The 144,179-nt window shown below is 35.0% G+C and overlaps 1 protein-coding gene across 1 annotated transcript; it reads right to left on the reverse strand.

The window, feature by feature from the left end:
- Positions 1-9,415: 9,415 nt before the first annotated feature.
- TMPRSS11F (transmembrane serine protease 11F) lies at positions 9,416-92,577 on the reverse strand. The gene is made up of 10 exons (XM_007496374.2): positions 92,454-92,577; positions 48,791-48,945; positions 34,555-34,673; positions 26,122-26,189; positions 24,104-24,267; positions 22,101-22,139; positions 20,255-20,456; positions 13,344-13,603; positions 12,706-12,848; positions 9,416-12,235 (listed from the first exon to the last, which is right to left on the reverse strand). Exons 1-10 carry the CDS (start codon positions 92,462-92,464, stop codon positions 12,074-12,076), a joined length of 1,323 nt encoding a protein of 440 aa, XP_007496436.1. The 5' UTR covers positions 92,465-92,577; the 3' UTR covers positions 9,416-12,073.
- Between the last annotated feature and the right edge of the window lie 51,602 nt (positions 92,578-144,179).

Genomic DNA, 144,179 nt, shown 5'->3' on the forward strand with positions numbered 1-144,179 from the left:
GGGGTGGAGGGAAAGGAATGAATATTAGGTAGCATGGAAGTAACAAAAAAAGGAAATAAGATCATTTGGGATTGAATGAAGCCCTCCCCTGAACCCAAGAAACCAAGTAAGCTCAAGCATCAAGAAGTTAAGGAGTTTCTGCCTTAAGGTGGGATTCAGTAACGTTAGATATGACTAAAGACTTTGGGGTTTGGGACAAATTATTGTCCCCTGGATTATACACAGAGACAGATACACTGTGGCACAATTGAATATAATGTACTTCAGGAGCAATGAAATTTTCAGGACAATTCTGAGAGACTTATGAGAAAGAACACTATCCACATCCAGAGGAAGAACTGTGGGAGTAGAAACACAGAGAAAAACAACTGCTTGATCACAAGGGTCTATGGGGATGTTGACTCTAAATAATCACCTTGGTGCCAATATCAATATGGAAATAGGTCTTGATCAATGACACATGTAAAACCCAGAGGAATTACATGTCAGCTATGGGAAGGGGCTTGGGGGAGGGCAAGGAAAGAACATGAATCTTGTAACCATGGGAAAATATTCTAAATTAAATAATTAAATAAAAATTTCCAAAACTTAAAAAAAAATTAATGTCCCCTGGTCACATTCTCAGAGAATGCTAGTAAATTATGGAAGTTTATGTGGTTTAGTAAAGTCTCAGAGTAGATAATTTACTTTATCCATCAGAATCAAGCTAAAAAGTCCTCAAAATAGGTCTAACAATTGACTGTGCACAAGATCCAGCCTAAATCTGCAGCAGTTGGCCATGAGGTGATGAAGGTTTTTGGATTCAGTAAATCATGAAACAAATTCCTGAGTCATGGAGATTTTTCAATATATATCAGCAGAGGGAGTATTATTCACACTGATGAAATAATGGATCATTTTATGTATTGAAGTGCAAATGGGAAGTGAGAAAAAGGCAGATAGAGGGAAGCAGAAACTTGAGTATAATATTTATGACTATATATGTTGGCATTTTCTAATCTTTCAATCTCATGTCCTTCTTCATTCTGTCCCCACTTTCTGTGATCTTGATGCCTCTCTATCTCTGGATCCTTCTCTTTCTTTAAGACATCTTTCACATTTAAATTTTTGCAATGTGGAACTAAAATATACTTTTTAAAAATTATTTTTTATTTGATAAAATCAGAAGTTTCCATTGTGATTTTAAATACATATGAAGTATATTTTAATCCCCGTGTCTTTCAAAAATTATTCTTCACTTTTAATTTGTTAAAGAAACTTGATTAATTTTTTGCGTACATATATTTATATTTAAAAATTATGACAAATATAGTTCTGTAATTACTGTTAGATCTGGCATATTTAAAATCTAAATTTAGAATTCTAAGAGAAACGAGAGAGGATATTTGTGTTTTTGGAACCTAGCAACAGGAGTGTTAAGGTAGGAAAATGGTCAGGGAGAGACATTGGGTCAAACATTAATTGGCAAAGAGACAGACTAACAGTTTCTAAGAGATGATTATATATGAGAACCTTAAAGACACAAATAAATTTTTTAAAATCCAACTTTTCCAGATTAATTGTGAGTGAAGCAACACAATCAAGATGATATGAAACTTCAGTCCCTTATTCTGGTCAAAACAACAAACAGGGAAAAATTCAGAATCAAAAAAGTTGTTGTAATTTCCGGTAAAATTATTTTGAAATCATAAAAATACAAATTTTTATGAATCAGATAAACCTTCCTATTTTTTCATTTTTTCTCATTTTACTTCTGAGAAAGAAGTTTTTATGAATGAATACTATTTTCATTTGTTAGGTACAATTATAAATGCATGTGATTTCTTATGGCAACATTACCTTTAAGAAGTTTCACTGAATTAATAATCGGGGTGGTATTTTATTATTTTGAAATCTCAAAATGGGGATTTAAATGTAATAACATTCAGAATAATACTGGGCCCTCCTCTCTCTAGTAAAACCTTTTTACTAGATTAAAAACTCAATCCAAAGCCTCACTTAACTTCTACCATATGAAAGAATAAGAAATTTCTCCTCCTTGCTAAAAATACATGTTCTTTTCCTTAATATCTCTGTGTCTATTTCATTATTTCTTTGTCCTCTCCTACAGTCTATGCCTTTTTCTCAAACAGACATTACTCGGCATTATTTTTTCGGATCTGTAAATTTCAGATCTTAAGCCCCATTCATTTTCCTTAATGTTAAATATGTAACAGGAGGTTGTCAGAATTTTCCCAAAAGAAAGGTAGGAAAAACCAAGCTGTTTATAAGGCTAAAAGCCTTACAGTTGGAAATCTGTAAGTTCCTGCAAACATGTCTAGCAAAAAAGAAAACAAACACAACTTACTGATACATTTTGCCCTGCCGAGAATGGCCTGGTCTCCTCCACTTTTGTGCTGCTTTTAGATTCCCAGGCAAGTGAGTGACGTCCTATGCATTATATGAGGCTTGCACACTGACTAAAGTAAGGGTACAGAGGGATTTAGCCTAAAACTAGTTTAACAAGTCAGGAATAGGCAACTTTAACCAACAGTGTGGTTTGAAATGAAGATGGGTAAGATAAAACTTTCTGTAAGGAAGTACAAATTTCCTGGTTCTGGTCAATTAGAAATGTTACAAAACAAATGTGATTTCAGGATACCAAAAACACCTTTCTCAGTTTTGGGAAGTGATGCATTTGTGAATCAGGGGGCGGCAGTATTGTCTCTTCTGAGTCAGTGAATGTTTGAGAAAGGCAAAATTCAGAGCAAAAATACAAGAGTTTGTATCTTTGTTCTGTCGTCATTCCATTTTTGGCAGTGAAATTTTGCTATCTTTTTTGTCTAAAATTTCATTTGAGATCAAGCTTAAAAAGATGAAAGGATGAGAAACTAAAAGAATTTTGATTTCTACAAATATTTGTTGTTGTTGTTCAGACACATCCTCCTCCTTAAGCCTTTGAGATTTTCTTGGCCAAGTTTACTGGAGTGGTTTGCCATTTCCTTTTGCAGCTCATTTTCCATTTGAGAAAACTGAAACAAACAGGTTTAAAGGTCACAGCTAGTAAGTCTCTAAAGCTAGATTTGAACTCATGTCTTCCTGACTTCAGACCCGGCACTTTATCCACTGAAGTACCTATCCATCCTACAAAATTTAGACAATGATTTCAAATGTTATCACCAGCAGGTTCTACCCAGCCTCATGTTGTCACCTCTCTCTCTTCTGCATCTTCTGCCCTGGCCTGTTTTTCCTTTTTATGATTTCTCCCTTCAGTTTTTCACAGCTTTCAATTATGCCTGTATTCAGGTTTTTCCAAATCCTAGAGAGAAGCCTCCACATTACAGCATATCCTTTACTATCTTCAAATGTTTTTAAACCCTTACCTTCCACCTTAGAATCAATAATATGTATTGATTCCAAGGCAGAAGGGTGGTAAGGGCTAGACAAAGGGGGTTAAGTGACTTGCCCAGGGTCTCACAGCTGGGAAGTGTCTGAGGTCAAATTTGAATCTAGGACCTCCCATCTCTAGGCCTGGCTCTCAATACACTGAGCCATCCAGCTACCCCCAAAATAATGGCCTGTCTTCAAACTATAACAGAAGTCCCTCTGAACAGCTTGGTATTTTATGGTTATAAGGACCTTAGAGCTCATCTAATCCATATTCTTTTCATCTTATGTTTATTTATTTGTTTGCATCCCCTCTCTGCTCCCACACAGTACAGACAAGGTACTTTATTATTTGCCTATGGTTTCATGCCTAGGCTAGAACCAGGGCCACAGATGCAAGGGGCCCCAGGAAAGGGGAAGAGAGCCCCAAACGTGTTTCAGGAAGAGTCTCCTGTATAGATACTGACCCATCCTTGGTTTCAGGAGGGTCAGGTTGTTTCTCTAGTCTTGATCAGCTGTCGTTCCCATGTTTCAGGAATTCACAGAGGTCACGGTGCCCCTGAATGACGCCTGTGGCTTGCAGCTCCACCAAAACTTCATTTCCTCCAGGGTCAGGACATCCTCATCAGGCTTGAAGGCCACTTTGTCCCTATTCTGGTTGGGTGGTTTTTACAGGATGCCTCCTCCCCCCCCCCCCAATCCTATACCTCCCCAGGCTGGAGCTCCCTTTCCTTATGCTCTGGGAAGATGTGTAACCACAACTAGGGAGAAGATGCCACACCCAGGGCTGGGCCACATGTCAACAGAAAGGAGAAGGATCTAAGAGGCAATGCTCATGGCCCTGAAGAGAGGAGCCCAGAGGTTAGAGTAATGATAGCTGGACCAAGAGGAAGGAGCTTGTGGTCGCCCACTTTTTTCATCTAAAGACTGAGGAAACTGAAGCCCACAGAAATCAAGCGTACGACTTGCTCAGGTTATTGAGGCATATGATGGTTCAGTAGGTAGAATGCTGAATGAAGACTTGAAATCAAATATGACCCTGGGTAGCTCACTTTAACTCTGTTTGCCTTTAGCCATTCAAGAAATAAATGGCAAACAATGTCAGCATCTGCCAAGAAAACTCCATGGACAATATGGTCCACAGGGTCACAAACAGTTAGACATAACTGAACAACAATAGAAAACTTACTCAAGGACCTTCTAATTGGTGGAAAATTTGTGACTGCTTCTCAATGAATTGTACTTTAATCTACAATATTTTCCTTCCTTCCTAAAAGTTGTCATTTATCTTAAGAGTGGGAAAGGGCTTGGAATAAGTTTCAATATTACCTAATTCAGAGTCATGGCCTTCTGTCATCCTATTTGGTCAGGAGTCAGTCCAAGTATGAATGAAACTTTCTACCATACAAAATTTCCAAAGACACATTTCTATTTTAATTTATTGCCATAGAGTGGAGAATAAATCGAGTTACTAGTAGCTGAAGACTAATGAATGAAAATTTGTCATTTGTGTCTTGCAGGGTTATTTAAACTGGACTTTGAGCGCTACTTAATGCTGAGCCATGATTAATAGAACCAACAGATATTTGTGGGGGAAAGGGTTGGTTTAGTTTCAGAGTTATATAGATCTGTAGAACAGGAATGTGCTAGAGCCAGATTGATTTTTATATTTTCATTGTTAACATTTGTACCTCTGAAATTGGTGAACGCTACAAGTAAGCTTAATTTATTGTTTGGTTGATTTTTTAGACTGATGAAAATGATAGAGAAAATGGTAATAATGTACATAAAACTCAAAAGTGTGTCATTCATAACATTCATACCCCTCCTTCGGAGATACTATTTTTAAACATGTATGCATGCGTGTGTGTGCGCAAACACACACACACACACACATGCACCAGCTCTAAAGTCTCCCAAGTGAAAAAGTGAAATAATAAACTGACTAGAAACTATTACTCTTTTTGAAATAGAGAGGTAAACTGAGGGGAATTGTTTCTTCTTACAATGACTGCTGTTCTCTTGGCTTGTGACTAGAGAGGACTGCTACAGGAACCTAAAACTGTTTATTTATAATGGAGGTAGGAATGAGAAATGATGAGGGAAGCTGCCACACAGGGATGCTGGTACACAGAGGACTACTCTGGGGTTTACTCTGGGGTTTGCCTGCTGATCCCTACTGATGGCTGATGGATCAATCTATTTCCTAACCTTCCTCCCTCACTCCCTCTCTTTTCAGACCCTCTCCACCCAGTTCTTCTTGAAGCCTTTGGCTCCTTCCCTCCCTGCCCTTGAGTAAACTATAAAGATTCTCTTTTCTTTTCCTTTTTCAAGTCAAGGGGTTTATTGGGATAACAGGATGGGAAACTGAGGTAAGAGGGATGAGGATTTGCCTAATCTAAATGAGATAAAATTGAGGGTTTGGGGAGTCGCAAGTGTGACTCCTAGATAGTTAGGAAGATGGAGGACAGCAGCCCTTTCAAAATCTTCTTTCTTCTTCTTCACAAATTCAGCTTGGCTGGTCTCCTTTCTCAGCTTCAACCCCAGAGAAAAACAAAGTTCAAAGTCTCTAAGTTTTCTTGTGGCCAGCTCAACTCTCAAATAGACCACCAACTCAAAAGCTTCTCCCCTGGTCAGCTTCCACTGCTCAGAACCAGAGAGACAAAGACCAAATCCAAAAGCCAAGTTTCTCTTCTCAGTGCCAACTTCAACTGCTCAGAGCCAGAGAAACCCCAAAAACCAAGTCAGCCTCACAAAGGTCTTTCAGCCAGCTTCAAACCTCCAGGAAAAGAGAGTGACTTCCAGTCAGAGACAAAGTCCCCTCCCCCCTGTCAGCTCAAACTGCCAACAACCCGGAACATTCTGTTGGAAGCCTGGTTCTTGCATCTTGGTCCACAAGTCCTGCAAAACCTCTCTCTCTTCATTTCTCTATCACACAAGGTCTTGAAATTTGGACCAGGACCACAGTAGCCCTGGAAATCCAAGATTACCAAATATGGACTACAATGTATTGAAGAGGATGTTTTTTAAATGTATTGTAATTCTTTCAATGTTAGTAGCATATCTACTCATTTTAGTTATTTTTCTAATATAATCTTTGAAGAAGGGAAATAATTTTTGATATATAAAGATAAGGACAAAATACTGATTGAATCGTAGATCTTTCAAATGATCAAAATAGAATTCTACAGATGGCATTTCTCCCTCAGGGTCTTTCAGGACCAGAGGATATTAAACTTTTTTTTTTCTTAGAAGGTGAGGGAGTGAGCACGAACACAAAGTATGGGCAACAAGTGATTAGCTAATGGTCCCAGGGGCACAGGGTAAGCAAAAGACTGTTTAAATTAAATTCTATATGCCCTATACAAAGAATGCCCACTTCTATGAATTTAGATCATAGATTATCAAAATTCTTTTCTCCTTATCAAAGGAATCAAATAAAAATGATCTTATTAATTCTTTTAAAAGAGTAATGTTTCTCACCATAAGGATGAGTAATTATCCTCTGCCAAAAGCTCTCAGTTGAGAGCTTCATCCAGCCTTCTCAGGTGGAATGGAAAGAATACAGGGCCCCTAAATTCTTGTGTTGGTACTAGACTGAATCAATAAAGTCCTTTCTAACTCGAGATTGGACTCCAACGTCATTATAAAGTAGTTAATTCTTCCTGTCCCAAACAGAATTTTTTCATTACTTTATTTTGGTGTTGTTTTCATAGTATCAATTACAAATCTGATGGGAAAGGGAATTTTCTGTCATCTACCCAACTTAGTACTATTGGTCCAAGGCAATCTACCCTGGTTTCCAACCATTTTTTAGTTACGACTCTGGCAGATTTTACATATATTAACTCATTGATCCCCTCAGCTATCATGTGAGTTAAATATTATTAGCCCCATTTTACAGATGAAGGACCTGAAGCACAGAGAATTTAAATGGCTTGCTAGGGTCACTCTTCTAGGAAGTATATGAGGTAGGAGTCAAATTCAGGTCCTTCTGACTTCAGGATCTGTATTCCAGCTACCTAATTCCCTCTTTCAGAATATAGTGAGAATTCTTCCTCTTCCCTTCCTTTCCCTTCTCTTCCCTTCCATGTAAGAAAAGGGAAAAAATAGTTTATTTGCAGGGTAACATTCAATATCCATTGGCAAACCAGTAACCTAAAAGCAATTTCTTCTTTGAAACTGGAGCTTTGGGAAGAGTAAACCAAGTTACTAAAAAACATACTTTAATATCTAGAGTTGTCTATTTAAAACTAGGTTTATTGTCCCAATTTCCTGGAAATGTTATATGAAGATAAAGGGAACAAACACATATCAGCAAGCATATAAGTTAAAACTATCAGTGTCTCAACCCTAACAGGAGGCAGTGCTTTGGATTGGATGACAGACCCCTTGTCTATACATGTTATATTTTGCAGCTCCTTTATGCTTTACACACACACACACACACACACACACACACACACACACACACACACAAATGTTACAACAGAAGAGCTGCTGTTATTTTCTTTGAATTGGCAGAATTCTACAGATAGAATTTAAAAAAAAAATAAAGTCTGTTTATCTTCAAAGTTGCATCTCTGCAAAGGTCCATTACTATCTCCCAAAGCCTTTATTTTAAACCTTCACTTGTAATGCTTATAACTTGACCTACCAGAAAATAAATACCTACATTCCATTGAGATTGCAATTTCCTATCCTTTAAAATATTTATTTAAAATAATCTTTAAAGTTGCCATGTCCTTCCTATTTTGTAGCTTGGTAGTGTAAGAATTAAATTTTAATGGTTTGACTAAAATACATGAAGATTGTAAATAATAATGATGGTTTCTGATTCGATGTATTATTGCTCAAAGTCAAGACATTGACTCAAGCTGTAGGTGACTCCTGAGGCCAACATTCTTCCTTGAGCCAACCTTCTTCATTAAGCTGACTTCCTTCTTGAAGTTCAGCTCCTTCTTGAAGCTGATTTCCTTCTTGGAGTCCAATTCCCTAGCCCCAGAAATTCAGGACCTTTTATAGTGGCTCCTTGTCCCTTCCCCCTTTCACAAGGGCCAATCACAGTTTCCAAATTGTCTAGCACTGCCCAGGGGGCAGTGTCTGCAGGATTCACACCTCTCATCTTCTGAAGGTGTCAACTCTTATCAACAGCCTCTGAAGGTCATCCTCTGGAGGTCAGTTTCTCATCAAAAGGTTCACAGTTTCCTGATTGACTGAATTGCTAAGGGTGTGAATTCTTTAAGCCTCTCCACCTAGTTCAATCTTTTGTTGATTCAATCAAAAGGTTTAGCAACTAAAAATAGGAAAGGGAATAAATGATTCCCTTTCACAAGTGTGAGCTCAGAAGAGGCAAAGGGAATAAAGAATTCCCTTTTCACAGTAGCTATGTATCTTACCCATCATTAGTCCTGGCTGTTTAGGAGACTTGAATTCTAAGTCCTCCCTTTATCAGCAACTGTGTGTCTTTAGACAGTCACCTTTTCTGGGGCTCAGAAGCCTTATCTATTAAGGTAAGGGTTGTAGATAGGTCCTGGAGGGTCTCTTGGAACTTTTATGTCCTTTGATTTGGTGACTACTGATTTCATTATCTATAGCAATGGTTCAAGGCATTCTTATTTTGTAAGTAGCCAGAAGTGACTGCTATTATTATATTATCTCTCTAGGAAAAGAGAGGAAAGGAAGCAGAGTATTGGGGTTTGGAAATGGGGAGAGTAGCTTTAGAATCACTGACTAAAATCTAGAAAATAACACAGAGGTTTTCTAGCCCAACATCCTCATTTTACAAATGAAGACATGGGCTCAGTGATGTGAAATGACTTGCCCAAGGTCACAATGGTAGGAATTAGCAGAATTCTTGGAATTCTGCTTTATTTTTAGGACTGCTATAGCTCTTTGACTGCCAAGATAAGAGGAATTATGTGCTTCATTATTTACCCTCATTTCCAGAAACAGTAAACTAAAAACATTGTAACATGGCTTTTTTTAAAATTCCAGAATGTGAATATAATCCATAACAAAAGAGACAACTCCAAGAATCTTTGTTACCATAAATATATTTGTAAAATATACAAAGTAACATCCTACATAAAAATGTTGATAACTGTATAAAAAGTACATTAAAATCTTAATGTATATGGCAACAGAAAGTCACCCTCTGCATTGCCAGCAGTTTACAATAATAGACTTTGCATTTTTATAACAGCTTTTATCCAAACATTCAAAGACGAATAGATGTTAGTACATATGTTATGCCTCACAACAGCCATATGAGGTAGGCCAGTATATCATTTAACAGACAGAGCAATTGAGGTTAAAGATTGATATGATAATTTATACAATGGGAGGTATAAGATCAGTCAGCAAAGTAGAGACCAAACTAATTCTAGAGCATGGGAGGCCTGTGATGCACCTATGAGTCAGAACCGATTTGGTAATGCTGCAACTTACAGCTTCAACTGTTGCTGTCATTTCAAAAATGTAATTAAATTAAACTGAATTAAGGAATACATAGCCATAATACCTTTAGAGAAAAAAAGCTCACAGCATAGAGATCGACAAAGTATCAATCTAACTAAAATGAAAATTCTAAGTGAGAAATCAGAAGGATACACTAGTATGGTACCCATCAGTCCAGTAAAATGGAAATTTCTAAAAGGGTCCTATGCTTCTTTTTCTTAATATCCAAGAAGCTTGGGAAGAGCATGAGCAGGTTTTTATTATTAACCAAATACATGTTGAACACCATAGAGACTGCCCAGAAAACTTTGGAAGTTTTTGCCTACAAAAGACAGGAGTTTTATTTTATGTTTATCTTGCTTCCCCTAGTGGTATTCAACAACTATATTTGTTTTGATCCAGAACATGGTTTCTTTATTGTTTGCATCTCCTGATGTAGAAACTGCATCCACCAGTGCAGATCACTAATAGGTGGGGTTTTAAAAATATACAGTACTAAAGAATTTTTTCTGGAATGGAGAAATTAAATAACTGGCCAAAGTTCACACAGCCGTGTGTGTGTCAGAAGCACTATTTGAACCTACTTTTTACTGACTCTAAGGCTAGTGTACTATCCACTACACCATACAGTCTCTATTTTTACTGTTACCTGCTATTCACATGGAATTTAAGAATTAGCATTCCTATAAAATGAAAATACAATAGGAACATTCCCTCTTAAATCTAGTCAGTACTTATAGGTTAATGATTATTATGAGATTTTTCTCAAGCTTCTATCTTTCTCACATATGGCACCTTTAAAAAACAAACTAGCAAAAATTAATAAAACTTGGTACCATCTGTGAGAGCTGCTAAGCGAGGCTTTTTCAGTAACCCGGTGTATTTCAACTTGATTCAAGAAACATTTTAGAACTCTTCACTGTGTATAAGGTACTGAGCGAGGCATTTGGTTTAGAGACAAAGAAAAAATAAATATTGCCTGCTCTCAAAAAACTTGCATTCTATGGGGGGAGAGGCAGTTAGGGGATACCAATGTTACAGATAAGTAATAAACACAGGTAATTACAGATAAGTAATAAATATGAGGTAATTTGAGGAAAGAGAGACTGACAACCATGGGGGGAGAGAGATCAAGACAAAAAAAAATGAAAAACACAAGTTAGACTCTTCATTAATAATTCACAGCTACAAGAGAATGTGCTTTGCACATTGTTCTCTGAGTTGAGCATAAATGCATCTGGAATCTCCATGCTGCTGTTGAAGCCAGTAGATCTTAGTATCTCATGACATCTTGTTTATGGGCAAAAGTTCTTTGAAACATATTAATCAGAAATGCAAATCATTATGAAAGTCCAGGAATTCCCTCATGGATTTTTTTGCAAATGAAATTAAATCAATCATATGGTTTTAAGAAAATATATTTAGACAAATTATTTTAAGTTGGGTGAAGTTTGAAGCATATGAAGAAGAATTTGTACTATCCATGATCCCAAAATGTGAGCCTATTCTTTGTGAATCCTGGCTCTCTTGTTAATGTTCTGTCCTTTGAGCTATTGCTCTCAGGTAAGATTTCAGACTTTATATATGAATATCTATGCTCAGGCACTGGTGGATAGTGTAAATAAGTAACATAATTCAGTTACTGTGTCCCTAGAAGAAATGGTTCTACCTATGGTACCCAACCACAATTAAAGTGGTTGTATTTATTGCGAGAATCAAGAAATGGGAAGAATTGATAGACAATGTTGGAATTTCCCTCATATTTTAGAGGAAAATGCCTTCTCCCTTCTCCATGGGGGGGAAAAACATTATAAATAAATTCGGGAAGGTCTTCTTAGCAAAGAGATGTGGGGACTAGAGGTACAAAATGTTGAATGCATTATCAGACACATTGATTTGGGGGAATTATATTTCATCATTTTAAGGATAGGTCTAATAGGTGGGGGCATGGGAATGGATATGATGTTAAAACAAGAGATATTAATAAGACTTATTTTTAAAATCATATTAGGGAGGTCCTTTGTTAGGACTTTGTTTTATCTGTCATCATAGTTTCCATTTTCTTCATGGTAGGACGAATATAAGTGATTTGCACATCAGAAAATAAATAGGAGCCTTTTGTTATTCACTATGTCTTCAGGCCATTGACCCAGACCTTATGCAGATGAAAAATACATATGATGTAAGAATTTCAAATGAATATTACTTATATAGAATGCTTGCATTTTACTCAACAGCAGACTTTGCATTATATACCAATTTTTGAATTAATCCAGTTCAGATACTGAGTCACTTGAGTATAGACTCCAGGTCTTTTGGGAAGAGCACATGATTCTCCCCAACTTACTATTCCAATAAGGTACCAGATATCCCTGTGATCAGGATAAACCAGAGGTCCCCCAGAATCACCCTAGGGAAAAAGAAATAAGAAGATAAATATCCAGTAGAGTACTGTAGTTTAGTAGGATAAGAAGAATTGAAATTGAACAAAAACTAAGCATTATGTTACGGAATACCTCCATAACTTGCAAATAAATCTTGCAATTAAACATTTTATTATTCCATTGTAGGAATCAACTGTACTATTTAGCATTTAGAGTATTTGAAAACAATCTCTAATTTGTTAAAGAAGTATAATATACCCTCATTAGGATATAATTAATCTTAATTTATGAGAATATAGGGGACATTTCCTCAAATTTTGCTTTTTTCAAAAGTTCACATCACTTTCTAAGTCTTTAAGACTGATCTCTGTTTAATCTGTGGACAATTTACCCTTGGGCACATGAAATATGGTTCATAATTCCATAGAGTAGTTTTTGATAATTTTGGAATACTAAATATCTGTCTAAAAGTGATTAATATTAACATTAAACCTACCTTACAGGCATCAACTTTTCCTTCCATGAATCCAGCACATAGCATTCCCTTTTTTATAAGGCCATTATACACATCTGTTCTGTTACACACTTCGGTGCTAATGGTTTCCACTCTAGCTTGGCGAAGAATGTTTTGAGTTGGTCCTATGAACACAAAAGGTCTTTAGTGACTAGCAAGGTCAAGACAAGACAAGATCAAGTATATGAATAAATTTATTAAGATCACTTGAATATTGTTCAATGTTCATTTTTCATCCTGTAAAAATATGGATAGTGTGAGCCATGAACATGTATGAATCAATGTAACATATCATCATCATCATCATATCATAGTAACAAAATATGAATTTGATTGCTTTGTTCCAGTTTCTGAATCCCTTCCAAAATAGCTCACTTGGATAGAGTACTTCAGTTTTAAAAAATGCTTTCCTTACAACTGTGTAGTTGGTAGTATAAATATCATTCTTTCATTTTACAGATAAGGAAACTAAGACCAAGAATTAACTTACATCTCACCTGACTTCACTTTCTATTAGAGTAGACTGTATCTCTTTGAAAGATGAACCTAAACTTGTTTTGCCAATAACAAATAACTAGATCTCTGTTTACAATTAAACTATGCAATTTAAAAATACTCACCATCATCTACTATAGATCCAAATCCCGTGACAAACACACTTGTTTGAGGTGGCAATTTTATATAAGATTCTGGGAGGCAAACTCGTTGGATGTCATTGGAATATTCAATTTGTTCAGCTAGTTGCAACAAAGCAATATCATTTTCATGTGTGATGTTGTTGTACTTTTCATGAACAATAATTGTGCCAACATTTCGTTTTGCTAAAGGTGGAATGATTGTTGTTCCAAAGGTCACAAACCATTCTTTTGGATTCTTGGTTCTGCAAAAAATTTAAACAGGTACTGTTTTGTATAATGTGCAAGGATTAGCCTTCAGATAATGTGCTAAGTTTAACCTCTACCTTTAACAAGTAGAGGTATCAGGATGTACAACTTTATGTTGAAAAAGAGACCATGAAGTAAAGTGAGTCCAACCTTTTCATTTACTACAGAAAACAACTAAGGCATGGAAAGTCGAAGAAACGTATCCAGTGCTTTGTATATAGTTATTAACTGAGTTACATTTAGAGTCTATGTGTCTCAATATTTAGTCCAGAAGTTTTTCACTATTTGGAGCATTAAAATTTTTCTAACTGCCATAAAATAGAATTTAAACATGCAATTATAATTTTGCAATATTTAAGGAATCATCATGGATACTCTTTCCATTGGTGTGGATCATATGCCAAAGGTAGACAGTCTTTAAAAATTACTATACCCTCCCCCCACAAAAAAAATCTCCCTACAGCTAATCTGTTGATGAAGGAACATAACTAGAATAATCCTTGTACACCAAACTTAGAGTCTTCCACCAAGCCTATACCTGAAGCTTTTCCAGCTTGATAAGAACTGCTAAATATTGAATTCCACTGGAAAGATGTTCTAGAACCAGGAATGATTTTTTTTCTGGAATCTCTTAAATGAAATGAGACATCAAAATAAGTATTTAGCGGAGGTTAACAACAGCAATAATAAACTTTTTGGAACCCTAAAATGGTCCAGAACAGAGCTTGAAAGAATTCTCACAAAACTCCCTATTATATCACAATACGGAATCCATCACCATTAGAGAAGAAGGAAAGAGAGATAAGCATTTAAATAGTTTCTACTCTGTGCCAGGCACTATGATAAGTACATTTTTGTCTCTGGTAGCTTCTGGAAGAATGAACACTTCTTTGGCACAAAGAAAGGAGGGTGATGATTAATAGATATAACTAAAGTATATGATAAGCTTGCAGTGGCAATTCTCAAAACATTTTTGTTCTTAGGACAAACTTACACTAAAAAATTATTGTGGATTCCAAAGAACCTTTGTTTTCAAAGGGCTAGATGATGCAGTAGGTAAAGCACTGTACCCAGAGTCAGAAAAAATATGTGTTCAAATCAGGTCTCAGATACCTAATAGCTGTATAAATCATTCAACTTCTGTCTCACTCAGTTTTTACAACAGAAAATGGGGGAAACAATAGAACCTCTTTTCAGGGTTGTTATACAAAGCAAATGAAATAATATTTTAAAGCACTTTCACATAATATCTTACTGTAGGTGCTTAATAAACATTTCTTTTCAACTTTCATTATGTAGGTTATACCTATCAATATTTAATTTAAAGATTGAAAGTGATAATTTTTTAAAAATTATTAATTCATCACATTAGCATAAATAATTTTTTAAATCTGTATTTTTCAAAAACAAAAAATAGAAGTATAGCATTGTTTTACAAATTTTCACAAATCTTTTAAATATTTGGTTTAATAATAGTTTGGCTCTCATATCTGCTTCTTCATTCAGCCTGCTGTGATGCTGCGTATGAAGAAAATCTGGGCACAGATATGTAATTGGAAAAAAGAGGAATATTTTAAAAGACAACTTCAAAACATTATTATGAAAATAATGTTGATCTCCCAAGCCCCTTGAAAAGTCTCAGAAATCTCACAGGTTCCTAGATTTTACTTTGAAAAACTCTGACCTACAGAAATACTTTGAGAACAGATATCATTTCACCCAGCAATATTCAAGGCACATAATGGGTTTATAGCATTGGATTTGAAAATGTAACTGAAATTAATTTATTTGTAGATGAATCCTATGAAATGACTAAAATCCAAGAATGGATTTAAAAGTCCTTCTGTGGGCAATATCTACATGAATTTACCAACACTCGCTTGACAGAGATGACATAAAAAATGACTGAATCATGTGGATTTGCTTATGGAGATTCTTGAATTTAAGATGGCAGTTCACAATCAAGTCATTGGCAAATTCTAAAAAGTTATCAGTCAGTCAACGAATACATATTTATTAAGCACTTGCCTTGTGCCCGGTACTCTTTTAGGTCCTAGAGATGCACTTACAAAGAAGAAAACAATCCTTATTTATAATTATTTTATATTTAACTACTTAAGGAGACTAAATGTAGTGATAATTGTAGATTATGTTAGGATATGGTTTAAAGTATTCAACACATCATTAGAGTCTGTAAAAATATGTTTATCAATCACATGTCTAACAAGATATGACTATAAGTGTTTACATATATTTATATACATATATACGTATGTATGTATACACCACTAGTTTTATAGTTACAAGGTAATATCTTGCTAGGTATGTGGTGGGTACATAAACTTATTTTTCATTAACAGATTATATATTTTTCTTGCTCCCATATCCCCATTAAAAAAATTAAAACAACATCTATATAATGAATATATATTGTCAAAATTAATTCCTGCTATGGCTATGTATTTTTTTATAATAATATAAAATACTTGTCTCAGACTATCCCTTGAGCCAATCACTCTTCTCTCCTGAATTGGGTACATGCTTCATAATGGATCCTCCAGAATCATAGTCTTTTTTGGTATATATGTATGTATGTCTCTATACATGTATGTATAGTTATATATATAATATTGTATATAATGTGTACATGTATGTATCAGACCATATAAAGGATACATATGTAATTAAAAACAATAGTTTAAGAGATGTAAATGTACCAGATATCCATAATTTTCAAGATAGTTGGAACAAAAAGCTTTTAAAATATGAAGACCTAGCAGAGGAGTTCAAATCCATATGGACACAGGATTAGACTCAGGTCATTCTTGTCATCCCATGTGCTCCTAGAGTATATTGAAGATACTTTCAGTGAACCAAAGAAGGTGAGCTTCCATCCTTATATTTTTTAATGAATTACAAAATGCAACGATTTTAATCTATCTGTACAATAGTCCACAAAATATTAAATGTAAAGTAATAATAATAGGACAGCATTTAATGCCAAGAACATTTCTATTGGGACCCCTTTAAAAAGATGAAGAATGAAATAACAATACTACAAATAGAATATATCTATGTAGCATTTTCTGATAGTAAAGTGCTTTCATATGAAGTATTTCATTTGATCCTCACCTTATCCAGTTAGGAAAGCAGTATAAAGATTATTATCCCTATTTTGCCTATGAAGCAACAAGCAGAACTGAATGACTTAATCACATAGCTAGTAAATGGCAGGGTAAGAATTCAAGTCAAAGTATTCTTAAGAAGCTTTTATACTGAACTTTGCTGATATTATCACATTTTCCCCTTACAGCAACTCTATTAGGAAGGTGCTATTGATATCCTCTTGTTATAGATGAGGAAACAGAGGCAGGCAGAGAAGTTAAGTGGCTTGACCAAGGTCACAGAGGTAGTAAATATTTGTAGCTATCTAGCTGTCTTTAAGTCCAGATCTCTCTACTCCCTCTTAGGTTTATATGGCAAATGTGAAAAGCTTTCAAATGGCATTTAGCTTACTAAAACTAAGATTTAGGTGGGATTTTTATTATTTGCTGGGTTTTTTACTATCATTTTCTTCATTTTTGCCAGAAATGTTAGAAAAAGACAAACTATGTACACAGAAGCAACTAAGTGGTTCAGTAACTAAAGTGCTGAGCTTAGAGTGAGGAAGGTCCAAATTCAAATCTAACATCAGACATTTACTTGCTGTATGACCCTGAGCAAGTCACTAAATCTCTGGTTGCCTCAAGTTCCTTGACTATAAAATGGGGATAATAATGGTGCCTACCTCTTAGGGTTGTTGTAAGGGTATAATGTAAGACTATTTGTAAAATAAGAGAAGTTGAGTAACTTCTCCAGTAAGGATTTGGGGTAAGCATTTGAACCCAATTCTTCCTGACACCAAGACCAATGTTCTATCCTGTTTGTCACCTAATTTGCTTTTAACAACACATCCAAGGACCTCCAGGGGGAGAGAGATCATGGGCTCCTAAAGTTATCAGTTATACTTCCGGATACCTCAAGTTTAGGAAGATTTTTCTTACATTTCCTGAAAGCTTCTTTTCTGTAATGACATCCATTTATCCTTTTCTTTCCTTCTAGAGCCACTGAGAATAAATCTAAATTTCCTTCTTAGGTCTTCAGATACTTGAAGATTGTTTTCAGGATTTTCCTATGTCTTCTATCCTCTAAGCAAGGCACAAACATTTTCTTTCACTGGTCCTCATATGGCATGAACTTCAGAAGTTAGAATGTCCTGATCAACTTCGTCTGGTACTCTAGTTTATCGATGCTCTTTTTAAAAGGTACTTCTCAGAAATGAACACAGTACTCCAGATGTGGTCTGAGCAGGGCTGAATTTATGAATCTCATCTATTCCTGAGTGCTAAGTCTTTCTGAATGGAACCTAAGATACCATTTGCTTTTTGGGGATTCATATTAACCTTATATTGACCACTAAAACTCTCCAATCATTTTAGAAAAGTTCTATTTAGCCAGGTCTCCCCAACATTGTACTAGTGAAACTGATTTTTGAATTTATGATAAGAATTTACTTATACCTCTATTAAATTCAATATTACTTGAATTAAAGCAATGTGCCAGACTGTCAAGAGCTTTTTAGAAAATTATATCTTGCTACATATATAGTCATATGAAAAAAATGTTCTAAATTACTATTGATTAGAGAAGTTTGAATTAAAACAACTCTGAGGTACCACCTCATACATCAGAATGATCAGCATGACAGAAGAGAAAAATGATCAATGTCAGAAGGAATGTGAAAAAATTAGGACATTAATGCCCTGCTAGTAGAGTTGTGTTCTGATGCAACCATTCTGGAGAACAATTTGGAACTATACCCAAAGGGTTCTAAAATTGTGCATATCCTTTGATTCATCAACACTACTACAAAGGCTATATCCTAAAGAGATTTAAAAATGGGGGAAAGGACCTATTTGTTCAAAAATATTAATATTCATAGCAGTTCTTTTTTATAGTAGCAAAAAATTAGAAAATAAGGAGATGACATCCAATTGGGGCTGACCATGTTTTGGTATATGATTATAATGGAACACTTGCACTAAATGAAATGACAAGTAAAATGATTTCAGAGAAACCTGGAAAGACTTACATAAACTGATCCAGGGTATAGTGAGCAGAATCAAAAGAACATTATGCCCAGTAAGAGCAATAACATGACCTAGCTATTCTCAGAAATACTGTGATTAAAGATCATTCCAAAGGACTCATGATGAAAAATGCCACCCACTTCCAGAGAAAGAACTGAAAGAGTCTTCATGCAGAACAGAACATACTATTTCTCTTTTTCTTCTTTTTTATTTTTTGGTTGAGATCTCTTCCACAAAATTATTTATACAGACAAATATACTTTACATGATTGCACATGTAAACTTTATATCAGATTGCTTAATGTCTTAGGGAGTAGGGAGCTGAGAGTGGGGGTAAGGGGAAAAATTTAGAACTCAAAAATTGTTAAAGAATGATAACAATTTTTGCATGTAATTGGGGGAAGTAAAATGTAATTTAAAAAAGAGGGCAGCTCTATACAGCAGTGAATTAAGAGCCAGACTCAGAGAAGGGAAGTTCTGGGTTCAAATCTAACCTCAGATACTTCCCAAATTTGGGACTTTTGGCAAGTCACTTAACCCCAATTGTCTAGCCCTCACCACTCTTCTGCCTTTCAATCAATATATGATATTATCTGATACAGAAGGTAAGAGATTCTAAAATAAATTAATTAAATGAAAAAGAAAACCTTATTTTTATATCAACTTTGTTTTCTAATATATTTTTTCTTCTTCCCAGAGAGACATCCCCTTAAAGCAAGAATTGAAAAGGTGGGGGCAAACAATTATGTAAAAGTAAATAATGCACCAACCAACTCATGTCATAATGTAATATTACACAACTACAATCCTCTCTCTCTGCAAAGATGGGAAGAAATACATTCTTATTTCTCTTCAATGGAGCAAACTTGATTATCAAATAGCACAACACTTTATTTCAATTTTCTCAGTATTCTCCATTTACATTGTCATAGTATATGTATATCTATATTAATATAGGTGATTTGTCATTCAGTATATTAGCTACCTTTCCTATTTTTTTGGCCAAACTATCCAAATAATCTACAAAATTATGTAATAAATATTTACTGAGACTTCAGTATGTGTACTATACCAGGAACTGTTGTAAAAGCTTTTATTTTATGGCACAATGTTCATGAGGGCATTTGTAACTCTGCTTATCAATTCATAAGAGCGGTACAACCAAAGTGCTATAAGAGTCTCTTGAAAGGGAGGAGAAAAGGTTGTTGTTGTTTTTTTCAGAAGAGAGGAAAGTAGAATGGAGGAGGAAGAATAAAACTGGAAGTGTGACCATATTTTGTGCAAGAGAAAATTAGGCATATTTGAAGATGATGAGGTTTTCCATTCTTTACCCACACAAAGGCTGTCACTTGATGGTGATAAAATACAGGAAATAGAATCATTGACTGTTAGAACTGTTTGAGACTTGAGAGAGCCTGATCTAAGACCCTCATTTCACAGATGAGAAAACTGAAGTCTGAAGAGAAAATAACTTACCCACACAGAGTAGTTGGTATACATTAGTCCTTGTGAACTTACTTCTGAAAACAGTGAGCTGCTGTCACAATCCATGTGTTACTGATCAAGCTGCCACCACATTGGTGGCCAGCATCCTTTAACTGGAGGCTGGTTTGCCAGGGCCACTCTCCTGTTAATGCAGCTGAAGTACCCATGACTATCCTGTCAGTTGTTGAAGCTGCTGTTAATGGCAAGGATCCTGAGGTTGTCCGTATCCCACAACCTGCCACAGAAAGACTAATTAGTTTTCATTAAAAAAAAATAAAGAAATATCATTCAGGATTCACTTGATTAATTTTTGTTGTCATGATATCTAGTCAATTTTTGTCATTTTCCCTTGAAACAGATTTAGAGATGGAAGGGAATTAGTCCAACCCCCTCATTTTGCAGATGAGGAAATGAAGGACTAGATTGGTCAATATTGTCCCTATTCTTCCATCCATAATACTTGGCCTCAGAAAGTACCTTATAGTATTTTCTATTGATCAATAGAAAGTTTAGGAACAGTCCTTACTAAAATTGAATAGGATGGAATTTCTAGAGTTGAAAAGGTTATTTTCTAGACATCTAGATCATCTAGTCCAGTCCATTCATCTTACAGATGAAGATCTGGGCATTCCCAAGATCTTGAAGGCAGTAAATAACGGCACCAGGAATTGTACTCAAGTCATCTGACACAGAATTGAGTGTTCTTTCCACAATTCTACATTACTATATTTTGAATTCATACATTTTCAAATATTAGAGCTCTAGTTCAATATCCAGCATTTCTAAGCATTGATTTCCCAGTGCCTAGGTTATGATATTGAACTAGCATTAATAAAGCCCTACTTTCAAGTCGATCAAAAAATGATACCTTTTAAGTTATCTCTATTATTGTAACTTAGAGATAGAGTATTCTAAAAGGAAAACAGCTAACATCTTCCCCAAGTTAGGTTTACAAATTTGTAATGAATTTGTAACACCTTCCATTGATAAGGGCTTCATTGGAGAGAACTGCATGATATTGTATTATACAATAGTATTGAAAAACAAGTTGAAAAGAGAGGTAAACATTAATGAGAGAAAAAAAATCTACATCATCAAAATCAAAAAGTCATTCAAATATGGACATTTTGAAATACTCTTTAGGACAATATGGTACTGGAGAAGTCTTAAGTTCTATTTTTTTTTCCTTTGGGACCTAGCATAATAGATATAATTGTATGTTTCCTAAACATAAGGTATTTGTCTTAAATTAAATCACTGTGAGACAGACTCTGACTAAAAGGTCTTCCTGATTTTTACTCATTAACTATGGTTACAAAATTTTTTTGTTTCCTTTGGGAGGAGGGGACTGGACCTGTGTGTTTCATTGTTCTCTGGGGGAACTCCCTCTATTAATTATGGCATTTATGTAGCATTTTGAGGTTTAAAAGTGCTTTGCAAATATGTTATCTTACTTTAGCTTCCCCACAATCCTGCAGATAGGTATTATTATTATTATTATTCTCTTTGTATACATGTGGAAACTAAGGGCAGACAGAAATTAAGTGAATTCCCTGAAGCGAGTAAATATCTGAAGCTGGATTTGACTTAGAGCTTCCTGATTGACTCTAGAGATTTAGCTATAGGACCTCATACTCATTAATTAACTAATCTGCACAAGTAGAAATTTATCTGGATGTGAAGACTTCAGAGAATTGCTCGAAATAGTAAAAATGACTTTCTCAGATTATGTGCTGGAGGGAGGATTTGACCCCAGCCTTCCTGACTCCAATGTCAGTGTGTTTGTTTGTTTGTTTATAGACAATGTCACTCTGTTTCTTATCCTTGTCATCAACTGTGGATCATGCTATGGAAAAATTAAATATGCTTTTAAACTCACGGCTGTTGAGAAGGTCTCTTGTCCTCAAGGAATCAATGGCTAAAACAAATGAAATATGAATACATTCACGTCATAAGAATGCTATGATAGTTGGCTTGATCAAGTGTTCTATAATAAGAATATTTATCACAAAGAATATATTACTCTGAAGATGGCTAAAGATAGGAAATATTAATGAGCAAATTATCAGTAAAAAGAATGAAGAAAGTTCTGTCTGACTGATACAAATTAGAGTGTCTTCTGATTTTAGATGCAATTATCTTTTGGTTTGTTTGTTTTGTTTCTTGACTGAGCACTAGAAAGCTGAAAAAGATGACACAAGCAGAGCTTTCTCTTGGGCAGGGCAAATTGAAATACTCAATATCTGATAATGCCATTGTTGCTAAGGGACTGATCTAGAGAAGGAGATAGCAAGTAGAGGCTGCTTTCCCAGCTCATACTAAAAAATATCTGAACATCTTTGTATCACATCAGTGTGCGATTACTTCTTCCATCACTGAGTCAAAGTAGACAGATCTCTTGTTCCTTCTTCCCTAAAGAGCCCTCAGGCTCATATTTGAACTTTATAATTTCTTTCCCCCTTTAAGTTACCTTTGAATTCAGATTACATTTGAATTTGGTATAGTATCTATTTATCTCTCTATACATATATACATATATGTATATATACACACATTAGTAATTTTGCATTAAATATTCACCTATCTGTGTGTTTGTTCTTGTATATATATAACTCTATGATTTAGTAATAGAGAATAAAGAAATGCAGTGTTATTGTCCTCAGATACTTGTTAAGGATAAACCAGGTCTAAGCTCCATAGGAAATATCCAGATATTCTATTTTCTTTGTCTCTATCCTTTTATATTCATATAAATATGTATTTAACAAGTATAAATATAGATTATTTATTATACTTTTACCTATTTGTCTACTTATATAACCTTTTGCCCTCTAGTTAGGCATGGAGTATAGTATTCTAATGACTCAGAGTTTTTATTAACAAACAATTGTATCTAGTAAATTATTAAATATTAATACAATACACATAATACATTTATTTTGATGAATTTATTATATTATATTGATATTGAATATTAAATTTATTAGATAAATTAATTATATAATTATTTGGTAAATAATGAATTCATAATGATGTGATATAAAAATAAAATAATTAATAATTAATTAACCTAGATTCAATACCTGTTTTAAGTAATTCTCAAAGAATTTATGTAAAATAAGATACCGAGCCCTAAATTTGTACTTGATTAATATCATCAACACTCATATATGTATAGTTCTTTAAGATTTAGTTTTAATTTGATGATTGGAAAAGGACTTCAAAATCTTACATTACCTCAGGTTCTTCATTATGACCATCATTTGTCATTGTAGGCTCTTCTAGAGCTATAAGTTTTGTGGAGAGTCCATGGCCTTTTTCCCTGGGGCCTTTTAGGATTTTTGAATGCATAATGACTGGCTATATACTTCTAGGCTAAAGGATGAGACCCTGTGCCCAAAATTTCAGTAGGAATCTGGAAACTGTGATAGAGACAGAACTTCTTTCAGTGATGGAGATAGAAACTTTTCTCCTTTATAAAGTTCCATCTTGGGTTTGGGAAAGTGATTAAGATATTAAATCAGAGGCTAAATTAAATCAAAATAACAAAAACAATGCTAAGCTAAGAAGAAGCCTAGACACTCTCTATAATGCTATCCTTATGTACCATTCCATTGTTTCCTAAAAGTAAACCTTTTTTAAGGTCCTTTATTTAATAAACCTTTAATACTTGATTAATTCAACCATAAAACTAACCTGACTTAATCCTCTATTATAATTCCAGGGGTACATAAATGACTGTAATGTTGGTGGCAGATTCTTGATAAAAATCATATGATGACTCCAATTCATATGTCACACAAAAACAATTAAATGGGGAAAACATGAAAACAAAGATGAACACTTGGGGCAGGGGTAGGGAATGGAGGGAAAGCCACTTACGTGTGATTTTAATTGAAGGACTGCTTATGGCCAAAGAGAACGTTTTGGTCTTCAGGGCTTGATATATTATACTTTCAAGTTTTTTCTTAATTCTTACTACACCAACTGAAGCAGGGTAACGAAAAAGGAGCAACGCAAGAACTTTCACACCATCTTTATCAGGGCTGTAGGTCATCCACAAAATAAAAGAAAAAGTCAGAATTGGCATTCCATCATCATCAACTCTTTCTATCCCACAAGTTATATTAACCAACCCAGTGGTACAATGGATAAGGCATTAGACCTAGAGTTCAGAAATGAGCTCAAATCTGACCTTGAATATATTTTAATTAGTATATATAATAGTAAAGTTAGCTAACATTGATGTAGTGCTTACTATGTGCCAGATCCTTTATGATTATTATCTCATTTGATCTTCACAACCCGAGGAAGTAGGTGCTATTATTATCTCCATTTTTCACAGGAAGAAACTGAAGCAAACTAGGAGATTAAGTGACTCACCAAGACTCATACAACTAGTAAGCATCTAAAATCAAATTTGAACTCCATTTTCCTGACTTCAGGTCTGATGATCTATCCACTTGGTTATCTAGCTCAAGCATTTGTAAACCCCTTTGCAAATCATAAAGTATTATGTAAGTGTATCATATCAAAATATCATATGTAGACCTACATCATTTTATTACACTTTGCAGATATTGTATTTTTTACAAATTGAAGGTTTGTAGCAACCCTGCATTGAGCAAGTCTATTTTTAGACCAACAGCATGTGCTCACATCATGTTTTTGTGTTCTATTTTGGTACTTCTTACACTGTTTCATACTTTTTCATTATTATTATATGTTATGATGCGTGGTGTTACTATTGGGGACATAATAAGACTGCTAACTTAATAAATGTCACATGGGTTCTGATTGCTCCACTAACTGGCTGTTTCCAGTCTCTCTCTCTCTCCCCTCAGGCTTCCCTATTCCCTGAGACACTACAGTACTGAAATTGGTCCAACTAATGATCCTACAATGGCCTCTAAGTGTTTGAGTGAAAGGAAGAGTCAATAAAGGTGGCAAATTTCATGTTGTCTTAGTTTAAGAAATTGCCACAGCCACCTCAATCTTCAGCAAGCACCACCCGGATCAGTCAATAACCATTAAAAGGTAATAAGGTATATTATTTATAATTATAAGGCAAAACCATCTACCAACAAAAAGTTGATAACTGACTGAAAGCTCCCATGATGGTAGCATTTTTTGGCAATAAAGTATTTTTAATTAAGGTACATATACTGCTCTTTTAGACATAATGCTTTTTCACACTTACTAAAGTTTAACTTAAGTATAACTTTATATGTACTGGGAAACAAAAAATTTGTTTAGCTTGTTCTTTATTGTGGTGACCTGGAACCTAACTTGCCTGTCAATGCTATCATTCACCTTTAATGCAACTAACGCACCTATGCAACATGTGATATAAAGCTAAAAACAATGTCATAAGTAGAGAACAAATAAATGATTTAAACATTAATAAAATCATATTATATTTTGTATATTTCTTTATTGGTAAAAGATTGGATATAAATAATGTATGTTTAAATTAAATCATTGTAAATGTGCCACCAGACTACTTACATAAACCAAAGGAATTCTTTTTAAAGTGATATGTTGGGGTGGGGTTTCTTAACTGTTAAATAGATTATCAGTCTATTTAATGTAAAAGAATCTATACCCAGAGGCACAGACTACTGATAGAAATTCCTTCTGGGTTGTTATGCTTTAATTCATGGGAGATGTCTAGTACGGCAGTGTCTTTTTGTATGTCTTTTTAAATCTGTACTAAGAACAGGTAGGAGTAGCTGAGTTTGAGATCTGTCAGTCATGTTCAGGTTAGCACTCTCCCTTCCAGGAAAGCCATAAGATAGAGTGTTTTCAATGGGAAACCTTATTGTACTACAAGCCCCAGACAATTAATTAATTTCATTATAATGGCAAATATTTAGGTATAGAAAGCCTGTTTCACATACCTCAGTTTGATAACATGGGATTTGATGAATCTTCCTTTCTGAGATGACTGTCGAAAGATCTTATACATCTATTTTGTTAAGGGAAAAAAAGATCAGACGGTACTTGAGATCAATAAAAGATAAAAAGGAAGAACACAGCATTCATAGCTGTTTTATGGTTTGTAAATCATTTCAATTTGAGAATTAAGAAAGTGGGATAGCTTATTCACACATACCAATTTAAATTTTCTATCTATAAAAAAATCAGGAAATTGGATGACCTCAGAATGCATTTACATCAGTAAGAGAAAATGTAATCAATGAGAATATAGTGTCAACATCATTAAGTTACATGATTAATTTAATTTAATTAATTCCCATTTCAACAGTTATGAGAGGCCTCACAATAAAGAGGCTATACTCAGATCCAGAATATGTCATTAGATACAAATTTATGGTCTGTTTCCCATATCTATAGCCTTAGGAAGGCAGCTGACACAGGAATGTCTGTTGTGGAAGTCACCTCTCTGGTTCATACTCTTTCATAATGGAGATTACAGTTATGAACTGGTTTTAGTATAGTCTGTTAAGGTAAATATCTTTTTGTCTAGCCCTTTGAATCAGAGTCATTGATGGGATTATAAAATTTCACAATTCTGTAAAGGCACCTGCATCCCAAGGGTTACTGCTGAGAGTCAAAGAAGGTTCCTGAAATTAGAGGTCTTTTTGTTAGAAAGAAAGCAGAGTGTATCCAAGAGGAAAATATGAAGATAGAGATCCATTCCTTCGAATAAGTAAATGAATGAATGAATGAATGAATGAATGAATGAATGAATGAAAAAAGAGTAAATAAGCATTTGCTCTGTACCAATCACTTTGTTAGAAGTTAGGGATATTAAGAAAAAAATCTAGCTGAGTCCATAATCTGGAATATATAGATGAATTTTAGATGGTATGTAAACTTTGTGGGGGGGAAAAGATTACCTCCTTATTTTCATTCATTTCTAAAATAATTTTAGCATTTTCTTTTATTATGAATATAGACAATTCACTGCTAAATAGATCCATGGCACAAAAATCCTAAGAATTCCTGTGTTGAATAAACCTTGCTCTCAAGAAAGATTCAGCTGAAGATCAGACAAAAATGCCCAGAAATTCTAAAAGTAAAATAGTGAGATAGATGGCAAAGCTTTGAGTCCCTTCACCAATTAGGTGAAGTTGTGTTAACACCACTTGGGGAGGTGTTGGAATGTAATTCAATGAGGTGTTAATATATACTTTACCTTCCTTTTTAAGAAATAAAGCAAATTAGGACATAGATTTAAGCGGAAATGTAAAGATCATATGTATCATTCAGACATTCAGATAAGGTACCAGGATAGCCCGATTATGACTCAACAATAACAAAACCAAAGGAATCAGTTCTCAGAGAGAAAGTAGTTAGAGGGGCTCAATCAGAGGTTATCTCTACTTTGGTCTTCTCCAGATCTATTAGGAGTTTCATCTCTGCCATCAAAGTAAAGACTCAGAAAAGGAGCTCATGACTTCTTTTCTGAACTCTGAGCTAGGAAAGGAGTAGCTTTCATTCAATCATATTTTCAAAAAATATCAAAATCAAAGAATTAAATGCATTTGATATTAACCCCCTAAGTTATCTAGTTCGATAAGGAAAAAAAGCCTAGATATGGTTCTGTGATATTTGGAATTAGTGCAAAAGTCATTTTCATAATATCCAGTTCCTCCTTTGCATGAAAGCAAAGGTATAACTATAAGTTTGGAGAGTAGGGACCATTCCTTGAAAACTGAAGTTCCCTCTCTTTTTATCTGAACCACATGAAGAGGGTTGTCTATTACGAGACTGTTCTATTTGACTCAAAAAGACTGTTATGAGGCAACTGATGTTCTTCAGTCACTTATAATTCCTATGACCAAATTGTGAATTAAGGTAATTAATGTTTGTGACCTTTTTTCCCCCAGGAAAGTCAATAGTGTCTTATACACTGCTCTCTCCTGACTCAGATCTTGACCCTCTCCCTATAAACCAATTGCCTCTTTTGATGGTTTCAATTCAAAGTAATGATTTAGGTTGTTTTACACTCAGGCTATTATGCCATTTCAGGCAAGATCATGTCTAAACCATTGGGCTCATGGCAGTAAGAATAAATCAATTCATGCAAAAATACAACTCTGTTTTGAACTACAACAGAAAGAAACCAAGTGACATCTTCAAAGCAATATATTTTTGAATGGTCCTGTACACACCTATTTACTGTCTTTTGCAAGTTTGAACATGTGGGTTTTCTTAGTTTGAAATTGCTCTGTGATTAAGTATTCTAGGAAGATCCTTTATCTCAGATTAACAGATTGGGGAAGTCTACAAGGTACACCCATGAAAAAAAGCCTTCTAAGCCCTGCAGTCTTCATGTCATTAGTGTAAGATACCCAGTGGTAAGGATACACCAGAAGACAAAAAAAGTCGAGTCATTCTAAGCTCTTTCAGGTTTGTTCAAGCCCACAATGACCTTCCCCTCCTCAGAATTATATTACTTGACACATTATGATTTTTAGTGTATTTTTATAATGAACTACTAATGATTCTCTTTTACTGTGCATTTACTATTTATCTCCTTTTCCTAATTAGATGGTAAATTCATTTAAGACTTGACATTAAATAGAAATATGTAAATTATTTATGCCCTGATAATGCCTGGTACAATTCTAGGTAGGTCTGCATGGGAAAGAGCACTGAATCATTTTAAGAATTCTAAGAAAGTTGAGTGTCATCTAATCTAGCAGTGTCAAACTCAAATAGAAATAAGGTCCACAGATATATACATATAATATATATGTATATATATATATATATATAAAGATATCTTATGGTTTCAAACTGACTTAGAATATTTTGTTTTAATATTATCTATGTTCCATTTCATTTTTTTGTTAAACATTCCACAATTACATTTTAAACTTGTTCAAGACATAATCAAGACTGTTGAGTACAGCCAACATTATGTTTGACTTTTCTTATAAGATTTCTAGTTGATCTCTCTCATTTTACAGGTTAAGAAAGTGAAGCTCAGAGAAATTAAATGATTTTACAATACTATGAAAATGGTTTATGGCACAGCAAGGATTAGAACCCAGGTCCTCTAATCAGGGGTTCTTTCCATTCTACCATGATACATGTCTTGATTTATTTTAGATTCTTACAGACAGAACTAGCTTGAATCAAAACCCTGAAACATCTTCTATTCTCTTCACTTCTATTTCAGCATTCCCTCATCATTTCATCTAGCATGTTCTTTTCTTTCCATTGTATCCCATGCTCATTGCTCTTCTGTTTATTATTCCACAATTCTCTGCCTGTCTAGGTACTATCTATGGACAATGCTCAAAGCTCTTGATCTTCCTTGGACTCTTTCTTTTTTTTTATCAAAATATATCTTGCTTTGAGTTTCATTCTGTCAGGAACTGTCAAATATTCTGCTAGCTAATTTATGTACCTATTTACTTTGAGATCATAATGGATGATAATGACTCAATGCTCTCTGTGGTAACATTTCTCTTTTAACAGAAACTCTAATGCTAATCCTAAATGGTGAGTAATTTATGACTTTTTTTGGAGGGGGATGTGAGAGAGGAGAGAAGATGGTATGGGCTCTTCAGAATTAGCCAAAGCATATTAGTCATGGGCATGTACATGTTCTTCTTAAATCTGAATCTAGAGAGTAAATCATGGATAATTCTCATACAGAATACCATCTTTTAGAATTTATCCAAGATGCTAAATGTACTAATTAGAATATGGATTTATTTAAGTAGCAGATGGGCTCCTTGGAAAAGATGGCAATCATTCACCAAAAATAATGAATACCCTTTTCTGGTTCTATTCAGTATTTTTTTCTTATGAGACATTATATATATATATATATATATATATATATAGATATATGTGTGTGTGTGTGTGTGTGTGTGTGTGTGTGTGTGTGTATTTTGTTAGCTCTTCAATTGAGTCATATATGGCGCTGAAATGACTTCATTCCCACGTGATATCCAATGGAGGTATTGTGTTTTTCTTTCCTTGATCTAAAAATTTCCTCCCAATAATTTCTAACCATTTCACCTACTTTTGACCTTTGAGGCTATACCCAAGAAGTCTCATCATTCCCCTATGGGACAACTAACTCTTCACACAAATTACTTCTCGTGAATTTTTTATTCTCTGATTTAAAGATTCTTTATCTCTTTAGGTGATCCTTATGTGATATTTTTCAAGTGTCTGGCCTCCTCATCGTCATAACTGCCTAGCTTTGAAGGTTCTAAAGGATATTAATGATTCTTCAAAAATGCAGAGCCCAGCACTAAACACATTACTTCTTGTTAGAAAAGAAGCAAGGCCTCTAACATCTGCTAACATATCTCTTATTCTTGGCAGTATATTTCTTTAAATTCAGCCCAAGATCACATGAACTTTTTTGGTTGACTCATTATACCACTGTATTCAGCTTAAAGTCAATTAAAATCCTTATATGTTTTCATTTTTTAAAACTCTTATCTTCTGTCTTAGAATCAATAATATATATTGGTTCCAAGGCAGAAGAATGGGAAGGGTTATGGAATGGGGGTTAAGTAATTTGCCCATGAACACAAAGCTAGGAAGTGTCTGAAGTCATATTTGAATCCAGAACCTCCCATCTCTAGGCCCCAGATATTTCCAATTAATTCTTGCCTAGCCACATATCTTCCATCCTATATTTGTACAGAAGATTTTTAAAACCAAAAAGAAAAATTTTATATTTAACACTATTAAACTTCATTGTTTTAGATTCAAATCTTCAGAAAGTTATGCATAAGGGAAGAGGTCTAAGAATATAGTCTTGAAGAATACTAATAGGGATCAAACTTCCATTAATCAATTATTGAGTATGGATTTTCAATCAATAACGATTGAGACTTTTTATACTATCCTATATCTCAAATCTTTCCATATTCTCCACAAGATAAAGCAATAAATAAACCAGTTTACTAGCCTTGCTAGAAAAGGAAACAAGGTGAATTGCTATGGTGGGACCTATTCTTCATGAGTACATATTGGCCTCTAGTGATCACTGCTGCCCTTCCTCTAAGTACTGTCAAACACACAAGTCCTGGGTGTAAAACATTCTAGAATTTCATCAGGATTGATTTGTTCGCCTTAGTCCTGGGGCACCTGTCCTACATTGTCCACAATTCCTCCAAGACCATCACCAGAATTTTAGCCAGCAAGTCTGCCAGTTATTGAAGTGTCTTAGGTTTACTATTTCCCCCCAGGAATTTACATGATATGAAAGAAAACCTTCTAAGAGAGCTCAAACTAGATGACTTCTCCCTTCTAGTGATTCATGAGAGCACAAATAACACAGCCTGGAGGAAACTATAGAACTGACGTCTTTGATAAGAAACTAAGGACTTTAGGGCAAAGGTGGCAATATCATCTTTGCTTTTGATAATTGAAGTCAGGCAATCCAGAAGAGAGTCAGGTAACCATGGATTATGGAGATGGTGTCTGAGAATAGGATTTGGATTTTTAGATCATAGCTTAAAATATCAGAAAGATAGGCTCCTGGCTAGAGATGGAATTGTCTTGGCGAGTACCCGTGCATGGTTTTGATCCACCTTATGGTTTGAGATACTACTGATGTATGAATTCCACCTGAAAAAAATGAGGCTGGGATGTACTTAGCCTGTGTTATTGTTTTGTTGTTACTAGTTATTGTATACTGAAACTGAAAATGCAGGTCTCCTTTCCCTACCACCCCAATCTGAGGAGAATCCTTTACTAAGTAAAATAATCCACATTAGGCAATTAGGCACTATATATATATAGTGCATTGAGTGCTAGACTTTAAGTAGAAAATGTAATTTGTACTTGAGGGAAAGAAGTCATTTAACATCTCTCAGCTTTAGTTATTTGTAAAATGTGGATAATAATAGCACTTACCTCACAGGGTTATTATGATCTGCTTTTATGATAAGAAGGAGAATCTCTTTTTTGTTTGTATCTGAAGAGTGAATAGTTTTCTTTAAAGCACTTAGAACAATGTCTTTGGAAGCTCCTTGTAACTTTACCTTAAAAGTGAAAAAGGGTTTTTTTTTTCTTTTCTCCTAATTTCTGTAAATGTCCTTCGCTCACCTTATGCCCCAACTTGAAGCTAATGGTAGCTTCTATTGGGGTCACTCTCAGAATATTTATTAGTATCTAAACAAATCAGACTTCCTATCATGGAATAACTGCCACCTCTCAATGCCTCTGACTATATATATCAGCTTTAGGCTAAATGCACACATGCACACAATTTGCTCATCTTGGTATTCCAACTTCCTTTTCCCCAAATTTCCTCACTATGGTATCTTGTATATGTCTGCTTTTTATAGAAATGCCCAGACTTCTCAGAGCCGAGGCAACAACCTAAAGCTTAAAGTTGCAGAACATTTGCAGATCTGCATTGGCATAGAGTTTCCTTAGAAGTAATTTCTTACACTGGTGTTATCACAAAGCTGGCCCCAATAAAGCTGCCAAGAAAATTCTTTAGAGCTACACAGAGAAATCACAAAATCCATCTAGAGAAAAGAGGTCTTATGGGGGGAAAGTGTAGGAACAAAAGGAGAATAGTACTTAAAGACCTCAAATTACATTTACAGCCATAATCAGCTAAGTTGTTTTTTGTTGTTTTGTTGTTTTGTTTTGTTTTTTGGTGATAGTTTAAAAAAAATGGAAAAGTAAGGGGCAGCTAAGTGGCTTAGTGGGTTCAGAGTTAGGCATCGGAAGTGGAGGTCCCAGGTTCAAATCTGGCCTAAGACACTTCCCCACTGTGTGAGCCAGGGCAAATCACTTAATCCCCATTGCATTGGCCTTATACTGCTATTCTGGCTTGGAACCAATACTTAGTATTGATTCCAAGATGGAAGGTAAGAGTTTTTTAAAAATAGAAAAGTAAATCAGGTCCAGATGTTGTCCAGACTATTAAATTAGAAAATGGATAAAAAGATTAGGATACATAAATATGAAAAGACAATTGCTAACAAATAATATTACTAAAATCTACAGATAAAATGATAGTAGATTTGTCCACTGAAACACAATACACCAGAAATGGAAGAGAATTACCTAGGTTGAGTAAAAAAATCATTCTGGGACAAATAAATATTTTGAGAATCTGTAATTTCATAGGTATGGGTGCTCCCTCCTCTGATGTTGCTTTCAATCTCTCTGTTATTTAGCAAATGTTTTTAATAATTGTTGTGAGAAATATCTCCAAATTTTATGAGCTTGGTTCTCAGATGACAAAGTCTGTTGACAAGCTTTTATGTAAAACCTTTATATCTTGATAAAACCTGCAGGGCCTTGAGCTTCAGAAGCATATAAGTCTTGGGGCAGCTAGCTAGCACAACAGGCAGAGAGGGCCAGGTCTGGAGTTGAGAGGACTTAGGTTCAAATTTGACTTCAAATACTCAGATAACTGTGTGACCCTAGGCAAGTCACTTAGCCCCAATTCCTTAGCTCTTACTATTCTTCTGCCTTGGAAATGATATTTAATATTGATTCTAAGACAGAAGGTAAGAGTCTTTTTTTTTTTAAATCACATATGCTTTGAGAATCTAGGATCACCTCCACACCAAAATGAAGCTTCAGAAAACACCTTTAGTGGAAAAAGAATATTTTTCCCAACAATGAATTGAAAATGTTATTATCCAAGCAGATAGAGGCTAAAGTTATAAGAAGAAAAAGTCATTCTTGAATGACAGATCCATAGAGAAATGAGGATGTTTGGGGAGCATAGCACTTCTAAAATCAATGTAAAAGAGAATAATAATGCCCCTTGCTGGGATCATCATTGACAAGTAGCACAGTATATGGGAAAGCACTAAAATGCAAGATAAGAGATCTAACTCTGCCACTAAGTCTCAGTAGGACCTTAATCAACCAATTTTACCTTCTTTTCCCCCATCTGTATTGTGTGTGTGTTATCAAATCAGTGTATAAGCAAATTAATTTTTCGGCTTTGTGGATGATGGATTGGAGAAGGGGGGAGCACTGGAATAAGATCCCTTCTCTAGTCTATTCATTGCAGAGCTGAAAAATTAATTGCTTATACACTGACCTGATATCAACAGTTTCCCAAGAAAACTAATCTCCTTGAGATTGGGGAATAGTTTGCTTCTGTCTTCCTGACCCTTCCACTTCGGGGGTGCCTTGGACATAAGAACATTTAGTGAAATTTGTCAGAGTGAATCAGACTGCTTCATTTCCTTATTGAGCAGGATAGAAATAAGGATGTAGAGCTGATGTGGCATTGATGTGGCAACCCCATGTTGTATATGGTATTCTGCTAAGTGGCACTGAAAGAGAGGCACACTGCAGACACTGTCCTAAGGCCAACATAAATATTTCAGTAAGGCAATTAACCTTACCATCCTTTCAATCTGATGGCTCCGTTCTACGAATTCTCTTGAAGTTTTTCTTCCATATTTTTCTTTATATTTGATATTGGTGACCTTAAAGGTTACAAGGTAATAGAAGGTCCTTTCATCTGTAAGGTAAAGTAAATAAAACACTGATTGATATATTTATACACAAACACATAAGATATATTAATACTATAATATAATTAATATTAATAATATATAATAATATATTAATGCTATTAATATAGTAATAATAATTTAGTCACATGTATGAAATGTATGTACCTACCAAAGAGAAGCAGAGCTGAAAATGGTTCCTTAACTTGCTTATTATAGAAAGGCTCCCCCATACCTGCCCCCCATTCTACTTTGCTTATGTCACATTTCCTAGCAGCATCCATTCATCAAATTAATCAGACAACTCATTTAGTACAGTTGTAGTCATAGGAACATGTACAATTAGGCATGAAAATTACATCTAATGTAAACAAACATCAACAGTCATATTGTGAAAATGTCACCACCTTCATGGCAATGCTAACTCTGCCATGTCATAGCTCGCATGTATTTTTGAAGATGCATTTAATAGTCCAACTGTCTGTGCAATGAAGGAGGGTAATTTTGCATTTCCTAAAATCTGACTTGTTGCCAAGGGTTTTGAAGCAGAATGATATAATGGAAAGTATAGAAACTTAGAAGTGAATGGCTTTGCATCTTTTTGATGCGAATTTGAAAGAGGGGTCAGACTATTCCGTAATTGTTAATTATGGCCATAAAGGATCATGCAGTATATTCTGCTGAGGCTTTGTTCATTTGTTTCCATCATGTCAGACTCTTCATGACACCATTTGAGGTTTTCTTGGCAAAGATACTAGAGCAGTTTGTCATTTCTTTCTCTAGCTCATTTTACAGATGAGGAAACTGAGGAAAACAGGGTTAAGAAACTTGCCCAGGGTCACATAACTAGTAAGTATTGAGATCAGATTTGAACTCGGGTCTTCTTGACTCCAGACCACTGTGGCACCTAGCTTCCCTTGAATTGGTAGGACTTGCTAGGAATCTGGTTAGTAGCAGTTACTGAATGTATATAAAGCATGAAAATAAAATACTAGTATAAGAGAGGGATATACTATTGAGAAAGTACTAGAATACCACTGAGAGAGACAGAGAAAAATAATCTGTCAGCTAGTGTAAATGAGAGGGTGTTTGGGTCTCGAGTCTGAGAAGTTTGTACCTGAATTTCAATGGATTCTTAGAGAACTGGGTTTGTCCTGGGCTGAAGGTTAATGAAGATAATGCAAGGAGAATTGCAGGTAGGAGGCAAGCACAGAGGCAAGAAGTCTATGGGCTAGCTGATACGGGTATGCACACATAGAGTCCTAACATTCTCTCCATGGAGTCATTCCAATATTTGGAGAAACAGTAAGGCAATATCCCTGTCATACTTGGTAGAACTGAGCACCCAGCAGTCTCCACATGGGAAAAAGACGTTCTTTTAGTTAAACATGGGTCAGGAGAGGGGCAAGGAAGGGGAAGTCACAAATATTTGTTCAGCCTATAGCATCACTGGATGTGTCTACAACAAAAGAAGCATTAGGTTTATTATCAAGAGACTTGGGTTCAGATTTAGGATCTGATATTTATGGGCAGTATGACCATGGATAAATCACTTATCCCTTCTAAGTTTTAGTTTTCTTCTCCGCAAAACATTCATATTTAATATTATTTTCATGCACTCTCCACCTAAAAGCACTCTATAATAGAGACTATATGAATAGGAGGTATCATCATCATTCTTCATCTCATTTTTCTCATCAATGAGAAGTTATTTTTCTGCTATTATTTTGTATAGGTGATGTACTACAGACTTATGGTCAGGTGGCTGAAGTGGCTGTTTTGTGTAACTTAGTAAGTTATCATTGTTAGTAGCAAATTGAAATGGTTAGAATTTAATTTTTCATTTCAATGAACATTTATCTACTATTGCAATTTAAGTAATTATTGGGAATATCAGTCATGAGTCAACAAAAAGGTATTGATCAGACTTCCGGTCAAGATGGCAGCTTAGAAGCTGCAAAAGTTCAGACCTCAGAAACCCTTCCTTACTGATCGCAAACTGAGAGCTCCTAGGACACCGAAATTCAAGCTGAACAACAGGACAGACCCGGGGAACCCTCCTCCCAGACCTGGATCAAAAGGTACAGCCCCCCAAAAGCCAAAACCCTAGATCACTCGGATCTAAGGGGCAAGCAGAAGGAAGGTCCCAGGACCCATCCCCCCCAACCCAGAGTGCTGAGCCCACGGCAGCAGTGGGAATTTCAGGGTCGGCAAAAGGACCCCAGGACTGGCTATTTTGAAGGACTCACCTTGAAAGCAACCTGAGCCAGTCTCCAGGATGTCCTACACAGACGGCAGGGAAACATAGAGAGAAGGGGGAAGCCTGTAGCTTCATGGCTGGGTCCTTCCAACTGAGTCTCAAGGGATGTCCCAGCTTTAGGGCACCAGCTGAACCCAATCCCATCAGGAGCCCTCAGAGCTACTGAAAGGAGAGAAACCTTAGGGCCGGCAAAGGGGTTGCTCCGAAGAGCTTACCTTGAAAGGAACCTGGGCCAGTCTCCGGGCATTCAACACATTGTGGAGGAGGAGGATTTTTGCTTTGGGGCTCATTCAGTACAAACAAGCTGAACCTAATCACATCAGGAACCCTCAGAGCCCAGGGAGGCCATGACCCCTCTCCCCTTAGAGAGCAGAGTCTTCTGAAAGAACCAGCTGAATCTAATCCCATCAAAAGTCTCCCTATAAGAAAAGAGGTCATTGGTAACTCTTAAAAACTGTTGCTATCACCTGAGCAGCTAGAAGAATTACACTCAGAGGGAACAGTGACAAACTGTATAGGATGAAAAGACAAGACATAAATAGGTATATAGATATATGCATACATAAATACATATACATGTATGTATATGTATATATATATATGTATATATATACATGACTAGAGCTAAAAAAGAAAAGAGGTTATGACTAAAAGAAAAGGGAAAAGAAACAAATGGAGGTAAATTTATATGTCACAAAAAATCTCATGGCGGGAGGGGGGAGAACATCAATACACTGGAAGGGTAAAGAGGTTGGAGACAGGAAATACTCAACTCTTATGTACTTTAGATTTGCGCCCTTTAGGGGAGTAGAAGGGTAAAAAATGGACTGGTGGGGAGGGAAGCAGTACAAGGGAGGGAGAGGGTGGAGGGGAAATTTTAAAAAGACTACAGGGGAAAATAAGGGAGGGGATAAGAAAGGAGGGGGTAGAAAGGGAAGTAAAATAAGGGAGGGAACGGAGGGGGGGGCAGGCCTGACTATAAACAAACATTGGTATAGAAGGAAATCGTGAAAGAAGAAAAGGCAGGACCAAAATGCTGGGAAATACACAGCTAGTAATCACAACTCTGAATGTGAATGGAATGAACTCACCCATAAAACGCAAGCAAATAGCAGAGTGGATTAGAATCCAAAACCTTGCCGTATGCTGTCTGCAAGAAACACACATGAGGAAAGTAGATACGCATAGGGTGAAAGTAAGAGGATGGAGCCAAACCTATTGGGCATCAAATGATTAAAAGAAGGCAGGAGTAGCAATCATAATATCAGACAAAGCCAAAGTAAAAATAAATCTAGATAAAAGAGATAGGGAAGGTAATTGCATCCTGATAAAAGGCAGTATAGACAACGAGGAAATATCTGTACTCAATATGTATGCACCAAATGGCAGAGCATCCAAATTTTTAAAGGAGAAACTAGAGGAGCTCAAGGATGAAATAGATAGAAAAACTATACTACTGGGAGATCTGAACCTTCCCCTATCCGAACTAGATAAACCAAATCAAAAAATAAATAAGAAAGAGGTGAGAGAAGCAAATGAAATCTTAGAAAAATTAGAGTTAGTAGACATATGGAGAAAAATAAATAGGGACAAAAAGGAATACACCTTCTTTTCAGCAGTACATGGTACCATGTACTAGGGCACAAAATCATTGCAAACAAGTGCAAAAGGGCAGAAATAATAAATGCAACCTTCTCAGACCACAGTGCAATAAAAATAATAATTAGTAAAGGTACATGGATAGATAAATCAAAAATTAATTGGAAATTAAACAATATGATTCTCCAAAACCAGCTAGTTAAAGAACAAATTGTAGAAACAATTAATAACTTCATTGAAAAAAATGACAATGATGAGACATCCTTTCAAAACCTATGGGATGCAGCCAAAGCAGTACTCAGGGGGAAATTAATATCCTTGAGTTCATATATTAACAAATTAAGAAGGGCAGAAGTCAATGAATTGGGCATGCAAATTAAAAAACTAGAAAGTGAACAAATTAAAAATCCTCAGATGAAGACTAAATTAGAGTTCCTAAAAATCAAAGGAGAAATTAATAAAATTTAAAGTAAAAAAACTATTGATTTAATAAATAAGACTAGAAGCTGGTACTTTGAAAAAAATGAAGAAAATAGACAAAGTACTAGTCAGTCTAATTAAAAAAACGAAAGAAAAAAACCAAATTGACAGTATCCAAGATGAAAAGGGAGACCTCACCTCTAATGAAGAGGAAATTAAGGCAATCATTAAAAACTACTATGCCCAATTATATGGCAACAAATATGGCAATCTAGATGATATGGATGAATACTTGCAAAAATATACATTGCCTAGACTAACAGAGGAAGAAATAAATTACCTAAACAACCCCATATCAGAAAAAGAAATTGAACAAGCCATCAAAGAACTCCCTAAGAAAAAATCTCCAGGTCCAGACGGATTCACAAATGAATTCTATCAAACATTGTAAAGATTAAAATTTAGGGAATACAGGGAGACTGAGGCATCTGAGGCAGGTAGAAATTAGTTTCTCTCTGCAAGAAGTATAATATTTTTTAGAGGTTTATTAAAGGTTAAAGATTAAAGAATATACAAGTAAGAAACATGTGCCTAGGCCAGAGGCCTAGACAAAATAACCTCACATCACGCAAGAGACGCGCCTGCTCCAAAAAGGAAGTCCAAAAAGAGCAAAGAGAGAGCTCAAAAGCCTTTGAATCAGCTTAAATACCTTCTCGATCTCGGCCCGGGTGAGATTACAAGGCATTCTGGGGAAGTGGAGCAAAGGCTCGTGGGGATTGTAGTCCTGTATTCGAGTCTATTTTTTACAACATTCAAAGAACAGCTAACCCCAATACTATACAAACTATTTGACAGAATAAGCCAAGAAGGGGTTCTACCAAATTCTTTTTACGACACAAACATGGTACTGAGCCCAAAGCCAGGCAGGTTAAAAACAGAGAAAGAAAACTATAGGCCAAACTCCCTAATGAATATAGATGCAAAAATCTTAAATAGGATACTAGCAAAAAGACTCCAGCAAGTCATCACAAGGGTTAACCACTACGATCAGGTAGGATTCATTCCAGGAATGCAAAGATGGTTCAATATTAGGAAAACCATCCACATAATTGACCATATAAACAAGCAAACCGACAAAAATCACATGATTATTTCAATAGATGCAGAAAAAGCCTTTGACAAAATACATCACCCATACCTATTAAAAACACTAGAAAGTATAGGAATAGAAGGGCCTTTCCTAAAAATAATAAATAGTATATACCTAAAACCATCAGGAAACATCATCTGCAATGGGGAAAAACTCAAAGCCTTCCTAATAAGATCAGGAGTCAAACAAGGATGCCCATTATCACCTTTATTATTTAATATTGTACTAGAAACACTAGCAGTAGCAATTAGAGAAGAAAAAGAAATTGAAGGTATTAAAATTGGCAATGAGGAGACCAAGCTTTCACTCTTTGTGGATGATATGATAATTTACTTAAAGAATCCCAGGGAATCAACCAAAAAGCCAATCGAAATAATCAACAACTTTAGCAAAGTTGCAGGATACAAAATAAACCCACATAAGTCACTAGCATTTCTATATATCTCTAACCCAGTTCAGCAGCAAGAATTAGAAAGAGAAATTCCATTTAAAGTCACCCGAGACAATATAAAATACTTAGGAATCTATCTGCCGAGACAAACACAGGAACTACTGTGTGAACACAACTACAAAACACTCTCCACACAACTAAAACTAGACTTGAACAATTGGAAAAACATTAACTGCTCATGGGTAGGATGAGTCAATATAATAAAAATGACCATCCTACCCAAACTTATCTACCTATTTAGTGCCATAACCATTGAACTACCAAAACACTATTTTACTGAATTAGAGAAAACCATAACAAAATTCATTTGGAAGAATAAAGGATCAAGGATATCCAGGAAAATAATGAAAAAAAAATACAAAGGAAGGTGGCCTTGCAGTCCCAGATCTCAAACTATATTACAAAGCCGTGGTCATCAAAACAATTTGGTACTGGCTAAGAGACAGAAAGGAGGATCAGTGGAATAGACTTGGGGTAAATGACCTCAGTAAGACAGTCTTTGACAAACCCAAAGACCCCAGCTTTGGGGACAAAAATCCAGTATTTGATAAAAACTGCTGGGAAAATTGGAAGACAGTGTGGGAGAAATTAGGTTTGGATCAACACCTCACACCCTACACCAAGATAAACTCAGAATGGGTGAATGAACTGAATATAAAGAAGGAAACTATAAGTAAATTAGGTGAACACAGAATAGTATACATGTCAGAACTTTGGGAAGGGAAAGATTTTAAAACCAAGCAAGACTTAGAAAGAGTCACAAAATGCAAAATAAATAATTTTGACTACATCAAATTAAAAAGTTTTGGTACAAACAAAACCAATGTAACTAAAATTAGAAGGAAAGCAACAAATTGGGAAACAATCTTCATAACAAAAACCTCTGACAAAGGTCTAATTACTCAAATCTATAAAGAGCTAAACCATTTGTACAAAAAATCAAGCCATTCTCCAATTGAAAAATGGGCAAGGGACATGAATAGGCAATTTTCAATTAAAGAAATCAAGACTATTAATAAGCACATGAAAAAGTGTTCTAGATCTCTTATAATCAGAGAGATGCAAATCAAAACAACTTTGAGGTATCACCTCACAGCTAGCAGATTGTTCAACATGACAGCAAAGGAAAGTAATGAATTCTGGAGGGGATGTGGCAAAGTAGGGACATTAATGCATTGCTGGTGGAGTTGTGAATTGATCCAACCATTCTGGAGGGCAATTTGGAACTATTCCCAAAGGGTGATAAAAGACTGTCTGCCCTTTGATCCAGCCATAGCACTGCTGGGTTTGTACCCCAAAGAGATAATAAGGAAAAAGACTTGTGCAAGAATATTCATAGCTGCGCTCTTTGTGGTAGCCAAAAATTGGAAAATGAGGGGATGCCCATCAATTGGGGAATGGCTGAACAAATTGTGGTATATGTTGGTGATGGAATACTATTGTGCTAAAAGGAATAATAAAGTGGAGGAATTCCATGGAGACTGGAACAACCTCCAGGAATTGATGCAGAGTGAGAGGAGCAAAACCAGGAGAACATTGTACACAGAGACTGACACATTGTGGTACAAGAGAACGTAATGGACTTCTCCAGTAATGGCTTTACAATGTCCCTGAACAACCTGCAGTGATCTACGAGGAAAAAAAAACAACTATCCTCAAGCAGAGGACAAACTGAGGGAGTAAAAACACCGAGGAAAAGCAACTGCTTGGCTACAGAGGTTTAGGGGACATGATCGAGGAGAGACGCTAAATGAGCACCCTAATGCAAATACAAACAACAAGGAAATGGGTTCAGAGTAAGGACACATGTGATACCGAGAGGAACCCCCTCCCCCTATCGGCTAGGGAAGGGGTGGGGGTGGGGGTGGGGGGAGGAAAAGAAAATGATCTGTTCCCAATGAACAATGTATGAAAATGACCAAATAAAATAATGTTTAAAATAAATAAATAAATAAATGAAAGGTCCAGAAGCTAAAAAAAAAAAAAGGTATTCATCATTACTTCCATGCCCAGTTCTCTGCTCTCAAAGAGCTTATATGCTATTTGGAAAGTCAAAATTGATATAAATGAAACAACTAAATATCAATATAAGACACTATGTAATTAAAAGTTAATTTATATGAAAGATGCTAAAAGAAATATACTTTAGAAGAGAGGAAGGAAGTGATGGCAGTGATGTTGAGAAGAGATGGGAGAATATTTCTGGTTGGACAAATCCCTTAAGCAAAATCCTAGTCTCTGTATAAAACAGCATTTTTTTTTCAGTAATTATCTTTAAGAATTAAAAAATAATTATTTGGATTTTCCAAATTACTTCTTTAATCTGGTCCACCCATTTTTTTAAAATGTGCTTTTCTAATGGCACATATAAACTGATCATGGCATTGCAGCAATGAGATTTCATAATATGAATAATTTTGCATACATTAAAATTAAGATTTCCTAAATGTAAAAGAACCACTTCTAATCATTGTGTAATAAATATGGATTCCAGTCCCTCATCCTGATTTCCCATGGTGAAACAATGTATCCCCTGGAGTCATGTAGAGGAGAAAATGAAATAATATATGAAAATGTAATTCAGGATTTGATGAGCTATACAAATTCATGGTATGCCATTTCTAGTACAATCGTTATAACATATTTATCATATTATTTAAAGTGCCAGAAAAATCTTCATATGCTACTCTTTTAAATGGGAGTAAACATTCCAAGCCTTTATAGACATTCGTTCTTTAGGTTTACAACAACCCAACAGATGGAGAAATTATGATGGTTGGGATGGTAACAGTGGGAATAAAGAGAAAGGAAAAGAAATGAGAAACAGAAGGGAATATTATGAAAGTAGAGTCAACCAAACATGATAACAAATTGGATAGGAGAAGTGAAAGAAAAAGCAAAAATAACTCAACAATGGGTAAATGATGATGCTAATAAAGGCAGAAATAATAAAATCAGTATCAGGCAAAGGTTGTTTGAGATGTCAGGTGAAAAGAGGCAGAGAAAGAAAAAATAAAGGCAGGAATGTAGATGAATACATGTTTGGAGTCACCTAAAAAGTGATGTTAAGGAGTGGATTCCATGTACACGAATTAGATTACCAAGGGAGTATGAAAAGGAGCAAACCAAGAAGAGAAATTTAGGGACCATTCGTATTAAAAATCAGGAAGAAAATGGTGAAGTCCCTATTCCTTCTCACCCCTACTAGATTATAAACTTTAGGATAGGACCTGTGTTATATCAATCTTTTTATACCACCTTTGAGCATATACATAGGTGTAAGGATGGGGACTGGACCTATGATTTAATCAGCATGGAGAAGGAAAAGAGAACAAACATTTTTAAGGGTCTCATATTCTAGGGACTGTGGTAATATTATTTTATTTGATTCTCACAAAAATCTTGGAAAATAGATGCTTTTATTACCTACAATCACTGCTGAGTAATCTGAGACATTAAGTAATTTATCTAAGGTCATCAGCTAGTATCTGAAGCAGGATATGAACTCAGGTCTTTTATTCCCATGTCCAGCTCTCAATCCACTTTACCTCCTACCTGCCTATTTATAGACAGCCCCAAAGTGCAGAAACTCCCTTTGCCAATGTATATCCAAAACTTTCTCTGCAACTTATGATCTTAAATAGTGGTCCACAGTCCTAAAAAGTTAAGTGACTTCCCCAAGGCCAGACAGCCAGTATGTCACAGAGGCAGATCTTCAAACCAGATCTTCTTATGTCTAAAGCTAGTTCTTGTTCATGATACATTGCAACCTTGAGCATACAGTAGATATTAAATATATTTGTGTTCAATTGATTTGAATCAAATAAATTACAGCCTACCTTCCTGAAGCAGACGTGAAGAGCATATTCAGAGGTGTGCTTACCAAATTGTTATCATAACACTTTCACAATCACATTTTCATGTGCTGATGAAGAGAACACCTATACTTTATAGAAAATTCCTTTATTCAGTGTGGGAGACTACGAAGTTCCAAAGAAGCCTGATAAGACCTGTCACCCACTGGGAAATTTCCATACATTATTCAAGATCTATTTTATTTTAGGTGGGGTCAAGATTCATTAGAAATGTTCTAAACAGTCTTTCAGGCAAGGGAAAATGTATTTTCTTAGTTAATCCATGTTTTTAGGTTTGCAAAAGTAGAGCCTTAAGGAAAACAACAAACCTCTTTGTGATCTTGGTTGGATCTTAAAATAGTTAGAGATTGTTATATATTCAATTAGTGTCTGTCTGCCATAAATGGCATTAGTTATCAGTCTACATACTTAAGGAAATGAACTAGATCCAATGTAACAATAAAATGTCAACTAAGAGACACTAAAGGTTGGATTACTTAGAAGTTCTAGCATGACTAATCTAGAAATGGGAATGATCTAAGGGAAAACTATAATGCTATAATAAAAGCAAATGGGAGGTCCTTCAAAGAAGTATTGATGGGGACTAGATCTATGATTTCATTGTTACTGGGAATTCCTTGATGAAGAAATTTCCTCTATCAACCCAGGCTGGAACCTTCTTTTCAACTTAAGAGAGCTGCCCAGGGCACAAAGACGTTAGGTAACCTGCCTAGTGTCGCACAGTAAATATTTGTCCAAGATTGGACTTGAACTCAGGCCTTCCTACCATCAAGGCAGTGCTCTAGTCACTAAAGCATGCTGACATTCAACTTTTAATAAATGTTAATCAAATATTGAGGAAGGTCCATAGAATGAATGACTAAAGATACAGAGGCGTGAAGATTAATATCTAATGATTATTACTAATTCTTGAGGTTAAATGATTGTTCCCTACCTGTTCCCAACCCTGCCATCCTCAATGTATATGATTAGGGTAAATTTACTTTTGATCTACTAGGAGTTGTATTCTTTACGGTGAAAACTAACATTTTTAAAATTATTTAAATAGTATTGCCTTCCTACCTCTCAGTTCTATTTCTTCAGAATAATGCTGCTGAAATAATATTAGTTGTATATTATTAATAACAGTGACAACTGTTAAAACTCCCTTACATGTCTATCTTTTTATTTTATTTTCCTTTCTTTCCTATTCTTTCTTCCTTTTCTTCCCTCATTCCTTCTCTCTCTCTCTTCCTTTTTCTCTTTTTTTTCTCTCTGTCTCTCTTGTTCTTTCCTTCTTTCTGTCTCTGTCTCTTTCTTTTTACCCCCCCCTTTCTCTCTCTCCCCATTAGTTTGTCCTTTTCTAATAGATCTGAGATCTTTCCCATTCCCTATTTTCTGACATAAATCAATTCATTCCTCCCTAACCTACTTGGTACCCCTCATCTACTTTAATCCCCATTCCCAAGATCGCATAATTATGTGTTCTATATTAGTACAAACATCTAACTGACTTAGCCCATTGATGCTCAGAATTCATTAACTCAGGATTTTAAAATAAATTTTAATCTAAATGATGTCATTTTCCACTATCTATAGATAATATTTGTCTAATTCTTAAAGTTGCCATTTTCCTTGCAAACAAAGTTTTTAGTGCTATTATTTTCTATCTTTTCTTTAATTCTATTCTTTCATGAAGCCTTTAGCCCAGAAAGCAATTTAAAAAAAAAACAAAAAACAACCCTTACCTTCTGTCTTAGAATCAATACTGTATATTGGTTCCAAGGCAGAAGAGTGGTAAGGATTAGGCAATAGGAGTTAAATGACTTGCCCAGGGTCACACAGCTGGGAAGTATTTAAGACCTAGCTCTCAATCCACTGAGCCACCCAGCTGTCCCCCCAGAAGACAAATTTTAAAGACTTAATTACATTCCCCCAACCTAAGAAAAGTATGAACAAGAAAGGTAAACAACAAAAAAAAAAATTCAGAGAGGTGTCAACTCAGTTTAGGTGAGTGCATTGTGGCACTCTCAGAGCTGACTGACTCTTTCTATGTCCAGAATGTAGTGGGCAGTAGGGAGGAGAGAGGTGAGCAGTGAGGTAAGCTGGAGACAATGAATACATTTTCAGCTCCTCCCTAGTTAGGTCTTCACAAGACAAGATTTTAATCTTGTTTGACATGATTTCCCCAAGCATCAGGCACACCCATATTCAGATGTCAGCGCAAAAACATGTTTCAAAGAACAAACAAAAGACCACAAGTTGTCTATCATTTTGAATAGCGTTTCTTTCCTATACTGCTAGGTTTAACCAAGAATCAATTCTCCATTCATTCATTCATTCATTTATTTCTTAGTCCTGGAGCATCTATTTCCCTAATTCTTTAATTTAAATATTTTACTATTAACTAGAAAATCAGCAGACACAAACATTTCCATATATAAAGGCCAGAAAAAGGATTATCTGTAAAGCTATGAATCCATTCCCTATAACCTGAGTTTTTTTAAAAGTACACTAGTCCCCTTTTCAACTTCTCTCTGCTCTATTCTACATATTTTATTGTTACTGTTTTACTCCTCCTCCTCCTCCTCCTCTTCCTCTTCCTCTTGCTCTTCTTCTTCTTCTCCTTCTCCTTCTTCTACTGTTTTGAGCTACAATAGGGCTAAAGCTGATTGATTGTCTGCACTAAGTTAGGCTCTACAGGCAGCTTGGTCACATGGTGGATAGAACACTAGAAATAGAGGAGTCAGGAAAACCTGAGTTAAGATTTGATTTCAGATATTTAATAGCTGGAAAAATCACTTGACCTATGTTTGATTCTGTTTCCTCAACTATAAGTGGGGATAACAGCATCTTCTTTTTTGTTTTTCAGTCATTTCAGTAGTGTCTGACTCTTCATGACCACATTTAGGGTATTCCTGGCATAGATACTAGAGTAGCTTTCTATTTTACAGATGAGGAAACTGAGGCAAATAGGGTTAAGTGACTTGTCCAAGGTCACACAGCTAGTATGTGGCTGAGGCCAGATTCTAATTCAGGTCTCATTGACTCTAGGTCCAATACTCTATCCACTGCACCATCTCGCTGCCCTCAATAACAGCATCTACCTCCTAGTATTGTTGTGAGAATCAAATGAGTAGTGTTTGTGCCTGGTACATAGTAGTCCTTAAGGAGGGACAAACTGTCCTAAATCAGAAACAAAGTAGGTGCTTCTGTGCCTATGAATGGTCCCAGTGTTTCCGACCTGGGCCAGTTTCAAAAACAAAACATCACTGGTTTCAGAAGAAATAGAACTATATCTCAAGTCTGCTAAATATGCAAAATTGTACTGTTCACCATTAAGAAATTATCTCTATAGATTCCCTTTCAGCTTTAAAATTCTATTAATCTTTCAAGAAGTCTTCTTATACCACCATAAGTTTACTTATGAAAATACATTAATTGATTAATGATCTTATGACAATACATTAACTTTTGTATTTGTTGTTGACGTCTTTATAGTGAGATAATCATAAGATTAGGTTGAAATAGAACCTTAGACATTAGCTAACTCAATCCTCCCCTTTTAGAGTGGGAGGAATTAAGGCTCAGTCAGATTGATTGACTCATTCAAGGTCATAGAGCTGGCAAGTAGCATATCTTAGATTTAAACTCAGTCCTCCTACTCTAAAGGTAGTGGTCTTTGTATTCTTTCACACACTTTTCATTAGTATTCTCTCTTTTGATGATCTAAACTAACAGATGTTAGTTATTTCTTCCCCAAGATCCTATTCCAAAATCTCAATATTATGTGGAAGGTCCTCTGGTGTCTCAAACGTTATTCTAATAGAGTAAAAATTCTGAAAGTTTCCACCATCATGCAAAGGCACTGAATATGGTCTTGGCAGTAAATTGAATTATCTTTCCAATGTTCAGTGTCGCTATGTAGAGAGAGGTTCATCACATAGGCGGGATGCTTGATGATGAATTATTTGGTCATGGCAACACATGATATGAAAAAGAAACCCTATACAATGTCCCTTACCATGGTTGACACTCTTCTGATTATATAGAATGGCAAAAAGGGGGGACAGAAAGTCCAAAGAATCATAGACATTTTATAGCACTAATAAACTTTAATGTAGGTATTGGTAACTCAGATATTTTTGTCCAATGACCAATAAGGAAAAATACTACTGAAGGAGATATCTATTTATCCAATTTAGATCAGACTGTAAAGACCCAGGATCATGGTTACCTCTGTTATCATTGTCAATCCTAAAATACAGATTATTTTCAAAAGTTAACCAATATAATTTTTTACTTTATTCAAATATTATTCTTAAACATATGTCAGAGTATTAAGTTGTAAAAAAATTTGGTCATAAACTGAAATTGCTATTGATACTTACCCGCAATAACAAGGCGTGCAACAATAGCAATGGCGATTGCTATGATTATCACAATTACCAATGTGAGAATAGCTAGCCTGAGAGGGTTCCAAAATTGGTCTTGTCTTCTTGGATAGTTAACTCGTGGATACTTGGCTTGTGGGCACACAACTGGTCTGTGGTGACAGAAAGAAATATAAAACTTAGTGCTAAGCAGGAATCATAAACCTACCTAGATTATTTTTAAACCACATTTCATTTGAGAAAATTTCATGTTTGTACAATATCATCCAAATTTATAGATCTTGAATATGTGACTAGACTTTCATTCATATATATATCTATCTCCTTACCTTTCAGACTGATTTATTGAGACTATAATTATCTAAAAGATCTTCTGTTGACAAGCAGATTCATCTTGTTTTCTTTTCACAGGATCAAAGAAATCTTTTAGCTCATGACAAATTTGATTCTTATTTTCAGAACTATTTTCTGGTTTGATTTATATAAAAAGAAAAAATATTTTGAACTATGCAGAATTCTATCTTAGGAAGATCTTCTGTATTTTGGTGAGCCATCGAGCCTTTCTCACTCTTCATAGTAGAAGTGGGATGGTAATGATAGGAAGAATAATTTTTATTGTTAAACAATCAATATTTGCAAGTAAGAACATTTTGCCACTAAAATTCTAGCATATTTGGCATTTTTGGAAGATACAAATCCTCAAATATCATTAGAACAAATATTAAAGATAATTTAACATGTTAATTTTTTATGTGTGAAAGGAGGGTGTTTGAATTTCTGATTTCTCTGGTATGATGAAGGGAACTCCTAGTGTAGTAACTCCCTCTATTGATGCAAATTGGTACTTCATTTGTGACTTACAGTCTTAAGTAGATGCAAGGGATACTGGGAGGTTAAGTGACTGTAGTGATTAGACAAGTAGTATGTATCAGATGGCAGCATCCTGACTCCAAAACCAGGATCCTATCCACTTTCCACGCTGCCTCCCAAAATTTGAAATTAATCTTAAAACATTACATTGATAATAATTTAAAAAATAAAGTTAATATGGCATTCATTTTAATTGTTTTTCTTTTATTCCCTTATTTTTTCAACATAATAGAAGTAATTTCTTTTTGTTTATCTTTCAAATAAATTATTCTTATCTATACTCAGAATGAAGTTTTTGTACTCAAGAAGATTCAACTGATCATATAAAAGTGAGGCTATCTGATTTGTAACTGAGCAAATGATCTCACCAAAATAGAAATATATATTCCAAATCTCAATGAGATTTTTTCTTCTCTACATCTAAAGTCTCTGAACCCATTTTGCTGATCCTCCCTTATTTTCTCCATGAAGTGTACTGCTTCCTGCTTTAATATATCTTAAGTTCAATATTGCCCAAAAACTTTGTCAGGTATTGAGCTCCCTGGGGATATGGATTGGTCCATCAAAGGTATAAAATTTCATATCATTTTATATTCACTTCTGTTTACATTTCTAGTCTTTGCTAGCAGAATGTAAGTTTCTTAAGGCCAGATAATTTCTTGTTCTTGTCTATGCAGTGCCTGACAGTAATAAGCAGATGTTTTGTAAATGTTTATAAAAGTAAATTGAATTGATGTGCTGCCAGAAGACAGGGACTGCTGGGCTTTTTTCATCACTGGTAATTTGTTATTTGATCTTATCCTTAGGAATGGATCAAAAAGAAAACATCTTTGAGACAGTTTCCTCCTCCCTGTCTCTCTAATATCTCATCTTGAGTTTGAATTTGCAACTCTGAGACAAATTTTTAAAAAAGAAAAAAGAAAAGAAAAGGAGAAAGGGGGCATGCTGCATTTTAAGTTGAGGATACTAGCTCCTGACATAAAGTGAGGAAACTTTGCTATCCAAACGCAATAGATCCATGGATCACCATGAGGCACAGAATATTTCTATTGGGTTATTCAGGTAGTGATTTATCTGGATGCTCTTTCTAACTACTTCTTTCATTATTGACCCTTGGTAGGAGCAGGAGCAATTAAGACAAGAGAATGAAGAAGTGATGGGAAAAAATTCTTCCAGTTCAAAAGACAATTCTAGATTCTAATGTTTACTGAGCTATATCCCCAACCCTTTCTCTTTCTCCCCCTTCCTTTCTCCTTTCCAAACCTTCCCTCCCTTAATTACATGTAGAACACACTTACGTACACCTCTGACTCAGTTATCCCTTTTGTAGAGTCACTAGATTTCTTCAGAATGGACCTGGAGCATTTACACCTATGTTTTATAGTATCTGAAATAATGTGCACTGGGTATTGGTTTCCAGAGTTATTCATGCCTATGGCTCTATAGAATGCGGAAACATAATGAGGGTTTCCTGAGAGGTGGGGTTTGCCCCAATTGACGAAAACATTAAAGGTCATTAAAGAAAAACAGCTGAAATGTCAACATGTTTTGAGCTAGATCTATTAGTGATGTAAATGTATAGTTGCTTCTGATAAACATAGCAAACAACAGGGGCAAGCCAGTGACTTCTGAGAAATTCAATTTAGAAAACTTGTCTTGACTAAATTAGATAGGCAGAGAAAGGAAGCTAAACCAGTTTTTACTTGGCCCAATATTGGTTTATTCTGTTTATCTAAAGATAGAATAAATTATCCCAGTGTGTTTAAATGGCCTTGAAAGTTTCTTCCAAATGGATTAGGGCTAATTGTTCCATTTGCAGGTACATGCTATCTATGTAATTTATGCAGCTTAGCTTACTGAGAAATTTTATATCTTCTATAAAAGTGTGCCTGCTGCACCAGCAGAAATATTCTGCCAGTCATTTATTACATGGAGTAATTGAACACAGCCTGAATAATCAAAAAATTTCTTAAATAATTAAAGCAATGATATGGCAGTCGGTTATTTTATTATTTTATATTTTTCAAAGTATTATACTCCAAATAACCTTATGAGATCGGTCATGCAAGTACTACTAATAATTAGTTTACGAGCGAGGAAACTGAAGCTTGGCAGGTTTAAATAGTTGACAGGGAAATGTGAATCCAGTCCTCCTATCTAGGAGGCATCAGTGTTCTTGCCACTACATATTGAAGAAAGTCACCTTGGGGACAGCTAAGTGGCTCAGTGGAGTGAGAGTCAGGCATGAGAACAGGAGGTCCTTGATTCAAATCTGACCCTGGCCAAACCACCTAACCCCCATTGCCTAGCCCTAAGGAATTAAAAAATAAAATAAAATAAAGTGATTTTTAAAAAAATCAGTTTGGTTTTGTCTGAATTGGAGAGACAAGGGAAAGGAGCTGGACTTGTTCTCACTTGGCCCAAGATGTATTTATCTTGTTTAGCTAAATGAGAGTCAATGATCCTAATGGTAATGAATGACATTGAATGTTTTCCCTGTCTGTATCAACATCAGAGCAAAATGAGAAGTAAAATGACTTTAGATATCTTTTAGCTTAACCCTCTCTCCCTTTAGGAACAAAAAGTGAGACCCAGAAAAATTAAGTGATCTGTCTAAGGAGATCCAGGAACAGAATAGATTGTGAGTCTTCTGACTGAATGTAATGAATACTCTTCTCAAATATCAATTCAGTTCATTTTGGTTCAGATTACTTCAATTCAGTTAAAATTCATACTTTTATTTATCACTTACATGTAAAACACTAAATTTTTTTTAAAAGTTTCTTCTTTTAAAGAACTTACAATTTAATAGGAGTTGGTGGAATAATTAGTATACAAAAATAGTAATATACAATGTAGAAATAGGGCACAATTATTCCTCCAACCCAAGCATTATGAAAAATTTGCATGGGATGAGATCACTTTCAGCAGAGAGTATCTCAGAAGGCTTCATGTAGGAGAACACCCCTATAGTAAGCCTTAGAGGAAAAAAGGTTTAATAAGTACCATAATGGAAGGTATCCATTTCAGTCATGGGCTGTGTCTTATAAAAGTTCATGGAGACAGGAGAATACTGGGTAAGTTCAAGAAATGACTTTCAATCCAGTCTAACTGGAATGTATTAAGTGTCAAGGAGAATTGATTCATGTGACGTGTTCTCAAATACTCAAATGTATATAAGATCATCTAGGCAAACTTTCCACAATATGGATCACAATCCATTCATGCCTGTATGTTCTGTGTGACTCTTGTTCATGTCGTCCCAGTGTACCAGAGGCTTTCTTGCTTTCCCTGACATCAGAATGGAGCTCTCTGACTGGCTGCCTGTCCTTGCCATATGATCAGCCTATTTTTTATTCTAATCATACAACATCTTAGAAACACCTTTTACTTATTCTTTGGAACCTCGTTTATGTCACCACCTAATCATACTCATATGCCATTGCTCTCTGGGTGCTATTCACTTTTTAAAAAATTTATAGGGAGTACAAATTATTTAAGTAATCTGGAAAAACAGTTCTGAATAATTCTAAGAAAATCATTAAAATGTCCATACCCCTTTGACCTAGAAATCCCTTAGTTATGTATATTTCTCAAGGAGGTCAAAGAGAGTGATATATGTTCCATATTCATCAAATTAGTCATAGTATTCTTTGCTGGTAGCAAAGAACTGAAAACAAAATGAGATGACCACAAATTGTGGTACATGAATGGGAAATTACTATACTATAAGAAACAGTAAATCTGAACTTTCCGCAAAGCATGAGAAAGCCTTAATTCCACTAATTTGGACAAAGCAGGCAGACTCCAGAAAATAATATACAGAACCACTATAATAATACGAATGAAGAGAATAGCAACAAAGGAAACCAAATGCTATCTAATTAGCATGACCAATTAATTGTATCTCAAAGAAGAGTTTTGAAAATATACCTATCTTACTTCTTTGCAAGAAGGGGGAATGAATGTGGAACATTTTATATACTGTCTCATTCTATTGATTAGTTTTTCTACCCTCTTTTATTATTTTTATTATAAGGGATGATTCATTAGATAGAGAATTGGTAGGATTATGTTAGGAAATGAATGTCATATAAAAATAATTTTTTTTTAGAAAAATATTTATAGTCGTGCTTTGTGGTGCCAAAAATGAAGGGGTTTCCATCAATTGGGGAATGGTTGAACAAATTGTAGTTTCTGATGGTGATGGAATATTATTGTGCTGAAAGGAATGATGAACTGGAAGAATTCCATGTGAAGTGGAAATATCTCCAGGAATTAATGCAGAGTGAAAAGAGCAGCACCAGGAGAACATTGTAAACAGAGACTGATACACTGTGGCACAATTGAATGTAACTAACTTTTCTACTAGCAGCAATGCACTGACCCAGAACAATCCAGAGAATTTATGAGAAAGAATACTATCCATCTCCAGAAAAAGAACTGTGGGAACAGAAACACAGAAGAAAAACATATGATCAATCACATAGTTCGATAGAGATATGATTAAGGTTTTGATGTTAAAAGATAACTTTACTGCAAATATGAATAACATGGAAATGTTTTGAACGATGATACATGTTTAACCCAGTGGAATTACTTGTCAGCTCTGGAAGGGGGTAGGAAAAAGGGGTGGGGTAATCATGAATCATGTAACCATGGAAAAAGATTCTAAATTAAAAATCATTTTTAAAACTAATTTTTAATTTAAAGAAATGAAAATCTATTGAGGTCATTACAATCACTGAAGGAAAGAACTGCCATAAAAAGACTCCAGACTTTAGGGAAGCAATAGATTTCTACAAATGGAATTAGGGAAGACCTATTCCAAATTGGAAGAAGGTATGAACAAGTCATAGAAATGGGATAATATTGGCTCACAATAGGAGACAGAGGAATAGCTAAAATATATCATTCATGAATAGATATAGTCTGAAATGAAGTTTCAAAACTATATTGGCACTGAAATTTTGAGGGTCCTAAAAGCCAGGATACGAAGTTGATACTTTATTCCTTAGGTAATGAGATGTCCCTGAAGATTTTTATTAAATGAGTGACATGACCAGAGATGTGCATTAGAAAGAATATTTTTGAAGCCATGTGAATGATTGATTAGCTAGAAGAGAAGGAGAGAGTTGAGGTAGGACAGAACAGTTCAGAGATTATTACCATAGAGAAGAATGAAGATCTGAGCTGGACTGGTTGTAGAAGGGATAAGGTCAATTGCACAAAATACCTTGGAGACAAATTAGACAGGAATTGGCTGATGGTTAGATAAAGCAGGTCAAGGTCAGTGAAGAATTAAAATTGACTTTGAAGTTTCTGATTTTTGTGACTAAGAGAATGACAGTGCCAACAATGAAAGGAGATGCTATAGAGAGAAGCAGGTTTTGTGGGGAATATGATAAGTGTGTTTTTGCATATGACAGATAACAACTAGTTACTACAAATCCAGTATTGCTTTGCAAATGAAAATGGCAACATTTGAGGCCATTCTATACACTTCAAACAACTCAGTAAATATTGAAAGAATATGATGGTAAAGCATACTATGCATGTCATGAGATGCTGCCATTCCTGTGAAGTTTCTGAGATTAAGGAGTAAGATCTTTGGTATACTCTGGCTGTCTCTGAAACCACTGCTACTAGAGAAGAAGCTACAAACCAAGAACATTTCTTTCCAAGCTTTAAGTATTAGTGACAAAGAGAAATTAATTTTAATTTTCTTTTAATTTTTTCAGCTGTAATTCTTGTTATATTCTGCTCTGATGTTTATGGCTAATTGCCAAGACTCCTTTTATCTAAATGAAATTAAGCAATTTCTTGTTCTTTCTAAGTCAGCCAAGCACCACAAGCAGGAGAACCCAGTAAATCCCATTGACTGGCAGATCAGAAAGTTATGTCCTAAAATAATGTGACCTAAAACCTCTTTTGTGTCTTTTAGCTCCTTGTGTCTAAAAGAAAGACCAAACCATGTCAACAATTCCCTCCAAAAATAACCCTTCTGGGAGGATGAGCAATTAACACTGTGAGTTATGTCTTCTTTAAGAGGCAGGTCCTTTGATGAGAAGGCTACAATCATGGCTAAATAGATAGGTGTGAAAGCCCACCCCCTCCCACTAATTAATTTTAATAAGCTCTCTGGTTTGTGATTTCAAAAGTAGCTGATACCCAGACACTGGACTATCACTTGCTGCTCAGTGATTAGTAGTGTCTCATTCAGAATTCTTAAGAAGCTAAGTTGAAATAATTGTCAAATGATGGTACTAGATACATTTTATTTCTCCTATTGTCTTTTCGCTTAACTATGCTGAAAATTATTTTTAGTGTTTATGAAGAAAACTAAAATTTTCAAAATGCTTTATACATATTTCCTCATTTGATCTTCACAACAACATTTTGAGGCAAGTACTCTGTTTTACAGATGAAGAAACTGAGGCAAACAGCAGCTGATTTCAAATCATGATCCAGGGACTTGCTACCTGTGTAATACAAGTGATCAAGTCACTTGACCTCTTTCAGCCTCAGTTTTCTCATCTGAAAAAGGGGGGCAATAATAGCACCAACCAACACAATAAGATAATGAAAAAATATATGCAAATTTCTTTGTAAACTATCACATATATAACCACTTTTGTTTACTCATGAGGAACTTAGTAATGCACAAGAGAAAACTGAAGTTACCCACTAGCACAGTGTTATGAAGTGGTAGGCAACCACACTAAAGGGTAGTTTGTAAATTAGTGACAATTGACACCAAATTATAAAATGACTAGAACCAGTGGTAATTAATGTCTTCCTTGAATTCCAGCATTTAGTATAAAAATATAATTAGATTACTACTTTTGTGATCTTGGACAAGTTACTTAATCTTCTAGGGCTTCGATTTGTTTCTCTATAAAATTAAAGGTTTGTAGTAAATGATATCACATATCAATTTCAGTTCTAAATTCTATGATCCTAGATAGGTTCAAGTTGCATCCAGAAAATGCATTTCTTCTCTTCTGTTTTATATATTTAATATGACCCAAGTCTAGGAAGGAGAATAACTAATTTTCTGAAACACCAAAACTGAGTCTTTATCCCCTCCCCCATACAGAAATGCCAAATCTTTTATTCTCTAACTACAAACCAAGCAAAGGACCACAATTCATTGGAGAAAATAGAAGGAATCTGACATGACCTATCACTTCTCCCTTCTGTAGATCTCAACAGAAGTTGACATTATCCACCATCCTCTCTCCCCTTTACATCAATCTCTGATGAAGAAGTAACCTTCTATTAAAAAAAGATTAATCCCTCTTGATCCCAGCCTGTTTTGCCTTTTCCAATAAATTGTGTTCACAATGATCCTTCCAATAGTTGGTCTCTATCTTTCTCTGCCTTCTCTATTACCTACGTGACCAAACTTTTTCCATCCTGAAAGAAAAGAAAAAAAACCCTCATTGGATCCTATCATCAATCAATCAATTTATCAATCCATTCATCCATCCATCCAACTATCCATCCATTTATCTATCTATCTATCTATCTATCTATCTATATCTGTGTTTCTGTCTGTCTATCTGTCTGCCTGTCTGTCTACCTATCTAGCTAGCTATCAGCTAATATATGTATCATATGTATGTATGTATATATCTATATATCTATATATGTGAATATGTATTATATATGTTTATATATACAAATTCTCTTTTTCACAAATACTTTTAAAAGGCAACTATGTCATTACCCCGACTTTCTTTCCTTTCACTTAATTCTCAACCCTCTCTATTCTGGTTTCCAACCTCATCATTGTGCCTGATCTCTACCTGTTCCCCAGACTAAAACTACTCTCTCAAAATTTATCAATGATCTCTTAATTACTGATTTCTAAGGTTTTTTCCCCCCTTTTATCCTTATTCATGATCTCTCTGTAGCATTTGACTTCCTAACCATCTTCAACATATAGATAACTCTTCTCTTGGCTTTTGTGATGTTAATATCTTTTCCTACCTATCTGAAAGCTTCTTCACAATTTTCTTTTCTGGTTCTTCATTCATATCCTACCCCCAACTGTTGCTTTACCTCATGGCTGTGCCTTGTGCTTACCGAGGGTGACATCTTCCATGCATTTAATTATTAGCTCTAGACAGATGACTCCAAGATCTATATACCCCACTCTAATGACTCCAGACCTTCAGTCTCTTGTCTCTAAATAGACATTTGGACTATTGAATATTTCTATTTGAATTTCCCATCAGCATCTCAAACTCAGTCTTACCAAGACAGAATGTATCTTTCCTCTAAACCTAAGGCTTTCCTGCATTTCTCTGTAACTCTTGAAAGTAACATCATCCTTATAATGACTTAAGTTTTCAACCCTGACTACTTACTTTCCCTCAGCCTTCGTATCTAGTCAATTGTTAAGTCTTGTTGAGTCCACTAAAGTAACATTACTCAAATCTATCTCCTCTTGTTACCACCGTTGTTCAGGTCCTCAGCACCTTACTTGGATTATTGCAATAGATTTCTAATCAGTCTCCTTAGTTCAATTCAATCCACCCTCCCCATAGTGGCCAAATTTTTTTTTTTTCTGAAGTATCATTCTATTTAAGCAGTTGAATAGTTTCCTACTGCCTTTAACACCAAATACAACTCCCTTTGTTGGGTTTTTTTGAAGCCCTTTCTGACTTGGCCCCAACATATTTCTTTAAGCCTTGTTATATATCCCATTATTTTCCACGTATTTGGTCTATTAGATACAGAATATTCCATGTCTCATGCTCATGCTTATGTACTGATTACCCTACTGCATCTCATCCTAATGCATAGAATGTACTCTTTCCTCATCTTTATCTCTTAGAATTCTGGTTTCCTTCAAGACCCACTTCAAATGCCACCATCTATTTGAAACTGTTCCTGATCCATGCATGCCTTAGCCTCTAGTGTCCTCTTCCTCCCCGACTCTGTCCTTGACACATTACCTTCTGTGTTTTTGTATATATGGCACAGTGGAGAGATATATAGTCTTGAAGGCAGAAGACCTAAGTTCAAGTCTTGCCTATGATATAAATCTATCCCATGTGGCCAGAGCATTTTCACTTAAATTGTCTGTCTTCTGGCCATCTTTCAAAGATGGTGTCACATGTTGGTGGAAAAATTTTCTTCACTGAAAAGTTCCCTACATTGATGTCCACTCCCTATCTAGATTTATGGACATATCATCTCCTCACCTCTCTCCCGCAAAATCTCTCCCCTGACCAATTAAAAATATTTTCCCTTTTCTTGAGTGAAAGTATTAAGTAATTTTTGTCTTTGTATCTACATTACTTAGCACAGTGATTAGCACCGAGTACATACTTAATACTTACTAAATGATTTCTTGATTATATAGCACTGCTTCTTTGCTGGGGTATAGAAATAAGATAAAGCTTAATATATGTGTTATATCATAGTTCCTGGGAACAGAAGTATTTGGTTAGTTGGCCTTTGATTCTGTAATTCTTTGGTTCTCTGGCCAGTATATTACTGCTGATGTTCCATTGTAACTTTTGGGTTCAGTACTAAAAGCTCCCAAAATATATTTTACAACTGATGGATCCATTTTGGAGAGTAATTTGGAATTATGTAAGTCAAAAGAGTTATAAAACTGTGAATACCTTTTGACCCAGCAATACCACTATTAGGTTTATTTTCTAAAGTGATCAGGGAAAGAATCTATATGATCTAAAATATTTATGGTAGCTCTGCTTATAGTGGCAAAGAACTGAAAATTCAAAGGATGCTCATGATCAAATGAGGAATGACTAAACAAGTCGAAGCATATGATTGTGATGGAATATTACTATGCAATAAGAGATGACAATCAGGTTACTCTTAGAAAAACATGGAAAGACCTACATGAAATTATGAAAAGTGAAATGAACAAAATCAAGAGAACATTATATATAGCAACAGAAATACTGCTTGAAGAACCATGTGTATTTTTACCTCCAGACAAAGTACTGATAATAGAAATAAGAAAGACATAATTTTATATAAACATATATCTTTCTGTCAAATGATGCCATCTCTAATAGGAGGAAGGGAATAAAGGAAAGTGTTAACTGGGTATTTCATTGTAATAAGTAAACAATTTTTTAAAAAAATAGAAAGTCATATCCAAGAGAAGAGCTGCTTCTCATTGGTATGTACATTTTAAGGGAAATGGTTTGGTTTTAGAAATTTATACCAGGTATTTCTTGCTTAATACTGTTAATTGGTTCTGTGAAAATTGAATGTTGGTAAGATGATACTACTAAGAGCTGTCACTTGCACAAGAATAATATTGGAATGAACGATCACTCAAAGGATATTACAACAGTGTGTCACCATTTTAGTGGAGTTTGGTGATAGTATAACAATGATTTTATTGCAAAATAACTGCATTCAGAATTTGCCTGTGCCTTTTGGCCAAAGCAGAAATAGCCTTGCTTGTAAGGTATAGGCTATAGGCTTACCATTCTTTATATTAGTGCAAACTATTAACTACTTACTATATGTCTTAGTGTTGTTTTAGATTCTAGGGATACAAAGATGAAAAATGGCATAATTTCCACCATTGAGTCAACAACATAGTTGGGAGCAGGGTGGCAGAGTAAAACCATGTCTGTAATGTATAATACAGATCAGAGGATGATAAGTACATGAGTTTACACAGGTGTGTAAAAATAGCAGGAAAGGATCCCCTCTAACAAAGAAAGGCTTCTTGAAGAAGTTACTCCCTAAGCTGAGTCTTGAAGAAAAAGAAGGGTTTCAACAGGGAGAAATGGACAAACAATATACTTCAAGGATGAGTCTTTCCACTAACCATCCTTATAACTTTCCAAGTAAAGGCCCACAATTCCAATGCATTGTCTTCTTCATTAAAATATAACCTCCATAGGGCAAGATCTGTCTTTGTTTTTTTAATTGTATCTCTGTTGATGACCTCAGTGTTTGGCATATAGCACTTAAATACCTTTAAATACTCTATAATATTTTATTTTTAATTACATATAAAAACAATTTTAACATTTTTTCCTAAAATTTTTCATTCCAAATCCTCTTCCTTACTCCCTTCTCTTGCCCTTCCCTAAGATGGCAAGCAAATTGATATAGATTATACCTGTGTGGACATGCAAAATATATTTCCATATTAGTCACATTGTAAAATAAAACACACTTAGCACCCCCCAAGAAAACATGAAAAAATGAAGTAAAAAAATAATATCCTTTGATCTACATCCAGGTCCATTAGTTCTTTCTCTGGAGGTAGATAGCATTTTTCATCATAAGTAATTTAAAATTGCCTTGGAACTGCTCAAAATAGCTAAGTTATTTACAGTTGAGCATGGTACAATATTGTTACTGTGTACAATGATAAATATCTTTTTCATTCATTTTTCTTGACTTATGCTGTATGATATAGTCATTTATTTAATACTACCTTGTGCTGTTCTCCAACTTTTTTTCATTGGAGAATAGAGGAATAATGATAGTTCTATAGCATAATCACTAATTTAGAATGTGTTATGAAGCAGAGTGTTTTCTTCTCTGAACGTTTATTCTAAATCTTTTGAAATTTAGATATCAATGATGTAACTCTAGCTTGGACTCTCTCCAGGGAAATTAATGTTCATTTTACACCATGGAACAGATAGGAAGGAAACCTTGGCCAAGGTGGGTGGTGATGGGGAGGGACTGATACGATCGCTCTCGCATTCAAGAGCAGTAGTGTCATCTGCTACATGGCATAAACTCTTGCATGGTGTTTGGATATGAGTTTGATATAAGGTTCAAAAATAGGGGCTATGAAATGAGAAATGATTTTTATTTCATCTAATTTTGGTTAAGGGACATAACCTAAAAGTGTTGTGATAATTACCACCTTTAAAAATACAGGGAATAACTAGAGAAAATTTCTTTCTCTTGGAGAACAGGAGAATCTCAAAAATGAATGAGTCATCTGAATCAGCCTTTTATCAGCTAGAACTGACTGGTGTGGCAGGTAATAGAGGAGAGCAGAGTAGGAGACTGTGGGTAGAAATTGCACAGCACCTAACCTGTTATTGAAATCTCTACTAGCTATTTAAGAGGAGAAGGGTTACAAATATCATTTTGTTTGTGTGAAGACAATGAGAAAACACTTTGGCTCTGCTGAAGTGCTTAGGTGAATGGAATTTAATGAAACTTCTCAAAATTTTTTCCTTTGGCCAATATATTCCTAGATGTAGCAATGGCCTTTTCCATCATTCTTGTTTTGAATATCACTGATCTTCTCCATGGTATTGCTATAGATATTTCCTTGAATGCAATGAGAAGCAGCCATCTCTTTTGTGGAACCATTAGATACATAGTCTACTCGGTGCATATTCTCTTGAATTCCCATGAGTGGCATCTTCTGAGTCCTGAATGTCATGAACTTCAAAATATTATTCAGGATATCACAAATTTCTGTATACCACAAATGAGGAGTTTTGACTAAGTCGGGATTAGAACTTCATTGGGGTATCCCCATTCTGATTTGTATACTATTGGCTGTAAGTAAAATATAAGGCAGCACAATAGGATGGGAACTTCCAAATCTGCCATTTCTTATCTACCCTATGATTTTGGGTCATTCAGTTAACTTGTCTGGAATTCAGTTTCATCTTATATGATAGGGATGGTAAAGCTTCATTTCCTTTCCTTAAAAGAGCTATAAGATGAAATGAAATAATGCATGGGGCTAAACAAATGCAAACTATTTTTATTAGGTTCATTATACTTTGATCAACTATTCTTAGGTTAGGAATAGAAACAGGTTGAATCACTGCATAAAAATAACACAGATACATAGCCCCATCGTGGCTACATCATTCTTTGCCACTAGGTTTAGAAATTCATTTTTCAGTCCTAGATTACCATGTATTTCTTTATCTGATATGATATATTACCCTTGCCACTTAGCAACAAAAGGTTTAACTCACTACCAGGAAGTTGTTAAACACAGAGAAAAGAGAATTCAAATCTTTTTAAGGAGTGCTAATAATAAGCATTGGCAAGTTCATAGAGTCTAGTAGCAGATGGATTTAAGTGGTTCTGGTACGCTTTGATACTGTTTTTTTAAAATTCTGTAATAATATAACCATAATATACATTAGTAAATTTACTCTGGGGACTTGAATATACAATAGACAAATAAAATTAAGACAACACCAGCAATTAAAGAAGTTCCTCTTCTTCCTACCCCATCAGTGTTAACATACCCCCAAATTCTGTCCTTAGCCTTTCTCTCTTCTCACTTTCTCTATTCTCTCCTTTGATGAGCTCATTTACTTTCAAGGATTCAATGATTACATTTTTGTAGAAGACTTTAAAATCTATACTATAACACATACATCTCTCCTGAACTAAACAGTGGCACTTTTTGGCATCCCCTGAATATCTCAAATGTAATGTCACCCTGGTTCCTCAGGCTTGACATATCCAAAAGAGAAGTCATTATCTTCCCCCAAATCTGCTTCCACTTCTGATGTCCTCCTGATATGAGTATCTTTATATTTAGGCTTAAATCCTTTAAATAATATTTTACTCTTTCTTTCTTTTTTCCATTCTCTAATATGTAGTCAAATGCTGAAAGGATTTTTAAATCACCAAAATATCTCTACCCACTTCTTTCCATTTCAATTTTACCACTCTAGGTTAATCTTATCATTCTTTCTTAATTTGGTACTACAATAACTTTCTACTAAGCTTTCTCCATTCTCACAATTCACTGGTACCAGAGTCATCTCCTCACATCTCCATGTAGCAAGATCATTTCCTCAAAGTCCTCCAGTGACTTCCAATAAATACTATCTTATACTCAAGACCTCCTCTAATTCAAATCCAGCTTACCTTTCCAGATTAATTTCTTCTATAACCCTTCATTTGTGTTAATGTTCAGACAAACTGGGCTGCGTGATTTTTCCTGTGCTTTTGCTTACCCCCTTGCTCCCTATGTGTCTTCTGCTCTCCTGGACCTTTTTTGTCCAATTTTTATCTATCTTCCAAGATTTCTTTCAAATTATACTTCCTTAGGTACCTCACCATACCACAATTTCCACACAATAAACTCTCAACAAATAGCTATAGAGTAGATGAAGCAAATGAGCTGATTAAAGATGTGAGGAGGGATTCCTGTGCAAGTTCTAAGAGCCACATCTCTTCTGTCATAGTTTCTCATGCCTAGCTGAAATTTATAGAATTATCAGCACATGACATCCTCTTGTCCCCCAAGCAACTAATCAATAAACATTTATGGTTGTTGTTCAGTCATTTTCAGTCATATCTAGCTCTTTGACTCCACTTGTGGTTTTCTTAGGAGAGATACATGAGTAGTTTGCTATTTTCTTCTCAAGCCCATTTTATAAATGAGGAAACTGAAGCAGAAAAGGCTAAGTAACTTGCCCAGGATCACACAACTAGCAGGATTTCACCTCTGATCTTCCTGACTCCAAACCTGAGGCTCTATATCTACTGAGCCACCTAGCATACAAGGAGATAAATAAGAAAAAGAAAGAATAGCCAAGCCATTGATTAATCAATCAATGCATTTCCTATCACACAGAGAGAACTTTTAATGAAAACAATATAAGTTCTTGATTTTGTTTTTAATATCATAAATTCAATTCAATAAAAATTTATTAAGGGTTTACTTAGTGATAAGTGTTGAGGATAAAATAATGAAACAGTTCCTGGCCTCAAAGATTATATATTCTATTGGAGGGGTATAGTATATACCTACATATGCAAATGCAAAATTCATACAAAATAAATATCAAGTAATTGAGAGTGGGTTTGCTAAAACTGGAATAGTCAAAAAAAGACCTCTTATAGGAGATTCATTTGGAAAGAGCCTTAAAGGGAGCTAAGGGATTGAAAAGGTAGAGGTGAAAAGGGAAAGCTTTCCAGGCACAGAGGAAAAGCTTGTGTAAAGACTTGGAGAAAGGAGGTAGAATTTGGAATGTCAAGTACTGGGGAAATGAATAGTAGGATCAGCAAGTGAGAGAGGAAATAGTTTGTAATTAGCCTGGAAAAATAGGTCATATCTAGAATGTGAAGATTTTAAAACATGGAACAATGAACATTGCATTCTATCCTCATCAATAAGACAAATGTTTCTCCCAAAGTCAGAACACTGAACTTATTACAAGAGTCTGAGATTTCAGAAGTTAAAAATATACAAGGTTAGGAAATAGACTCAGAAATGAAAAATGATAGATAATAATAACTAGGGACCTGTGATAAGGTTTACAGAGAGGTTGCTATGGGATCATCCTAAAACTAGGAAGACCTAATTGTGAATCATGGTGAATCCTTGAAATAATGGCAGAAAATTCATTTCGCATATTTTTATCCTTACTCTTCATATTCAGAGGATTCAGAATTATAAAAGACCTTCAAGAATATCAAGTTAAACACCCCCTTTTAGGACACTGATTCCCAGAAAGCATAAATGACTGCCCCATTATTACATAGGAAATAAGCAGCAAAGTTTAGACTCATATTCCAGTATTCTCTATACTAACCTAGGATGCATCTGGAAACAATTCACAGTCAACCCACTGAGGATAAAAGTAAATCCATTGGATACTTTTTGTCATAATGGTCCAGATTTATTTAAATCTATCCATTTCCAATGCCTGAGAAATGCAAGAATCAAATCTAGCTGCAGTGTGCTCTTCCGTTTAACACATTAACACGTCTGCTAATTAGGTATCCCAGGAGCAATAGCTCTAATGAGGAAAAATTTCATCTACTCTGAAGACCTTCTGAGCAGATTCTGAAATAATTTGGCCTTCTGCCTAGTTGTCTGAAGCCCATTTGAAATTCTATTTAGGGACATTCTTAGGTATAGGAGCAAATAAGTTATCATTTATGAGAATGCCTCTGTTTACTAATAGGTACTAATGGAATACATTCATTCTAATTATTACTTGTGCAGTACTTTGAGGATATACAATGAATCCCTGTGGGTATTCTCTTTTCCAATACAGAAAGCTATTTGCTTACATTTAGATAGGAGATTGTTTAATGAATTGTTGGAGGGGGGGAAATTCATCACCCTATGGCCAGTCTTTTGGTGATGAACCTTTATTATCCTGAACTAATAGAAAGTCTTTTTCCAAAACTACATATGAAACTTTTCCAATTTAGTTAAGACCTCTCATATCTTATGTTGTACTGGCTAAACATTCTAGATCCCATATGTATAGTAATGATGTAGGTCTTTAGCGCAGAAATCTGATTAACAACCTGCTTTAAGAATATATTTGGGTAATCAAAAAGGGTATTGACCCATACCCCAATTAAATGCAGACGATTTTATCTTCTCAATTGAATCAAACAATTAAAGGTGCATATTAAAGGAAGACAGTTCTTAGTCAATTATGGATTCAAGTGTTCTGATGTTATTTTTTGATTAGTGAAAGTCTTGCTTTGTGGGGTTATGTAATAGGGCAAGCCAATTCAGAAGCAGGGTGTCCCACAGTGACATAGTCAAGATTCAGAAGCTTCCAGGCTCAAGAGAACCTCGAGGAGGCAGACTTGTTCAGGGTAGCAAAAGGAGGCATATTTCTCATATATTTAGGAAATGTAGTCAAATAAGAGCCAATCCCCAATTGGTAAATGGTCAAAGGATAGGAACAGGTAATTTTCCAAAAAACAACAAAAAAAATCAAAGCCATAGATGGTCATATGAAAAAATATTGTAAATCATTAATGATTAGAAAAATACAAATCAAAATGACTGTCAGGTACCACCTCAGACCTCTCAGATTAGCTAACATGACAGAAAAGGGAAAAAGATAAATGCTATAAAGTTGGGCATACCCTTTGATCTAGTAATACTTCCAAGAGAACTGCATGCTAAAGAGATCAAAGAAAAGGAAGAAGGACCTATTGGTATAAAAAAATATTTATAGTGGTTCTTTTTGTGGTGGAAAAAAATTAGAAATTGAAGTAATATCTATCAATTAGAGAAGTGACTGAATAAATAGGGGTATATAAGTATGATGAAATACTATTGTGCTATAATAAATGCAATAGGAGATAAATTTTAAAAGCTGGAAAGATTTATATGAATTGATGTAGGCTAAATTGAGCAGAACAAGATCATTGTACACAGTGTCAGCATCAATTATGAAAAGTGTGGAAGCTGCTCTGATCAATATAATGACAATTTCAAAAAATTCAGGATGAACAATAATACCCACCTGCAGAGAGTGAGCTGATGAACTTAAAGTTTGCATTAAATGCAAAATGAAGTCTATTTTTTCACTTTTCCCCTTTTCTTTATTTTTCTATAACATGGCTAATATGGAAGTATATTTTGCAAGATTCCATATGCATAAATCATATCATATTGCTTGCTTTCTCACTGGGTGGGAGAGAAGCTGGATAGAGGGAGAGAATTTAGAATTCTAAAAATGTTTAAAAGAATGTTAAAAATAAATAAATGAGGTTAAGCATAATTAACCCTGGGAGGTGGGGGGTGAGTTGCCCAAATGACAGCATTGTAAACTTCAATAAAATGGAAAATTTGAAGACCCTCTCAATCTCACCCACAAACTCTATTAAAGTCTCCCAGCATATCACATTGGGGTCATGAGCCAATAATACTAAAAATTCCAGCCTTTTAAGATTATGTCTATGAGGGACGTAGTCAGCTGTCTTATAGAGCCCTGATTTACCAATATAAGTGGGAGTTGGAAAAATAGTTCCAGAGAAAGCACTATACATATATAATATAATCTTAGACTTCCAGGCTAAAGGAAAAAGAAAAATGAAGAGAATAGAATAGCTTTAATTGATAATCATAAAGATAATAGTACTTATATAGCAACTTAATGTTTTAGAGTGCTAGAAATTCTATCTTATTTTATCCTCATAAATATGCTGTGAGGTAGGTATACTGTTATCCATATTTTAGAGATGAAGAAATTAAGGCTGAGACAGGTTAAGTGAATTGCCCAGTTGTGAGGTCAGTACTGTACAAGGTGTACTATTTATGCAAAAGTAATGCAGAAATGATTAGCTAATATTCTCTTATCTATGGTAAATAGGAAACTATAAAATTTCTATCCAATGTTGACATTTTAATTTTATCTATAAATTACTCTAAATAAATAGGTTAACTTAAAATACAGTTAGAATAGGCACTGAATCTGTGATTTTGTTGTACGAGGAACTCACTCTATTAATATAGATTGACATCTTTGAAATTTAAAGTTTTAGAGTCACCTAAAGCATTTAAATGTTAAGTTCACGGGTATTACTGCCCCCCTTTAATGTCTGTTTTCCTTTTTACTTAACAGTGCTTATTTTATTACAGTAGATAGAGGAAAGAACTCAGAGTTGGGAAGACCTGGGTTCAAATCCTGCTGCAAATATCCATACCAACTGTTTGACTCTGGGCAAATCACTTAACCTTTATCAGACTCAGTTCTCTTACCTGTAAAGTAGGAATAATAATAACTACATCCTTTACTTCACAGGATAGTTGGGAAGATTAAAGATTAGTAGAGAAAGTGTTTTGTAAACCTTAAAGCACTATGGAAATGCTAGTCATCATTTGTCAGTTATCACTCATTTCCGTTCCTCAATTTTAGCAGTATTTTTTATCCTTCCTTTTGTCTAGCAAGACTGATAAAGGAAACCTTTAAAAGATAAATTCAAAGTAGGTAGAAACCAAAACAGTAATACCCACGTTTAACCATTAGTTTTGGTTTTGAATGCCAACTTTTTGGCATTTATATGACAAATAAATGCCATATTTCAATCCATCTAAATTCATACAACATATATAAGCAATATGAAACTAAGACTAACAACCAGAGCAATCCCAAGTATAGGTGGCCATGAAAACTTATTTAAAATGAAAACTGGGGAGCTAGCTACTAAAGGGGCTTTATATTTTATATAGTATACTTCTATGATATAAAGCAGGAACTATTTTTTTCTCTACCCCTAAATGTCAGCTAGGTGGTTCCATGAATAGAACATTGATTGACCCTGGAATGAAGAAAACTCATTTTCATGAATTCAAATCTATCCTCAAACAAAATTAGCTGTGTGTCCCTGGACAAGTCATTGGATCCTGTTTGCCTTAGTTCCTCATTGGAGAAGGAAATGGTAAACCACTCCATTATCTTTGTCAGGAACAGCCAAATGGGGTCAGGAAGAATTAGGCATGCCTGAAAAATGACTGACCAACCAAAAAGACTACAGGGTTAGCTATGTACTTCAATGAATAGAATGCTGAGCCTGGAATCAGGAAGTCTCATATTTCTAAGTTCAAATCTGGTCATAGACACTTAGTAGGTGTGTGAACCTGATTAAGTCATTTAACCCTGTTTGCCTCAATTCCTCATCTGAAAAATACCCCGGAGAAGGAAATGGCAAACCATTCCATTAACTTTCCTTAAAAACAGAACAAAGAAACAAAAAAAATTTTAATGGGGTCATGAAGAGTTGAAAATGACCAAACAACAACAGATGTAAGAATTTTTCTTTCATTCTACTTCCTTTACACATCCTCCTCCCCTGTCTTTTACTCACACACACACACACACACACACACACACACACACACACACACACCACACACACACACACCGAGGTCTTTGACCATTTAATTTCAGGAACTTTGATTGTCTCTCTGAAAATATATTCTCATCAGTAAATCTTAACCTCAGATGAGACTTTTTGCCTCAGAAAAAATAACCAGCTGAACTAAAATTCCATAATAATAGACTGTCATTTCTTTGGAAGTATCAGTCTTGTTTTTTTATTAGCTTATAAACTTTATTTTAAACAGTGACATCCTGATGATGTCCCCAGGGCCAGAGAGGGTTGTCACAGGAGACATTTCTTGGTAATTAGAAGATTTTATATTTTAATGAGTTAATTCACTTAAATAGACTCCAGGTCAGACTTGCTTCTTACCATTAATGTTATGGTCAGCCAACAAGCATTTATTAAGCACTTGCTATGTTTTGGGCACTGTGTAAAGTAATGGAGGGCCAGAAAAAAAAGAAGAGAAAAAAAAGAAAAATCCATGCCCTAAAGGTGCTTATATTTTAATTCAGGAAGCAACATATAAATATGTAGAAACATAGGTGATACATGCAGAGTAGGAGAAGGTAATCTGAAATGGGAAGTCATTAATAGCTGGAAGTGGGCAGGTGCAGGGAAGAGGAACCAGAGAAGGTTTCCTGCAGAAGGGAGTATTTGAAATGAGCCTTTAAGGGACTTAGTTTCCTTGAAAGGAAGGGGCAAAGTATTCTAGGCATGAGGAAAAGCCAGTGAAGTGTTATCAAGGACATACAAGAAGGCCATTGTAGCTAGGTCATTGCATGAGTAGGTGGAAGTCAAATGTAAGAAGTATGGAAAGGGAAGAAAGAGACAGATTATAAAGTGTTTTAAATGCTGAACTGAAGAGTTAATGCTTGATCCTACAGGTAACAGCAAGTCCCTGAAGACCCTGGATCAGGGAGGTGACCTCCATCTATTCTGAGAGCAAGATAATAGTTTTCTTGTCCAAAGAGGGTATCATTGACCCCAGTTATATTTTCCAAAGCATAAAGATTGATATAACACCCAGAGTTTATATTTTAGTTTAGAATTACTTTTACATTACGTTCTTTTAACTACTGACAAACTAGTTGTGTGGTTGATTTCTGACAAAAATGGTTGTCTATCTACACTGTCTATATTATCATCTGCAAAATGAGAAAGTTGGACAAAGTAAGTTCTTTCAAATTCAAAACTATGGTTCTCTGGTCTCAAGTTCAATGTACTTATTTTCAAAGCAGTTCTGTTGGACAATATGTTTTAATGGTCTGATTTAAATTTATCAAAATGGGCCATTCATATTTTATGTTAAAATGGGGCTCCCTTTTGATTGATTTCATAGAAAAAAAAAGCATTTTGCAAAAGAATATCTAAGTCCATAAGTCAATCTTTATATCAGTGAGTCAGACAACAGGCATTTATTTGGTATTGATGTTCTAGGTAGCTTGTAAAAACACAAGAAATACAAAAAAAATGAGAAAGGCAAAAAAAAATGTCCCCATGTTCAACGTACATTCTAGTGGGAGAAACTCTGTCCCTAGATGATATATACCAATTAAATGAAGGTAACCTGAAAAATGAAGAGAAATAGTAGCTGGAGGGGACCAGGAAGATCCCCTAAGGAGTGGGAATTTGAGCTGAATTTTTAAGGAATCCAAGGAAACAAGAGGTAGAAAGTGGAGGCAAAGGGGAAGAGCATTCCAGGAGTGAGGAACAGCCAGTAAAAATACATGAAGATGGGAGAAAGAGAATCATACTTAAGGAACTTCAAGTAAACCAGTGAATCTGAGTGATAGTGTGAAGAGTGGAGTAAAGTGTAAAAATTGGAAGGATGGAGAGGATCCAGGGTAAGAAGACCATTTAATCCTAAACAGAGGAGCCTAAATAATCATGTAACACAGCCATACAAATGCCTTTGAAAAATGGTATTGGAAAGTGAGTGGAGAATGGGTTGGAATAAGGAGAAGCATGAAGCAGTGAGACCACCTAAAAAATTCTTATAATAAACCAGGAAAGAGATAGTGAGGGTCCAAGCTAAGATTGTAGTTATATGAGTGGAGAGAAAGAGACATATAAAACTTGTTATGAAGGCAGAAATGACAGGACTTGGAAACGGATTGGATATATTGAATGAATATGAGTGGGTGACATTGAGGTTGAAGGCCTGAGTGATGGGGATGTTTTGTTGTTCAGTTCTTTCTTTATTCATATCCAACTCTTCAAGATGCCGTTTGTGGTTATCTTGTCAGTGATTCAACATTTCCTTCTCCAATTTACATTTTACAACATATTTGAAGAAACTGTGACAAATAGAGTGAAGTGACTTGCCCAGGATCATATAGCTAGTAAATGACTGAAGCCGTATTTGATCTGGAGAAGATGAGTCTTCCCAATTCCAGGCTTGGTATCTATCCTCTATGCCAGTCACTTGCCCCAACTGGGGAGATGGAGGAATTTCAGAAAAGGGGAGAATTTGAGGGCAAGGGGAATGAGTTCCATTTTGGACATGTTGAAGTCTGATATGCCTGTAGGATGTTTAGGCTGACATGTGCAAGAGATTGTTGGATTGCTCAGGAGGGATAATTGGATTAGATATAGAAATTTTAAAATCATCTCCCTAAAGATAATAACTGAACTGAAGCTAATGAGATCACCAGAGAAGAGAGAAGGGGACATAAAAAAGAGCTTGAGGAACACCCCTGGTTATAGGGTATGACATAAATAAAGAATAAAGAACCACAAAGGGAGCTGTGGAGTGGTCAGAGCAATAGAAGGAGAGCCAGAAGAGTGTGGTAACATGAATTCCTATACTATTGAGAAGAGGGTGATTAACAGTGTCAAATGTTACTTAGAGGTCAAAGAGTATTACAATTGAGAAAAAAGACTATTAGAAGAAGGTGCACCCTTGTAATTACTAAAATGATATGATTTTTTAATTTAACTGTATTTTTCTTAAGATTGCAAAACATGAATGCATAGAAGTAGCCCCACCATGGTACTGTGATATTCACACATTCTGGTGAGGCAGGTAAGACATAAAAAAAACAGGTTTGCGCTTAAAAATTGAAACTAAGATGAAACCATGACTAAAATCCTTATCTATCTGTATATCTATCTATCTATCTATCTATCTATCTATCTATCTATCTATCTATCTATCTATCTATCCAGGCAATTAAGTCACTTATAGCCCTCAAATATTTAGGTAAAATAACTTGGAGAGTCCCCTCCTATTGTAATTCTAAGATTCTATGGTCCAATCATTATTAAGACCTGAAGCAATATCACAAATAAGTTAAATATATTCTTTACCAGAAACCCATCATTTCACATACAACTCTTTACATAGCTTCTGTGGCTAACAAGAAGGTATATTTGGCCAACAAGAATAACCTAATTTATGAAATATATAATATAATGACAAAACTATTGCATCAAGGATTTTCAGCAAAATGTTTGAAACTGATAAAAGGTTATGTGAATCCCATCTCTAGAATGAAACAAGCACTGAATTTGGAATCAAAGCCCTGATTTCAAAAGTTGACTCTATTACTCAATACCTGCATTCCTGGTTAAGTCACTATGACTATGGGCCTCAGTTTTCTCATCAATAAACTGAGACTAGATTTGATGGCTTTTAAAATCTCTTCCAGATTTTGAATTCTAAGATCCTAGGAAACAGATAAGAATATGCTAGATATGGTTTCCTGCATTTTTCTGCTTCTCTCTCTCTCTCTTTCTCTGTCTCTGTCTCTGTCTCTGTCTGTCTCTCTCCCTCCTTCCCTCCGTCCCTCTACTTTCTCTATCTCTGTGTCATATTTCTCTATGTGTATCTCTATCTTCATTTGCTCTATCTCCTCTTTCCCCTTTCCCATGCCTCTTATTCTGGAAGCCAGGTAAATAAATTAATAACTTATTTATTTAACTGACTTATTTGTACTTCTATAGTAATCAATAAACAATTTTCATCATAGTTCAAAAGATTATTCATTAGAGTACTCAATCTAGATCTATATTGAATCAGGTTAATAAACAAATAAATGGATAGGTGGACAAACATTTAGATAGATGGATGGATAGATGGAGAAAGAAAGAAAGAAAGAAAGAAAGAAAGAAAGAAAGAAAGAAAGAAAGAAAGAAAGAAAGAAAGAAAGAAAGAAAGAAAGAAAGAAAGAAAGAAAGAAAGAAAGAAAGAAAGAAAGAAAGAAAGAAAGAAAGAAAGAAAGAAAGAAAGAAAGAAAGAAAGAAAGAAAGAAAGGAAGGAAGAAAGAAAGAAAGGAAGAAAGGAAGGAAGGAAGGAAGGTAAATTTAGCTTTTCAAAATAGAACTGGCATACTTGACTGTTTTCTCCATCTAACTTCAGCCTATTCACAAGTAAAGATGTAATCTCCAATTTATTTGCTCCAGGAGTCTATAAGCTAAACCTCATCAAAAAGTAATAGCCCTATGGTCAACCCACTAACATAATTCGATCCCCAGAGAACCACTGAATTTGATGCGTGCAATTCTACATGCTTCTCTAATAGAATCCTTCTCTCTAAGTGAAATGGAGGAGAGAAGCCTATTTTGAGCAAGGCACAAAAAGGAAGAAAAAGCAGTCGCTCTCACCTGTAGAAGTGAGGCCAATAGAATCTTATGATCTTGAAAGATGCTTCCAGTGCTTCAGACTCAATGTTAATACACTGTATAACACCAGTCATCAGAGACAGATAAATCTGTCAATCAATATGGCTCCATCCCTGTAGCCTTCTCCTCCATTTCATGAGGTTCCCAGGTCATTCACATTTACTTCACTCCAGGCTCCTCACCTCAATCTCTTGACTTTTCCATATTGTCCCCAGCAGCTGTGACCCTCCATGGGTCCTTTTCTCTCTACTCTCTCACCTCCACCTAACCTTTATGTGTTGTCTCCCTCCTGTTCTAGAATTAGCACCTGGAAGTTAGGGACTATCTCATTCTGCTTGTCTTTCAATTCCCAGGTCTTAACATAGCATTTGGTGCCTAATAAACACCTTTCAGGCCATCTATCTCTGTATACATAGGTGCTGGGCAGAGATGTGAGGCTAATAACTAAGAACCCGCTTCGCAGCTTTTATGGTTCCTGCCATCCTTTGGTAGATATTGTTGCCCTAAGCTCTGCTGCTAAGGAGAGCTACCTAACTAGCAGCTCTGCCTCAACGGCATTTGATGCTAATAACTATAGTCACCTGGTTAGTCTACCACACCCACAGGGCCAGGAGATCAACAGAGTCACCAGGGCAGATGCAAACCAGTGGAGCCAGATGTCTCACCTGTTCATTGTCAGCACAAGAGAGGCTTATGGCTTTTTGCTAAGTATGTGTGTCAGGGTTACACAGAACAACTTCTGAATATCTATTCTATCCTCTAAACAGGGAGTATTTGAGTGACAGAGTTAGCCCAGTTGTCTCCTCTCCTGCAGGAACAGGTGAGAATTTAGGAAACTAGAGAGAGAGTCTTATTATCTGTGTGACTTTGGGTAAATCGTTTGCTTTCCTATGGCCTCGATTTCCTTATATATAAAAAGAAAGGACTGAGATCAGATGGTCTGTGAGGTCCTGCTCTGATCTTTCTACTTGGATTCCTGATGCTATACAGAGAATCTTGTGGAAAAAACTAATACAGAAGAGGACCATGATTAACTCAAATATCCATTTCATTATCTTTCATGTTATTCTGCTGGGTACTTTTCTATTAGTCTCCATTTCAGTGTTAGCAATGATCCTTTAAAAAACAGAGGGGGAAGCTGGGGAACTCAGTGGATTGAGAGCCAGACCTAGAGATGGGAGGTCCTAGGTTCAAATCTGGCCTCAGACACTTCCCAGCTGTGTGACCCTGGGGAAGTCACTTAACCCCATTGCCTAGCTCTTACCACTCTTCTGCCTTGGAACCAATACACAGTATTGATTCTAAGACAGAAGGTAAGGGTTTAAAAAAATAAAAATAAAAAACAGAAGAAATCAGTGTAGTTATCATGCATTCATATCTTTTAGCATATAAAGTGCTTTTCTCAAACAATCCTGTGAGGCAGGTTGTGTCAGTATTTCTTCCAATTTTACAGATGAAAAAACTGAAATGTAAAAGTTTTAAGGATCATGAATGGATAACCAAAAAGTGGTAGAATTTTAACCTGCCTCTCAACTTCAATCCTAGCATGTTTTCCAGTATAGCATGTTACCTCTGAAATATAATACCTGTGGTATGTACTATTGTTTGTGGAAGTGAATATGAATAATACTAGAAAGGCAATATATAATCATCTTTGAAATGATATGAAGGTAATTAAGAATTTTTTAAGGTAGGCTATAATCCAAAAAGAATGACTTCCAAGAAAAGTTATTTATATTTTTCAATAAGTAAACTAAAGTTGTATTTAAATATCTAACTAAGGTACGACTTCACCAGGATCTAGCACAGTGACTGCAACATAGTAGGCATTTAATAAATACTTGTTGAATTGAATTGAAAATAAATCCATATAAGCAGACAGCCTGGAGCTTGAAAGAGCTAGAGGAGGACCAAGATTCTTTCACTCATTCAGTAGACTAGTTTTATGAAGATATAGATCATATGTTGAGTGTAATATTAGTAAGGCTTCCTTTCCAATATGGTTATACTTTGGACTACATAGAAGCTGAGACCCCTCCAAAATTTCAGATTCTATGACGATTTTTCTTTTTTGGTCTTTGCCTACATGCTTTGCACATAGTATATACTTAATAAATATTTGTGGTTGGGGAGTCCAACTACTATTTATTGAGCACTTACTATGTGTGAGCATAGTTTTACAAAATGACATTTCGAGTTCAGTTCAAAAAGGAAGAAGAATAAAGTGATATTAGAAATTTATCCATAGAGTGGAAAAGAAACAAAAAATGAAAACATCTTCCCATCCTTATAAAAATGACTTCATCCAAGGTACTCATGTGTCTTGAATACTGGGGAAACTTGTTCCCTGGGGCTCATCCTGATTTGATGATATATTCTGTGCTGTTGGCTAGCACAAAAGGCAACATGAGTTACATTGCACTTATCCTGGATTTCCACAGAAATACTCATAGGGGGACATTTGTAGTCTTGATTCTCACATTTTAAGTCCCTGAAGTATATACAGATAGAATTTCCTCACTGTCTGAAAGAAATCTCCTAGACCACAAGTGTTTCTATACTGATGATATGCAAAGCCCACTAACTAGAAGGTGGCAACCCCTTTTACTTCCCCCTGACTCTATTCTTCTCCCTGAGGAATCCTAAATTCATCTGGGATAATCAACCACCATCAAAGGCACCCTTCCTCTAGTCTTTTCTCTCTCCTCCCTTCCCTGGCAGCAATCATCCTGCCTCTAATCAGACTTTTTCACTGCTTGTATGGCTTAGAGGAGATGGAACTTTATTGCTTCTGGTGAGATGGAAGACCACCAGTCCTTACTTATCTTGTGCTCTAAGGTATTCCTGGCTTTCCCATGTGGCTTGCTTCTATATCCTTCAGAACCCTAGCACTGTCAGCTGACCTACTCATTTATCTTAGAAAACCCCTGAACCTTGTCATCTGCCTCTTTACTTCACTCTTAGGATTTCTGGAACTTTTCATCTATTCTATAGCTGATTTTTTAAAGTTTTTTTTCTCCTCTAATAAATGTGTATTCCTTGAGAATAAGGACTATTCTTATGTTTTCTCTTTGTATCTCTAATGCTTGAAACATATTAAGTACTTAATATCTTTTATTCATTCGTTCATCAGTGGTCTAGCTCAGATTTCTTCAACAAAAGTCATTGCTCAAGCTAGTTAGAAAGCATGTGAATTATCTATACTAGCCACTTTAGAGTGTTGTAAGGAAAGGTATGGGGCATGTACTGGACCTATGATTTCATTGGTATTAAAAAAAACCTCCCAATGAAAGAACTCCTTCTGTAGATTGGAACTTTATCTATGGCCAACATCTAATTTTAGAGAGCAACCTGAGGAATTGAGTGAATTAAAAGTAGTACTTGAACCCATTTCATCATGATTTTCTCCAATACACTGAAATGCCTCTCATTGCTGAGATAAAGGACTTCGTGAATCCATTTCCAAACTAATAAACACATATTAAGCACCTACTGTGTGCTCGGCACTAGGAAATCATAGACTAAATGAAAAATAGTTCCTATCCTCTAGGAGTTCACATCCTTTTATAAGCATTAAAGGGATATAGGAATGAGAGTTAGTTACTATTAGATAAGTTTTTATGGTCCTTTCTTCTATATAGCTATCTCATTATAATTCTCTTTCTAGTCCCTGTTGGTGGCTCCTTTTTGCTCAACAACACTCCAACCTCACTCCCTGTTTCTTGCAATTTCAACCTTGTTACTCAGAGGTCCTTCTTTCTCAATCAGATCTAAGCATTCTTGACCTTGGAGAAAGGAAATAAAGTCATGGCCCCAATGTGATTTTTGTAAGAAATGAGAACTAAAGAAACTTGCAGAGGGAAACTGTAGAAAGAACAATAATATGGATGGAAAATATGTTAGAATTACATAAAAGTTTCTTGTGGTCATTATATGTAAATTACATTACACATACTCAGTAAGAAGAAAATTCTTTAGAAACTCCGTGTTGTATGTCAGTTATTCCACATATAATTTTTATAGTCTAATCATTGATGAATTTGTTATTTCAAAAACTACTCGTTTGTGTATCTTGTTTGCTTGGTATTGAGAAGACAAGAAGATCTGGTCTCACATGAAATATATAATAGAAATATATATATATATATACATATAGGTTATGAAAATATAATATATAGTTACTAATAGCCACTTAGATGATATAAAGGTACTGGGTTTGTAGTCAAGAAACCTGAGTTCAAATCCTATCTCAAACACTTACCAGTTGTATGTACATTGACCAGTCAGTTAACTTCTCTCTGTTTCACTTTCCTCATCTATAAAATAACAGCACCTATTATCATAATTGATAAGATTGTTTCAAAGATAAATGAGTTAACATATATAAAGTAACTCATGAATCTTAAAGCAATATATAAATGCTTACTACCATTACCATCATCATCCTCCTCATCATCAATATTACACAAATAATATGATGCAAAAGACAAAAATTATATAAGCATAAGAAAAATATAATAATCTATGCAATGACCAACTGAACTTTTGAGTTAAATTCAGCATTTGATCATATATTGTCTTATTCTCTAATTCTTCAGATATAAAACTCATCTAAGAAGGTCATAATGTTTTCTAAAACAGAAATGGCTACTTTTGTGTTCCCTACATCATTTCACAGAATAATCATAAGAATCCAGTAGATTCTTGGTTTCTTGACTTAAAATTTGCTTCAACTAACAGGCAGCATCTCACAAAGCTCATCGGAACATCCCTGTGCAAAGAATAGACAAAGATGTTATCACCACCAAGATACTTTCTAGGAGGAATTTAGAAATTGCAATTTTTAGTTTCATTTCACTGTAACAGGTGAACAAATAAAACTATGTCCAATTTAACCTACTGAAAATTTTGAGGGCATAGAATAGGCTTTTTGGCCAAGGCCTTGAGCTTCAGACTCAGACAGGAGCAGCCAATGATGGACCATTTCTGACTTTTGGTGGCTCTCATGGAGATAGTTATTTAAAAGAGTTAAGGGAGACCAAAAATGATTCTAATAAATGAAGGATTTCAGAAACTATTAAGGAGTTTACAATATTGACTCTCTTATATAAATGTTTATCTTTTTTGATAAAAAAATTCTGTACATGTATTTCCTAGAATAGTTTTTGTGATATTTAACTTTTAAAATGCTAAAGGATTTTATAAATGTGTGTAAATGTATACATATATGTCAGTAAATATGTTTGTGAAATATATACTCTATATTTGGGGGCATATATGTGGAATATTTCTGTGTAATATATATATATGTATATATATATATATATATATATACACGTGTGTATATAAACTTTCTTTGGTCTGCTCTGTAATCTACAGATTTAGGAAATACCCAAGGAGGAAGCATCTTTTTCCAAAAGCAGGTAGTAAATAGCTTTTCTAGACCTTCTAATCTATGAGAATTGCCCGAGACACGGAAAAGTCAAACACCTTGCTCAGTCTCCCACAAAGAGTATGTGTCAGAGGTAGGACTCACTGGAATCCTGGTCTTCCTGCCTCTGAGGGTTGGCTCTATCCCCTATGCTACAATGAGAACATTTGTTCAATTGTTGATATCCCATTGATAAACCAGCATGCATGTGTACATGTATACACACTACTGGCTCTGGTTTTAGAAACAAATGCCAACAGGAGAAAGACTCTGGCAGAATTCCCACCCCAAGTCAGTAACTGGGCGTGCTGTGCACCAGCAACCACTGAGTCAGCACTAACACGCTGCTGACACCAGCTGCTGATTCTCTTTGAGGAATGGAATCTCCAGGTTAAATGTGGATGCCCGCTGCTGTCAGCTGACGCTGCGATTAGCTAAGATGACTACTTGAAACCAAGTTTTGCACAATCTAGTTCAGAGGGAGGATCTGTGATTAAGGCATTTCAAATGCTCCAGATAAAAAAGGTCAACAATGTTCTCATTTAAAACTAATTTGATTTGCATGTTAAATAAACAAAATTAGCATGGCCCAGAATCTTAATATGCTACATTTCTAAAAGGTCACTTACATAGCATAGGAAGTGAGCAGTCACTCACCAGCTATATATTTGAATAGTTTGTTGGCTTGGGCTTTTCCTTCTCATTCCACAGGATTATGGGAGAACAGATTTAAAACTGGCAGGAACTTTAGACTAAGTTAATATAATACATTTATTTAAAAAAATAAGAAACTAAGAGGTAGAGATTAGGTGACTTTTCCACTCATCCAGGTGGTATGTGGAAGAGCTCAGATGGGCTCCTATCCCGAGCTTAGCACTCTTTCTACAGTTCCATGCTACTTCCTCATAAATTTTCTAGTGTTCCAACATAAACTTGTATATGATCCTGAATCATTTTCCTTCTTCAATATTTGCAACTAGTAATGAGCTAACTACATATTAAAATTTCATTGCAAACTTTTCTAATCAAATTAAACTAAAAAGCAATTAAATTATTTTCTGGTATAACAAGTGCATTAGAAACTTGCAAAATACTTTATGAGATATGAGGGAATAGAGTTAATTATTATACAGGGATATCATGGAAAGTTACTTATTTGATTTGGACTTTAAATATGAGTCAGGAGGGGGAAGCTGGGTGGCTCAGTGGATTGAGAGCCAGACCTAGAGACAGGAGGTCCTAGGTTCAAATCTGGCCTCAGACACTTCACAGGTGTGTGACCCTGGGCAAGTCACTTAACCCCCATTGCCTAGCCCTTACCACTCTTCTGCCTTGGAACCAATACACAGTATTGATTCCAAGATGGAAGGTAAGGGTTTTAGATAGATAGATAGATAGATAGATAGATAGATAGATAGATAGATAGATAGATAGATATGAGTCAGGATTCAATATGTGGAGAGTAGTTCATTTTAAGCAAAAGAGAATGTGATCTAAAGTATATATAGATAGGAAAGTGACAGATCAGCAAGCCAACTAAGTAATATTCATTTTTAACATCATTTATTCCTATTATATAGATAAGATGGGCAGCTAGGTGGTACAGTGTATAGTGCTGGACCTCTACTCAGAAAGACTCAGCTTTCTTGAGTTCAGATGTGGCCTCAAACACTTAGTAGCTAAGTCACTAGACACTAAGAGGCTCTGGGCAAGTCACCTAACCCTATTTGCCTCAGTTTCCTCATCTATAAAAAACAAGCTGAAGAGAGAAAATGGCAAACCATTCCAGTATCTTTCCCAAGAAAACCACAAATTGGGTCACAAAGAATTGGACACAATGGAAAAATGGCTGAACCATTCAAGGTGATAATCAGATCTTAAGTGCACCTTGTGTTACTAAATGTATTGAACAAATACAACAGAATGTGAGTGTAGTGACCTCAAGCCCAATGGTTAGATAAGATATAGAGTTATATTCTATTTAAGAGATAAGCAAATATCATAATCTTATGTAATGGAAAATGTAAGTGCGACTTGAAGTTCATAGTTTATCTGACTGTGCCTAGTTAAGTTAGTCAGTGAGAGCTCAATGTTAATGAGGGCCAGGTTCCCAGGGTTGATTCTTCTGTGTGGATATAAATAGAGACTTGCTCTTTTCAACCAACTAATCAATCAACCTATAATCGATCAGTAAACATTTATTAGGCATCTACTATATCTAAATCATTGTGCTAAATTTTGAGAATATAAAAGGCAAAAGCCAAAATAGTTGCTATTCTCTGGGAGTTTGTATCCTATTGGGGAGAAAAATAATCAGCAATGCCTTAACCACAAATATTTATAAAAACTACCAAGACTTCTTCCTTTCTCATCAAGAGGAATACTTCTCCTTATTTTTATAAAAAATTCTAAAGTGTAGTTATAAACCTGGGCAATTGATGACAAAGAAAGATCATAAGAGATAACTAGGCAAGACAAACCTACATAAATTACTCATTGCTATGTGAAAAAAAGTGCAAAATGCATACTTTGCTTTTGGCGGGTAAATAGAGTCATGTTTGTAAGTGAAAACTTGTCTGATTTAGTATAAAATGAATAAGCTCTAACCACTTTTGAGTCCAGTTTAGAGCTGTATCTTATTAGGTTTAAAAATTTCAATTATATTAAAACTAGATATTATACTCCTAAAAGTAGCAATCAAGCATACATAGAACTGTCTTCTCACTTTTCTTATATATTGCAAGATAATTTTGTTATGCATGATTCTTGACCACACAGACCAACATGACAAAAAAAGGAAAATGATCTATTTTGTAGGGGATGTGGAAACATTGCGATACATATTTTTGGTGAAACTGTGAACTGATACAACAAATTTGAAGAGCAAGCTGGAATCATGCCCAAAGAGCCATAAAACTGTGTATACACTTACACCCAGGAATACCACTACTAGGTCTTTATCCCAAAGAGATTAAAGATAGGGGAAAAGATCCTACTTGTCCAAAATATTTTAGCAACTCTTTTTGTGGTGGCAAAAAACTGGAAACTGAAGGGATGTCCATCAATTGGGGAATAGCTAAATAAGTTGTGGTATAAGATTATAATGAAATGCTATTGTGCCATAAGAAATGACAAACAAATGACCACAAAAACCCTGGAAAATAAATATGAAGTGATGCAAAATGTAGTGAGCAGAATCAGGAGAATGTTGTACACACTAACCACAATAATGTGCTATGATCAACTCTGAAAAATGAACTGACTTAACTATCATCAACAAGTCAAGGATCCAGGACATCTCCAAGGAACTCATAATGGAAAATCCTTTGCCATAAAAGGAACTGATGGAATCTGAATTCAGACTGAAACATACCATTCTTCCTTTTATTTCCTCCATGAATTTTGCTGTAGTGCAAGTCATATGTCTTTTTCACAAAATGATGAACATGAAAATGTTATGTGGTAATATATATATATATATATATATATATATATATATACACAGCCTTTTTATATTTGTGGCCCTCTTTGGTAAGGGAAAGTGATAAGTGGGAGAGAACATAGATTGAAAAATGTCAGAAAACAAATATTTTTTAAATTCATCAACATGTATTCTGGAAAATTTTTTAAAAGGAGGAGAGAAAAAAGGAGGAAGAGAAGAAAATGGTTAAAGGGGAATAGAGTAAGAAGATAAAAATAAAACAAATAATAAGATAACAAAAATAGTTGATGTAACTAAGAAAAATATGAAGACAAAATATGATAAAGAAGAATACTTAGAAAATAAAGGAGTAAGAGAAAAAGGTATTGCTAGAGGCTAGAAAAAGAGAAGGAAGAACATGAAAGAAGCTTATGACAAAGATAGTAACCAGGAAACAAAGACAGAGGAGAAAAATAATTAAATATAGAAGAAAGGGAAAGGGAAAAGAGAAAGAGGAAAGGGAATACATAACAGAAGCAGAATACATACAGATACACATAATTTATTAAACACTATATTGCAGGGACTGTGCTAATCCCTGGAGATACAAATACAAGCAAACAAGACAGTTCCTACCTTCAAGTATCTGGCATTCTAATGAGGAAAGATAATAGCAAAAGGGAAGGTAGGAGAGAAAAGAGCAAGGGAAGGGAGATAAAGGACACCTATGTGGAAGTAAAATGAATGTCAAAGAAAAATGTCCAGAAAGTGAGTTCAAGCTTGAGTGAAGTATGGCAATGCTGACATATTTCCTGAAATGATGGTATCAGGCAGAATGTCAACAGTCTGGAGAGTGGCATCTCATGAAAAGATAATGACAGCTTCCCTTTATTTTACCAAATTTCAAAATGGCCACAGTTGAGTTAGCATGGGGCTGAAGTTAAAGAGAAGGGAGGAGACATGCTAACTGGAAGGAGTGTTCAAGGAGCAAGGTGATTATAGAGGGATACGTTGATAACAGGGAGGGAAGAGAAGAGAGGAAATAGTGTAATAATAGAGAATGAATACTACGTTCTGAGCTAAGTGAAAAATAATTCTTGGTAAAGTCTCAGGGGGAAAAGCTGTATTAAAGTGCCAAGCCCGGTGTACTCATGAAAATGTCTCCTGGGTCCCAGAGCCAGAGCCTTTCTCTTTCTCTCTCCACTATGATGCCCCTTTGCTCTAGATTGTAACCTTCTCCCATTAGGTTGAAGGCTCCTTGAGGGTCCTATACTCAAGAATCGACTCAGCAGACACAGCCTCAAACCCAGGCTCAGGATCACCTAGACAGAACTCATACTTTAGCTGCCATGTGGTCACAGTTTGATATTTATACAGGAGTTGAGGAGAAAGGCATTCCCTTCAGCTCATCCTTCCCTGGATACACTATCTGCCCTTTGCACAGTCAAAGGAAGAAGAGAGGAAAAGGCAGAATCACTCTCTTTTTTTAAAGATCCTCTGAGTTATCAGCCCTTCCTACTCAAGTGCCAATACAGCAACTTTGCTTGGACATTTCCTCAGTGCCCTAAGCCTTCTGTACTGAGTCACACAGAGGCAACAAAAAGCAACCATCAACTCCAATGCATTCAAGCATTGAGCTAACACACAGGGTCCCCTGGAATCACACTATTGCACCATGCATGCCTCAACTCTGGTCTCTACAGCTCTTTCAAGGTTTGAAGACCTAACCTGAGTATGGGTAATAGTTTATGAAAAATCAAATAGTATAGGAATAAATCGACCCCCAAGCCCTTCTTCTCTTGGGACTGTACATTATAGTTGTACAACAGAAGCCTTAATACATGATGCTTCTATATCTTCATTTTATGTATTTTATAATAATATCACATGTACATTGACTAGATGAGGAATAGTTGCAGTTGCTATGGAGCTGATGAAAGCAGTCAAAGTAGTTGTTTAATAACTAGTAGAGTGAACAAGTGGTTGATTCCATTTTTCAGCATCTGCCTCTTGTGTAGGTAACCTTATAGTGAAGAGGTAATTGTGTTTTATAATTTGCAGATGCTTGCCTTTACTAACTTACTCTGCATTATCATATCTCTAGGTACAGAGAGACTGAAAACACAAGCATAGCTATCTTGCCCTATTTTGTAAGATAAAATCTATTCACTATATAACATCTGTATTAATAAATTTATTTATTCTAAAGGTTTTTTCTTAATGTTGCTTTCAGTTGATATATGTCAGGTTACCTAATAGTTGAGTCTTTCCTTGATATTGAGAGACATTCTCCAAGCACATGATAACCAGCTTTCTAGCAGACTTCCATGCCTGGAGAATGCTCTTACTCCTCATCTCTACCTCATGGCTTTCCTTCAAGTTCCAACTAAGATCCCATCTTCTACAGGCCTTTATTGAGCCCTCTTCATTTTAGTGTTTTCCTGTCTATAGAGTATTTCCAATTTATCCTGTGTATATGTTATTTGTACATATTTGTTTGCATATCTCCTAGTCTCCTGAAGTCCTCTAGAAGAGTGGCTGTATTTTTTCATATCTTTGTATCATCATTGCAAAGCACAGTGCCTGACACATGGTAGGTGCTTAATGAATATTTATTGACTGGCTAACTAAATTCAACCAGCACTATTGAAAAAGTTGTTAAAGAAGCCTAAGACAAATGGCTGGATCATACAGATTAGTTTGTGGGCATCTGGGTTTATGATGGCAATTTGTTACCAGGTCAATGACAGGAGGGTTAACTTAAAGCAGCCAAGACTTCATGATTAGTACAGATTGTCAAAGGACACAGAAGAAAGTATGCAAAATTTCACTCAGTTGGGTTTGCAATAAATTAGTACCAACTTAACAAGATATGTATTTTCTGGTAGCTAGTCTATATGTCAGAAGCTTATAATCTTCCATGGATTTTTGGAAATCTCTCTACCACAAATATCTTTGAAATCTCAACCAATAAACCAAATTGGAACTAGAGAATTATAAGTCTGAACTGTTGCCAACCATCCCACAGACATCACATTGATCTATAAAAACTCATGATCAACATTTAGAAAGATGTTACCATGCCAAAAGTCAGAATTTGCAAGCTAGATGAATAAAAAGCTTTCAAAATGGAAAGAAATCAAAATCCTGTTAAAGAAGATGACATGTTAAAGAAGATGACTTATCATTGACAAAATCTAATGGTTCAACATCAGAAGTAAATTTAGTTTTGTCAATGGAAAATGCTTTAATGAAGATATATTACCATCTGCTTTGCCAATGAACCACTAAATACTTTTGTGTGAAATCTTCTCTGTGTACTTGTTGAAGCTATTCGAATGTGAGCTACTCAAGCTTAGAAAGTCGCTTACTTTTCTCTTTGTATCCTAGGCATTTTGCACACACTAAGTGCTTAATAAATACTTTGATTCATCCATTGATTACTCTGCTACTGAATTTGTATCAAAGATTCTTCCAGTAAACTCATAGAAGATGAATTTATATCGTAATGTTTAATCAGCAGCAAAAATTAGTTATCTAATCTATGTAATGATCCTCAGGACATTAAATATAAAATAATAGGATAGTGATATGCCCAGGATCATTTCTATCCTTAAAAACTGAGAATTATTGGGGGCAGCTGGGTCGCTAAGTGGATTGAGAGCCATGTCTAGAGATGGGAGGTCCTAGGTTCAAATCTGGCCTCAGACACTTCCTAGCTGTGTGACCCTGGGCAAGTCACTTGACCTCCATTGCCTAGCCCTTACCACTCTTCTGCCTTGGAGCCAATACACAGTATTGATTCCAAGATGGAAGGTAAGGGTTTAAAAAAAATTGGGAATTATTGATAATAATAATAAGTAGTAGAGGTGGTGGTGATCATAGTAGTAGTAGTAGTAGAAGTTAGTTGTAGGTATTTATGAATTATTTAGAGGCTTACTGAACATTTTATATTCATTCTATAATTTGATGCTTGGAATAACACTGTGTTGAATGTAGTGCCCTCATTTTATCTATTTTTTAAACTCTTACCCTCCATCTTGGAATGAATACTGTGTATTGGTTCCAAGGCAGAAAATTGGTAAGGGCTAGGCAATGGGGGTTAAGTGACTTCCCCAGGGTCATACACCTGCGAAGTGTCTGAGGCCAGATTTGAACCTAGGAGATCCCATCTCTAGGCCTGGCTCTCAATCCACTGAGCTATCCAGCTGCCCCCCAGTACCTTCATTTTAAAGATAAAAAATTACAGTATCCGAGAGGTTGCCTAACTCACATGACAACTATATAACAGAGCATGATCCCTAGGTCTTCTGATTCTAAATTCACTGCTCATTTCACTATACTATACAGTTATATTATTGTTGATTTATAAAAGATTCGAGCTCAAAAAGACTCAAGCAGTCATCCACATTTTCTGCAGGTGTATGGTATATTATAGGGTATGAGGTTCTCTTCATGTTAATATAGTTAAAGTTTAGAGGTGGTGGACTGTTAAGATTGAGAGGTTGCACTAAAAAACTATTTGGTGGCAGAAGCATGTGTCAAATTGTATTACAAAGTGGCAATTATCAGAAAAACCTGGTATTGTCTAAGAAAGAGAGTGGAGGATCACTAGAATAGATTAGGAATCCAATATACAGTAGTACATGCCCATAGTAATTTAATGTTTGACAAACCCACGATCCAAGATTTTGGAACAAAAAATCACTATTCAACAAAAATTGCTAGGAAAACTGGTAAAGCAATTTAGTAGAAATGAAGACTAGACTGACATCTCACACCATAGACTAAAATAAGATCAAAATGGAATCAAATTTTAGACATAAAAGGTTATGTCATAAGTAAATTAGGGGACTATGGACAATTTTATCTGACATAATAATGGATAATGGAAGAACTTATGACCCAATAAGAGACAGAGAGCAGTATGAGACATAAAAAAAGATCATTTTGATTGCATCAAAATGAAGAGGTTTTGTACAAACAAAACCAATGCAGCAAAGATTAGAAGGAAAGCAGGAAATTGGGGAAGGGGGTCGAAATTTACAGCAAATTTCTCTAATAGAGACCTCATTTCTCAAATATTTAGAGAACTGGGCCAAATTTATATAAGAAAACAACTCATTCCCCAATTGAAAATTGGTGAAAGGATATGAAAAGGGAGTTTTCAGAAGTAATCAAAGGTCTCTATAGTTATATGAAAAAAAATACTCTAAATCACAATGGAATAGAGAAATAGAAATTAAAATAATTCTGAGGCACCACCTCACACCTATCAGATTGGTTTATATAACAGCAAAGGAAAATAGCAAATACTGAAAGGGATATAGAAAAATGATGATACTAACATACTGTTGGAGTAATTATGAATTAATCCCATCATTCTATAAAACAATTTGGAACTATGGACAAAGGACTATAAAACTGTGCATACTCTTTGACCTGCCAATACCAATGAGATCAAAAGAAAAGGAAAATGACCTGTATGTATAAAAATGTTTTTAGCAGCTCCTTTTGTGGGAGTTAAGGTTTAAAAAAAAGAATAATAGAAACAGCAGTCCAGGAGGAAAATATACCTTTACGAGAATGGAGAAGAAATGGAAATGATTTTAAGATGTTTTTAAGATAAGGAAAAAATAGAGCACTTGATCATCTGAATATTAACTCAATAATCAATAATCCAAATATAAATCAATTTGTAAAACAATGTGGCTGTTAGACAAAAAATATCCTAGTGTTCAATTGTTTAATAGATATCAAACTATCTAAAGGACTGACTACCTTAAACCCTTTAATAACAACATCTTTTCTTACCAAAATCTATTAACTAAATCCTATAAATAGTCAAATATCCTATTAATCTTACTTTGTGTTGTGGAAAATGAAGAAGTTGGTCTAGATGTTGGTCTGATTCTATGATTTGCTAGTTAATAATTATATCTATTCTGTCTTTGATCTTTGGCATTTAACTCTTGACTCTTCCATTTGATAAGTACAGTTGATATTATTGTCCTTACACTTTTTAGAATAATTTATGAATCTATTTTTAAAAGATTTTGAATAGTCTTCTTATGTAGTAAGATAGAAAGTGGTGAATTGTGTCTTTCTCGTCATTAGGATTTCATTTAGACTATCACTTTTCTAATGAGAATTATGTCAAAATTATTTAGTATAGTGGTACTTTCTATAATAATATAGAGTACTTTCAATATGTATCAAGGGTTGAAAAAAGAGCAGGGGATTATGATTAATGATAGTCATGATGAATTTATAACAACATAATTATATGGAGATGAATGACATCTCACTTATTTACCTTGGAACAAGATTCCTTCTGTGAGGAATATCTACTACATACTTTAGCCTATTCCACACCCCAAGCCCTACCATATCAGATTCCTTGATAGAATTTGCTTTGTCCAACTTTCCAAGATCTAGATAATAAAAAATAAAATTATCAGTACTCTACGACAAACATTACTAAGGATCTACTGCATGAAGAAGCAGTCTGGTAAGCTCTGGGGGAGACACATTGTTCAGATAATATACTACCTTTGCCTTCAAGGATCTTGTAGTCTGGTTAAAGTGCACGCGCGTGCGTGCGTGCGTGCGTGTGTGTGTGTGTGTGTGTGTGTGTACATACAAAAATGTTCAAATTTACATGGTAAGTATACGAGAGACAGAAAACAAAGTGCCATGAGAGGTTTTATAGGGAAAGACATTAAATACTCTGCTGGTGGGGAAGGTTTTCTAGAAATGGCAGTATTTGGAATATTTTTTTTCCAGAGGACTTCCAAAATAGAAGAGAAAAGAGGGCAATCTTCTCCCAGGGGAGGAAACGACCAAAGACAAAGAGACATAAAAACATTATTCTTTTGGAGAAAGTAGGGCAAAGGATAGTGAGCACATTGTGACAAGAATGGAAAAAAAGTGTAGAAGAAAGCAAAATAAGTTTACTCCTATGTTATAGGGTCCAGATTGTTAAGGGCTTTGAATGACAGAAACAAGATATTAAATTGTATTCAATCATAATAGCTGACATTTAGGTAACACTTTAAGATTTGCAAAGTGGCTTATGTTCATTTTTTAATTTGAATTTAAGAATAACCCTGTGAAGTATTACTATATTATCCACTTTAGAGAGGAGGAAACTGATGTTCGGAGAGCTTTGTCTTAGTTACATTAGTATGAAGTGACTGTAGAATATTTTGAATTAACACGTGACTGAGCCCCTATCAAGCATTCTATTATCAACAGCACCATGCTTAGTGGCTTCAGTCCAGTCATGGGGTTTTTTTTGAGCACAGAGTAACTTGATTAGCTGTGTGCAGGAGAGATGATTCTGGAATCTTTATAAAGCTGGATTATACTGAGAAGAAGAGCAAGGCAAGAAAACTTCCAAGTGAGTCAATGACAATAGAGTCCAGGTGGCTGATAAGGGCCTGCCTGAGGGCAATAGGGGAGGAATAGAGCTGAATCTTGCAACTAAAATAGACAAACATCCTCTAGGCTCCATCTGCAATAATAAGACCTTGAGATATAAAGGAAGAAAACATGAGCAGACTGAAACATTAATTAGGGGAAAAAGATTCCTTATGGCTTCTATAGAATAGCAATAAGCAGGAAGGTAGCCTTACATTTCCAAAGGGTCTCAGGAGAATTTAATAATGGTAAAGAAAGATGCCAAATTCTGAGATTTATCAGTTTATTAGCAAGATATGAACCAGTTAATAAAGTGAGACAAATGGCTGGCTCCATTAAGTCAATGAACCAAAAGAAGAGGTATATCTTCTTTTTCATAAGTATAGAACAAAGAACAGAGCTGGATATATAAGGAAAATAATGAATTGGTTATAGGGCTCGCAGCATCCTGGGAACAATGACACTGCAACTGCTTGGAATCTGGGAATGAGGAGCCAACAACAACCCTCTCCTTCCCTCCTGTGACTAAGAAACGTTCATTGTTTGAGTCCACCTGCAAGGTTAGAGATATGAGCAAGGCTTTTTGGATAACAAACAAGACATCTCTGAAGGACAGCGTGATGCTCAAAAGATACTAGAGCAGATTCCCTGGAGTCCACCTGTATTCCTCAAGGATAACAGATTTCCTTGAGGCAAGAAGAGAACTGTGATTAACAACAGAACTAAACTTCTGAACTTAGCTCAGAGTCAGCGAGATAAGGAAATGTAGCTTGAGCAATCATACAAAATGCAACAGTAATATAGACTAGTATGCTACAAATTAGAATTAATTATAAAGAATCAATTCATTTCTTTCAAAGATGATTAAGTGTGATTCTTTGTTCACTTTGTTTTTTATGTGTATATTCTACTGAATTAGTGCAATAAAACCTCACAAGAAAATCAACTGGTTTCTTTTGCTTTGTTTGAAGGTATTTTTATTTGTCCTAGAACTTCCTTGGTAGGAAATTTATTTTAAGGTATTAAAACTTAACTTAATAAGTAAATCTAATTATAAATCACAGAAGTGGATGCAAAATTAACCAAAAACATAGTTTTTTCTCTTCTCTCCATTTGTTCCACCTTAGAAGCTGAAAATATTTTGCTTTATTTTTTATTAACAAAGTCTGAACCCTATGATAAATGTTGTAGCTCTGGTGTCCTGTGCATCCATAACTATATAACTTAGTACCAAGAGAACATGTCTCATTTAATATTGACAGTTGTCATAGTTAGGTCATGTTCACAGCTAAAAGAAACCTTAGAGATTAAAGGATCTGATCCTCTCATTATAGAAATTGAAACTCAGAGAAGTGAAGTAAGTGAAATAAGATAGTAAAGAGTCAATAAGAGAACTCGTTTCTTAGTTTATAAAGTAATAGCAATCAATCTGTCAACAAGTAGTTATTAAATGCCTATTAATTGCTAGGTACTGTGCTAATTGCTGGAGAAACAAATACAAAGAATGAAACAAATTCTTACTCTCGTGAAGTTTAAAATCTGTTGGAGGGATGAGAAGTACCTGTCTAAATATGAATAGAAGAATTATATAGAGAATCAATTCAAAATAGTTAAATAAAGATAATTAAAGAGGTTGGAATCAGTGGATAGTAACAGTAATAAGAAGTGTAATACTATATCTCAAATTTATCAATTAATTTCTTATTTAGGAATTAAATGTACAATGAAAATCTATATTCAGATACTATAATTTTACTGTTTGCAAATTTTTTACAAAGAGGTTTTTTAGTTTTAAATTGTTTAATTTAGAGTAAAATGCAGTGATTATCCTTTTTATTTTTTATTATACTATAATGACATGAATCTTTTCCTATTTTTTTAGAAAAATGTGAGTCTCAAAAGTAGAATATGTTGAAATTTTTCACTCTCATAAATAGAATATATTGAAGTGTAAAACTTCATATGAATAGCAGAGTACCAATAAATATTGAATGAAAAAACAAGACTAAACGTAAAAAGAATTCCTTCCTGATATTTAGAATATAAGTAGAACTTATATAATTACATCACTTGCCTATTTCTATTAGAAAAATAGAAACATAATTCATCCAGTAAAACTTCAGTCCAAAGGACCTCCTTACAAAATTCTACCTAAAATATTGTAACATGAAAGAGAAACCTGTCTCACGAATCCAATTTCCAAAAAGACTGCCCATCCCATCTTTGACTTTAGCACCTAGTACAGCTCTACTATCATTGGCAAACCTTAGCAAAGCTGGCAAAGTACTTACGCATACATCATGTACCCAGGACCCGGGCACCTTCTCTTCTGTCACCATCTGATCTGTATCATCTTAGGATACAGTCGAGGCTTTGAAGGCTAGATAAAGATGAACACTGAAGTCACTAGCAATAAAGCCAGGAACCAGTCTGACCAGTTCCAGTGACTTCAGTCTTGATATAGGCTGATAAGATCCATGAACATTTTCGCAAGAGAGGTAGAATTCCAATGTGCCAGTCAATTCCAAACAAATATGTAAACAATGACCAGCACTTGAAAAGGAAACCTCTAAGCAGCACGTGGAGGTAAGCATGCAGTGAGATTCTGGTGGTAATTCTCTCTTTTTAGGGAATCAGAATTCAAGGCATGCCTTCATCTTATTCAAGGGTATTTAAAATTAATATACCTAACAATTTTTATTTGAGAGGTGTTTATCTGCATTTTTTCCATTGGGACCTTTATAATTTAAAAGTTGGATCTTTAAAGGTAGTTAAATTATGTACGTTAGATGTAGTCATTAAAATTGTAGATTATGAGAACTTTGAATAAACTCAAGCATCCTGACAAAATTGAAAAAAAGTACTTGACTTGGGTCAAAAGACTTGGTTTCTAGTCTTGCCTCTGAGGTTAAATAGCAGTGTGGCCTTGGGTAAACCATTTCACAGCCCCAGTTTTTGCCTTATATTTGAATTCAGAAGTTCTGAGCAATTTTCTCATATTATTTCTAGAAGTAACAGGATTTTTTTACTTTCTTGGCATCCCTTGATCTTTAAGTTGTCTCTATACTTCCTGTCTTCAAGATCAATGTTTTTACTTGTTTAAATTTTTTTAAATGTTGTATTAATTTATTTGTTTGTTACATTAGAATTCCCAGGTTTCTCATTATTTCTAAATTCTCCCTACACCACAGAAGGCATCACCCAACCAAAAAACTATATTTATAAATTCTTTCATGTTTCTATATTTCATTCTTTCTCTGGAGATGAACATTTACAAGTTATTCTTCAAATATTAATTATCTTTATATAATGTTCTCTTGGTTCTATTCATTTCACTCTTCATAATTTTATTTAGGACTTTCCAAGTTTTTTAAAAATCAAACTGCTTGGGGGCAGCTGGGTAGCTCAGTGGATTGAGAGCTAGCCCTAGAGACGGGAGGTCCTAGGTTCAAATCTGGCCTCAGACACTTCCCAGCTGTGTGACCCTGGGCAAGTCACTTGACCCCCATTGCCTAGCCCTTACCACTCTTCTGCCTTGGAGCCAATACACAGTATTGACTCCAAGACAGAAGGTAAGGGTTTAAAAAAAAATCAAACTGCCCAACATTCCTTACTCTACAAAAAAAACATTTTAAAATAATTTTTTGCTTTTTTTGTTTCTTTTCTTCTGTTTTGTCCTTTACCTTTATATTTATTTTCTTAATCTGTAGTTTTTCTTTTGCATCTTTGAAGAGATTTGCCAAAACAGATTCAAGTTTTTCTACTCTAAATTCTTTGTCCTGTGTATGCTATACACACTAATGCTTGTTTTGTTTTTACCTGCTCTTTTAGGTTTTAATTTATTTTGAATAATTCTGGAATATCGTGTCATTGCTGCATTTGGATTCCACAGGATCCCATGTTTCATTAGACTTTACTTCAATTTATGAAGAAAAGTGTATAGTCTTTTTGAAATTTTAGTATTTATCTTTCCTTCTGGTTTTAGGATATTTTCTATTTTGTTCTACATTTGTAATTAAACTTTATTCTTTAGATCATTGGTGGTTTTAGGCCAACATCGGATACATATGGTATGTATGTTTATGGACTCCATTATTCTTCATTTTCAGACTCCAGCTGCCAGCAGGTAAGTGGCATAGTGGATAGGGTGCCAGACCTAGAATCAGGAACACTCATTTTCCTAAGATCAAATATGGCTTCAGTCATTTACTAGCTATGTGACCTTGGCCAAGTCACTTAACCCCATTTGCCCAAGATTCTCATTTGTAAAATAAGCCAAAGGAGGAAATGGCAAGTTACTCCAATATCTTTGTTACAAAAAAACCAAATAGTTTATGAAGAATCAAATATGACTGAAAAATGACAATAAATACCCTTGCCTGAAGATTTTTATATTCCAGTGGATAGAATGAAAACCTGATTAACAAAAAGAAAACAAATTCTAATTTGCATATCAGAAGACTAGTATTGCCTGCATATTCCTCTAAAGCTATATGTTTTTCAATATGTTACCTTACCTTTCTGTCTTATTTCCTCATCTATATACAAAATGAACAGGACTAGATGATTTCCAGTGTTCCTTCCTGCTTTAACATTATATGCAGGATTATTGGAATTTTCTCAAGTTTATCAAGGTATACTGAATGTATTTCCATCAGTGAATAAAGGGAAAATTGACCCATTTTTTAGTTCCAATAATGCTTTTGGTTCTTATATAAATAATGTATTTTTATAGTCTTCTGGCTAAGGGAAAGCCTCAGAAATCTAAAACAAATCACCTATTTTAGAAATTAGTCCTCCAACCAACATGATGGAAGCCTAGACATTTTCTTCAATCCCTCCCACACAGCTTATTTTAAATGTATTCCGGGCAAGGATGTAGACTTCTGATACCCTAACTAGTGTTTTTTTGTTTTGTTTTTTACAAAAATATTTTGCCTGGTTTTTTTGGATAGACATTCAATGCAACAAACTAGCTATTCCTACAAAGCGTATTTCCTAAAAATAAACAAAATCTCATAATGATTGGCACTGATACTGTGTCATTTCCCACTCTAGTAGTTTGTTTATTGTTAACAGAAAGGAAGGATTGTGCTATACTTTGGATTATTAGGAACCAGAATTGCCCCTTGTCTGACCAGAATCTTATTCCCTTTGAATAGCATGTTTATTTACATAGTTATAGACATTGTGGATCTTTGACTTCTTCTTCACTCACCATGACTGTATATGTTTTATGTTTCTCTGAATTTTTCATATGTATTATAGCTACTGAATGGTAGTATTCAATCACATTCAAATACCATTCAATCAAGCATCCCACCAATGTGGGGTTAAATAGATTTTTTTTTAATTTACACTTAATGCTGCTTTGAACCTTTTGTTTGTTTGTATGTGTGTATTTTGTTTCTGAGAGGCAAATGCTCTTTTCACTCTGTGTTGTGTATATATATATATATATATATATATATATATATATATATATATATATAGTCTCTTTAAATAGTACTATATAGTCACAGTTCTAAACTGGGTGTGTTGACCAGGAAAGTAAAAAAAGAACTCTAAAAATAAAGATGAAAGATTCAAAATTAATCTGTTATTTTAAGGCTATAGATAGACATTAAAATTAATTAGTAAGTATATAAATGTAATATTTATATAGTACCTTTCTCATAAATAATCAATGAAAAAGCATATATTAATCACCTACCATGTGCCAGACACTTGGTTAGATTTGGGGGATACAAAGGAAAAAAATGAAACAATTCCCACTCTGAAGGAGTTTATATTCTAGGAAGAACCCTCAGCCATGCTTCACCTCAGTCTCCCATTGACTTTACAAATTCTCACCTTTTCCTTGTCTGCCTTGCTGGGATGCACTCTAGAGGTTATCCTTCCTTTTTCCTGCTTCCAGCATCCATATATGTGTTGTCTTACTCCATTCAAATTTAAGCTCCTGGAGAGTAAGGAACTGCTCCCATATTGTATTTGTATCTTTCAGTGCTTAGTATAGTGCCTGGCACATAGTATGTGCTTAATAAAGGTAACAACAGGATAAGCAGATTATTTCTGATTACATTTTGTAAAAAAAGTTTCAATCATTTACAGATGCAGAAACAGAAAATCAGGAGCAGAACAGAATTTCGTGAAAGCCTTATGCTCAAGTTTCAAGAAAATGAGGGCAGAATCTTGGTTTTATCTAGAAATAAGATTGTGTCAAAAACTTTTAAATCTGAACTAGCTTTTATAATCAAATTAATCTTCAGTTTAGTTCCAGTACCAGAATTTTGTATCCAGGCGTATTAGAAAATAGAGGCAAGGCAGAATTTCCATAAAAGAAACATATAGAAATTATATAATAATAATAATAATAATAAGGCTATTTCCTTTACTGAGAAATTGAAATCTAACATCTGATCATGGCATAGGGAAAATCTTGAAATCCTGAAGACCAAGTCAACAGAGCACAAACTTTGATAGGTTCTATCAAGCTGCAAAGCCTTGGTAGTGAGCTGTATTTTCTTTTACCCAATGATCATCCAAGCTAAGTTCAAAGAAATCCATTGACAAAGGTTTGACTGTCAGGTGTTTTTGTTTGTTTTTTGTTTTTAATTTAGCCACTACAAGTCATGAAACCATCTATTACGATAACAATGGTGGAAATAGAATCTATAGATAAGAATTGCTTAACATGTAAATTACATATTTATTTTTAAAAAAATAGTTCCTTTAGGAAGAATGTTTCTTTTAAACAGTTCATAGGAATTTTACTGTTCCCTTCATCTTCTGGCAATTTTGAAACTAAGAAAATTGGACTACTTATAATACAAAGATGGAATTTTAGTTTTGAATCTTCTATTCCTATTTAGAATTAAGATAGAATATTTATATTCATGAAAATATCTTCAATTCATCATTACAAATTAAAATTCAAATAATAGTAATGAGTATATCTCTTAAATTACAGGAAAAAATTCTAATGAGAAAGAAACAGATGTAAGGACTATACCGTTTATGGAATCTATAGTGAGTCATATGATGTCATTTGATGTGTATCTATACCTTTCATATTTCAAAAAATAGTTTGTACTAGTGCCTTCTGAGGTCATATAATCTATCCTTCCACTTCACTTAAGCCATGGATAACAGATTAGAATCTATTCTATTTTTAGAGATCTTCATAGTGAACAATTTCACAACATTCCTCAAGATCATAAACCAATATTTTTAGTATGAGAGTCATCGTTAAGGATGTGCTTGAATTTGGGTATTTTGCCTCTAGCAATTAGTAGCTGTGTGACTGTAGGTAATCATCCAATTTCTGTAAAGGGGAGGGATAATGGTAGTGACTTCAAAGGCTTATGGTGAAGCTGAAATGAGATTACATGTTTAAAATGCTTTGCAAAATTCAGGGCACTATGTATGTCAACTATTATTCCAAACTCCCTTAGATTTTCTCTATTTCATATTTTCTTCATGTGTAAAATTATAAGATTGCACTGCATTTTCATTCACATCTCTTATATCTTTCAGTGAAATTCTGCTTTAATCTGATTTTTTTATGTTATAGCTAAGGCATATTTTAATCATATAACTAAATTCAATAAATATTTTAAACACAATTATGTATGCTCTAGGCACTGAACATTTAAAATGATTTTCCAAAAAATCATCCTCTTTACATAGTTTACATTCTTTTAATCACTATCCTTGGTATATGTTATCTTCCTCCTTCACTTTCCCAGAATTAGAGTCATAATAGCAATTACTTTCATGTTTTTTATTGGTCATATGTTGTGGCTTTACACATTTTTCTTAATTTAATTATACAGAATCTTTTTAGTTCTAGCTTAAAATAAAAAAATTTTCCTTTAAAAAAACCATAGTAATTCCATCAACTAATTCTTTAAAAAGATTGTCTCCCAGTTTAATTTTTTTTTTACTTTAAACATTATTTTATTTGGTCATTTCCAAACATTATTCATTGGAAAAAAAGATCATTTTCTTTTCCTTCCCCCCACTCCCTTCCTACCACCTCTCCCATAGCCGACGCACAATTCCACTGGGTATCACATGTGTTCTTGGTTCAAACCCATTTCCATGTTGTTGGTATTTGCATTAGAGTGTTCATTTAGAGTCTCTCCTCAGTCCTATCACATCCACCCCTGTAGTGAAGCAGTTGCTTTTCCTCAGTGTTTTTACTCCCACAGTTTATCCTCTGAATGTGGATAGTGTTTTTTAGATCCCTGCAGATTGTTCAGGGACATTGCATTGACACTAATGGAGAAGTCCATTACCTTCTATTGTACCTCAATGTATCAGTCTCTGTGTACAATGTTTTCCTGGTTCTACTCCTTTCCCTCTGCATCACTTCCTGGAGGTTGTTCCAGTCTCCATGGAATTCCTCTACTTTATTATTCCTTTTAGCACAATAGTATTCCATCACCAACATATGCCACAATTTGTTCAGCCATTCCCCAATTGAAGGGCATCCCCTCATTTCCCAGTTTAATTTTTATGAAAACACCAGATACAAATTTTAGTCCACTGAATTTCAAGACTGACAAACACATAAATATTGAAATACAGATTATTTTCTGAGTAACATTACCCTTAGTATGGAAGTCAATAAGTACTCAATAATCAACCAGTCAAAAAGCAATTTAAAAAGAATGAGATATTCAGAGACTATTGGAGAAAAATGACAAAAGATTATTACCAACCAGGAAATTAAAGGGAAATAAAATACCCAATGAGCATTTTTGAGTGGTCAGCGATAAAGAGTAAAATTGGACTAGAGAGCTCCAAGAACATATTCTATCAAAGGACTGGCAGCATTTATTTTAGAATAGAAAATAAAGGGGACAAAGTCAAGATGGCAGCTTATTAGCAGCCAAAGCTGAAACCACTCTGACAGTCCTTCCAAATCAATCTTTTAAAAGCACCTTAAAATGACAAGAATCAAAAACCAACAGCAATATGGAGAGGACTCTCCTGCTGCACATAACTTGGAAAGTAGGCAGAAAGAGTTGATTTTCACAGGATTTTCATGGGATAAGGGGGAACCAAAAGAAAACTGTACACAGAGTACTGCTGGCCAACCACTCTCACCTACTGTACCAGATTCCTAGCTTGAGCATGGATCAAATTCAGGATCTTGAGATCCTGCCCACACCACCACCAACAAACAAAACACTACAGACCCACACCGAATACTGGAAGTCCCAGGCTTTGGCACCAGGCTGAAGTGAGGCCCAGAAGTCCATAGTGCTTGGCCCTTTCAAACCTGACCTGTGGTGAACCCTTAGCCCCAGGGCAAAATAACTCTGGATGCTGAGGTCTGTACACCATAAACAAAGGAGACAAAAATCACCTGTTTTCAAAACTCCCAGTCCACAGGCAAAAAAAAAGGCTGGGAAAATGAGCAAATAGCAAAAGAAACTCCAAACCCTAGAAAATTTCTTTGGGGACAAAGAGCAAAGGACAGAATCAATAGGGGATGATGAGATACAAGCAATTGCATGCAAAACTTCAAAGAAAGTTGGGAATTGGTCTCAGATATCTAGGCAATAAAGGACCAGGAGGCTTGGAATATAATATTTCAGAAGACAAGAGAACTGGATTTAGAAACAAGAATCACATGCCCATCAAAACTGACTATATTTTTTTAGGGGAAAGTATGGTCATTTAATAAAATAGATGTCCAAATATTCTTGAAGAAAAGATTGGACTTAAACAGAAAATATGATGTTCAAATACAAAATTTGAGAGAAGCATAAAAAGGTAAATAAGAGAGAAAATTTTGAGGGTTTCAATAAGTTCAAATTGTTTATATTCTCCTATGGAAAGATATCTACAACTCTTAAAATTCTTAAAATTGTTATCATTATCATAGTAATTAGAAGAAGTATATATATATATATATACATATATACATATATATATATACACACAAAGGTTGTGGAAGTAAGCTGTTTAAGATGACATGTAAAAACAAAAATCTAGGAATTCAAAAGTAGATTGCACTAAAAGAAATAAGAAGAAAGAAGTAAAATGGGGTAATTTATATCAAATAAAGGGATGGGGGAACTATTACAGTGGAGGGGAAGATGAGGGTTGTGAGGGGTAATATTTAAACATTTCTCTCATTGGAATAGGTTTAGAGAGGGAAGAACAACCAGATTTATTGGACTATCAAATCCTACAGAGAAGTAGAAGGAGAATAAGAAAGGGATTGGTGGGGAGCAGAGTAATATAAAGATGGGAGAAGTGGAAGGGGTGATTAAAAGACTCTTTGGAGAAGTAGAAGAGGAATAAAAAGGGTAGTGGTGGGAAGGAGAATAATATAAGGGAGGGGGAATGAGAGGGAGTGATTAAAAGCAAAACATTGGTGTGGAGAGAAAAAGTGAAAGAAGAAAGAGCAAGATTAAAAAAGGAAATCAAGATGGAGGGGAATATACAGATGGTAATCATAACTGTAAATGTAAATGGTATGAGATCTCCCATAAAACAGAAAAGGATGTCATAATACAGTGATGGTGAACCTTTTAGAGCTGGAGTATCATGCCCTTCTGCCCCACCAAGTGCCAGGTATGCCTCCCTTACCCCATACAGGGAAGGAAGAAAGTGCTTCCATTGGGCTGCTGGGCAGAGGAGTGGGTGATGTGAAAAAAAATGTTGTCAGGCACAGTGAAGAGGTGGAGGGGAGCAGCCCCACCCAAATCCCTCTGCCTTTCCAGTAATGAACTCTGGGAGTGGGGGTAGGGGTGGAGGGTGGTCCTGTGCCCACAGAGAGTGCTCTTCATGCCATCTTTTGTACCCATGCCATAGATTTGCCATCACTGGCAAAGTGGATTAAAAAACAGACTTTTACCATATGTTGTTTACAAGGAATACAATTTGATGCAGATAGACACACACAGAGTAAAAGTAGGATGCTGGAGCACAATCTGTTGGGCTTCAACTGAGACAAAAAAGCAAGAGTAGCAATCATGATCTCAGACAAAGCTAAAGAAAAAATATATCTTCTTAAAAGAGATAAGGATGCATGCACTAAATGGGATAGCATCCAGATTTTTAAGAGAAACTAAAGAAGCTTAAGGAGGAAATAGACAGTAAAACTATACTAGTGGAGGATCTTCACCTTCCCCTATCAGAACTAGATAAATCTAACCAAAAAATAAGAAGTTAAGGAAGTGAACAAGTAGAAAATAAGATCTTAATAAACATACTGAGAAAAGAGTTAATTCCCTAAGTAATAAATCTGATTGTGTCAAAGCAACAGTTTACCTGATCACAATTATTAGCTAGCAAGTTTTCAGGTGGCCACTAGTCCTGAAGTTTGATGGATAAAAAATGTCTCATAAATAAAGGTTTGCTTTTAATAGCTCTTATGTTAAGCCTATAATTATGAGATAAAGGGACTAAGTGGAATCTGTGATTGAGATACTTGAACAGAAGAGGAAACTGGGGGGGGGGGATTTTTTTTGGATGTCTTTTCCAAAGAGATTACCTAGTCTAGTGTGTACAGAAAGGAGAGAACAAAAGACTATAGTGACTTTAGTTGACTTTCATGCTCAGTAATATTGGGAGGAAATATAAGAACATGCGTATCAGCTATAAGACTATAATAGATCTGTGTCTTTGTGATATGGGCATTACTCCTGGAGATATGGATTGCAGCCCACCATTGCCTAGTCATGCTGAGTGGATATCAACAAACTTAGAGAGAAAGAAGAAAATATGTTATTTTAAATTGTAGTTCAGTCTTTAGACTGTTAATTATAGAAGCTATTCATCTGTGACTGGGAAAAGTCATGTGTCAAGGAGAATAATATAGAAAATTTAGTAGGCTAGAATTTTTAAAAATACTAGAATAGTTTTTCCCAAGAGATGACAAGATGAAAAATATATTTTTTTACATTTACCAGTGGTTTATTGTGTGACCATCTTGCACAGAAGCAAAGTACCTCAGAGTTGTTTTCCCTCCCCCTGCTCCATTCAACTCTAACCAAGAAGACAAGAATAGAAGTTGGATAGTTGTGGACTATCTGCACCATTGAGCACAATACTATCTATATAGTTTGAAATAATAAATTATTTTAAAGGATAACATCCAAATTGTCTCCTTTCCTCCCGACTCCTTGAGATGGTAAGTTATTTGATCTGGGTTTTCAATAAATATATATATATATATATATATATATATATATATATATATATATATATATACATGTGTGTGTGTGTGTGTGTGTGTGTGTGTGTGTGTACAATCAAGCAAAACATAATTCCATATTGGTCAGTGTTGTGAGAGAATACTCATATAAAACTAAAACCCCAAAATAAAGCCATAAAAAGATTAAAGTGGAAAATGCTTTGCTTTGATCTGCTTTCTGACTCAAACAGTTCTTTCTCTGGAGGTGGATAGTATTCTTTCTCATAAGTCCTTCAGAACTGGCCTGGATCATTTTATTGCCAAGAATAGCTAAATATTTCATTTCACATTGATCGTTGTACAATATTGCTGTTGGTGTGTATAATGTTCTCCTGGTTTTGCTTATTTCACTTTGCATGAGTTCATACAGGTCTTTCCAGATTTTTTCTGAAATCATCCTTTCTTATAGCTCAATAATATTCCATCAACATCATATACCACAATTTGTTCACCCATTCTCCAGATAATAGGCATCTCCTCAATTTCCAATACTTTTAACAAGTGAATCCTTCCTGCCTTTTATGATCTCTTTGGGATATAGACTTCATGGTGATATTATAGCATTAAAAGGTATGCACAGTTTCATAGCTCTCTGGGCATAGTTCCAAATTATTATTTATTCCCAGGATTTCTAGGAGTCTACTCATTTGAAAAAGAGAACAACATCAATTGAGAATTATTTCCATGCCCAATGCTAGAAAAGGCATGGAAAAGGTCTCAGGCACTAACTTAAAATCCTGAAGCATAGAGGCTAAAATAAATTTTGAAATTTCTTTACAAGGTGTATGAATTGAAGCCAAAGCTAAACATAGCCAGATTATTTTTCCATTTTAGAACAAAGGTAACCCATCTCTCTAATTAATATTGATGCAAAAAAAGTTTTAATAAAATACTAACATGGAGATAACAGGAATATTTCACAAGGATGATACACTATGACAATTGAATTTTATACCACAAATGCAGGGATGATTCAACATTAGGAGAATCATCAATATAATTGACTATATCAATAACAAAACCAACACAAACTTAATGTTATCTTAATAAATGCAGGAAAAGCTTTCAAAAATTCAATATATACTTTTATTTAAAAAGCTTTTTCTCTATTCACAAATTATTTAACTAAAATTAATTGAAACTATCAGTAATTTTATCAACTAGTAGCATATGAAGTAAATCCACAGAAATCATCATTTCTATATGTTATTGACAATGTCCTGCAAAGAGAGATGATAAGATATAAACCATTTTTATTAACCAAATAGGATAAAATGTATAGGAACATATCATCCAAAATAATCCATGAACTACATAAACTTAATTATAAAATATTTATATACAAATGAAATCAGATTTAAGTAATTGTAGATATATTTATCATTCTTGGGTGAACAGAGACAATTTAATTAAAATGGCAATCCTAACTAAACTAATCTACTCATTCAGTGCCATCTCAATTGAATTACCCAAAAAAAATATTTTATTGGTCTAGAAATAATAATAAAATTCATTTTAAAAAACAAAATATTAAGAATATAAAAGGACATCATTAAAAAAGTTAAGGAAGGAAGTCTAGCAGTACTAGATTTCAAACTATATTATAAAGCATTAATTATCAAAACAATCTGTTACTGGCTAAGAAATAGAAAAGTAGATCAATGGAACAGAATAAACATGCAACAAATAACATCATTAGATTATAGTAACATTGTGTTTGACAAAGGTAAATTTCCAAGTTTGGGGGGTAATAATTTACTATTGGTAAAGTTGTTGAGAAAACTGGAAAAAGTTTTGTAGAAAATAGATATAGACCAATCAATATCTTATACCATTAATCAAGATAAGATCAATAAGAATACATTACTTAGGTATAAAATGAATTAATATAAACAAATTGGAACAGAGATCATGTTACCTATCAGATTTATGGATGGGAGAAAATTTTATAAGTAAATAAGAAAAAGAATTGTGAAATGTAAAATGGATAATTTGAATACATTAAATTGAAAAGTTTTTGTACAAAACTAATGTTGCCAAGGAAATGTAGCCAGTTTCTCAACAGAGGTTTCATCTATAAAATGTATAGATAACTTTGTCAAATATGTAAAGAATATGAGCCATTCCCCAAATGATAAATGGTCAAAAGTTATGAACAGAAAGTTTTTGAATGAATAAATCAAAGCTATACTATATAAAAAATACTCTAGACCATTGTTGATAGAGAAATGCAAATCAAAAGAACTCTGAGGTAAGGGTTTAAAAAAAAAAAGAAACTATGCTAGCTCCCTTTTACCTCTGAAGTAAAATAGGGATTTTACATCTGAGAACTAAATCATCTCAAACCTATCAGATTGCAAAAATGATCAATGGACAAAATGACAAATATTAGAGGGGATGTCAGAACTTAGGCACACTAGCACATTATTGGTGTAACTGTGAACTGGTCTGACCATTTTGGAGAACAATTTAGGATTATACCCATACAGTTATAAAACTTTATACCTTTTGATCCAATAAATACACAATTAGGTTCATTTCCTAAAGTGATTGAGGAAAAGGGAAAAAACACTATAAATCCTAAAATATTTATAGCTGCTCTTTTGTGGTGGCAAAGAATTAGAAACTGAAGGGATACCCATCAGTTGGAGAATGGCTGAACAAATTGTTCATGATTGTAAAGGAATACTATTGTGCTATAAGAAATGATAAATAAAATGATCAGAAAAATACTAGGAAGATATATGAAATGATGCAAATTGAAGTGAAGAGAACCAGGAGAATGTTGTACACAGTAACAATGATAATGTATGATGATCCACTCTGAATGACAACTATAATAAAAAAGGCAAAAATCTAGAATAACTCCAAGAGACTCATAGCCAAAAAAAGGTTATCCATTGACATAGAAGGAACAGATGGAGTCTAAATACAAATTGAAATATATCATTCTTCATTTTTATTTCCTCCATGAATTTTTCTCTAGTATAAGCAATATGTGCCCTCTTTTACAACATGATTAGCAGGAAATATATATTACATGATAATATATATGCAACCTATATCATATTATCTGCCTTCTTGGGGGAATGGGAAATGAGGGAGGGAGAAGAAAAAAATAGGAGACAGATTTTTTTTGGACATAGCAAATGTGAGAATTTGTTCCTTTTGTAAAAGCATATAATTTATCACATATTTATAACAAACCATATGAAGTATATTATTGTTATGTTACACATTATGTTACATATTAAAAATACAAATAAATGGCAACAAAATAACTCAAGAGAACAAGGGTTTAGGAGTAAACTATACTTATACTTAACTTAAAAGCTAATATCTATAAACTAACTAAACTATCTAATTAAGCTAAGCATTAACTTTCCAATATCCAAGTCTCACACCAGAAGTCCCTTGTCAGTGGTTAACTTCAATCCATCATGGTGGCCAATACATGAGTAAGCTAAGTACCTCTCTACCTCTTTCCTACTTTCCCCTCTCTTTACTACTCCTATTACTTGGATTTAATAAAGTTAGTAAGCTACTATATTTTTATAAAATATATATTTTATATACATTATATATATAATTATAAAATTATAATTTTAATTATTACACCTGCAAATACCAACTGTTATTGGATGTTAAAAACTAAAAGTTCTCTAGACATCCCCAAATCATCATACTCAAACAGAACTTAATGCATTTCTCTCTAACTACCCCTTTTCCTAATTGTCCTATTTCTATTGATGGCAATACCATCACCCTTTTTCAAAATGTTGGAGTCCTTAAATGATCATTTTACCTCACTCTAAATTTGAAATTAGCTGATTCAATCTCCACAATGTGGTCACATCCCCAGACTAGTCATTCATCATTTCTAGCACAGATTACTTCATTAGCATTCTAATTAGTCATCTTATCTATAAATACTTCTCTCTTCCATCTATCCTGCACATATCCTCCCAACTTATCATCCTAAAATGAAGATCTAATTCACTCTTCTGCTCCAGAAACTATTGTAATATATGACCAGAAGGAGGTCTCTCTTACACTATGTTGACAGGGGCAGCTGAATGGCTCAGTGAATTGAGAGTCAGATCCAGAGATGGGAGGTCCTGGGTTCAAATTTGACATCATATGCTTTTAATCTATGTAACACTGGGCAAATAACTTAACTCCCATTTCCTAGCCTTTACTGCTCTTCTGCCTTGGAATCAATATGCAGTATTGATTCTAAGACAGAAGATAAGAGGTTTTAGTTTTTGTTTTTTTTTTAAGAAACTATACTAGGGGGCAGCTGGGTAGCTCAGTGGATTGAGAGCCAGACTTAGAGACGGGAGGTCCTAGGTTCAAATCTGGCCTCAGACACTTCTCAGCTGTGTGACCCTGGGCAAGTCACTTGACCCCCATTGCCTAGCCCTTACCACTCTTCTGCTTTGGAGCCAATACACAGTATTGACTCCAAGACAGAAGGTAAGGGTTTAAAAAAAAAAAAAGAAACTATACTAGCTCCCTTTTACCTCTGAAGTAAAATAGGGATTTTACATTTATTTTCCCTTTCAATTTGAGAGGCAGTTTATTATGGTGGGAAGAACCTGGAATTGAGATTTTAGAAAAAATATTGAAAGATAGTTATAAAATTTGTGATCTTAGGCATGGGACTCAAACTCCCTGAGCTTCAGTTTCCTTATCTTTAAGTGAGGGGGATAAAGTGGAAGGTTTCTTCCAACTCTACATCTGTGATTTTTATTATTTGCCTTACAGATTTATTAAATATCACTAGCCATTAAATATTCAGCATTTCAGTCAAAATGGCTTACTTCCTGTCTGTCATGCACAACAATCCATCTTTCATCTCTGTCTCCCACCACTGGAATGCATTCTCACTTGAGTTCCATCTCTTAGGACTCCTTGCTCTCTTTGAAGTTTAGTTCTACCACCACCTGTTATATGAAGGTAAATGATATCATGAATATTTCCTCTCTATTGTTTTTGCTGTTCAGTTGTTTCAGTCATTTCTGACTATTTGTTGACACCATTTGGAGTTTTCTTGGCAAAGATACTAGAGTAGTTTTCCCTTCCCTTCTCCATTTCATTTTACATATGAGGCAATGAAGGCAAACAGGATGTAGTAACTTACCCAGAGTCATACAACTAGTATTTGAGGCTGGATTTGAACTCAGGTCTTCTGACTTCATGCCTGGTGTTCTATCCATCTATATGTCCATTCTCATCATTATCTAATACTTAATTTGTGTACATTTATTGAATTAAATATTCAAATACTGTTTCCATGTTTAGAAAATAAATTTGCAACAAGATATGATAAGATAATCACAAAAACCTGGAAATACGTATATGAAGTGATACAAAGTAAAGTGAACAGACACAGGAAAATGCTGTACACAGTAACAATAATGTATGATGAACCACTATGAATTGCTTTATTATAAAAAAGGCAAGGATCCTGGACAATTCCCAGAGACTCATGACCATTAAAGAAAGAACAGAGTCCAAATGCAGATTCAAACTTACTGGTCTTCATTTTATTTCCTCTATGAAGTTGCCTCTAGTGTGAGCAATATGGTTCTTCTTTCACAATATAACAAAAATGGAAATATGTATTATATGATAATATATGTACAACCTATATCATATTACCTGCCTTTTTGGGAGGGCATAGGAGTGGGAGAAAAAGAATATGGATTGCAATATAACAGAAAACAAATATTTAAAAATCACATTGACATATCATCTGGAAAAATAAAAATGTATTATAATAAAAATATATAAATTTGAGAAGAGGAACTGTTTGATTTTTGTCTTTCTGTATTCATTGCCTTGAAGATCTGCTAGTACACCATAGACACTAAATAAATATTTATTGATTGATTGATTTGTCAACATGCTTGTTGACCCAGATCTTTAGCATTGAGTATCTTTTTCCATTTCTTTTTAGCCTGAGTATCCTACAATCCTTAATTAATTACACCAGGAACAATTATCAATCATTATATCCTTTAATGACTTTTTACTGAATTGTTGCACAATTTATCCTGTTACCATCCAAATTAAACATATTATAAACTGTAGAATAAACTGTCTTTGTTTATGAATTAAACTTTTGGAGCATCCTTTTTATACTAGTTTAGTTGTTTGTTTTTTATTTGAAACAAAATCTCTCTTCTCATGTGAAAAGCTCTCTTCTCAATCACTTAAAATCCATTTAATTATCATGCTTGCTTTTTGTATTTTGTGAAAATATTAGATTCATTTCCTTCTGACTTGCTGTTTTATTTTGACTGATTCCTATTGATTTATTCAAAAGTTGATAGGTTTTTATGGGCTGAACCATCGATCTTAAAGCATTTAATACTAACCGTACTTATTACAAGAAGGACATGGTCTTGCCTTCTATATTAAATATTTGGGGGGGGGGATGTGTGAATTCAGTTTTACTGTGTGGTGGCCCTTTTAGTGTCATGAAACCAGTAGGGCAACTGCTTACTTATGAATCACATAACTTTTAGTTTCTGCACATTGTTTTTTCTGTTTCTTTTTCCTGGTATTTTCCCCTTTATATACTATTTCCTTCCCCCCCCCACCCCCCACCCCCGGCTGTTTTTTTTAACCTTCTGTGTTTTTAATTCTATTTTTCCTTGGAGTTGTTCTGAGAAGATAGGAAAAAAGTGGAAGATACTGATGCCATTAAGTTGTAGACAGTCTGATTAACTTCCTTAAACCTCTGGGAAAGTTCCAGAAAAATGCAAAGATACAAAGTGTGTGATTCTTCCCTTTATAATTATTATATCCTTGCAACTTTGAAGACATCTTTAAAATTGCAGCCGGCTAACAATTCTTGGATAGTTTATAGATGTTTTGCTTTTTCTTTTAAGTGTCAAATGAATAAGGCATTTCATTGGACTACTCTAAGACAAGGTAGGGGAGAATGTATCAAAGAAGAATTTACGTGGGAAAGGACTTGGAAATTTGAGGTTATTGTGAACTAGTAAGATGAGTAAGCTATAAGCAAAATGTCTAATTCACTAGAAGACTTTAGTCAGAGCACATCTGGGGAATTGTGTCAAGTTCTGAATAGCATGTTTTTGAAGGACAATGACTATCTGCAGCAAGTCTAGAGAAAGAGGACAAGGATAGTTAAAGGAACTTAAAACCATAGCATATGAAGATAGTATGAAAAAAATGCAGAGTAAAAGATAAGAGTCTTGGGACAATATGACCACTGTCTTTAAATTTCATGGAGTTATTGTGTGGCAGGGTGATTGATTTTGTATGTCCCTAGAGGGCAGAATCAGGACCAATGGATTAAAATTCTAGGGAAACAGATTTTTAAATAAATATAAGTGAGGGGGGGACATTCTTAACAACAAGTAAATATCCATATTAGAATAGTCTGCTTTGTAAGACAGTGAATTCCCCATCACTAGTAGAAATAGAATAATTCAGGCAGGGGTTTCTCTAGATGTCTTCTAAGGACTATTATAAAATTTTATGATTCTATGTTAATGAAAAACTGTCAGCTAAATGTCTCTTTTTTGTTTTTCAATGTATTTATTTGTTTGTAACATTAAAATTCTTATCCTCCCACCCTCTCCTTGCACTAGAGTAGGCATTATTTGTCAAAAAAATGTATATTTATCATTTCTTCTTATGGAGGTATATATGCAGAAGTCATTCTTCAAAGAATATTTCTGTAGCTGTATGAACACTTGGTTCTGTTTATTTTACTCTTCATAATTTCACGTAAATCTTTTGAAATTTTTCTAAAATTAACATTACGATCATTTGCCATAGCTAGGTTAGCCATTCCCCACTGATGGGCAACCCTTCAATTTCCAGTTCTTTATCAAGAGAAAAATTGCTGCTATAAATATTTTAGAACAAAAAGGTTCCTTTCCTTTTACCCTGATCACCTTATGAACTAAAACTGATAAGAGTGGTATTGTTGGGTCAGAAGATATAGTTTTATAATTCTTTGGGTATAATTCCATATTGCTCTCCAAAGTGGTTAGATCAGTTCACAGTTACACCAATAACATTAGTATTCCCACTTTCCCACATCTCCAATATTTGTCATATTGCCCTTTTGTCATTTTAGCTAATCCTTGGGATGTAAGATAATATCTCAGTTGTTTTTATTTTTATTTCTCTAATTATTAATTATTTATAGCATTTTATATAATTATACACACACACACACACACACATATATATATATATATATATATATATATATCTTTGATTTTTTATTCCAAATCTGTTTTTATCTTTTGTCCATTTCTCAACTAGGGAATAGCTCATATTTTTATATATTTGATAAAATTCTCTATTTTAGATATGATACTTCTATCCAAGAAACTGTCTATAAAAATTCCCCCAATTTATTGCTTTCCTTCTAATTCTGCCTACATTAGTTTTGTTTTAAAAAATCTTTTTAATTGAATATATTCACAATTATTCATTTTACAACTCACAATGCTTTCTCTCTTGTTTATTCATAAATTCTTCTTCAATCCATTGTGGAAAAGGAAACTAGACTAATAGTTGGTGGGGGAAGGGGCAACTGGGAGTGGCAGTTGAATCTTATGACTAGCACTTCCTTCCTGCCGGGTTTGGACTTCCTTCCTGGTGTTGGAGGAGCAATATTCCCTCTCTCCCCTCAACTCCTCCATACCCTACTACAAACCTCACTTTATCCCTAGGTTTTCCTATCCTCCCCATTTCTTTTCCCAATAAATAGTACACCATAAATATGAGAGCTATTGTGTTCCCTGTTCTAATTTATTTACATCTTCCTTTATACTTAGGTCATGCATCCATTTTGATCTTATCTTGGTAAATGGTGTAAAATATTGCTTTATATCTAGTTTCTGCCATCTTGTTTTCCCATTTTCCAAACAATTTTTCCCAAAGAGTAAATTCTTATTCCAAAAGTCTGAAACATAAGATGAAGAAAAGTGCTACAAGAAAATGTGAAAGTCCCAAATTTGAAATTGGACAGCTTGAGTTTTCAGTGAACTAGGTCTGCACAGTTTGATATTTTCATTTTTGGGAAAGAAAAAAGAACTACTTTGCAGATTGTCATAAAGCATGTAATTATTTTATCTTAGTGTACAGGCTTCAAAAGTAAATAGCTTACTACAATATTTTAAGTTCATAAAAATGGGTCCAGAAATAACAATTATGAAAAGCTAGGCACTGTGATTGCCAATAGTGGCACAGATATGGATTTGTCCTTCCCAAGCATTCCTCATTAATAACAATGTCAGAAATGTAGCAACCCCTTACCTTAGCAGGCCACTACAGTATTTAGAAAGCCCTTTTACACATTTTACTATAATTTTATTTAATAAAATTACTTTTTAAACATTTTTTTTCAAATTTTGATTTCCAAATTCTCTTCTTCCCTTTAGCCCCTCCTCCATTCATTGAGAAGGAAATCAATATGATATCAATTATACATGTGAGATCATACCATAAATTTCCATAGGAGATATGTTGCAAAAAAAAAGAAAAATATTAAAATGGAAAAAACATACTTGAGTTGTCACTCAGAGTTCATCAATTCTCTCTCAGGAGGTGGCAGTAATTTTCTTCTTGAGTCCTTCAGAGTTGTCTTAGATCATTGTATTGATAAGAGAAGCTAAGTCTTTCACAGTTGATCATCATTATAATATTGCTGTTACAGTGTATAATGATATCTAGTTCTCATCCATTCATTCAGTATCACGTCATATGAATCTTCTCGTGTTTTTTTCTTAAACTGTCCTCCTCATCTTTTCTTATAGTACAGGAGTATCCCAACACAATCATATACCACAACATGTTCAGCCATTCCCCCAAAGATGAGGATCCCATCAGTTTCCAATTATTTGTCATCATTAAAAAATCTATTATATATATTTGTGTATATATGTCCTTTTCCTTTTTCTTTGATTTTTGGGGGGATGCAGATCTAGTAGTGGTATTTCTGGAATTAAAAGTATGCATAATTTTATAGCCCTTTGGGTATAATTCCAAATGTTCTCCAGAAGAGTTGGGAAGTTCACAACTCCACCTACAGTGCATCAATGCCCTTATTTTCCCACATTCCCTACTATTTATCTTTTCTGATAGATGTGAGATCATCCTTCACAGTTATTTTAAATTGGATTTCCCTCATTAATAGCAATTTGGAGCATGTTTTCTCATGACCATAGATAGCTTTGACATATCCTTTAACCATTTATCATTTGGGAAATGGCTCTTATTTTTATAAGATTAGCTCATTTCCCTACATATTTAGGAAATGAGGCCCTTATCAGAGAAACTTGCTGTAAATTCTTTCCTGAGTCATCTACTTCTTAATTAGCAATTGTGGCTTATTATTTAGTCAAAAGAATTAGAGTTCCAATCTAGAAATGTTCCTTTGATCTAATGTCAGCTACTCAAAGGTTTCTAATTATAATGATGATTCTATTTAGTGCCATTTCCTTTTGTTGCTTCAGAACAAGCTTCTATTGTTGAGAAAAGGAAAACTTTAGGGAATTTTAAATTGTAAGGACAATAAAGATTCTCTTCATTAGTATTCAAAAGAAGAATTTGCATCTCTGAGGCAATTCATTGGAAAAGCAGCTGAAAATTGATTACTGTAAGAACAAACTTCTAATTCTTAATGGACTCACAGTGTGATTCAAGTTACCTTTGGAAGGTGTTTCCTCCAGTTCTGCCAATTGACCAAAAAAAGAATCATCCCTACTACAGTGCAGCCTGGGTCCAAGCAGCTGTCACCTGTACATAATCAGAGTCACAGCACATCTTAAGCTATTTCTGTCTAGCATGAACGATGACTCAGGGTCCACCTGACTAGTGTATTTTGTCATTAATCAAGGCACTGGGGCTTCCTGAATGGGGTAAGAATGTGGCAATGCTGATAACCCAGTTTTGCTTCGTTCCTCATATCATTTGGTGAACAGGTATACTACCTGACTTGCCTAATGATTTTTTTTCAAATGCTTATTCATAAAAGCAAATAACTCGTAAAAAATAACCCCATTCCTTTCAAACTCACACATTTGATAGCTTTTGTTATTTTCAATACCCCATGTGTCCCAACAATCATGCTTTATAACTTAATATAATAACAATATTGTCTGTAACATCGTAGAATTGAAAGTATCTTTCTCTAGATGAGACTAGCAAGTCAGACAGTCGGTTGACAAGCTTTATTAAGCCCTGACTATGTCAGTGTCCTGTGCAAAATGTTGAGGATTCAAAGGTAAAAAATAGTCCTTGTTACCAAGGAACTTACTCTAATTGGGAAGATAAGACACAAACTACAGACAGGATGTCTACATATTTAATTAGAGATTATCAATAGAGAGTGGGCACTAGCATTAGTTGCTAAGATGCTAAGATGAATATCTCACACAAGGGTTTTAAAACTCAAGAGAGATAATGTACATAAGTGCTTTAAACCATAAAATTATAAGTATCAACCATAGTTACTACTGTTGCTACTTCTGTTGCTATTGCTGCTGCTGCTGCTGCTGCTGCTCCTCTTCCTCCTTCTCCTCCTCCTCCTCCTCCTCCTCCTACTACTACTACCACTTCTCTCCAAATGGGCAAAGAATTCAGGGCTCTTTGTCTATAGTGGGGAGTAGCTCTTTGCCTCTAGCTCTCCCCATCTTAAAAGCCAAACAAAATATAAAGCTTTTCTTGATCTTATTGTATTTTCCAGTTCCTGTCCTATTCCTCCTATCTTTTTCAGTGCCAAACTTCTAAAATAGAAAATCTGTCTTCATTGATTCCATTGCTTATTAATTGCCTGTCAACACTGTGATATAGTTTATATTCTCATTATTTTATTATAAAAACTTTTCTCTATTACCAAGCTTTGTTGTATCCTCATTCTACTCTGTTATCTTTGACCATATAATACCACCTCCTAAAAACTCTTAAATTGGGTTTTCCTAACATTATGCTATCCTGGTTCTCTTCCTACTTTTCCAATTGCTCCTTCGTTTTTGCTTTCATTGGCACGTCTTTCCCCACTTATAGTATTCTATAATTCTCTAGTTCGTAAATTGTCATCTCTTTTGTTCAAAAAATTAGTATTATTTGGGCTTCAATCTTTGCCAATGAGTCAGATACAATAGCATTTCTATCTTTCTTGCTATCTATGCATAACTATAGTGCTTATTACTGGAGGAACTACCTTTTCTACACATAAGCACTATATTTGAAGTGTGCCAGGCACACATGAATGAAATCCTTCTTGATGCAATGTGGGCTGGTCAGGATTTCCTCACAAGAGTAATAGTTAGAATTTAATTGATAGTAAGATGGTTTGTATATTGATGCCATGTCTCAAATATTACAAATTATGTTCACTCATTTAATGTTTATTTTAGGAGAGTGAATAAAAAAGTATCCCCATTATGCTAGTTAATACTTGAGTCAAAAGAAACTCAAATCAATTCAATTCAACAAAAATTAATAGTTTTTATCTCCAATATTACTGGTAAATTAGATCAGTAAATCATAATACAGAAATTTTTCAATGTAAGTAGATTATACATTTCTTAAATAATTAATTGGATCTATAGGTGAACAATGAAATTCTGTTATCATTTTCAATAAAGAAAGGATTTAGTGGTCCTGAACTACCACCATATATCAGATGCCATTTAAAGTGTATAGAGTTAAAGTTCTTTGAAGGCAAAAAATGTTTTCACTTTTTTCTTTTTATCTAAGTACTGTGATAAGGTACAGAAGGTAATTGCAAAAATATTTGTTGAATTGAATTAAATTGATGATACCATGTTTTTGTTTTATTTTTATGGTTAACAGAGTGGTAAAATGGGGTAACAGAGCAACAACTGTATACATGAGACACAGCAAGCCATTTGACAAAGTAAATCATAACATCTTTTTGGACAGCATGGAATGAAACGGGCTGGATATTAGCATAATCTGGCCATTTTGGAATTCATCAAATGACTGAGCAATTGGCAAAACTTGGTCAGCTTGAAGAGAAATGCTGGAATCTGATTCCAAACAGATACTACAGATTATAATGAGCAACTTGGACTTAAAAAAAAAAATCAGGCTATTAAATGCCTCCTCTTATTCCTTCCATTTCCCCCTTTGTCTTTTTGTATTTCTTTTTTCATCTTTCTAAATCCCTACACACCTTTTGTACCCTTGCCTTCCTGCCCATTTTTCTCTTTTCTTCACGTGTCACTTCCTGCATTCCTCTTTTTTTCCCCTCCACCTATTTAATTGGCTACAATATAGAACAAAAGAATATGATTAAAACTGTTCCATTTGATAAAGTTTTACATTCTCTAAATTTAACATTTATCACTGTGACCTTTTAAATATCTCTTAAATTAAAAAAGACAACACCATAAATATATAAATAAAATTGCCTTTTAGGTTTTTATTGTTGCTCTTCATTTGGATAGTAGATTAAAGGTTATTATTGTTCTTTAGGAAAATCCAAACTAAGTCCTTTAATAAATTCACTGAGAATTAAAAGACCATGGATTTTGTGACTGAAGATCCCAAGAATTGAAAGAATTCAGGGCTCCTAACTTATGGTGGGGAGTAACTCTAGCCAAACCCCTATGGGAGGTCAGATTTCACAGCACTAAGGCATCCCTGGTGAAAAGTGTGACATTTGTTCCTTATGCCCAACATGGAGTACTACCAGTCATTAGGTGAAATAGCACCTAACTTATGCCAGAAGAGGCTGATCATCCTCCAGAGTGCCTGGCCTATATACTTCATGGATAATGATCCTCAACCTTTCAAAAGACTCATGGAGGATGAAGTAATTGATAAATGGAGTGCCATAGAGGAAAGAGGTGGTGCCTAGAGGAAGTGATCCTGGGAGAGGAGTACAGAGGTGACAAGAACATGTAAGTGGTGTCCTTGGACCAGAAAAGGAAGTAGGAGTGGTAGCATATACCATGTAGCACAGGACCAGAGAAGAATAGTGGAATAGAGAGCCACTACCAGAAGGAAGAGTGTTCCTGAGATGTAGGCTCCTAGAAAAGAGGACTCAAACTTACAAGCCCAGGGTAGTAGCTAACAAAAATCCTGAGTAGAGCGGGAACCTGATTAAAATGTAATTGGGAAATGTTTAACAAAATAAACATATAATACAGGATGGACAATGTTAATTTGTGTTAATATGATGGCAATATGTTTTCCATGAGAATCCATGGATAACATTGGATTTAGCAATAAAGAGATCACAGATGAATTTGAGAAAAGGAGAATTTTGATCAGTTTATGCTATTGGTTCTCTTCAAAATAATTAATTAATTCAAAACAAATAATTAAGCACTGTTTATAGTTATTCAACTCCACCATTGATAAATTTGTGGTGACTATTTTGAATGGAATTTTAGTAGTAGCCTGTGAGGTTAGAAATTATTCTACTGGCTACTGTACTTGGGAATAGTCATGTTATCCTGTTAGATGTAGATGAATTCCAGGCTGTAGTTTGCCTATCTTAAACTTAATGTATCAAAGAATTAACTATACTGACTAAAGCATATCTTTATATCAATTATGATAATTTCCAAAGATACCTACATAGTTAGACTAAGGGAATTCGGAGTGCTGGCATTTGCAAAACTTAATTATATATTGTGCCCTGGAGAATTCTAATATTGAGTCTGCTAACCAGGAGTCTCTGATCTGATCAATAACTCTAACAGGATCATTGGAAGAGATTATCTAGGAGGCATGGAAACAGTCCCATACTAGAGAAGTGTTTTACCCAAAGAAATATGACTTATGAATTTTTTAAAAATCAGTAGTCATTTCCCAGTGATCTCTACCAAGTTAGTAATAATTATTCTTAGGGTATGATCTTCAATATGGAATGGAAATCCAGTCCTTTGATTCTAAATTTAGTCCTTATTCCATTGTACTACAGCCTTTCTCTGATCATTAACAATAAACATTTATATAGTGCCTATTATGGGTCAGACACTGTGCTGAGGGATGGGAATACAAAAAGAAGTAAAAGATAGTCCCTTCCCTCAAGAAGTTTACAATTTAATGATTATAAGTTTTTTCTAGACTGAAAGAATAAATGTGGGGAAAACAAGTAAAGTTTGTTTTCAGGGCTTTTTTGAATTTTGACACTTAAAAAACTTCATCAAGATCATATACTGCTATTCTGTGTATTGCTGTTCATGCTTTGTTTTGAAGAGAACCAATAACATAAATTGATCCAAATTATTTTTTTTCAAATGCATCTGTGATCTCTTTATTGCTAAATCCATTGTTAACCAGTATCCAGTAGTTATCATGCTCCTTGACATCTCTGCAGCATTTTGTGCTGTGAACCTTCTACTGTAAAACTCTTCCACTAAATAATGTTATATTGAAGAAAACTATTTCTGAGTCTTTGTGATACTGTTCTCCCCTGCTTCTTCTTCTACCTGTCTGATCATTCCTTCTCAGTCTTCTTTGCAGGTTCATCATCTATGTCCCACCAATTGAGTGTGGGTATATTCCATGGCTCCATCCTGATCTCTCTTCTCTTATCTCTCTTCTTCTCTTGGTTGTCTTATCAGTTTGTTAAGTGTTAAATTATCATTTCTATACAGCTGCCTCTCAAATCTACTTACTCAGGCTTCACCTCTCCACTGAGCAGCAGTTTGGCTTCAATGATTATTTATTATATATACACATCTCCAACTAAAATTTCCACAAACATCTCAAATTAGACATGTTCAAAGTGATTCAATCTCCTTTCCCTACACCCATCCCTCCCCTAATCTTCCCTATTCCCTTGAGAGCACCACTGTTTTTTTTCCAAACATGCAGGTTTACAAATGAGGAGCTCTTCATTTTTTTCTCCCCCACATTGCCAGTCCAGTCAGTTGCTAAGTATTGTTAGTTCTGCTTGCACAACATATCTTAGAAATGACTTTTTCTCACTCAGCTGTCACTTTTCTCAGACCCTCATCACCTTTGATGGGACTGTTGTAATTGCCTCCTAATCAATTTTCCTGCTTTTATATAGTTGACAAATTGATGTTCCTAAAACTCAGATATGATCACGTCATTCCCCTTCTCAAGAAGCGTTAGAGATTCCCTATTACCTCTAAGAGAAAATACTACCTTTTCTGTTTGACCTTTTAAGTCCTTTACAACCTAGTTCCAACCGTTTTTCCATGGGGATTATATATTAATCCCCTTTATGCCTTCTATGTCAGAGAAATGAGCCACTTCCTATGCCTCAGAAATGACATTTTACCTCCCACTTCCATACCTTTGTACACACTATCTTCTAAGCATGAAACTTTCCCTTCTCACCTCGAAAGTCCTAGATTTCCACCACTAGCTAGATTAGCTTTCCTCGTTCCATATGTTGCATAGCTCTTCCATGTTAAGCAACTGAATCTTTCTATGGTTGGAGCTGAATATGGCACCATTTTTTATTTTTTCTTTCAGTTCCCATCATCCTCCCCATCTAGAATTCTGAGTTATACGAATTGCCTTGAAGTTTAGAAAAGATTTAAAAAAGACAATTAGTAACACTGAAGTGTGAAAGACAGACATGGACACCGAGCCTTCCGGCCTTCTCTGTCCCCTTTATATACTTTACATGAGTTCAGTCTTTTATAGCTTTCAAGGTATTTTAATAGCAATAATAAATTTACATTCATGGGGTACTGCTGCATTGCATTACAGTTGTGCCTTGATACACAAACACCTTAAGTAATGAGCAATTTGAGATATGACCAGTCACAATGGGAATTTTTTTTCCCTTAATTCTCAAGCAGATATTTGAATCACAAGCTTCCACCTGTGGAAGGAGCCCGAGGTAGATGAGGTAATCAGTACAAGCGAGATTAAGAAAATGTTGAGGATTTGGGAAAAAATTAAACAGTTTATTGAAAAGACACACCCAGAAAAAGTTGCAATACACTGTGCATTGGAGCTGTGTGACAACACTTGTTTCATACATTATCGAAACATTCTGAAAGGGAGGAAAAAGTAAACTTCCATGGAAAAGTTTTTGTTGAGACGGCCTCTAAGAGAAATTGAGGAAAGTGTGGCCAAACAGCCAAAATTCAATGAAGAAAACAATGATAATTAAATAAAGTAAAAATTTAGCAATTAAGTTTAGCAACAAAGTTACACATCACAAATAATGTGTGAGGTCAATTTTGCATTTAAATGTCATGTTACGTGTATAGAGAGTAAGTTATGTTAAACAATAGTGTACGAAATGAAAACCTTCTCCACCAACATCTTCACCTGACCTAGAAGGTAAATAATATTTCATAAGCAAGTTTCTTTACATCCTTTCTTATTATCTATCAATATATTTATTTGTTATTTATAAAGTACATTTTCGTATAAAAGCATATAAAACAAAAATTCATGTGGTTTTTTCCATTCATTTAAATGGGGAAATTCAATTTGACACAACGCAAATTGAGTTCCGAGCTTTGCCATGAAACTAATTAAACTCATGTGTCAAGGCACCACTGTATATTCAAAATGAACTTTTTCTTTCCTAACCTGGTTTTATATCAATGTATGCTTACCTTCAGTTAATCAGAAATTTGGTTATAATATGGACAGTTTTTGTGCTTTGTTAAATTTTAACTCTATGGAGTAGGACAGGAGACTGGTTCAATTCGTAGCAATTTCAATACCAGAAGGAGACTCTGATGATTCATTTTTAGGAAAAGATGCAAAATTGAGTCATGTATACATATCATCGTGGCTTTGTGGAATACTTTTATTTCAAATAAAAACATTGAAGATTGCCTACTAACCATACAATCGAGACAAGAAAGGTACGAGATACAGGGACAAATCTTTCTGCCAAGAAGCACTTTAAAGTATTCACTCTCCTCTCTCTGACATGTAAAAATCTTTAAATTTAGATTTCATAGACATCTTGAAAAATAAAGTTAGGAAATGCTTAGAAAATCACTTTACAACAGAATCTGTGGGGGAATTTTGAACTTTTTTTTTGATACCATCACTGCTGATTTTTACAAAATCAAAAGTTACCAATTCAGTTTTCTATTAAATGCTTGAACTTGAGGACCACAATATCATTCATTCATTTTCTCTTTGGAGTAGAATTTCTTCCATCTATTTGGTGAAGGTTTATTGTTCCTCATTCATTTTAGACATGTCTGATAATTTTTTACCCTATTTAGTTTTCTTGGCAGAGACACTGGAGTGATTTGCCATTTTCTTCCCCAGCTAACTTTACAAATGAAGAAAGATCTGAGGCAAACAGGGTTAAGTGACTTGCCCACGGTCACACAGCTAGTAAATGTCTAAAGTCAAATTTGAACTCAAGAAGATAAATCTGCTTAACTTCAGGGGCAACATTATCCACTGTACCACCTAAAACTATTAACTGTGATTTAACAGAACTGTGAAAAAGACTTCAGAGGGCACCTAATCCAAAGGTTCTCAAGAGTTTTATGCTTGTGGCAGAGATTAGGTTATTGTTTCCACAAGGAAACACAGCACACTTCAGAAAAACTACATGCAAATTCAATTGCAAGCTATATAATTCCATATAATTATTAGCTCACCATATTATCAAATAAGTTAATATTTGTAAAGCACTAATACAGTGCTTGGCATATAGTAGATGATTAATAAATATTTATTCTCTTCCCTTCACCTAGACAAAACCAATACATCGCTGAGGCATATATTCTTTGAAAATCACTGATTTAATCCAAGCTTTTAACATTACTGAGAAAGAAACTCGAGCCCAGAGAGGTAAAATGGTGTGTCCAAGATCACAGTGAATTAGTGAGATCAGGGCTGAATTTGATAAAGTTCAGTCCAGTTGTTTTTCAGTTGTCTTTGAGTCTGTTTTACTAGCATTCTATCCATAGCACTACCTAGCTGTCCCAATTTAATGTCTGGCTTGTTTCCTCACCAGAAGAATACTACTCATTTGTATTACCTATCTAGTCATCCATTTATTCAATCATTCAAATATCAGCCATTTATTAGGCATTTACTGTATACAAAAGCTTGTACAAAAAGTTCATATTTCATGTCTTTTTATGTATGGCTTTGAAATTTATATTGTGTGGATTTATAGAGAATGGAAAAGTCATGTGTTGTGCTGTATATATGGTATCCAGGGAAACATATTAATACTAATTTTGCTGTCTATGTTTGGGCAGCTAGGTGGCACAGTGGGGATAGAGCACTGGGCTTGGAATCAAGAAGATTCATCTTCATTTGTTCAAATGTGACCTCAGTTATTTACCAGCTGTGTGACTCTGAACAAGTCACTTAATCCTGTTTGCCTCAGTTCCTCATCTATAAAATGAGCTGGAGAAGGAAATGGCAAGCCACTCCAGTCTCTGCCAAGAAAATCCCAAATGAGGTCACAGAGTCAGACATGACTGAAATGACTGAGCAATAATATCTCTCTACAAGTATCTTTGCCACAAAAAACTCCAAATGTCATGAAGTGTCTAACATGACTGAAAAACAACTGAACAATATTCTAAGTATAGGAATTACTCTATCAGAAAGAGTATCATTTAATATAACATTAATCTAAAACAAATTATTTCTTAATGAGCAAGGCAGGGTTAGGGAGTACAGTCAGAGAAGGGAAAGAGAAAGAGAGGGAAGGAAAGGGAGAAGGAAAGAGAGAAGGAGAGAAAAGGGAGGAAAGAGAAGAAGATGGAGATGAGAAGAGAGAAATGGAGGGAGAGAGGAAGGGGGAGAAGAGAAAGGATGAGAAAACATGGAAGGAAAAGAAGAGTAGGGAGAGGGGACCTAATAGAGAAAGGAGAGGATGAGGGGGAAAGGGGGAAAGGGGAAAGACAGAGAAGAAGAGCAAGAAAGAGGAAGAGAGAATGATACAGAAACACAGAGAGAGACAGAAAGATGGAGAGAGAGAAACAGAGTGAAAGAGAATATCCAAACTGGTGGAGTCCCTCATGCCGTCTGGCATTACTTTGCCCCAAGATAATTTCAGACTATATTACAAGAGTCTAGAAAAAGAAAAATGTATCTTAAAAATGCAGATAGTTAACAATCTAGAATTGAGCAACCAAGCTACAAGCTGAATGCTTCTGAACCATTCTTCTCATTCCTAGGGTTAAAAAAAAGGGACTTCCTCCCTTCTATTGATATCTTAATTATTTTTTCAGGGAGAAAAGTGAGTGTTAATTCCAGTCACTTCAGGTAAATAGAAAATTTTGTTATCACCCCAATCCACTTGCCACCTAGTGAAGGGTCCTTTTTTCCCTTTTGTCCTGATCTATCATTTACTTTTCCAAAAGGATTTTCCCAGGAGTTTTAGAGGAAAGAATGTTTTAAGAAGAAAAAATTGTCTCAATCTTTTCATTTTTTGATAAAAAGTAAATTTTTAAGTAGGCTTCCCTAAAAGATAGACAAATAAAGGCAATCATTCCCAATATTAGCAAAAGAATGGTGTTCTCTGATTAGCAGTGATTCTTCAAAATTAGCTCTGGAAAGGAACTGAGGTAGTTTTGTACCCATTGGAACTCTGAAGTATTCTTGAGTAATTTTAGACAGGCTTTTAGGAATAATTGTATTATTATTATATTAGTAATATTATGTTATAATAAGAAAAAATTTAGGAAGGATTTACATAAAGACAAATACAGATTCTGTCAGGCTTCAGGGTTCTCTGAGCCCCTTCCCTGTTCTAACTAGCAGTCTCTACTGGATGCCCCTGTCACTCACCCCAAGATCAAGCCTTAGAAACCGCTGCTCTGACCAGTAGTTTCTAACTGACCCCCAAAAGACTCTCACTTGCCTCAACAGTTTCTAACTAGCTCTTTTCCCAGAAAGAGATAGCTCCAAGGACACATCGGCAATTCTCCCTTCCTGCAGTTCAACTATTCTGGTGACCCTACAGGTGACCATAGTTTGAGGCCAAGTCAGCCTCCTGCTTCTGCTGTCTAGAGGGAGATTAAACCAATTCTGTTGTTCTTAAAGGAAAGGTTATCACCCTGCTGTCAATGATTTGCAACCCATTATTCTATCTACATTAATCTTCCTAGGACTTCCCCTCTACACTAGCTGAATGTACATAACCTCTGTTGGTAATTCTCCACTCTGAGCATCACTGGCTGAATAAGGCAGAGTCTTGTTCTAAATAGCAATTCCTTAATGCTGAATAAATGCCTTATAATAATAATTATTATTATCTATTAATTACTTGGTTGGTCTGAATTTGTGCATGTTTGACAATTCCACAACAGGATTTTCTCATCAAATTACCCAGAAGGATGAGTACTTGTCCAAAAAAGCTGTTGCAAGCTTCATATATGTTTTCATCAAATGAGGTGATCACTGTCTCTGTTGCATCTCTTCAGACAATTTGCCTCAATCACCCACAAGATTTATTTTATGGTGGATAAGAAGCTAAAAAAATGAACAATAACATATATGACCTTTTGAATTATTATTGAGCTCTACTTAAGCAACTACCTTCATAATGGTGTCAAATGCCAATGAGTTTATTACTAAAGATCTTAAGGCCAATAAACTAGATAAAATATACATAAACATAATAGAGGAATGACAACCAATTCTGTCATTAAATTATTATTTTTTGTTTATTGGTTCTTGATGCAGCTAATCTGATTCAGATGCATTTAAAGTTTATTTTTAGCTTGGTAAAGTAATCTACAATACTCTAACCTGGAGTTGAATGATGACTCCCTTCATAAATCTTAAAATGCTGTTTATTGCTAGCTGTAGCAATTATTATTATTGTTAATGTATTATTGTTACTTTAACATTCCATGGATGCCAGTCAAGCATCCTCCATCAGTCTCTTTAAAAATTATATTTTCATCATACTGTCTTGGTAAAAGTCCTGGTTAGTAAGATGTCATAGCCTATTTAGACCCCGCCCCATACATCTATCGATCCTTTGTCATTTAGCTCATTCCCAATTGTGATTCTTCAAAAGCTGTTAGTTTGTACCCATACAATATGAAGGCAAGAATATTGAAGTTATAAAGGTAAACCTTTGTATCAGAGGATAACAAAGTCATTGATAGCATGAGGGAATTTCCTAAGTCCAGTTCACTCTCTTCTTTCTATATAATTTGAGCCCCATTTGTTTCTTATGAGAAGTATTTGTTCAGGAAACCCATTGTCCATTGCTGAAGCTTTAGCTTTTCAAGAGGACCCAAGTCCATATCCTAGAGGCTTCTCAACAATTAGTATCTCTGGTGGCTCATTTTATCCCAATCTAGGATCTATGTTGGTAGCACCCATATCTCTTTTAAGACCACATCTGAAATTTTCCTTGGAAATGTTATCACTTAGTTTCAGTCTATATAAGCTCTTGAGGCAGCTAGATGGCTCAGAGGATAGAGTGTTGTGCCTGAAGTCAGGAAGTTCAAATCTGACTTCAAACAGTCACTAGCTATGCAATCTGGGCAAGTCACTTAACCTGTGTTTTCCTTAATTCATTGGAGAAGGAAATGGCAAACTACTCCAGTATCTTTTTTAGGAAAACCCCATGAAGTCAAGAAAAGTCGGACATGCTTGAACAGCAATATATAAGCACCTGGACTAACAAAACATTGATTGAAGTACTTAAGTTTTATCTAAATCTGACAAAGAACACAAACGAGTCATAAACTATAAATATGATAACTATCATTCTCTTTCCAGTGGGGTACTTTCCCCCCAAAGACTCACAGTACTTACTATAGCAAAGAGAAGGAATACAGAGGTTGCTGGAGAGATGAACAATCCTTTCTTTATCCAGTGGAATTTACATTCCCCTTTGAGTCTTGGAGACTTTTACAAAAGTGCTATTACTCTACATGTCCTACGTATAAACATCCCAAAAAGGGGAATAAATTTGAATTGCTTTAGTATTAATTTTTTCCACATTTCCCATCATCTCTCTCCCATGAGACCCATCTATTCTTGGAAGTCACATTATATTAGAGAACTATCAACAGGAAAGTCCTGTAAAATTCTTCACATTGTGGCCACCTGTAATACTCATTTTTCCTCTGTTTACTCTTCTACTGGCAAGAATATCTTTATTCCTAAGACTCTTTCTGACAACAAATCCTTCTCACCTGGATGGCTATATAGATATGCCAGCTTTACTCCAGGTCTTAGAATGTGTCTCCAGCTCTCCATTGCTCTTTGGCTACATATGACACCAGGATCCTAATGCAGAGGGTCATAAAGAGAAAAGCTGGATGAGTTTCTCTCTCTAGGGAATCAAGAAAATGTCTGTATAGAGCACCTCTCTGACTCTGCCTGACATCTCTTTTAAAAGACAAAACCATAGACTGTATCTAATATGTAATCTTCATTAATTATCAATATCTATCTGAAGAATGTAATTTTAAAAAATCAGTAATGTCCAACTCTTTGTCATTTCATTTGGGGTTTTCTTGTTAAAGATACTGGTGTAGTTTGCCATTTCCTTCTCCAACTCATTTTGCAGATGAGGAAACTGAAACAAATGGACTTAAGTGACTTGTCCAGGGTCATACAGCAAATATGTGTCAGAAGCCAGATTTTAACTTAGATCCTCCTGATTCCAGGTCCAGAAGCAGGGCAGCTAGGTAACTCAGAGGATAGAGCACCCAGGTATGCAGATAAGAGACCCTGGCTTCAAATATGACCTCACACTCTTCCTACCTGTGTGATCCTGGGCAAGCTACTTAACCTCAACTGCCAAGTCCTTATTGCTATTCTACCTTGATATTGATACTCAGAAAATAAGTCAGGACAATTCAAACTTTGTGGTAGAAAATCAGAGGGGCTTAGGCTCTTCTCGAAGCATGCTTGGGCATACCCAGTGAATATGTACAATGAATTAGTTCAATGAGCTTCCAAACCAACAGTGTAACATAAAATGGTATTTTGTATTTTACTCTACAGACTTGATTTGTTATGATTAAAAGAAAAATAATTAAATCTTATATACCTTTCAGTAAGGAAAGAAGAAAAGAAGTGACGAAGAAAGGATGAAAGAAAAAAAGCAAGGGTGGAAGAAAGGGAGAAATGAGTCAATTATATGAGTCTATTTCAGCCAATTATGTGACCCCAAATAGTTGAGCTATTGTAGCAAATCTTTTTATGAAAGCCTCAGGGCTCTCTTTCATAGTTTCAGTTAGCATGTACTTTAAAAGTTTATAGAGCATTCCCAAAACAATTTAACAGTGATAAAAAGGAATCTGAGGTGTTAGCTGCTGATGTCCACTTAACCACTCAAAAAATAATAATTTGTTCAACGATTCCCCTCACTTGTTTGGTATTCTTTCTTCTTGTGAAAAATTGTGCCACTTCTAGCACAGATTTCTTATGGTTTTACTTGTTTTAATTCAGCTACTCTTCACAATAGCTACTCTTGCATAACATTTCTGTTTTCTAATACAGTGCATCTGGTATGAAGTTTTAAGAGTTCAAAGACTCTACCACAGTTATCAACAATAAAAATAGATTGTCATAGAAATGCTAAAAACTTCTTCCCTTCCTCTTTCCTTGCCTCCCTCACTTACTCACTCACTCTTCTCCTTCCTTCCTTCCTTCTTTCCTTCTTTCCTTCTTTCCTTCTTTCCTTCTTTCCTTCCTTCCTTCCTTCCTTCCTTCCTTCCTTCCTTCCTTCCTTCCTTCCTTCCTTCCTTCTTTTCTTCCTTCCTCTATGCATTGAGATCCTTTAAATGACATCTTTCTATGCCCTTGAGATGCTCTGAGCTGGGTTGTAACCAGAAGTGTGCTAGTAAATGCTCAACATTTGTCTCTCCAAGAAAAATGTACACAGTACAAACTTTAAGTTTAATATGTTTATTAACATTTTAGCTACCACTTTCTCAAGTCTATACAATCAATAAGTAATAAAAAAGCTCTAATCTGTAGCCTTTGCTGATTATTGATATGTACTTACATACTAAAATTTAACAATCATCTCCTGCAAGCCAGTTAAAGCTTTCTGCACACTCATTCTCCTACATTTTTTCTACTTTGTATTGAAATATTGTTTGTAATCTTCCATCATTCTCCTCTTTAATGTGTTGCAAATGAATGTTATTTTAATATACTAGTTAAGACTTAAGAACAAACAGACTTGTATATTAAGAAATTTCTCTTCAAGAAAATGGTCAGAGACAGAAAAGAGGTGGAGTCAAGATGGATGTGCTCGGAGGTCAAAAACCTCCTGCAAGTCTGGAGCAAATATGGAGGATCTCCACAACTCTGGTCAAGCTGCCAGCTCTATGCTCTCTCTCCAGCTCCTTCCCTGCTGACTGTGTTCAATGAAGAAGCAGAAGTTCAGACCTCTGAATACCCTTCCTTACCGATCACAAACCAAATGCTCCAAGGGAACTGAAAATCAAACCTAACAACAGGACAGAGCCAAGAAACCCTCCTGCTAGACTCAATTAAGAAGTTATGTCCTGGGGGCAGCTGGATAGCTCAGTGGATTGAGAGTCAGGCCTAGAGATGGGAGGTCCTAGGTTCAAATCTGACCTCAGACACTTCCCGGCTGTGTGACCCTGGGCAAGTCACTTGATCCCTATTGCCTAGCCCTTACCACTCTTCTGCCTTGGAGCCAATACATACTATCGACTCCAAGATGGAAGGTAAGGGTTTTAGTTTAAAATTTTTTAATTATTAAAAAAAGAAGGTATGCCCCCCCCCCCAAAGCCAGAATCCAAGAACACTCGGGTTTAAGGGGAAGGCAGAAGGAAGATCCCAGGACCCCTCCCCCCACCCACTCAGAGCACTGAGACTCCAACAGCAGCAGGAACCTCTGGGAGGGCAAAGGTGCTAGCCTGGAGAGTGTACCTTGCAAGCAGGGCTGTGCCAAGCTTAGAGCATTGAACACAGTCAGCAGGGAAGGAGCTGGAGAGAGAGCATAGAGCTGGCAGCTTGACCAGAGTTGTGGAGATCCTCCATATTTGCTCCAGACTTGCAGGAGGTTTTTGACCTCCAAGCACATCCAGGCCAACCCAGTTGAACTTAATCCCATAAAAAGTCTTCAGAACTCAGGGAAGCCCAGACTCCACACCACTCCCTCATTGACTGTTGGACTTTAATCCAATCAAAAGCCTCCAGAGGACAAGGAAGCTCAAACCCCAACAACCCTCCCCCACAGAATGCACCTAGAGATCTTCTGTCAAAGCTCCAAGAGGGGAGACTGACAGAAGCCTCCAAAAGCAAAAAAAAAATGAGAGGAGCAAGAGCACAGACAAGTATGGGGAGCAAAGAAGGGTTGAATTTGAGCAAACAACAGAAAAAGATGGAAAAAATTACAATAGACAGCTTCTATACAACAAACGAAACAGAGGGGGAGGGATCAGCAAATAAGAAATCAGAAATCCCAGGGAATTGGATACAGATTTTGGAAGAACTCAAAATGCAATTCAAAACACAATTAAGAGAGGCTGAAGACAATTGGGAAAAGAACCTAAAAACTAAGATAAATCATCTAGAAACAGAGGGTCTTGAACTAAAATGAGAAAATAGTGTCTTGAAAGCCAAAATCAACCAGCTGGAAAATGAGGCAAAGGAGATGAAAGATGAGGCAAAGAAAATGAAAGATGAGGAAAAGGAGATGAAAGGTGAGGTAAAGAGGATGAAAGATGACCTCCATAGAAAATCAGTCCAGAAAGAGAAGGAGGACCAAAAAGCCAGGGATGAAATCCAGTCTTTAAGAACCAGAATACAACAACTAGAATTAAGTGACCTCACAAGGCAGCAGGACACTATAAAACAAAACCAAAAGAATGAAAAAATTGAAGAAAATATGAAGCATTTCATTCACAAAACAGAGGATTTAGAAAATCATGCAAGGAGAGACAATTTAAGAATCATTTGGTCTACCAGAAGATCATGACAAAGGAAAATCCAGGATACCATACTTCAGGAAATTATTCAAGAAAACTGCCCTGATATTCTAGAATAAGAGGGAAAAATAGAGATTGAAAGAATCCACAGATCACCTCCTGTACTTAATACCCAACTGAAAACACCCAGGAATGTTGTAGCCAAATTCAAAGACTATCAGACCAAAGAAAAGATATTACAAACTTCCAAGAAGAAGTCATTCAGATACCATAGAACCACAGTGAGGATAACACAGGATCTGGCTGCATCCACACTGAAAAAAAGAAAGGCATGGAATACGATATTCTGGAAAGCAAGGGAACTAGGTCTACAACCAAGAATCAACTACCCAGCAAAACTGACTATATTCTTATAGGGAAAGTATGGTCATTCAACAAAATAGAAGAATTTCAAGAATTTGTAAAGAAAAGACCAGACCTGAACAGAAAATTTGATGTCCAAGCACAGAACTCAAGAGAATCATCAAAGGGTAATTTAAAAAGAGGGGGGGAAAGAAAAACAAAACAAAACAAAAAAACATTTTAAAGAGACTCAATAAGTTAAAATGATATGTATCCCTATAAGAAAAGAGGTCATTGGTAACTCTTAAAAACTGTTGTTATTACCTGGGCAGCAAAAAGAAGTACACTTAGAGGGAACAGTGACAAACTGTATAGGATGAAAGGAAAAGACATAAATAGGTATATAGATATATGCATGCAAAAATACATACACATGAGTATGCATATATATATATATAACTAGAGTTTAAAAATAGGTTAATATTAAAAGAAATGGGGGTAAATGTATATGTCATAAAAAAGCTCATGGTGGGAGGGGGGAGAACATCAATACACTGGAAGGGTAAAGAGGTCAGAGACAGGAAATACTCAACTTTTATGTGCTTTGAAATTGACTCAAAGAAGGAAAAACAATCCAATCCATTGGGGGCATAGAATAGAATAGGAGGGTAACAAATGGTCTGGTGGGGAGGGAAGCAGTACAAGAGAGGGAGGGGGTGGGGGGTTAATTTTAGAAAGACTACAGGGAAAATAAGGGGGGAGAATAAGAAGGGAGTGGGGTAGAAAGGGAAGTAAAATAAGGGTGGGAACAAGGGGGACTGATTAAAACCAAACATTGGTGTAGAAGGAAATAGTGAAAGCAGAAAAGGCAGGAACAGGAGTAGAAATCAAAATGCAGGGAAATACACAGCTAGTAATCATAACTCTGAATGTGAATGGAATGAACTCACCCATAAAACACAAGCAAATATCAGAGTGAATTAGAATCCAAAACCCTACCATACCCTGTCTACAAGACATACCCTGTCTACAAGAAACACACATAAGGAAGGTAGATACACATAGGGTGAAAGTTAGAGGGTGGAGCCAAATCTATTGGGCATCAACTGATAAAAAGAAGGCAGGAGTCACAATTATGATATCTGACAACGCCAAAGTAAAAATAAATCTAGTTAAAAGAGATAGGGAAGGTAATTACATCCTGATAAAAGATATACAGTATAGACAATGAGCAAATATCCATACTCAACATGTATGCACCAAATGGCATAGCATCCAAATTTCACAAGGAGAAACTAGTGGAGCTCAAGGATGAAATAGATGGAAAAATTATACTAGTGGGAGACCGAACCTTCCTCTATCCAAACTAGATAAATCATACCAAAAAATAAATAAGAAAGAGGTAAGAGAAGTGAATGAAAGCTTAGAAAAATTAAAGTTAATAGACATGTGGAGAAAAATAAATAGGGACAAAAAGGAATATACCTTCTTTTCAGCAGCACATGGTACATTAACAAAAATTGACCATGTATTAGGGCATAAAAACATTGCATACTAGTGAAAAAGAGCAGAAATAATAAATGCAACCTTCTCAGATCACAATGCAAGGAAAATAATAATTAGTAAGGGTACATGGAGAGGTAAATAAAAAATTAATTGGAAATTAAGCAATACGATTCTCCAAAACAGATTAAAGAACAAATTGTAGAAACAATTAATAATAATTTCATTGAAGAAAATGACCAGGATGAGACATCTTTCAAAACCTATGGAATGCAGCCAAAGCAGTACTCGGGGAAATTTATATCCTTTAGTTCATATATTAAGAAATTAAGAAGGGCAGAGGTTAATGAATTAGGCATGAAAATTAAAGAAAACTAGAAGGCAAACAAATTAAAAATCCTCAGATGAAGACTAAATTAGAGATCCTAAAAATCAAAGGAGAAATTAATGAAATTGAAAGTCAAAGAACTATTGATTTAATAAATAAGACTAGTAGCTGGTACTTTGAAAAAAACAAATAAAATAGACAAAGTACTAGTCAGTCTAATTTAAAAAAGGAAAGAAAAAACCAAATTGACAGTATCCAAGATGAAAAGGGAGACCTCACCTCTAATGAAGAGGAAATTAAGGCAATCATTAAAAACTACTATACCCAATTATATGGCAACAAATATGGCAATCTAGGTGATATGGATGAATATTTGCAAAAATATACATTGCCTAGACTAACAGAGGAAGAAATAAATTATCTAAACAACCCCATATCAGAAAAAGAAATTGAACCAACCATCAAAGAACTCTCTAAGAAAAAATTCCCAGGTCCAGATGGATTCACAAATTAATTCTATCAAACATTCAAAGAACAACTAATCCCAATATTATACAAACTATTTGACAGAATAAGCCAAGAAGGAGTTCTATCAAATTCATTTTACGACACAAACATGGTACTGATCCCAAAGCAAGGCAGGTCAAAAACAGAGAAAGAAAAGTATAGATCAATCTCCTTAATGAATATAGATGGAAAAATCTTAAATAGGATACTAGCAAAAAGATTCCAGCAAGTCAACACAAGGGTTTCTCACTATGACCAGGTAAGATTCTTACCAGGAATGCAAGGATGGTTCAATATTAGGAAAAACATCCACATAATTGACCATATTAAGAAGCAAACTGACAAAAATCACATGATTATTTCAATAGATGCAGAAAAAACCTTTGATAAAATACAACACCCATTCCTATTTAAAACACTGGAAAGCATAGGAATAGAAGGGCCTTTCCTAAAAATAATAAACAGTATATATCTAAAACCATCAGCAAACATCATCTGCAATGGGGATAAACTAGAAGCCTTCCCAATAAGATCAGGAGTGAAACAAGGATGCCCATTATCACCTTTATTATTTAATATTGTACTAGAAACACTAGCAGTAGCAATTAGAGAAGAAAAAGAAATTGAAGGTATTAAAATTGGCAATGAGGAGACTAAGCTATCACTCTTTGCAGATGATATGATGGTTTGCTTAAATAATCCTAGAGAATCAACCAAAAAGCTAGTCAAAACAATCAACAATTTTAGCAAAGTTGCAGGATACAAAATAAATCTGCAGAAGTCATCATTTCTATATATCTCCAACCCATTTCAGCAGCAAGAATTAGAAAGAGAAATCCCATTCAAAATCACCCTAGACAATATAAAACACTTAGGAATCTATCTGCCGAGACAAACACGGGAACTATATGAACACAACTACAAAACACTCTCCACACAATTAAAACTAGATCTAAACATTTGGAAAAAATTGATTGCTCATGGGTGGGATGAGCTAACATAATAAAAATGACAATCCTACCCAAATTAATTTACTTATTTAGTGCCATACCCATTGAACTACCAAAAAACCTTTTTACTGAATTAGAAAAAAAAAACATAACAAAGTTCATTTGGAAGAACAAAAAATCAAGGATATCCAGGGAAATCATGAAAAAATGCAAAAGAAGGAGGACTTATAGTCCCAGATCTCAAACTATACTATAAAGCAGTGGTCATCAAAACAATTTGGTACTGGCTAAGAAACAGAAAGGAGGATAGTGGGATAGACTTGGGGGAAATGACCTCAGCAAGACAGTCTATGATAAACCCAAAGATCCCAGTTTTGGGGACCAAAACCCACTATTTGATTAAAAAAAAACTGCTGGTAAAATTGGAAGACAGTATAGGAGAGATTAGGTTTGGATCAACATCTCACACCCTACACCAAGATAAACTCAGAATGGGTGAATGACTTTAATATAAAGAAGGAAACTATAAGCAAATTAGGTGAATACAGAATAATATACTTGTCAGATCTTTGGGAAAGGAAAGACTTTAAAACCAAGCAAGAGCTAGAAAAAAAAATCACAAAATGTAAAATCAATAATTTTGATTACATCAAATTAAAAAGGTTTTGTAAAAACAAAACTAATGCATCCAAAATTAGAAGTGAAGCAACAAACTGGGAAACAATCTTCATCACAAAAACCTCTGACAAAGATCTAATTACTCAAATTTATGACAAGCTCAACCAGTTGTACAAAAAATCAAGCTATTCTCCAATTGATAAATGGGCAAGGGACATGAATAGGCAATTTTCAGTTAAAGAAATCAAAACTATTAATAAGCACATGAAAAAGTGCTCTAAATCTCTTATAATCAGAGAAATGCAAATCAAAGCAAATCTGAGGTATCACCTCACATCTAGAAGATTGACTAACATGACAGCAAAGGAAAGTAATGAATGCTGGAGGGGATGTGGTAAATTTGGGACATTAATTCATTGTTGGTGGAGTTGTGAATTGATCCAACCATTCTGGAGGGCAATTTGCAACTATGCCCAAAGGACAATAAAAGACTGTCTGTCCTTTGATCCAGCAGTAGCACTGCTGGGTTTGTACCCCAAAGAGATAATAAGGAAAGAGACCACTATCTACATCCAGAGGAAACACAGTGGGAGTAAAAACACCAAAGAAAAACATCTGCTTGAATACATGGGTTGAAGGGATATGGTTGGGGATGTAGACTCTAAATGAACATCCTAGTGTCAACAACAACATTGAAATAGGTTCTGATCAAGGACACAAGTAGTACACAATGAAATTGAGCATTGGCGGCGGGAAGAGTGGGTGGAAGGGAGGGAGGGAAATAATGTGATTATTGTAACAAAGGAATAATGTTCTAAATTGACTAAATAAATTAATTCAAATGGAAAAATAAAATAAAATTACAGAAGATAAGAGGAGTTTAGGATAGAGATACAAACAAGCAGGATATCTTTGATGCCAGTACATTGAATCAAGTATATCTTTTAAGTTGCATATACTGAAGATTGTTGTTTTATATTTAAAAAAAATTAAGTACAAAAAAAGGGAAATGGTCAGAATTCTCTTCACATGATGAGCACTAAGTAATGCCCCTACAAATCATATATATTCTATTCAAACAGTTAAGAAAATGACTACTGATGTTGGAGTCTTTCCAAATGAGTGTTTTGAGTATAGTCATGATACTAAGTAGTTACAGCAAAGATCCCAATCAATTCCAAAACAGAATAAAGATAAAGGTTACAAAAACATACTACATACAATTATTTCAGCCCTGACCTTGCCTTATAAGTAAGTTATGGCACAAAAAAAAAAATAAAAAATGCAGGATGAAACACTTTGATTCTTCTTACTGTCAATTTCTAGAAGCTAAAATGATATAATACCATCAGCAAAAAAAGGAAGTAAAAAACCCAGGAACTATCTCAGCTGGAAAAGAACCAAGAAACTACTTCCTTTGGAAAACGAGTGAACCTTTTCTTTAGAAAGTAGTATTAATTCTTTAAACTTTCTCTTGTAGTAGCATACAATACAACAACTGAAAAAAAATCCATTTAAAAATATTTTCATTCAGAAATTAATACGATGATCCTAGGTGATTTGGAATATCTTTCACACATCTTTCATCTAGAGAAAAATTAAAGCTTTTGCCAACTAAACACTAAATTGCTTGAGGTCTTCATACATTATCTTAAACATCTCTTCATTCCTCCCAGAATATCCAGCACAGTACATGATATAAGTAGTAGAACTTTAATAATTACTGGTAGACTTAAATTTGCAAAATGATATTGCCTGCATTTGCCTCCCTTAAACTTGGTTGTCCTCTTTCCTGGATAAAAATGACTTGTGGTTCAAGTCTCTTCTTTCTTGCCCATCTCAGTGAGACTCATTGAAGTATTTTCTCTCCTCCTTTCCTGTTAATCTGGCTCTCGTGTTCAAATTTTGTTTCAGCTATGATATCACAGTGGGGATTATTAGCCTGAAGGTTTCACTAGGAGGTCACTCTCGGGCTTTTCCCCTAAGTCAGTGCCACTCTCTCGATGATGTATTTCTCTTTCAAGGATAATCAACTAAGTCAGACTGTTCTCAATTCCAGCCCATCTTCACACATTGGGTGTGCCTTTAAAACACTGACTACAGAAGACAAAAGACAGTGACAGTTTGCCGTGTTTGATTCAGTTCCTGTATAAGCTGACCAAGAAATGACCTAAAAAGTCATTGGTGCTGATGGTACACTTTTTTGCTTCCTTCTTAGGGTCTTAGGTAGCATTAGATGATTTATGACTGACTCCTATAAATGGATATTTCATGGTAAAATTAGATACAGTTCATTACCTAATCAGAATGACATCAGCATTTCTCATGTTGATTCACAAGATCACTATTCAGACACACCCCAAATCTCTAAGGTGAACCCAGAGTAACAAATGCTGTGCATAAAGGAGAAATTAGATAATAGAAAACTTTCAACTTTGAATTTCGAACTAGTAAGAGGCAACAACCAAAGTAAGAGAAGGGTATTGATGATAATGAGGAAATGTACTTCTCCTGACCTCCACAGGTTTATGTGTGAAGAGGTTTGAATACAGTAGCAATGGTAACCTACCTTCAACTTGTCTATTGAACCCAAGGAAGTAAGTGAAGAGACTCCTAGGTAACAAACCTTCTCGACAACATCCCATGGAAGATCTTGGTGGCTAAAACAAGTGGCGGCGTATTTGTGGGCATCATTTCATATACAGGAATGTTCTACTGATGTATCAGATAGCTTTATGGAATTATTTCCCCCTTTCTTTTAGTCAGTGACTCTACATAAGGGACTCTATTTGGAGATGAGGATAATTTTGAAAAATGAATAAAGCTTGATCAAAGAAAATCGCCTAGAGATTCTAGAACAAGGGGACAATACAGCCACTGACAGAGCTCACAGAACACCCTCTACACTAAACCCCCAAAAGATAACTCCCAGGAATGTAATTGCCAAATTCCAAAACTCTCAAACATAAGAAAAAATCCTACAAGAAGCCAGAAAAAGACAATTTAGATATAAAGGAATGCCAATCAGGGTCACACAAGACCTTGCAAGTTCTACTCTAAATGATCGTAAGGCATGGAACATGATCTTCAGAAAGGCAAGAGATTCTTGGTCTTCAACCAAGAATCAGCTATCCAGCAAAACTGACTATATACTTCCAAGGGAAAGTATGGGCATTCAACAAAATAGAAGATTTCCAACTTTTTGCAATGAAAAGACCAGAGCTCTGTGGAAAGTTTGATATCGAAAATCAAAGAGCATGGAATATCTAAAAAGGTAAATATGAAGGAAAGGGAAAAGGAAAAAATGTTATCTTCTTCTTTTACTCAAACTGTCTTCTATAAGGACTACATTTATATCAATCTATGTATACTAACATGTGGGGAAAATGTAATGTGTAAATAGGGGGAAAAGAAAGACCAAATAGAATAATCTTTCTCACACAAAGATTCACATGGGAAGGGGAGGGGAAGAAAACTCCTATAAGAAGGAGAGGAAGAGAATTTTTACTTAAACCTTACTCTCAGGGAAATCAACTCCATTGGGATCTTGAATTCTATCTTACCCAACAAGGGTAGAAAGAAGGGAAAACCAAGGGGGGGAGGGGGAGAGGGAAAACAAAAGGGGAGGGAAAGAGAGGGGGGAAGGGGAGGGAACAAAAAGGGAGGGACTAAAAAGGGAAACATATCAAGGGAGGGGACAAGGGGGACCAATTTAAAGTAAATCACTGGACTAAAAGGTAGAGCCAAAGAAGAAAAGGTTAGAACTAGGGAAGGATATCAAAATGCCAGGGAATCCACAAATGACAGTCATAACTTTGAACGTGAATGGGATGAACTCACCCATAAAATGTAGACGAATAGTAGAATGGATTAGAATCCAAAACCCTACCATATGTTGTCTTCAAGAAACACACATGAGGCGGGTTGACACCCACAAGGTCAGAGTTAAAGGATGGAGTAAGACCTTCTGGGCCTCAACTGACAGAAAGAAGACAGGAGTGGTAATCATGATATCTGATAAAGCCAAAGCAAAAATAGACCTGATCAAAAGGGATAGGGAAGGTAATTATGTTTTGTTAAAAGGGAGTTTAGATAATGAGGAAATATCACTAATCAACATATATGCACCAAATAATATAGCACCCAAATTTCTAATGGAGAAAACTAGGAGAATTGAAGAGAGAAATAGACAGTAAAACTATATTAGTGGGAGACTTAAACAAACCATTATCAAATTTAGATAAATCAAACCAAAAAATAAATAAGAAAGAGGTGAAAGAAGTGAATGAAATCTTAGAAAAATTAGAATTAATAGACATACGGAGAAAAATAAATAGGGATAAAAAGGAATACACCTGCTTCTCAGCACCAAATGGCACATTCACAAAAATTGACCATACATTAGGTCATAGAAACATAGCACACAAATGCAGAAAAGGAGAAATAATAAATGCAGCCTTCTCAGATCACAAGGCAATAAAAATAATGATCAGTAAAGGTACATGGAAAACCAAATCAAAAACTAATTGGAAATTAAACAATATGATACTCCAAAATCGTTTAGTTAGAGAAGAAATCATACAAACAATTAATAATTTTATCGAGGAAAATGACAATGGCGAGACATCCTTTCAAAGCTTTTGGGATACAGCCAAAGTGGTAATCAGAGGTAAATTCATATCCCTGAGTGCATATATCAACAAACTAGGGAGAGCAGAGATCAATCAATTGGAAATGTGCAAATAAAAAAAACTCGAAAGCGATCAAATTAAAAACCCCCAGCAGAAAACCAAACTAGAAATCCTAAAAATTAAGGGAGAAATTAATAAAATCGAAAGTGATAGAACTATTGATTTAATAAATAAGACAAGAAGCTGGTCCTTAGAAAAAACAAACAAAATATACAAAGTACTGGTCAATCTAATTTAAAAAAGGAAGAAAAAAAGCAAATTAACAGCATCAAAGATGAAAAGGGGGACAGCACCTCCGATGAAGAGGAAATTAAGGCAATCATTAGAAATTAATTTGCCCAATTATATGGCAATAAATACACCAACTTAGGTGATATGGATGAATATATACAAAAATACAAACTGCCTAGACTAACAGAAGAGGAAATAAAATTCTTAAATAATCCCATATCAGAAAATGAAATCCAACAAGCCATCAAAGAACTTCCTAAGAAAAAATCCCCAGGGCCTGATGGATTCACCAGTGAATTCTATCAAACATTCAGAGAACAGTTAATCCCAATACTATACAAACTATTTGACATAATAAGCAAAGAGGGAGTTCTACCAAACTCCTTTTATGACACAAACATGGTACTGATCACAAAACCAGGCAGGTCAAAAACAGAGAAAGAAAACTATAGACCAATCTCCCTAATGAATATAGATGCAAAAATCTTAAATAGGATACAAGTAAAAAGACTCCAGCAAGTGATCAGAAAGGTCATCCATCATGATCAAGTAGGATTTATACCAGGGATGCAGGGCTGGTTCAATATTAGGAAAACCATCCACATAATTGACCACATCAACAAACAAACCAACAAGAATCACATGATTATCTCAATAGACGCAGAAAAAGCCTTTCATAAAATACAACACCCATTCCTATTAAAAACACTGGAAAGCATAGGAATAGAAGGGCCGTTCCTAAAAATAATAAACAGTATATATCTAAAACCATCAGCTAATATCATCTGCAATGGGGATAAACTAGATGCATTCCCAATAAGATCAGGAGTGAAACAAGGATGCCCATTATCACCTCTACTATTTGACATTGTACTAGAAACACTAGCAGTAGCAATTAGAGAAGAAAAAGAAATTGAAGGCATCAAAATAGGCAAGGAGGAGACCAAGTTATCACTCTTTGCAGATGACATGATGGTCTACTTAAAGAATCCTAGAGATTCAACCAAAAAGCTAATTGAAATAATCAACAACTTTAGCAAAGTTGCAGGATACAAAGTAAACCCACATAAGTCATCAGCTTTTCTATATATCTCCAACACAGCTCAGCAGCAAAAACTAGAAAGAGAAATCCCATTCAAAATCACCTTAGACAAAATAAAATACCTAGGAATCTATCTGCCGAGACAAACACAGGAACTATAGGAACACAACTACAAAACACTCTCCACACAACTAAAACTAGACTTGAGCAATTGGAAAAACATTAACTGCTCATGGGTAGGACGAGCCAATATAATAAAAATGACCATCCTACCCAAACATTTATCTATTTAGTGCCATGCCCATTGAACTCCCAAAATATTTCTTTACTGATTTAGAAAAAATCATAACAAAATTCATTTGGAATAACAAAAGATCAAGGATATCCAGGGAAATAAAGAAAAAAAAACACATTATGATGGGGGCCTTGCAGTCCCAGACCTTAAACTATATTACAAAGCAGCAGTCATCAAAACGATTTGGTCCTGGCTAAGAAACAGAAAGGAAGATCAGTGGAATAGACTGGGGGAAAGCGACCTCAGCAAGACAGTATACGATAAACCCAAAGATCCCAGCTTTTGGGACAAAAATCCACTATTCAATAAAAACTGTTGGGAAAATTGGAAGACAGTATGGGAGAGATTAGGAATAGATCAACACCTCACACCCTACACCAAGATAAATTCAAAATGGGTGAATGACTTAAACATAAAGAAGGAAACCATAAGTAAATTGGGTAAACATAGAATAGTATACATGTCAGACCTTTGGACGGGGAAAGACTTTAAAACCAAGCAAGACATAGAAAGAATCACAAAATGTAAAATAAATAATTTTGACTACATCAAATTAAAAAGCTTTTGTATAAACAAAATCAATGTAACTAAAATCAGAAGGGAAACAACAAATTGGGAAAAAATCTTCATAGAAACCTCTGACAGAGGTTTAATTACTCAAATTTATAAAGAGCTAAATCAATTGTACAAAAAATCAAGCCATTCTCCAATTGATAAATGGGCAAGGGACATGGATAGGCAGTTCTCAGATAAAGAAACCAAAACTATTAATAAGCACATGAAGAAGTGTTCTAAATCTCTTATAATCAGAGAGATGCAAATCAAAACAACTCTGAGGTATCACCTCACACCAAGCAGACTGTCTAGCATGATAGCAAAGGAAAGTAATGAATGCTGGAAGGGATGTGGCAAAGTAGGGACATTAATTCATTGCTGGTGGAGTTGTGAACTGATCCAACCATTCTGGAGGGCAATTTGGAACTATGCCCAAAGGGCGACAAAAGAATGTCTACCCTTTGACCCAGGCATAGCACTGCTGGGCCTGTACCCCAAAGAGATAATGGACAAAAAGACTCGTACAAAAATATTCATAGCTGCGCTCTTTGTGGTGGCCAAAAACTGGAAAACGAGGGGATGCCCATCAATTGGGGAATGGCTGAGCAAATTGTGGTATATGTTGGTAATGGAGTACTATTGTGCTAAAAGGAATAATAAAGTGGAGGAACTCCATGGAGACTGGAACAACCTCTGGGAAGTGATGCAGAGCTAGAGGAGCAGAACCAGGAGAACATTGTACACAGAGACTAATACACTGTGGTATAATCAAACGTAATGGACTTCTCCATTAGTGGCGGTGTAATGTCCCTGAACAATCTGCAGGGATCTAGGAGAAAAAACACTATTCATAAGCAGAGGATAAACTATGGGAATAGAACCACCGAGGAAAAGCAACTGCCTGACTACAGCAGTTGAGGGGACATGACAGAGGAGAGACTCTAAACGAAACTCTAATGCAAATATTAACAACATGGAAATGGGTTCGAATCAAGAACACATATGATGCCCAGTGGAATCACACGTCGGCTATGGGGGGGGGGTGGGGGGAAGGAAAAGAAAATGATCTATATCTTTAATGAATAATGCTTGGAAAAGATCAAATAAAATATTATTTTAAAAAAATGAATAAAACTTGAAAAGAATGGGCTGACCATAAGAAAATTTGACCATTGTGTGAAATATAGAAGGAAAAATGTCAAATTAGCCATCTGGCTTGAAAAAGTTCATTTTTTTAAAAAGGAAATGACATGGGAAACAATTCAGAGGAAAGCCCTTGAGTATCTGAGGATACTAAGTAGGAAATAAGGGTAGTTTTTACATCAGCTTTGAGTTATAATTTGATGTGATTCATGCTTGGCTCAGCTCTAGGTGTAACAAGGTTAAAGGGGCGTTGACTACCACCCTAAGACTCAGGGTCCTCTACCACTTTATGGCAAACCCCTTACATACATTATGTGATTATTTCTGATCCCTTGGCATTCTTGGCTATCCAGCCCCATTTAACTAGCCACAATCTATACCACAGGTGCATTTACCCTAGGAATACCATCATGCCTTCCCCTACCCATCTAATTCCTACGTTTTCTCTCCAGTTCCCTCATTTCATCCTAATAGGCAAGAAGAGAGGGTCATAAGCAGCATCACAGGACATAAGTCAGAATTTATGGGACACATGCTGCCCCTCCATAGGGCTGTACCTGGCCAAGAATTTCCCAGAAGCAGTCAAGTGTACCAGTATTTCTCTCTTCACTCTCTCTAATGTAGCCATACGTTCATATATGTGAGCTCTTCTCTTTTTCCCTGGCCTTCCCCAAGCTTGCCCTAGGTGTTGACCTAGATATTAGTTGTGACCCTTTTGGGATTGGTGAGTCCCTAAGGAGGATCACCATTTTATGAGGGGCCCAGCCATACTAATTTTGCTCCCTTCTCAATTCATTCTCTGGACTTGCTGACATTCACTAGTAGCTTAGTCCCCATTCAAATACCCTTCTCCCCATTTCCCCTTCTACCTTTCCTTCATGTTTGTCTGTTTTTGTTATTGTTGTTATTATTAAGGTTTTTAATGAGGATTAACCCTAAAGACTACTGAATAGAATATTAACTGTTAAATTAAAATATTATCAATATGTTTTTTAAATCTACACATAGTTTATAATACTGTTATAATTTAAAAAAAATAACTTTCCTCAAAACAAACTACTGAGATTTTTTTAATATTCCTTTATAATGAACTGGAGGGATTCCATGTGAACTGGAATGACCTCCAGGAATTGATGCAGAGTGAGAGCAGCAGAACCAGGAGAACATTGTACACAGAGACTGATACACTGTGGTACAATCAATTGTAATGGACTTCTCTATGAATAGCAATGCAATGAACCAGGAAAATTCTAAGGGACTTATGAGAATGAATGCTATCCATATCCAGAGAAACAACTGTGGGAGCAGAAACACCAAAAAAAAAAACATTTCCTTAATGACATGATTCAATAGGGATATGATTGAGGATGTAGACTCTAAAGGATCACTCTAGTGCAAATATCAATAATATGGAAATAGGTCTTGTTCAATGATACATGCAAAACGCAGTGGAATTGCTTGTTGGCTAGAGGAGGAGAGGGAAAGAGCATAAATCATGCAACCATGGAAAAATATTCTAAATTAATTAAATAAATAATTTTTTTAAAAAATATTCCTTAACATAGACAGTGATACACAAGAGAGTTTCTCATTGGCAAAAGTTCTTATCCAATTAAAAATCAGGGATGGTTGGGGAAGTCTCACATTCTTCTTAGTTAATCTTTCCATTAGAATTAAGGGTCAAAACTTATCTTATTCACCTGGAACATCACAAACACATAATAAGTACTTTATCTCTACGTACCTATGGGTATAGGTATATGTGTACATCTTACAGATGTTTAGAAGTTGCCGATGTCTAGAACAAAGCATTTAGAAAACAGACAAGCATTATGTCAAGTTCTCCAAGACCAATCACCACAGAAATAAATTGGAGAAAATACCAACTTGTCCTTGGCTCCACTTTTATTCTGTAGTATCAACTGACTAGACTTTATATTGGCAAATGTATGGTTCTCTGTAGCCCTTTTATGCTTTCTTAATTTCCTGAGGCACACATTCTCTAGGTCCATAAATCAGTTCATGTCAATGGAAAGGACAAAATGTCCATAGCTAGAGATAACAATATAATTTTATATGCCTTTCCTTTTTTCATTCAAATCTATTATTAGTAAATTAGTAAATTCAAAGGAGGCTTTGAACAAGAATAAGATCTATATAATCTGGATGTCAATGATGGAAGAATGAAAAGAATCAATGATTATTGTAGATTCCAATCACCCCTCCCAGATTTTGGTGTAAATACAACTGGAAGCAGATAGATTTCTCAGTGGTTAGAGTTCTAGGTCTGATGTCAAGAAGACGAGTTGAAATCTAGACTCAGACACTATCTGTGTGACTCTCTTGCCTTAATCCACTGGAGAAGGAAATAGCAAGCCACTCACACATTTTGACCAAAAAAAAAAATAACAATCTGGACAATATTGTCATGCTGTGGTCCATGGTGTCATGAGTCAGACACAAATAAAGGAATAAAAGCAGAACTGAGCAGTGATTGGTTAGCTCTCTTTCAGATGCATCTGATATATTTTCTACTTTTGGTGTAGTAGGCAGGAAGGTACCCATTATTTTCCATGGGAAATGGAAGTTTTTAGTACTGAAATTTTCACTCACAAAAGGTTCCATAAAAAATGAATAGGGACTTCCGGTTAAGATGGCGGCTTAGAGAAAGCTGAAGTTCAGATCTCCGGAAAACCCTTCCCGACCGATCTCAAACTAGAAGCTCCTAAGGCGCCGAAATTCAAAACGA

This window comes from Monodelphis domestica, chromosome 6 (assembly GCF_027887165.1).
Source record: "Monodelphis domestica isolate mMonDom1 chromosome 6, mMonDom1.pri, whole genome shotgun sequence".
In the NCBI taxonomy this organism is placed as follows: domain Eukaryota; kingdom Metazoa; phylum Chordata; class Mammalia; order Didelphimorphia; family Didelphidae; genus Monodelphis; species Monodelphis domestica.

What these genes read in the sequence shown, in the direction of transcription:
- TMPRSS11F (XM_007496374.2), bottom strand. An exon ending in TGCACGCCTTGTTATTGCGG is followed by an intron (nt 34,674 to 48,790) that starts GTAAGTATCAAT and finishes TTTACCTTACAG; the next exon opens with ATGAAAGGACCTTCTATTAC. An exon ending in TCCCATGTTATCAAACTGAG is followed by an intron (nt 24,268 to 26,121) that starts GTATGTGAAACA and finishes GATGACCTACAG; the next exon opens with CCCTGATAAAGATGGTGTGA.